This window comes from Dreissena polymorpha, chromosome 1, assembly GCF_020536995.1.
Source record: "Dreissena polymorpha isolate Duluth1 chromosome 1, UMN_Dpol_1.0, whole genome shotgun sequence".
NCBI lineage: Eukaryota > Metazoa > Mollusca > Bivalvia > Myida > Dreissenidae > Dreissena > Dreissena polymorpha.
In genome coordinates, this window is record NC_068355.1 from 184,444,362 (window position 1) to 184,588,540 (window position 144,179).

At 35.2% G+C, this 144,179-nt stretch overlaps 1 protein-coding gene and 3 long non-coding RNA genes across 15 annotated transcripts; all 4 read right to left on the reverse strand.

Moving 5' to 3' along the window:
• Positions 1-5,685: 5,685 nt before the first annotated feature.
• Positions 5,686-46,021, reverse strand: LOC127864240 (uncharacterized). 11 transcript variants are annotated; one of them, XR_008041616.1, is made up of 19 exons: positions 45,726-46,021; positions 45,044-45,109; positions 42,065-42,163; positions 38,367-38,498; positions 35,204-36,094; positions 30,389-30,575; positions 23,892-24,064; positions 20,932-22,473; positions 20,255-20,433; positions 19,522-19,737; positions 16,873-16,944; positions 13,636-13,792; positions 12,548-12,709; positions 12,398-12,447; positions 11,450-12,086; positions 10,872-10,944; positions 9,894-10,506; positions 9,056-9,194; positions 5,686-8,414 (listed from the first exon to the last, which is right to left on the reverse strand). It is a non-coding gene; the product is annotated as an uncharacterized LOC127864240 (long non-coding RNA). The 11 variants fall into 11 exon arrangements; XR_008041615.1 differs by having other exon boundaries at positions 11,450-12,132; positions 12,179-12,709; XR_008041614.1 differs by having other exon boundaries at positions 11,450-11,766; positions 11,813-12,709.
• Positions 46,022-47,334: 1,313 nt separating this feature from the next.
• On the reverse strand, positions 47,335-80,986 carry LOC127864953 (uncharacterized). The gene is made up of 2 exons (XM_052404846.1): positions 80,444-80,986; positions 47,335-47,908 (listed from the first exon to the last, which is right to left on the reverse strand). Exons 1-2 carry the CDS (start codon positions 80,779-80,781, stop codon positions 47,335-47,337), a joined length of 912 nt encoding a protein of 303 aa, XP_052260806.1. The 5' UTR covers positions 80,782-80,986.
• A 6,763-nt stretch (positions 80,987-87,749) lies between these two features.
• Positions 87,750-90,169, reverse strand: LOC127864264 (uncharacterized). The gene is made up of 3 exons (XR_008041658.1): positions 89,724-90,169; positions 89,056-89,166; positions 87,750-88,436 (listed from the first exon to the last, which is right to left on the reverse strand). It is a non-coding gene; the product is annotated as an uncharacterized LOC127864264 (long non-coding RNA).
• An 8,727-nt stretch (positions 90,170-98,896) lies between these two features.
• LOC127864258 (uncharacterized) lies at positions 98,897-101,346 on the reverse strand. 2 transcript variants are annotated; one of them, XR_008041652.1, is made up of 3 exons: positions 101,200-101,346; positions 99,485-99,807; positions 98,897-99,318 (listed from the first exon to the last, which is right to left on the reverse strand). It is a non-coding gene; the product is annotated as an uncharacterized LOC127864258 (long non-coding RNA). The 2 variants fall into 2 exon arrangements; XR_008041651.1 differs by lacking the exon at positions 101,200-101,346 and having other exon boundaries at positions 99,485-100,738.
• Positions 101,347-144,179: the final 42,833 nt, after the last annotated feature.

Consider the following 144,179-nt stretch of genomic DNA (forward strand, 5'->3'; position numbering starts at 1 on the left):
TAATGTGAAATGACACGTTACGTTTTAAACACATCGATACAAATATCTTCACAATACAGAATGTCTAATGACCATGCATAATTGTTCGATTTTCTATGACACTTCGACCATGTGTTGTTGGCGAAGTCTGAAATAGTCTTATTGTTGTGCCATGCCATATCTGAAAAAAGTGCTTAGATAGCACAAATACCATCCTCCTACGTATCGCCAACATCAGCATCCCCACGTATCACCAACATCATCATCCGCACGCGATCACCACCAGCATCAGCATAAACATAATTGATGTCATCATCATAGCCATCATCGTCGTTTTTGTCCTTATTATCATCATACATGTACATCATCTTGTATATCATCATCATGTTCCCGAGATTATAATAATCCGTTTGTGTCGGTACCGAGTAGAGCTAGTCGGTGTAGAGCTCATATTGATGTCTTCATTCGGTCATCTGACTTGCTCATGAAGAAAAGATTGGTTGTGGTCCATAAAGAGAATTTCTGCAGATGAAACCTAAAGTACAGATGTCATGGTGTTTTTTATTCGTTGATATTGGGGTCTTCAAGTAAATCAGGATAGAAACATATCAATATTAACAAGATACACATGTAAGTGTAAAGCATGTAAACTACGTTATGAAACATAGCTGGTGCAATACATGACATTTCACGGCTAGTTTAGTTCGTTGAGGATAAATTGTGAAATAACGAATGCGTTCCAACTTTCACATTAAAACATCTTAACTTTCCTATTAATTAAACTGTTTCTTTACTTGTATTTTTGATTCCATATATACAAACTGGTTTTGCGATTGGCAAAGTCGGTGGTTTTCAAAGCCGCAAGTAGTGTGTCGTTTGCTTTGTCATGCATTCACTCCAATCAACAGAAAAATAACCGTGACTGCCACATTGCTTGTATAACATTTCGTCAATGTTGGTTCGATCAGTGAAATTCATAAAATTTCCCATGCATATGCGTCAGCGCCCTTTCGTCTGTACGAAATGCCAAACAACGGAACAAACAGCTCACACTACAAACATGTGACGAACACAATGTTATTTTGCCTATATTGTATATACATGTACAATTTTAGCGAACAACTTAAAATTTCAGTGGTGTAGTTGATCGGAGATCGTTCTTATTACGTTCCTAACAATACGTCTCTACACAGAAGTGTTCCAATAACGTGGGGATTTCTTCACAGTTTAAAAAATAATCATCATCTGTCGTCTATTATAATGTGCTATCGTTTAATCTGTATATGTTGTATTTCATCCGGGTTTTTATCACTTTCGTCTTGATCATAACCTTAAACTACCGCACTGAATCAATATATAAATAAAACTATTTATAAAATTATTTTATATCTTTAAAGTATCTTAACGCTTATATTATTAACTAACAAATAATGGATATTGCTCTTGACATGTTTCCTCTTTTGAAGAGCGAGCTAAGGTGTCATTGTTTTATAATTATTAATAATTATATGCCACGACGTTTTGAAAATGTGTTAAAAACTTTTGCGACATCAAGTGGTTTAGTTGATATGGTGTCTGCCTAGGGGTCAATATGTTTTGAGTTCAACCCCTTCCAATTTACATGTTTTGCGGTGAGATAAAATTTCTCAAAAAGACGACTAGTTCTGGTTATTCTTGAACTTGAATGCGTCTCAATACACGCGCTCTTTTGACGCAGTCAATCTTTAATAAGTATATTTATACTTTATTCTGCATGGCCTAGGCTTGAGAATTCCCAATTATAAACACTCCCTTTCCCCGATGTGAGATAAGAGTAGAAAAAGCTCTAATTGTATAAAACATAATTCTATTGTCCAATTAATACAGAACGTATTTTATCCACAACATATTTTCAAGCCTAAGCTAATATATGCGTAACTAATAATTATTTATTTAATTTTCATTTATCAGGATTCTGAGATGTCGCAGAGGTGTAATGGTGTCATCCATACGATATTGAGGTCGTGAGTTCGATCCATACGAAATTAAGCGCTTGAAGGGTCTTTGTCAACACTTAGTTATTGTTTCGCACAGAAAAGAAACCTCTTTCTTTTGGCTCAATGTATCGGTAGTCAGTACGTTTACTCTTAAACTTACGGTTAATACTTGAGACGCTAGAAAGGACGTCATACTTTGGAAGTAAGGAGAGATATAAAATCTTGAAAAATTTTATGTGGCACTTCAATAACGAAAAAAGTGTGTTCCAAATTTACCGGTTTCCAGTAGCAATTGGCCTCGTTTCCGCAGCAATCGATTTTAAAGACGTACGCCGGCGAAGCGAGATACAGTCTGCACGAGATCCACTAGAACGGTCATATTGGCGACCAAAAATCTCAAAACGGACAAAAATGTCGATAGGAGACGGATCAAGGCTGTATTTTTAGTCAACTTCATTCATGCATTTGGGGTTAAATAACAGATACATCAACAAGAACAGCATGTATCTTTATTTGCTCACTGTTAAACACACACATCTTTAAACACCGATATGCGGTCATACAATTTGTGAATGTATGTGAAATAGAATCAGCTATATCAATTAGATCAAATATCGCGGATGATTGTTTTCCCTGCGCAGTTTTTAACTGCATAAAATCCATATCAAAGAGTCCTAAATAAAATGGTGAAGTTGATGGAATAATTGTAATTTAATCAATACCAAACGTTATCGTTCATTGTAAACACATTAAGACTGTATTATGTACTCGCCATGTTATTGGATACGACAAATATCTTTTTTCAATAGATATATGGTCAAGAAATATTTAAAGTTTCGCCTTAACACGAAAGCGTTCAAATGACGATTTCCTAACAGGCTGCCCCGCGCATTGATAGTGATTTCGTGCGTGATGCAATGCAATGCATTTAAAAAGAGATCATGATGGTATTGCTGAAATCACGGCTTATGTAAAACTCAATTCGTTACAGGAACTTATTCACAGAGCAGTGAGTGTTTTAAGTGTAAGTCAATTCGCTCAATTGCTGACTTTTAAACACAGGACTGTAGAGCTACGTTTAAACGACACGAACATAATTTAAGAACAAAAAGACAGAATAAGATTGACGTGGCGGGAACGAGAACATAATCAGTCACACCTATTACTCGTTACTATGGTTTCAAGGTTGTAAGGCATTATAATTTTATCAATATTTATTGATTTATATTCATTAACGATGTTGTCAATGAGGCCTACCGACATTTGCCAGTTTGCTAAAAATAACACCGTATGACCTCAATTTTCTACCTAGAAGTATCGTTGTTTGATGTACAATTTACGAGACGCAATTTGATTTTTAAAAGACCTGCGTTTTGCAAAAATGGGTCTTATGCACTATGCTGCATGTGTTGCTCCAGTTCAGCCTGTGCATAAGCACAGTCTTGTCAGGACATGCATACTGAATAGGCTACTCCAGAGATACCACGAAACCTTGTGTGTTTTTTTTATAGCGGAAAGCGTAGCCCCTGACACGACTGCACAAGTGCACATGCTTGACATGAGCTACGCTGGCTGCTTATGCCATACAACCAATATACATATGACGCTGATGTAACAGTGCTATTTGAATGTATGGAAATAAAACGGTGTCGTAATCAAACATAAACATGTTTTGATTACAAAGGAATATATTTATAATTAACCATGTGAGGACACATATGATGTGATCTCCTGTAGTAAAATCTCTTTCTACGAACACTGTTTTCTGATGTCATATACCTGCACTTCAAACATTTCATGCGGTGGATATGCGACTTTAAAGTGAATAGAAAACACAACAAGAGCACCGCCTTGCGGGTGCAGACCGCTCATCTATTTTCTTTTTAATGGTGAAGGGACTCTCATTTTCAATCACAAAGGAGGGAGGTGTGGAGTGAAGAGGGGTGTATAGTGTGGACATTTATTACATTATCTTCCAAAAAAGCAAAAAAAAAAAAAAAATCGGGGGGGGGGGGGGGGGGGTTTGGGTGCGATGGTTGGACGGTATTTCAAACATAACCGTTTTAAAAAAAATGGGTGTGGGGGGGTATAGTGTGAGGGTGTGGTGATAATTTGTGATATGATCTTAAAAAAAAAAAAAAAAAAAAAAAAATCAAAAAAAAAATTGGGGGGGGGGGGGGTGGGATGGGGGTATAGTGTGAGGGTGTGGTGGTCATTTGTGAGATGATCTTAAAAAAAAAAAAAAAAAAATTAGGGGGGGGGAGGGGGGAGGGGGGGGAGGGGGGGGGTCACGGGGGATGGTTTGGGTGAAGTCTATTGTGGTATGTCAGGTAAGAGTAGTTTCATCAAAGTATCAATCAAATCTAATCATAAATAAAGAAGTTATGGCAATTTTAGCAAAATTTAATAATTTGACCTTGAGAGTCAAGGTCATTCAAAGGTCAAAGTAAAATTCAAGTTGCCAGGTACAGTAACCTCATGATAGCATGTAAGTATTTGAAGTTTGAAAGCAATAGCCTTGATACTTCGAGTGGATCGAAACACAAAATTTAACCATATATTAAAAGTTACTAAGTCAAAAAAGGGCCATAATTCCGTAACAATGACAACCAGAGTTATGCAACTTGTCCTTTTACTGTACCCTTATGATAGTTTGTGAGTGTTCCAAGTATGAAAGCAATATCTATGATACTTTAGGGGTAAAGTGGACCAAAACATAAATCTTAACCAAATTTTCAATTTTCTAAGTATAAAGGGCCCATAATTCCGTCCAAATGCCAGTCAGAGTTACATAACTTTGCCTGCACCGTCCCCTTATGATAGTTCATAAATCTTGCAAGTATGAAAGCAATAGCTTTGATACTGTAGGAATAAAGTGGACCTAAACACAAAACTTAATCAAATTTTCAATTTTCTAAGGGCACATAATTCTGTCAAAATGCCAGTCAGAGTTACAATACTTTGCCTGCACAGTCCCCTTATGATAGTTAGTAAGTGTTGCAAGTATGAAAGCAATAGCTTTGATGCTTAAGGAATAAAATGGACCTAAACAGTTATCTAACTTTGCCTGCCCAGTCCCCTCATGATAGTAAGTAAGTGTACTAAGTTTGAATGCAATAGCATTGATACTTACTGAGAAAAGTGGAACTAAACGCAAAACTTAACCAAAATTTTCAATTTTTTAAGTATAAAAAGGGCACATAATTCTGTCAAAATGCACGCCAGAGTTATCTAACTTTGCCTGCCCAGTCCCCTCATGATAGTAAGTAAGTGTACCAAGTTTGAATGCAATAGCATTGATACTTTCTGAGAAAAGTGGACCTAAACGCAAAACTTAACCGGACGCCGACGCCAACGCCAACGCCGACGCCAAGGTGATGACAATAGCTCATAATTTTTTTTTCAAAAAATAGATGAGCTAAAAATACATAAACCTTTGTTTTTAGTTAAATAACACACACTCGTCAATTTTCTACCTGTATTTCAAAGTCTGGATATACGCTGAATTCTTTTAAATGATATGTCTTGTTTATCGATATAGTCTAAATGTACTTTTAAGTTTTGTTATAGACATTTATTAAGCTTAAATTCCTATGCATACAACTACGTCATCCAATAAATGGTGTTGGCTGTTTAAGAGAAAAGAAATTGCAAAACTAAAATATTTAGTATACTGTAACTTCTACGGACAAAACACTGGTTATAAAAATAGTGAACCAAAACAAACATGAGTAGTGGAAAGTGCTTTGTTTTTATCACAACAACCACAATGCGACAATTTGCACAATATTTAATTTAATAAGCCGGACAATATAAACACATCTCAATAAATTAAACAGACACCCGGTTACAGTTTAGAGAAACACTTACACTTTAACTATAAACATACCATTAACAATAATGTTACATATTGAATATATTTACAAAAGCAATTAAAATGCATTGGGGGCAGTTTCAATAGAGTTTATACAACCAATATCTACTAATGAAAAATGTTTACTTAAAGTAGACGAACAAATCAAGACGTGATTTAAACATTTCATCTTACAGTATCATATAGTCCAATACTTATATGCTTGTATAATAACATTTTTTGGGCTAAACATGCATACCAATTATTGCACATTTTGTATTTTGTTTTCTATGTATCAATTTGATATATCTAAAAATGAAACACAGTGTACACATTTAAAGCTATCTTCAGTTGTTCAACAACAGAACAAACATGTTTTATGCATTCAATACAAATTCAAGATAAACAACCACACTGTTATGTAAATCTGGATTTAAGACATATGTGTATGCTGCAGTTTTAAATCTGAAGATTTACAGAAACTGGCCCCAGTGAATTCACTCCACTGACAGCTTATGTTGAACGGTCAACGTTACACAAACTGGAATAGGACTAGTACAATTACACAATTCTTTATCAGCAATACATCAAAACTATTCAAGTACTTTGCATACAAGTATACCATTATTATTGAAATATACACATTTCGTATAGAGGTATTTTTTGCAGAATATTCACTTATAATCGTCACAATTACAAAACTCAAAGCACTGAGTAGTCATGTAAATTTAAGTAATTTTAATAAATGTCATTACTGATGCATTTTGTTATTACACATTGTGTTTGTGTAACAATAAGTACCACATTTTACCTTAACTATTACTTCATGAAACAAGCAAATAATTTGCAAATTGTTTATTCCACAAAATCCTTTTAGACTTTCACTTATTGCCGAGTATATATTGCGAAATAATTTGAAATTCTGTATGTATTTACTCGTTATATCAAGTTGTAAACACAATTATTATCTAACAAAAAAAGACATCTTAATTTGTATTGTTTAAGCAAATAATATTGCTCTGTTATATTACCAATAGAGGCAATTGCTATGCCTGACAATTGTTAACATATGACATCACTCTCCCTTATTTTGTAATTGACTCATTTCTAATTTCAAGGTATTCATTCCATGAAAAGCATAGCATATAACAAGGTGTTTCTATTGCCGTAAATATCCTTTTCTCTTCAGAATATTTAATGCTGCATTATTAAACAGTTTTTATACATATATGTGCATTTACACAAGCAATGTTGTTTTATAACAATAGTGTGTACAAATAAATGTAAACAGTGAGTTTATCTTAAACAATGGCAACACTAAATGTATGATTTACATCGAAAATACAATCGCTTTGCAGTTGCTCTATGTATAAATGGCAAAATATACCTATAAACAGTTATCAAGAAATCTGGGTTAAATTACTCACTGATTTAAGAAGGTACAATTTGGTTGTGTAAATCTACATATGCATATATAAAGCATTATAAACTTTAACATCCAAAATCGAATGTTAACACTTATGAGCATGTAAGTGTATGATCTTACTACACAAATTAACAAACATAAAATGTGCCATTTTTCATAAAACTCATCTTTTTTTTTAAATATTGTTTTTAATTCTGAGTTTTATTAAAAGCTTTCCAAATAAAACAACAGTCATGCTTTAATTATTTAGCAAACCATAGCAATTGAAATCAACAAAGTACTGGTGGTAACAAAGAATCAATAAATTTAAGTAGATTAAACACTTTTTCCCAGAATTAATTTATATTCCCTTGAAATAGTATGCTACTTAACAAGATTTTGGATCAAATACCGACCCGAATGAGCAAATTGACAAGTATTGTGTTCAGAAAGATTGATATACAGAAAAGCTGAAGTGTCATAACTCTCAACCTCTTTGGGGAATTATTTTAATGAGCACATCTATATTACTGGTAAAACAGAAAACTGAAACATGGACAATATGCCAATATATTTTCAATTGTGTCCAAGTTACCATAAACTTTTAAACAGCTTTGACAATCTTAAAATAACTTTGTTATGATTGTATTTCCCTTAAATTTACCATATCCGGATCAAAATCTGAAGTGAAAGGTTCATAATACAGACACAGACATTGGATATACCTGCAATATGTGTGCTTCAAATAATACAGTTTGTAACATACTATATTTAACTAAAACGTCCAACATAACATGACTAACAGCATCATAATTCCCATAAAACATAAACTATTGTTTTTCATTAAATACAACTTGGTTGGTCACAAGAAAATATAAAGTAGACTATTGTGTCTCTTTGAAAACAACTTTGCTGGTCACATAACAAATGTGGCTGTTGATATGACTTTTTGGCATTTGAATTATGAATTGCTATTCTGACATTTCGACTTGAACAAGGTCATTTATTTTCCACCAGTCAAACAATTATAAGATAGAACCTGTCAGAGTACGTGCTCAACATACCACAAGGTATGTAGAGACTAGAACACCATAAACAGTATTTATCTCTGAGCTTCTTTTGTTTGACTGGGGTCAATATGGTAATAACTGCTGCAACAGGATGTGTTTCTGATTGTATGGTTTGATTTCGTCATTGGCGTCTGAAAAACAAGAAAAATGCATACGAGTAAATTTCGGTTTTTCATATCATTTTTGATACCAATGACAAAAAGAACATGAACCGCACTGTCATAGAGTGTTACAACTTTTCTGATTTGAATCCACAGAGGAAATAATGGTCCTGAAACTATTGATGAAATAAGCATCGATAATACATATTAAAGGTGAAATATAACCTCTTTATCTACTAATACGTTGGGATTGGATTTAATAAAGATTCGTTTTTGGCATTGGAAAAGTAGTACCTAATGATTAATGAAAATAGGCAAGGGTCTACTAGCTGATGGCCCCTAAAACATTAATTGGGCAAGAGTTTTTCTAAGAAAACTCATATCTCTATAGTGAAGTAGGAAAATGTTGGTGACCACATTTTTCTTGTGTCACAAAACTCAACTGACGTCAAACAAAAATGAACCAAAATACACAGCAAGGCAAGTTCATATGATGGTACATATGTTTGGTTTCATCACACAAGAAGCAATAATTTTCGAGGTTACAGTAGACAAAAAATACGAGAGTTGCAGCGAACGACATATGGACGGACAAGGGTAAATCTATATTTACCCACCTAACACTTAAATTGGGGCCATGCAAAAAGCATGCGCATGACTCGTTAACTCACCGAAGGTTCCCTGTGTACACAGACTGAGGGTCCTGCACCATAGAGATGATATAATCTGAAGACGATGACTGCAGCGGGTTCATATTCTGTGTCTGCAAATGCGCACGGAGCAGACTCTGCATTTTGCAATCAGGGTTTTCTGGAAATAAAGTCAGTCATGTGTCAAACAAGACACATTTTTGAAGACAATGCTTGCTTGACTTTGACATTCTTCAAGACTCCCAGGAATGGTTCAACTTTTTCAACCGGTCACACTTGTGAGTCCCTTAATAAGTCATACACGTAAAATAATCAGGCTTATCTAAAGCCTTGTGTCCACAATGTTCTAGAGTTGGAAGCCTCTTAAAACTTAACATACAGTCAATGATATCAAGACTTAATTTTATAAATTAGTATTTTATTTGTTGGTAATGACCAAATTGTCTGCAAAGTATTTATATAAAAACAATTTACAAGTGGCGCAGACACAGGTTAAATATACTTTTTTTGTGACAAAAGTGGTATACATAGTTGATGATTCACGAAATGCAACACAATTTGAGAAAGTTGATTGACATACGTTTGGGAAAATCAAACAGAGGGGATAATTACTTGATAATCAAGATGGTTGCGTACGGGCTGAGTAATGAGCGTTATTTTGTATTAATACTCGCTCTATATCTCTACTCGCTACAGAATGTTTTAGCGGGGACACACAATTACAGATCTTGCTAAACAAATTTGTAGAGAGTAAAGTCGAGATATATGTGTATATCAATACGAAACAAACGCTCATCACTTTCTTACGGCATTTCAAAATTAATAAAAGTAATAATTAGTATAAAACAGCGAACCATACCAGTCTCATAATGGACGTCGCCTTCTTGACTTTCACGTTATAACCCCCTCTGATCACTTCTTCTTTGCCATTGATGCCATATTGTGCAGTCATTTTGTTAACTGCAAATGGTTGAGAAATTTCAACGATAATGTTAAAAGATACATTCCTGTTCTGTAATAAATCCGTTTGCAGTAAAAACATAGTAAGCAATCTTTATAGAGACAAAGTTTTTCTTTCTGCATACATTTTGTTCACTGAGAAAGATTGAGCAATACTTAAAGGAAAATGTTCAAAGATGTTCTTGTAAATGCCTGTTTTGTAGTCATTTAGTTTATTGTTAATTTTACACATTTAAAGGGGAAAGTATGTAGACTTTCTTATGATGCTCTGTATTGCAGTCATTTCGTTTAAAGATACATTTGGAACAATATTAAATAACTTGGTCATCAAGTTGATCAACAAGTCCCTTTATGATCTTAAATTTTCTTACTACCATGACCATATATGCTGATTTAAGCCTTTAAACCTTATGTGACCTTAAACCTGACTCCCACGTGAGTACAATAATCAGGTCAAGTTGGTAGCAGAAAAATCATCCCTAGGCACCAAGTGGTTTTGGGTGATCCTCGACCTGTTTAGGAGATGAGAAATCATAGGGAAAATAAATCAAAGCGAAGTCTAAAACATCAATATGTTTAGATATATATTTTGAAACATATATTGTTCAGATATATTTTGAAACAAACTTAATAAGTTCTTCATACATTTTTTGAAGAAAAATATAAAGAAATTTATGTTTTGATTTTTGGCATTAATAATTCTATTAGTTATCATTCATATGCATTTGTGGTGTTGATGTATTGTGCTATAAAACATTTCCATCTTACACGGAAATCAACAAATATTTTCAATAACTACATTAGTATTTTTTTAAACAATCCATATTGAGCAAAAGACTGCGACCCTTGGTACTCTTAAATGTTGAAGACAACTTACTTGACTGCTGTTATTGCTGCTTTGCTGACGTGGCTTGGTCATTAGACTACTGTTAGACACTGAACACAAACCGCTGAAAGAAAAATATATTCTGGTAAATGTGTCATAATATAATATACTAATTCACAATGGTTCCTGCATTGACAATTTTTTATCTCAAGTGATTCTAGTGACTATGCTTCCTTTGTTTTAAACAAAGCTATTTACACAGTTCTGTGGTCAAAATGTTAGTAAATAACTCTGAATACAATATAAGTTACACAGCCTCTGAATTCCCATGTATGGTGAGATACAGAGTCAGTACATTAATATTGTGCAAGAGAGTGACTTGGCCAATGATAACTTAGAGCTTTGTCACAAAATGATTACCATACCTCAACCCGCACTTCATGGGGTTCACACAGTTGAAGATATAATAAAATCCCTTGAGAAATGTAGATTTGGTTTGATACAAATATGTTTACATTTAATGCAGACAAAAAGCCCCTCTGACTGAACAACTTACAGACATTGACTCCAATAAACTATCTCCAAAACTTAGTGTGTGGGGTTTAATTATCATTAGTTCTCATCCCCACCTTTCAGGTCATGTTGATCTACTGTTGCTGTGAGATCAGGGTGCTTCATAAACCTGTCCCCCATGGCTGAGGTTGCTGCTGGAGCCCTGCTTCATAAACCTGTCCCCCACGGCTGAGGCTGCTGCTGGAGCCCTGCTTCATAAACCTGTCCCCCACGGCTGAGGCTGCTGCTAGAGGTCATGTTGATCTACTGTTGATGTGAGATTGAGAAGTTCAGATTGCTTCATAAACCTATCCCCCATGGCTGAGGCTGCTGCTGGAGGTCATGTTGATCTACTGTTGCTGTGAGATTGAGAAGATCAGGGTGCTTCATAAACCTGTCCCCCATGGAAGAGGCTGCTGCTGGAGCCCTGCTTCATAAACCTGTCCCCCACGGCTGAGGCTGCTGCTAGAGGTCATGTTGATCTACTGTTGCTGTGAGATTGAGAAGTTCAGGGTGCTTCATAAACCTGTCCCCCACGGCTGAGGCTGCTGCTAGAGCCCTGCTTCATAAACCTGTCCCCCATGGCTGAGGCTGCTGCTAGAGGTCATGTTGATCTACTGTTGCTGTGAGATTGAGAAGTTCTTATCCCCACCTTTCAGGTCATGTTGATCTACTGTTGCTGTGAGATTGAGAAGTTCAGGAAGCTTCATAAACCTGTCCCCCATGGCTGAGGCTGCTGCTAGAGCCCTGCTTCATAAACCTGTCCCCCATGGCTGAGGCTGCTGCTAGAGCCCTGCTTCATTAACCTGTCCCCCACGGCTGAGGCTGCTGCTGGAGGTCATGTTGATCTACTGTTGCTGTGAGATTGAGAAGTTCAGGGTGTCCCCCACGGCTGAGGCTGCTGCTAGAGCCCTGCTTCATAAACTTGTCCCCCATGGCTGAGGCTGCTGCTGGAGCCCAGATTGCTTCATAAACCTGTCCCCCACGGCTGAGGCTGCTCCTGGAGCCCAGATTGCTTCATAAACCTGTCCCCCATGGCTGAGGCTGCTGCTGGAGCCCAGATTGCTTCATAAACCTGTCCCCCATGGCCGAGGCTGCTCCTGGAGCCCAGATTGCTTCATAAACCTGTCCCCCACTGCTGAGGCTGCTCCTGGAGCCCAGATTGCTTCATAAACCTGTCCCCCATGGCTGAGGCTGCTGCTGGAGCCCAGATTGGCACCGATTAGATATTTGGCTAGGAATTCCATTCTCTGAAGGGTCACATATGGCGCAGTTGCACTGTTCATTAGCTCGGCGAGGTTTTCAGAAAAAGGTGCCTGGTTCATTGACATGTTGTCCTGTGAAATAAAATATCAACAAATGTAACTTCAGTTGCATCAGCAGGAGATCATTCTATTTGTCACATCTACACAGTTTTCAGACAGTTCAAACATCGAATAAACAAGAATGCCAACAATACACCTGCTAAGAAGACTGGGTTATATTGATTGTGAGTGAAATGGCAGACACGTTTAATTTGGTCAATTTTTCTTCATTAAACAAAAACATATGTTGGAGGTGCTACATGAGATCTGGTTGGTCACTAAATTTGGTCTAGATATTATGATCAAAAACATTATCAACATATTTCATGATGATCAGATGTTTTGAAATAGAGAGCAGACGCAATAGTGTGTGCAAACCTCTCGACAGCGCACTTACAGCAAAACAATAATGTGCTATTGCAACAAGGGAATGGAACAATAACAAGGCATAAACATTAAACAATCAATTTGTAGATATAGTGGGCTCATCAAGTTATGAAAAGGTCACATGGACAGCATATCAATGTTATATTTATAACAATTCACAAAATTGCGCCTCACTCTGTGAAAATGGTGAAATGTATGTGTTTAAAGTATCGTCTCAAATAGGCCTGTGAAGTCCTTGCAGGCTAATCGCTGACGACACTCCGCCTAAACTAGATTTTTTCCAAGAAGAGACTTTCTTTATACAAACATAAGAGCTGTGATTGTGAAACACAATGCCCCTTACTGTGCTTTGCAGCCGAACAGCAGCTATTTGAGAAACAAGGTTATATTCGATCCGGAGGCATACAACACCATTTTAGCAGAAAGTGTCTTCCCAGATAAGCCTGCAAGGACAACACTTAAGGCACATGCCTTATCTCACAGCTAGGCTCAACTGTAATTACCCAGTAAAAGAATAAAGAAAACATTCATCACAGGTGAGTCTCGATAATGAGTATTTTCAAGTCTCATACATTTAAAAGCGCTCGTCAATGGAACTGTTTATTGTTGAATTGTGAGCGCTGTTGCTTCTGCTGCTGCCGCTGCATTTCATATTGAGGCTGAAGCAGCAATGTGTGCATGTTCTGCTATTTAAACATCTCGATCTTTCTCCCTCCAACTGACAGATATCTTTGAACATAGAATGAAAACATAACATGCATTTAAGTCTGAATTTAAATGCGATACACATGTAAGTATTTTAAGTACATTGAACAAAAAAAACAATATTCCTTAAATGTAACGATTTTCTTTAAATACAATCTATAAGTTCTTTAATTGAAAACAATGCAAAATATCGTTCTTTGAAAAATATCTGCATCCTGCTTATTGTAACAAAAGGGTCAGGATGGCCCTGAAGACTTATCTAAGTTCGACTTAAAACTTTGGTAGAAGGCTTGTCCTTTTGACATAGTTTTTTACCTCAATTAAGCGAGTTTCGAAAATGGCATTGATTATTAGATGATATTGTCAAGATAAACATTATGCCCCAGTTTAAACATGACTGAGTCATAAATGTGGCTTCTAGAGTGGTCTGAGATTTAATTTAAAGACTTAGTTTATGGAAAGATGTGACCGAATTTCAAAATTGGTCTAGACAAAATAAAAAAGATGAAGTTTTATCAATATTGAGTCGTCAATGCAACCTCTAGAGTGGTAACATGATATTTAGAACATTTTACCTAGTTACCCAGTTTTTGAACGCACATGATGTGATTTCAATATGCAGCATTCAAGATCAACATTCTGACCAAGTTTGATCGATTTTGAGTGGGAAGAAATTTTGCACCTCATGACCTAGTTTTTGGGTACATGTGACATAGATTCAAACTCAGACTTGAAAATTGAAAGATAAGCATTTTGACCAAGTTTCATTAAATTGAGTCATAAATGTGTCCTCTGGAGTGGTAAGAAGGCTTTTCTAGCTAAGCATTTTGACCAAGTTTCATCAAATTGAGTCATAAATGTGTCCTCTGGAGTGGTAAGAAGGCTTTTCTAGCTAAGCATTTTGACCAAGTTTCATCAAATTGAGTCATAAATGTGTCCTCTGGAGTAGTAAGAAGGCTTTTCTAGCTAAGCATTTTGACCAAATTTCATCAAATTGAGTCATAAATGTGTCCTCTGGAGTGGTAAGAAGGCTTTTCTAACTGTTGACCTAAATTCCAAATTAGCTTAGACATTGTCAAGATAAGCATGCTTACTAAGTTTTTATCGAGATTGAGTTGCCCCTATAGTGGCATGGGGTTTTGAAAGATTTGATCTGGTTTCTTAGTTTTTGGCCAAGTTTCATGAAGATCGAATCAACAAATAAGGCAGTGTTAACGAGCCAAAAGTTGACCACACGCACACAGCACATTGATTGACATAGGGTTATCACAATTTCTTACCAGAGCATTTTCTGCTCAAGTAAGCTTGAAAAAGATCTTTAAATGTGTAAATATGTACCACATATCACTAACAATTCTTCTGGGGGCTATAGCCATAAGGCACATTCCTGATGTAGTCAATACAACGCTTCTTATACTACTACTATCATTTGCATATAATTACAATTACAATCACAGTATTGGTGATTAAAATTGCTATCCAGATCTCCGCAAATATAACACCCATCTAACACAAAGGCACAAACAACATTGACCCCTTTTATATAGAAATGGCAGTTTCATTACGATCATTACATTTGATATAGAACGTGATTTTGGTAAAGAGTTAAAAAGTCAGTTTGGTTGGTACCTACAGATAATTTGCATGCTATTGACATTTTTGAAATAAAGCTCTGGATGTTCAATATAACCCATAATTTTAGGGTTGAGCGTGAAGCTGTCTATCTTATTAACATTTGTATCGAAGGTGCACTAGTTTCACTTTTAACCCTTAAATTAATAAGATATTCGTGTCAATTTATTGAACAGCAGAAAACCCAGTTTTGTGTGCATTTTGGTTTTACCAATTTGTTAAAGCTTGATTGCATTAAAAGTCTTAGGCTTATAAAAGCCGCATTTAGGGAAAATTTGGCTTAATGCATGTGCACAGGCACAGGCTAATCAGGGAATTTTTTTCGACCAAGACAGGATTTTCATTCAGAAGAGACTACCTTGGCATTTTAAGACAGGACATTGTGTTAGGTGCTCACAACTGTGCCACAATTATCCCTTTTCCAATGATAAGGGAACTTACTTCAGTTTTATTTTTTTATTTTAATATTTTGGGCTGTTGTTCGGTCCCATTCCAAATGTAACAAAATATCCATTTTTCCAAAATGACAGATTGAAATTAACAAGTGAAGGTTTCCAAAGCAAAGAAAAATATATGCCATTTTCAGTTCAAGTTAAACCATAGTAAATGTAATATTGAACAAACTTTTATCCTCAATATTAAAGTATTTGTTAGCAAAAACAACCACAACACCTATTTCTCAATTTTACTTAAAACAAGCAAATTTGTTGAATTGATATCCCCCATCAAATAAATTTTGTTTATGGATGGGTGTAAAACAAAAAGAAAAGGTATAAATGAATTTTTGTGCCTTTTGTCAATTATTGTTTTTAACTCATTTGTACCTGTGATGGGTTTGCAGACAATTAAATGCAGATAGCATATTTTTCACGAATCAATTTACTATGGAAAGTTATTACAGAATTCGTTTAATGCATAGTAAAGGAATGACTAAATAATGAATAATTCATCAAATTTGTGACCTTTGACCTCAATGTATGACCTTGACCTTAACACCTAAGATTATGGGTGTTGAATGTGAAGCAACCCAGATGATTGAGAACAACATGGCAAGTTTTATGGCTCTGGCTCATGTGTTAATGGAGATAAAGCCATATACTCATATATAATCATTTAATTTATATTCTTCTTGTATATTTTTGTTCTTTATCAATAGAATCGAGAGCGTTTATATAAGCCTAAGGCTTTCGATGCAATCAAGCTAAAATAAATAGGTTTAAACTATAGATATATGGTCAACAATATATAATAATGCGAAGTAAGCCACAAAATCTGGCGCAAGGTTATTGATTTGCATGTGATGCTGTTATAGAACTGCGTAGAAAAAGGAATTTGCTGTCTCATTAATATAACTCTTTATCTTTCATCAACCACAAACACAATCAACGCCGTATATCTTTTTGAAAGATATTTCTTGTTCGAAATACAAAGAGTCCAAGCCCTATTCTAAAAGTGGTGAAACAAACTATTACTGTTGAGATGTAGTGGCTGGGTGCAGTTGAGAAGCATGGTTTCCTGGGCCTGAACTTGTGAGGATAAGGACCCTATAAAAATAAAGAAATATCTTAACAAATCCCAACAAGATGCGTTTGTGAAACACAATGTCCCCGTATATGACGTTTGACCTTGAAGGATGACCTTGACCTTGACCCTTCACCACTCAAAATGTGCAGCTCCATGAGATACAAACGCATTTCAAATATAAAATTGCTAGCTTCAATATTGCAGAAGTGACATTACATTAGCAATTTCGACCCATATATTTGACCTTGAAGGATGACCTTGACCTTTCACCACTCAAAATGTGCAGCTCCATGAGATACACATGCATGCAAAATATCAAGTTGTTATCTTCAATATTGCAAAAGTATTCATAAAATAAGCGATTTGGGCCACATATATTAGACCTCTGACCTTGAAGGATGACCTTGACCTTTCACCACTCAAAATGTGCAGCTCCATGAGATACACATGCATGCCAAATATCAAGTTGCCATATTCAATATTGCAAAAGTATTCATAAAATGAGCGATTTTGGCCACATATATTTGACCTCTGACCTGAAAGGATGACATTGACCTTGACCTTTCACCACTCAAAATGTGCAGCTCTCTGAGATACACATGCATGCCAAATATCAAGTTGCTTTATTCAAAATAGCAAAAGTTATTGCAAAATGTTAAAGTTGGCACAAACAGACCAACCAACAAACCAACCAACCAACCAACCAACAGACAGGGCAAAAAAGAATATGTCCCCCACTACTATAGCGGGGGACATAAAAATATATTCAATAAATTCAGAAATGTCATCATTTACATGGACCAAATATGAACCCTTGGGGCTTTGCTGTTAACAGAATGTTTTTATGACGGTTTTACCAGGATCAGTCAATGATCACTAGGACCAATTTTATTAATAAAACAAACTGTGTAAGGGACCTCTAGATTATGCTCCATATCAAATATAAAATCCTAGTAAAACTGGGAAATCCTGGGGGTAAGCCAGTTTTGACCAAAACACATTATTTGGAAACATTTGTCGATGACTCACTTTACACTGTTGCACACCAAACATTAAATCTCTTGGCTATGCAGTTTCAAACAAGAGATGTGTTCGTCAGAAACACAATGCTCCCTACTGCGCCGCTTTGAAATAAAATGTATATTTATCATTTGGCAGGTATAAAAATCATATCCATTTCAAGCTTTTTACTTCCCTTGGATTTTGTCCAATCCAACCTGGGGGGGGGGGTCTGTAGACTGTCACATATGACCAAGTCAGACATCACTGACAACCAAGGCTGTGTTTTATCAAAGAGACCATAGCCAGAGTTCATCATGTATCTATGGACATAAGTCCACAGGTATGTAATGAACCATACCATTCACACATAAGTACAGGAAAGACATGATAATTATATCATTTAAACAAACTTTGACAAATCAATCATTTAAGTTATAAATAATCAAAATAAAAAATCTGTACAGTAACTGTGAAAAGAACTTAAATTGTTGGTAAGGAAATATATAATCTGACATTTATAATTATATAAATTACTTCCCTTAAAAATAATTGTCTCTAACAAATCTCTATTTTAGTAGCAAATAATTAAAAGCCCCTACCATGACTGTAGATTCACCACTCAAAATGTGCAGCTCCATGAGATACACATGTATGCCAAATATCAAGTTGCTATGTTCAATATTGAATAATTATCTCCCTTTAAACCTTATTACTTCCCTTGGATTTGTTTGTTTGACCTTAGACCTTGAAGGATGACCTTGACCTTTTACCAAGATGTGTTTGCGCCGCTTTGATTTATTTAACAAAAACATATAAATTGGCAGGTCAGATAATTATGTCCATTTAAAGCTTATTACTTTCTTGAATTTGTTTTTTCGACCCCGTGACCTAGTTTTTGAGCCTGCATGACCCATATTCGAACTTGGCCTAGATATTGTCTATATACAACTTCTGACCAAGTTTGGTAAAGATCGGATGAAAACTATTTAAATTAGAGAGCGGACAGGAAAAGTGTGACAGACAGACTGATAGACGGACAGTGCTAAAACTATATACCCCCTTTTCTTTGAAAGGGGGCATAAAAAGATGAATAATTCGAACACCCAAGGATTATTCCTGTGAGGTTTCATTAAATTATGTTCAGTGGTTCAGGAGGAAATGTCCTTTAACGAAAACGTTGACAGACGAACACAAACACGTCGCCAACGGATGGACTGTGTATTCCAAAGTTTCCAAAATTCATTGAAAGTTTCAGGTCTCTAGTAGCGAAAAGTTTAAGTTAACCGCTACACGATTTAAAAAAGGGGGTTATCTCTCCAACTATGTCAGAAAAATCTAATAAAAATATGAACTTTCACAAGTTCACATGCATTGTTAAATAAATGCAAAGATTGAATCCCTTTAGCACAATACGTTTTTAGTTAGGGCGGCCACACAAGAGTATGGGATCAAAGAACGGATGAAAGGATGGACACAATCACGAATAAGGGTAAATCGTTATACCCTCCTTACCTCATATAGTGGAAACATCAATATATCCGTAGTCTACCAAAAATTATTTGAATGACTGTGAAACGTTTTGCATTACAACCTACCTTGTAGATGAGATAATCTTTGCCCCTGAGCAGGAAAGTGTGGAGCCCCAAGGTTAGAGTGGCTGTACCCTGGGGGTAGGACTCGTTGAGCTTTGCCCCGAATTCCTGGCCCAAGAGCTCGACACCTATACTCGGGGATTGTCCTTGGGCGTCCAGCTCCAGCTCACCAGAGAGCCTGTAATTCAGCTGAGTACCAAACTGTGATTGTATGGGGTCCTGTAAGAACTAGAAAAATTAGATTCCAGTAATGTTATAAGTTTTTTATAGACCCCTACACATAAAAATACATTTCAGTCACAGTAATGGGGTCAGTTAGATTAATGTTCCTGGCTTATTTAAGGGCATATACTGATGCCAGCAAATGACAACTGCCGTACCAGAAAAAGAGAGAGAATGGTCATATAATTTTTTTCATGACCATTCAATTAACAAGTTATGTGGATGACACAATTCCAAAATATGGCTTTTTCAAAATTCTTAAAAGAAAACAACATCTTCTAATCCTATTAAAATAAATTGTAATTTACATATAACTGAAAATGCTTAATCATCTATAAAAAAGTGTAATTGCTGTCTAGTCAAACACGAATTTGTAACAATTGTGACGTAGAATATCCCCCAATGCCGCAAGTCAGAATATGTAGCATGATGTTATAGAATGTCTCAGTTTTGTAATTTTTAGTGTAGAATGATACAATGTATATACACAACCTCATATGAGAAGGAACAATACCTGAAAGTTTGAAAGCTGAACGTTGAATCGTTAAGTGAACGCCCACAGACAGATGGAAAGACAGACAGATAGATGTCCGTCCAAGGGGATTCCATTATACCCCAATTAACAGGGGGTATAATTAATAAATATCTTCAGGGCATATCATCACTCCAGTTGCATATCTGTATACTGAAAACCTGGAAAGGTGGTAAATTGTAGTTTATAGATATTCTTATTTAAAATAAATGCAGATAATTATTTCATAGAATGTTTACTGCATTTCAATAATTGTTTAACTTATCTTAAACAACATTTAATAAGTATCATGTTTAATTTATGAAAGGGGATTATTTGTAATATACAAGTGAAAACAAAGAAACAACTTTTGGTTTAGAGGCTGAATTTTGGCACAAAAATGTATGAAAATATGCCCCGACCTTTTATGATTAACACTGATATCAAATCAACACTTATAAGTATTTATTTACTCAGTTTGACCAGTTAAAAAAAAGAGTCGTTCCAGATTAGACTGTGCTGTCTGCACAAACAGCCACGACACTTTCCACTTTAATGGAATTTTTTGTTTTAAAGGCATATTCAGAACACGTGGTCACTAATAAGCCTGAGCAGACCTAACACACTTATCTGGGACAACACTTTAGCACTGTTTTTCCAGAGTGCAGCTAATATACTACCTGTTTTTGTTGCTTATAGGCAGAGATTGTGTGAGTCCCGACAGTGAAGTCGCCAACCAAAAACTGGGAATGTTGGACAGCACTGTTCCTCGTGCGTCAGGTTCTCATTATTCGAGAGCAACGTATCGAGGTCAGTCAAGTTAACAGACGAGTCACTCAGCACCTGCTCTGTCTGTTAGATCCGATTATTTTATCTTGAGTGACTTGTCAAGACAGAAGTCAGACTCACCAAGCCACCATGCAAGATGTTCATAGGTGACACGCTGAATTGCTTGAGCGACTTGTAGTATTTGTGTAAGATGTTAATACCTGGAGTGCTGATTTTCTTGAGCGACTTATAGTATTTGTGGGAGATGTTCATAGGTGACGTGCTGAATTTGTTGAAGACTTGTAGTATTTCAAGGGGATGATCATACGTGGCGTGCTGAATGTCTTGAACAACTTGTATTATTTGTGGGAGATGTTCATAGGTGGCGTGCTGAATTTCTTGAGTGACTTGTAGTATTTGTGAGATGTTCATAGGTGGCGTGCTGAATTTCTTAAACGACTTGTAGTATTTGTGGGAGATGTTCATACCTGGCGTGCTGAATTTCTTGAACGACTTGTGGTATTTGTGGGAGATTTTCATAGGTGGCTTGCTAAATTTCTTGAGCGACTTGTAGTATTTGTGCGAGATGTTCATAGATGGCGTGCAGAATTTCTTGACCGACATGTAGTATTTGTGCGAGATGGTCATAGGTGGCATGCTGAATTTCTTGAGCGACTTGTAGTATTGGAAGATGTTCATAGGTGGCATGCTGAATTTCTTGAGCCTATTGTAGTATTTGTGGGAGATGTTTATAGGTGGCGTGCTGAATTTCTTGAGCGACTTGTAGTATTTGTGGGAGATGTTCATAGGTGGCATGCTGAATTTCTTGAGCGACTTGTAGTATTTGTGCGAGATGTTCATAGGTGGCGTGCTGAATCTTGAGCGACTTGTAGTATTTCTGGGAGATGTTCATACGTGGCCTGCCAAATTTTTAAACAACTTGTAGTATTTGTGCGAGATGTTCATACGTGGAGTGCTGAATTTCTTGAGCAACTTGTAGTATTTGTGGGAGATGTTCATAGGTGGCGTGCTGAAATTCTTGAACGACTTGTAGTATTTGTGGGAGATGTTCATAGGTGGCGTGCTGAATTTCTTGAGCGACTTGTAGTATTTGTTGGAGATGTTCATAGGTGGCGTGCTGAATTTCTTGAACGACTTGTATTATTTGTGGGAGATGTTCATAGGTGGCGTGCTGAATTTCTTGAGCGACTTGTAGTATTTGTAGGAGATGTTCATAGGTGGCGTGCTGAATCTTGAGCGACTTGTAGTATTTGTGGCAGATGTTCATAGGTGGCGTGCTGAATTTCTTGAACGACTTGTTGTTTTTGTGCGAGATGTTCATAGGTGGCGTGCTGAATGTCTCGAGCGACTTGTAGTATTTGTGTGAGAAGGGGGTTTGGACTGTTTTCAACATTTACTTCAACAATGTTCTTCTTCTTGGATAATAATGTAATCTGAAAAGGAAATGGAAGTAAACTAAAAATAGAAAAATAGAGTGTTTTTAGTAACAAACGAATACGTCTTGAATACATGTATATATGCTGTAACACCTTACTTAACACACCTGTTTGTTTAATGCAAAACATTGTTTCTATAATTGATATTTAGGATAGCGAAATGATTTTTGTGCAAAGTAGCACTCATAATAGCATTGTTTAAATGAATAATGTGAACCCTCTTGAAATGTTGTAGCAAGTTGCCATAATTATCTTTTTTTTAAACAGACATAACTTCAAAAATGTGAGACTATACCACTTTAAATGTTACACAATACAACTTCTTGCTAATAAATTACTTAACAAGAGCTACGCATAACGAGTGCAAAAGCTCGGCTAGGGTGCAGTTTTTAATAAATGAAAGCTTGTCAGAAATTATTATTATTTTATAGAGGTCACAGTAACCTTAACCTTTGACCTAGTGACCCAAAAATGGGTGTGACATGTAGACCTCATCAAGGTGCATCTACATATGAGGTTTCAAAGTTGTAGGTGGAAGCACTTTGATTTTAGAGCAAAATGTGAAGGTTTTAGCACGACGCCGGCGGACGACGAGCTGGCTATGACAATACCTATAGTTTTCTCCGAAAACGTCGAGCTAAAAATTAAGAATAAGTGCTATCGATATAAAGTGTATTACTATTGTAAATTTAATATTAACGTTCTACTTATAGATGTTACAACCTATTAAAATCAAATAATTGTTTTAGTTAACCGTCAATTGTGAACTTTAGACAGTAATTATGGAAAAATTTGGAATAGACTTTTTAAGATTAGGAATTGGGCTGAATTGTTGCCCCAACTTTGACAGTATAAATAACTCTTTAAGGTCATACCAGATACTCAAGAAGCTGAGATGACATGCAAGCCTAATTGATATTGCTTATGGCCGAGTTGAGAGTCGAAGGGCATACTGGTTGACACATCCAAACTGCTGTCATTTTTTAACGCCTTGTCTATTGCCAATTCAATGTGTGGTCAATTGGGCTTGGAGTGCAAAGTAACAAACCCTGATGGGTTAACCTTTAGCACCTCGTTTCAGATGTCAGAATTCACGCCTGAGGCATGCCCAGGGATGTACCATGAGTGTTCAAAACGAAGTCGTTACTGCCCTTGTACAGGTTATCCAACTTTTTATTGTTTTGATATTCTTTCTGGTGTCCAACAGCCAGAACTGATTGTTAGCTTTAACATAACTTTTGCTATAACTCCTCGTGTCTGGAACACTTGTTCCTATCCCGGCACTCAACCTGAACTTACTCAGGCTCGAGTGTGGTTCACTCAACAAGGACATTGCAGTTGTTGAGAACAGTTCACGAGAACTCAACGTGCTCAGAATTTCCTGCAGACGAATGGAAACATTCAACAAAGCTGACCTTTTGAGGCCGTAGGTCAAGGTGGAGGCGCTAGGGTCAGGTCGAGTGGAAGGGTCGTCGTGGACTGAGGCTGCTAGGGTCAGGTGGAGGGGAAGGTTCGTCCTTGACTGAGGCTCATGCGGGCTGGACTGGTGCTGTTGCTGCGCCAAATCAATATCGATGATGGTGCTCTTCTGAAAACAACACAATGGGTGATATGAACTTGAAACAAAGGTTTGTATTTCAATTTATAAAAAAACTATGCATTTTGATTGGATGTGAATTTTTTAAACAGCAAATCTTCATTCTTATGAATTTTTAATCTGACATATCCTTGGTTCCATGTCCAAAATAGCATACACATGAATCAAATCAGACCATTATGTATTTAAACATTAAAAGTGTTGACAAGTGCTATATAGACCTGTAAATTCATTTTTTTTTCTAAACTTGCAGAGATTTAATTTCATAAGCCAATATGTGGCTCATAAATTTCACATAAGCTAATCAGGGAGGACACTTTCCGACTAGACTTGATTTTCTTAAAGAGGGGACTTCTTTTTAACAAAAAATACTTTGAAAGAGTCAGTGTTAACGCTGATTAGCCTTAAAAACTGCACAGGCTAATCTGGGATAACAATTTAAGCACATGCATTTAGCCACATTTTCCCACAACACAGCTTATTAATCTTTTAGCAGCTCCTTACCTGCATAACAAAAAAGGGAAAATCAACTTGTACAAAATATATAGAGGATATTTGTTGGATTCTAAGTGATATTAATTTTATTTCACGAGTGATCATATAAAATAATATTTTCATAAGTGGCGCTGCCACGAGTGAAAATATGTATTTTTATGATCACGAGTGAATTAAAATCGATATTCCATCGAATACAACACATTTTCTTTTTATTTTATGCTTTTTTCACCGCTTATTTATATTGTAAAAGAATTAAACTGGATAATTTCGTAGGATTATACGTCATTTCGTCGAAAAAAATGACGTTATTTCACAGTAAAACAGTGAAAAATATCGATATTTTTCACTGCTATTTTTCACTGTTTAAAACAGTGAAATACCAGTTTTATTTCACTGATATTTCTCTATAAACCACCGGAGAGGTTAAAATAAAATGTATTTTATTGGTTCTCATTCTATTAATCACTTTACTTTTACAATGCTTTCACTGATGATTTACTGTAAATATATGTTTCAATAAATGGGAGGCAAACATTTGACATAAATGTCCTTCTAAAGTTGCAAAAACATTCATACAATTTTACCATGTCTTTACAGATCTTTGAATGTTAAAATCTATTAAAATTCACAAAAGACAAAAAATCAAAAGAAAATAAACATGTTACATGTAACAAGCTGTATACATGGGTGAAAATAAAAAAAAAGGAAAATAAGGAAATATTTTAGCTGGGGGCCGCAGGGCCGAAGGCCCCCGGAAGCTCCTAAAGGATAGCAAAATGATTTGCAAATAGGAAGCTATCCTCAAGTATAAGACCAACATATGTTGACAGTAATTTTTGCAGCTTACTTCACATGCATGCAATGGAAAACAAACAATGTTTATGTTTGTACATGTACAATAACTTTATTCAGTCATTTAATCTATTAATTTTGTTTATTAAGCATACACTCTTAACTTAAAGAATTACTATAAATGTTTAATTATGAACACTAAAAATTGAAAATAGATTAGATACGTCTGGAATCGATCGTATTTTGTTTATTTTGTGTGTCGGCATTGCTGGACACATGGCCTCCCCCCCCCCAACAAAATCTTATCAGATTTATTTGATTCACGAAAACGACAACTATCCTTATTTGTAATACAATGTAAATATTAACTGCTGAATATGTTATAAGTTTTAGAAATTTGATATTATGCTTTTTTTTGAACAAGTCCAAATAGGTTCTCTCCATACATGTTTTATTGTATTATTGCATTTGTTCTATCTGTCTTTATTAAAATAAATTTCTCTCTTTATTAAAATAAATTTTGAGTCCACACTCTAATAAGAATAAGCGTCCTAGTTTGAATACCGATTTACTTTCATGGCTTTGATAAAAGGTTAACAAAGCATGAGAACCATGCAATGTTAGCTCTGTAAATTATAAAATAAGATTGCTTAACAACTATTGTAGCTCTGTAAATTATAAAATAAGATTGCTTAACAACTATTGTAGCTCTGTAAATTATAAAATAAGATTGCACAACTATTGTAGCTCTGTAAATTATAAAATTAAATGGCTTAACAACTATTGTAGCTCTGTTAATTATAAAATAAGATTGCTTAACAACTATTTTTAATTGGCATATACATGCACGTCATTTTCTTAATAACCACTGTTGGTTATACCATGTTTGTTCTCATCAGACTCTTACACAAACTGGAAGCAGTCCTGACAGGCTAACCAAACACAACACAATTTGCCAAGACTTGATTTTGGTTGAGAAGAAATTTCCTTTTAACAAAAAGTCCCTCAACAGCGGAATGTGCTGTCCCTGATAAGCCAATGCAAACGCTAATCTTTGGATGGCACATAACATGAATAACAGAGCTTACTGTAACAGATTGTAGGCAGACTTACTTTGAGCCTCATTATGAGATAACAGGGCTTACTGTAACAGATTGTAGGCAGACTTACTTTGAGCTTCATTATGAGATAACAGGACTTACTAAACAGATTGTAGGCGGACTTACTTTGAGCCTCATTATGAGATAACAGGGCTTACTAAACAGATTGTAGGCGGACTTACTTTGAGCCTCATTATGAGATAACAGGGCTTACTGTAACAGATTGTAGGCAGACTTACTTTGAGCCTCATTATGAGATAACAGGGCTTACTGTAACAGATTGTAGGCAGACTTACTTTGAGGCTCATTATGAGATAACAGGGCTTACTGTAACATATTGTAGGCAGACTTACTTTGAGCCTCATTATGAGATAACAGGGCTTACTGTAACAGATTGTAGGCAGACTTACTTTGAGCCTCATTATGAGATAACAGGGCTTAATACATGTTGCCCTAAGAGTATTCCTAGATAAGCATGTACAGCAGCACAGGCTAAGGCCACAATTAAAATATTGTTGGTTTGCCCTTTACCGACCCTAAATTTTACAGGTGGGTAGGTAGGTAGGAAAATTATTTTATTTTATTTGAAAAATTATATTTTTAATACACTAATAGTCTATGAATATTTAAAACACTTTTATTAAAGCACTGTTGCAGTGTACGAAGCCCTATGTAGCTTAACATTATCTTGTTTGCTGTTTCTTGCATATATTAATATCAAATGCATGCTTGTGTGTTATTACATCAAATATTTGTTCATTATATGATTTTAATTGCTCAAATGCATTTGTAATTATTTAACAGCCAGACAGCTTTTATTTTTAACTTAAACCTTTCCCTTAAATTGGGCTTAATTAGCATGCAACAAGCATTGAAGGAGTGTAGAAAGACATCCCAAAGCCTTTAATGGAAAAATTCAGACGTGGCGAAAGACCATCACATTTTACAGGCCAGACTTGCCTACCAGGAGAAACAATTCACAGGCCTGTTGAAGTTTTTACAGGCCTCAATTTTAAGTGTTTGGCCGGTTAGTGCATAGTCTCAGCATGGAAAAGTAAATTCATAAAAGTGCAAACTGAACATTATTATAAAGCATTATTTCTTCTTGAATGCTCTGAGCTTTTATGAGTACATACGTACAGCTCAGAGGGTCAATAGCAGGGAGTTGTATTATTGCAACTAACATAAGCATGAAAACTTGATTTGGGGAAATAAATTCTGGATCTGGATAGGTACGTTGCAGGACCTTTCGGTGTAGGCGCAACGGGGCGAGAGGGTGGTTAGTCCCACTGTAGGACAGTGGGTGTTAGTTTCAGTTTGTGGATATACTAACGCTTTAAACATATATACTTGAGTGTTGTCGATGTATTTAGCTAAGAGACATTAATAAATTAAATAAGTTTACCTTTACATATCCATTTCACTAACATGCCATTACAGTAAACTGTTCAGTGTGGCAAACATAATAAAGCAGAATATGCACATGAATCTGATTAAACACAGATCCACTTGCATATAAATCAAATCATGTTTGTCTTTTATTTTGCATTTTCGACAAAAAAAATCCTGTAACTGTTAGATGTATTTTCTTTTGCGAGTAGACTGCATTCCAATTTTCAAACACTTCATCACTTGTTCTGTGACATTCAGTTCATACATTTGCAAAAAAAGAGAGTTTTATTTGTATCTAAAACCTATGCTCAATCGTAGAATGACACGCTCTTTTCATTAATCGATACTAATTATATGATGTCCGTCGTAAATTCGATAGTTATTTGTTCTCGCTGAGCATCGTTATTTCTTTTAATTGTCGGCCATCTTGGATCACGTTAACAACATGTGTACCACGAACGTAAACTCGTATATGTCCGACTACTTTCGTGAACCAATGGTTAAGTATGATGTCGTTCGGCCATTTTCACGGAACACCGCCGATCGCGATGCTGGTTATAGACGCTTGCATTACTGTCTATTCTGGGGCGTATGAAATTCCAACCATCGGAGCGACCTAGATCGGTCAGGGGCGATAATAATAGACATAAATACGCGCATGAATAAATATTGCTTTCGGCTCTTTTATCATCGTCGAAAAAAACGAAAATAAAAAAAATAAGTTTTCAGAAATCGCAATAAAATTTTTTGGGTCGGGGGGTAAAAAGTGGGTCGGTCGGTAAAGGGCAAACAAACTCAATTTTAATTTAGGCCTAATCAGGAACAACACATTTCGCCTAGACAGAATTTTTGTTTACAAGATATATTTCTTATACGATATATTCAATAAAAGCGGAAAGTGTTGTCCCTGATTTGCCTGTGCGGACTTCTTTGCTAACCAATATTATACAATGGAGAACACAGGTTTTAAATATTATATTTACTAAGGTTCAAGTTATAGAGCTGTATAGGATGATGAACTTCATATTGTGATTAATTTCTTTTTCTTTATCTTCAATTGGGAATTTAAGGATATCGTTTTGAGAAAAATACCGTTTTAGGATTGGGAATAGGGTCAATTTTGGACCCGAAATTTGACAAAAAACAACAACACTGTAAACCTACCAAGAACTAAACACCTCCTCGCAAACAGGCTCTATACAACCAAGGCATTGGATTGAATAGATACATATCTAACAAGACTACACTGCAACGCCGATATATCGCGGTTGGTGGGCTCCAAAGATCACGAGCGCGATATATCCGGCGCGCAATATAACTCTAGAAATGTCTAACTTTATTTTTTTGCGGTTAATTTGTCAGATTTCCCAATGTTTTAATTTTATATACGGCGCTGCTACATATTTGTATAGTAATACATGTAATTGCAAACCAATTCTACAATCAACATTTTCATAACTACATACGTACCTGTATCTGTAATTTTCATGAAAACCAAAATGTAAATTATATTTTTTATTTTCATGTAAAATATCGCTAGCGAATCAGCTAAAAAGAAGAATTCTTGCCATAAAAAACGTATAAAATACAATTGTGCATAGATTCAAATTTACCCTAATAAGTAGTCCTAATTAAGAAACTGAAACAGCGTAACGGTAACAATACAGCCTGTTTGAATTTTAGTTTATTAAGAGGAAATGTCAACGTCACATAATTCGCGAGATACCGCGGTACTTTAGTTGAAATTTACAACGAAACTTTCAATGGAAATTAAATTATCTCAATGTTGTACCCGCTACGAAATTATTATTTACAAATAAATACACCCACGCGAACTTTTTATCACGACAAAGAAATTCATGACTAGTACCGAAATTTAAAGATTTATATACCAGTAAACTGCCAATATTACCTTTGCAATGACACTTGAATTGGTTATTTCTTAAGTGTTAAAAACAACCCCAGCAGTGTGTAAACAACACCATCACTTATCGACTGTTGTTCACGCTTCACTGCGTGCCATAGTAAGCCGCGACATCAATTGAACCTATGTTTTGACCAACTTTCATGATGATAAGGCAAAAATTGTGACTTCTAGAGTGTTAACAAGGTTTCTCTATAGCCAAAGAAGGAAAATTGCCCCACCCACTGGCGGCCATGTTTTTCAACGGATCGGAACCACTTTTGAACTCATCCAAGATATCATTAAGACAAATATTTTGACAAAGTTACATTTAGATTGGGCATGAAATGTGACTTCTACAGTTATTACAAGGTTTTTCTTGTTTTTAGCCTAGTGACCTAGTTTTTGACCCGGCACAACCCAGTTTCGAACTCGGTCGATTATTCATTGGGACAAAGCTTCTGACCAAGTTTCATGAAGATGGGTCAAGAAATGTGGCCTCTAGAGTGTTTACGAGCAAATGTTAACAGACGGACGGACGGACATACGATGGACAAAGACCGGTCACAAAAGCTCACCTGAGCAATCAGGTGAGGTAACAAAAAGTCAAAACAGTAAACACGGACTCACCAAGGCTCTGCTGTTCGAAGTGTTGATGTAGCCAACATTGGAGAAGATGTGGTGTGCTAGGCTGCTGCAATACGTCTTCGTACTTAATTTCTTGAGCGAGTTGTAGTATTTGTTAAAGAAGGGGTTGCCGCCGATTTCCATCGACATTTACTTTAACGATGTTTGTATTGTTGGCTAATAATATTTGCTGAAAAGGAAAACATAACATGTGAGATTAAACAACTTCAAACGTGAGACTGCATAACTTTTAAAGGGGCCGTCCAACAGATTGGTACATTGACAAAAAAAGTTGTTTCAGATTCGCAAATTTTCGTTTTTTATGATATTTTTGAGGAAATAGTAATACTGACAATTTACCATGCTTTTAAATATCCATTATATGCATCTTTTGACGATTTGAAAAGACGAATTAAAAAGTCGTTTGACGCAAAACGATTGAATAATTTGGAAAGTTCTGTTGTTGTAGTTATATTTTGGGAAACTACGAGGATTGCTTATATAGGTAAAAAATACATCTGGTCTAAGCATGAGAATGGATGGTCTAGTGGTCTAGGCGGGAGACTTTTAACTCCAGGACTCCAGGGGTCAGTGGTTCGAGCCCTGTTGAGGGTTATTTTTTTCCTTTTTTTAAAGTTGTATTCTTGTGTTTTTTTACAGGAGATTTTTAGGTCAAATGTTTAATTTATCCACATAAAGCATTTAATGACATGCTTCATTCAATAATGCCAAAATCTGTTGGATGGCCCCTTTAATAAGAGACTGAGCAATACAACTTGAAATGTGGCACTACAAAACTTAAAACATGAGAATGTGCAGCTTTAAAAGTGAACATATACAACTTTACATTTGAGACTATACAACTTTAAATGTGTGACTTAACAAATTTAAATGTTACAATGTACACCTTTAAAGGTGAAACTATACAACTTTAAATGTGAGACTACATGTATACAACGTTAAATGTGAGACTTTTTTCAACTTTAAATGTGAGACTTTACAATTGTATAGCATATCTTAAGAAACAAATAGATGTGAGTTGAATACTGTAAGTTTATGAGTACTTGATCACACACGTTTGGCTATGGATTAGACACAGATACAGAAATACAGATTGACGTCTGTGGTGAATTCAGTGTACCACATCAGGGCTATAGATTACAAGCGTATGTGCATTATTACTTAATTAAAATAACCAAAAACGTAATTAAATTCAATATCAAGCGTACAAAAAAGCAAATATAAAGTTAATTACGTATTTCCCATAAGAAAACCTTGCGTCACAAAATGCAATCCTTACAAACACGGGACGTCTTTTTTTAGACTGGTTATTTCCCGTACAAAAATGTACCGAATAGTTTATACATGTATGCCGTCCTATGAAGAAAAGAAGGCAGTCTTTCCAGCGGTTATCAATCTTTACTGTAATTATTCGTACACCCATCCGATTTCTATTTTCATTTTCTTAAAAATATCAAAATGGCCACTCGTGGCCGTAGAAAGAGAATCCTCACACAAACAAACACTTTCGACAGGTATTTAGCCAGAATATTGGGGAAACCGAAAACTTTTGTGCAGCTTTGCTGAACGATCTGTTGCAAGATGTGATCATTTCTCCAGAGAATTTAGTTCGCCCGTTATTATCGGAGATTTTGAACGAAGTTGTTAAACCCAAAAAACACGTTTATGGGGAGTGTAAGTGAAAAAACTTTAATAGAGTGGCGAAACAAACACCCGTTGCTGGTGATGGATATGGAAAATGGAGTTATGAAATGTACATTATGCACAAACATGAAAAGTAACTTAAAACTAACTAACGTTGCTACAAATGTTGATTTATTTTTCACCTGCACATAATAATATGTAGATATAATAATCTTAGTAGATATTTATTATATTATATATGTCATTCCCTAAATCACCCAATTGAGTTAAAAAACCGGGGGTGAAAAACCCAATTAAGCTCAAAAGTAGGGGGTAAAACATTTTGCTGAAACTCTATTGAATTTACAAAAACCCTATTGTTGTCAAAACAGGGGGTGAAAAACCCAATTACCCAATAAAATTATCTATAGCCCTGCCACATCTTTCTACAGGGGACTTTTATAATTTTAATAGTTATTATTGCCTATTCTGGCTAAAATGCAATGTAAGTGATATTCAATAGATACAACATGTAGTTATACAGTGTATCTACATAATATGGCATCTTTTTGTAGGGCACACCTTATATTTAAAGTTTCACTTCAAGTGTTGAAATTGTGTGCATTAGCATATCAAAGCAATAAGCCCCATTGTTTCTTGCAAACATATGGGCTTTGATTTAAACAATAATCAAATCCAATTACAACCCAAAAGCTGTATCAAAAGCATTGACTTCACTAAGGTACAATAGTAATGATAATTGTTTACAACTGTATTATCCATTGTGTGTTTTCAAGTGTTGCAGGCAAACGGCGGATCTGGATCAAATACAATAACGCTTTATGATCAACAACTGACTGATATACATTCTGAATTTTAATTACAAAGAAATAAAAAACGTATAAATGTGTGTTTGATTGTTTGCGTTTACCTACATTTACTATAATCTAATGTTTGTGTATCAATTCAAATGTGTTTAATTAATTGACATTATCGTCTGATATACATGTAGTTAAACTGTCTGTCATAAATTGCTCGAATTAAAACTAGAGCTTTGTCACAGACTATACCACCACATGCCGCATTGCCACAGACTATGTTGCATGCTGTCTTCACAAAACAAGATAATCTAATTTATGTCGATTTTTAAGAATTATTATGCCATTATTATTTATGGCCATTTTTGCCTTTGAACTCTTGAATTCGTCCGCATGACAGGCCGTCCAATGACTGTGAACAGAAATAATGTAAGAGTCATTTAAAATCTCACAATGAAAGACATAGTTATGGCCCGGACAAGCTCATTTATGGCCATGTTTCACTTTAGAACTTCAAGTGTGACCTTAACCTTGGAGATATTGAAGTAATTCTTTTGCATGACACATTATCCAATGATTGTGAACAAAAGTACCAAGCAATTTTTAAATCTCACACTGAATGACATAGTATGGCCAGAACAAAATCATTTATGACCATTTTTGACCTTTGAACTCACAGTGTGACCTTGACCTTGGAGATATCGATGTAATTCTTTTGCCCGACACACCGTCCAATGATGGTGACCAAAGGTGCCAAATGATTTTAAAATCTCACAATGAATGACAGAGTTATGGCCCGGACAAGCTGATTTATGGCCATTTTTGACCTTTGAACTCAAAGTGTGACCTTGACCTTGGAGATATCGACGTAATTCTTTCGCACGACACACTGGCCAATGATGGTGGACAAATGTGTCAAATGACTTTAAAATCTCACAATGAAAAACATAGTTATGGCCTGGACAAGCTAATTTATGGCCATTTTTGACCTTTGAACTTAAAGTTTGACATTGACCTTGGAGATATCAACGTAAATTCTTTCACGTGACACACCGTCCAATGATGGTGAACAAATGTGCCAAATGATTTTAAAATCTCACAATAAACGACACAAGTTATTGCCCAGACAAGATCATTTATGGCCATTTTTGATCTTTGAACTCAAAGTGCGACCTTGAACTTGGAGATATCGAAGTAATTCTTTCGCGCGACAAACCGTCCAAAGATGGTGAACAAATTTGCCAAATGATTTTAAAATCTCACAATAAATGAAAAAGTTATGGCCTAGACAAGCATTTGACCCTTGAACTCCAAGTGTGACCTTGATCTTGGAGATATTGACATACTTTTTTCACTTAACACACCGTCCCATGATGGTGAACAAATGTACCAAGTTATTTTAAAATCTAATGTTAAATGACATAGTTATGGTCCGGACAAACTTTTGGTTAAAAACACACCAAGTGACCCCGTGACCTATTTTTTGACCCGGCATGACCCATATTCAAACTTGACATGTACATCATCTAAGTAGTTTGGTGCAGATCCGATGAAATTTCGGGACAGACCAACAGACCAACCGACAGACCGACAAAGTGATTCCTATATATAGCCCCCATTACTTATTAGTGGTAATGGAGGTATAAAAATGATGGAATTATATTTAATTATAGGATATATATTTATCGTAGAAAAATAATATGTAAACAGTTATTCAGTCCCACCAATCAGCTTAATTCATAACAATCAACTTGTTAATGGCATACAGTAATAAGGGCCAGTTACTACAGGGACCTTAAATAAATAAAAAAATCATTCACCTGATAATAAAAGACTAGTTAATTTACATGTGCTAAACATGGTCTACCTCCTGCAAGTTAATCTCACGGGTTTTCCCATTTTGCCCACGGCAATTTATCGCGGATATGTACTACAAACAAATCGGGCATTGACTTACACAATTTTGTTTATTTTTTTTAATCATAAATTACATGTAATAAATTAAAGTGCTGATGCAATAGTAATTTTTCTTCAACACACAATTTCGAGCTGACGAAAATAAATGGTTTCACAGTTTTTGTGAAATAAACAACATACACAATCTTTATAACATCTATAACTTCAAAATAGTAATAAAACTTAGTAAAATAAGTATATTAAGCCAGTAATTCTCATAACTAGTTAAAACATGTGCTAGAACTAGGGGCTAGCTCTGTGAAAAGTGTCCTTTTTATGGCAAACCGTCAATTGGGAATTTTAACCAGTAATTATGTTAAAATATAGACGTTAAGAGATTATGAATGGGACTTAATTATTAGCCCTTATTTTCAAAATAAATAAAACTGTAAGGTCTCACCTGAGGCTCAAGAAGGTGAAATGACATGCTGGCCTCGCTGTGATTGCTAAGGGCTGAGTTTGAGTTCTACCTCATGTTGGGTTGGAGTCAAAAGGCATACTGGACCACACAACAAAACTGCTGTCATTTTTCAACGCTTTATCTAGTGTCAGCTCAATGCGAGGCTGTTTTGTCTTGGAGTGTGAAGTGCTCGTAACAAACCATGATGGCTACACCTTAAGCATAGTGTTAATGTTGTTGGGAAGACTTTGCGTCTGAACCACACCCGATGTATTCATCGTGCTATGAGTGTTCATACAAAGTTTTTTTGTCAGCAACTGCGTAAAACGCACGTTCACTTTGAACATTTTGGATGCATAAGAGGACAAACCAGGATGGTCCATAATGCTACTACTATTGAAATCAGAAGTAGACCCCGTGGATAGCTTATGCTTCGATCTTTAACTCTTTAACTGTTTCTAGATTTTCTACCATTATTCCATGTTGCTCTGTTAGTCCAACAAAGCATGGGAAAAGTTATCCAACTTTTTATTCTTCGTACTATTTGTTGTGAAGTCCACAATCAGTGCCTGTTTGTGTTACCATAACTACTGCTATAACTCTGCGTGTCTGAAATACTTGACCCACCTCCGGCACTGGAGCTTAACAAACTACTTAGGCAGGAGTGTGGATCGATCAACAAGGACAGTGCAGTTGTTGAGAACAGCTTGTTAAAACTCAGCATGCTCAGATATTCCAGCAGACCGGTATTGTTCAATGAAGCTTTGAAGCAGGAGGTCAAAGGGGAGGAGCTAGGGATCAGGGGAGGGGAAGGGTTGTTCTGGACTGAGGCTCCTGGGGGTCCGACTGGTGCCTTTGCCATGTCAACTCAATAACAATGCTCCTGCTCACCTGAAAACAACAGCACCATGGGTGATGTGAAACAGTTACGAAAGTGTTTATACAACAATCTATAAGAAACTAAGCCTCTTGATTGGATGTGAAGGTTTTCAACAGAAACATTTCATTCTCATTAATTTCTAATCAGGCATTTCATTGTTTCCTTGTAAAAAAAACCATCAAATTTAATTCAATCAGACCATTTCGTATTAAAACATTAAAAGTGTTGGTCAATGTTATATTAAGCTGTAAATTCATAATAACGATTTTTTTTCTCAACTTGCAGAGATGTAATTTCATAAATCAATATGCAGCTCATTAAGGTAGTGCACCTCTAATGATTTCCCGCGATTTATTTTACAATCATTGCCGATCTTCAATGATCGCTTATTTCCGAGAGAAGCATTTTATTTTTTTCAAACTTCCACTTTTGATATATGTTTAACTTATTCATTTAGAATACATTATTTTCACTATAAATATTGACTTTGATCCAATTATCATCTGAAAAATACGATTTTGCGATTTCTTCAAAGATCGAGCGAGCCTTTTTACCTGTTTACTTATGAATATCTAATTTAAGATTGCACTGATGTGAAGTTGTCGTGGCCGAGTGGATAAGGCGATGGACTAGAAATCTTTTGGGAACTTCCCGCGCAGGTTCGATTCCTGCCGACATCGCATACTTTTTGCGACGCGTTTTATTTCTTTTCTAACGTAATTTGATTTAATATAGCACATAAGCCATGTTAATTGTTAAATATGTTGAAAATTGTATGCACATCCTTCAATTTTAAATTAAAACAACGTTATGGCTAAATTGATTAATTTACTGCTGAAAATACGAATGATGCAAGTTGCATTTTTATTTTTATTTCAAAAAGTAAACGGTAAATCTGTCTATTTTTTTGGTATTTTTGCTGTATATAGTGTTTTTATAAAAATTAAGTTTAAAATATAACTTAAATGACACTATTTTGAATTTTATGACACTTTGTTTTTAACCAACCCAATTTTTACTTGGCTGAAATCACTTACATTTCATGGAGCTATTCCATAGATTAAAATTTGTAAAAAATAAATGTCTGTAAAATGATACTTATGTCATCTTGTTTAAACTTTAAACACCTTTACTGCATCTGTACACACCAACTGCATGCCCATATTAGGAAATTTGAATGAATTATGGAACTTTTATATACCCCACGGGTGAAAATAAACTGGACAAAAGCCGAGCGTGAGGGTGGTTTTGAAAAAATCAGTATATTTTTTTTAAAAGCATGGAAAGCCTACCTACAAATTTGCATGTAGTTCAGTGAAATGATGCTGATTAGGAAAATAATTAATTAAATTATATTTGGATATGTGCCCATTAGAGGTGCGCTACCTTAATATTCATAATTGTCATCTCAGATAAGCATTCAAGTCCACATAAGCTTATCAGGTAGGACACTGACTTTACTGAATTTTTATAAAAAAAGAGACTTCCTTTAAATAACAAAATACCTTTATAGAGGAAAGTGTTGTTGCTGATTAGTTTGTGCGTACTGCACGTGCTAAGCTGGGATAACAATTTAAGCACATGAATTAATACCCATTTTCCAAAAGTGCAGCTCATTTATCTTTTAAGCCATTTCTTCCCTAAATAACAATAAATAAATAAAATCAATTTGGTACTCATTCTATCAATCACTTTACTTTTGAAATGTCTTCACAGATGTTTTACTGTCAACATATGATTCAGTAAATGGCAGACAACAATTTAACATTAATATCTTCCTGAAGTTTCAACAATACACACAACTTTTTTAACATACCTTTACAGATCTTTGACTGTTAAAATCTGCTTAAAAATTTAAAATAGACACAAATTTAAAAGTAAATCAACATAAAACAAAAGGTGTATACATAATTGGACAGCAAATACAGTGCAACAATTAACTTACTGCTGATCTTAAGTTCTCTCCCTTGATATTGTATGCGCAATAAATTTAACAGCAACTAAATGGCAACAACTCACTACAGGAGCAGATTTTAAATTCTCTTCTTTGTAAGTGTAAGCTAAATTAATTAAAAAACAACTAAAGGGCAACAGCTCACTGCTGGCGAAGATCTGCAGTTCTCTTCATTGTTAGTGTCAGCAAAATTAAATAAACAGCAACTAAATGGTCACAACTCCCTGAGCATGGTTTAGGTATACAGTTCTCTCCCTTGTTAGCTAAAGTAAATAAACAACAACAAAATGGCAACAACTCACTGCTGGTGCAGATCTAGATTTCTCTACCTTGTGAGTGTCATCTAAAATGTCCTTCATGATGCAATCCCCACACATGGAACGACCAAGTCCCCCCATATCACAGGACTTTGATACAGCCGATCCTTTTACCAGACAGTAGTCTTCTGTGCTGAGCAGTTGCTGTAAAGTTGAGAAAATCAATCTGAAACATTTTGTCCCAGTCAGTCTTTTGAACTAGTATGAACGAAATAAACCATCGATTTTTTCCCAATAAGGGAAAGTACCTGTACCGCGTCCATTAGGACTAATTGGTGTGATAATACCTGACATTAAACAAATTTGCAGTGTGAAATCTTTCAAATGGAAATTATAATGGATCTTTTTAATAGCACGGAACTCACTTTCACAAACCCATCAAAATATTATTTTACATGCGTTTTTGATTAAATGTTTAACGTAAACTGGCATATACGGAAATGCATTTTAAATGTACTTTTGTGAAAAACTGCCATTCCGTAGAATGAAACATAGCTCTGAATTATGTCCATTCCAGACAGGAAACTATTTCAAACAAGAGCACCGCCTTGCGGGTGCAGACCGCTCATCTATTTTCTTTTTAAAGGTGAACGGACTCTCATTTTCAATCACAAAGGAGGGAGGGGTGGAGTGAAGAGGGGTGTATAGTGTGGGGGGTGTGGACATTTATTACATTATCTTCTAAAAATGCGAAAAAAAATGAAAAAAAAGAAAAAATATCGAGGGGGGGGAAGGGGGGGGATTCTTGGGTGTGATGGTTGGACGGTATTTCAAACATAAAATAATAAAAATAAATATTTGTGTTTTTTAACCGTTTCAAAAAAAATAAAATTGGGGGGTGAGGTGGGGGGGGTATAGTGTGCGGGTGTGGTGGTAATTCGTGAGATGATCTTACAAAAAAAAAAAAATTTAGGGGGAGGGGGATTCGGGTGGGGAAAGGGGGGGGGGTGGGGAAAGGGGGGGTGGGGGTTGATTCTTGGGTGCGATGGTTGGACGGTATTTCAAACATAAAATAATAAAAATAAATAGTTGTGGTTTTTAACCGTTTAAAAAAAAAAAAAATTGGGGGGGTGGGGGAGGGTATAGTGTGAGGGTGTGGTGGTCATTTGTGAGATGATCTTAAAAAAAAAAAAAATAAGGGGGGGGGGATTCGTGGGGGGGGGGGGAGGGGGGGGGGCACGGAGGATGGTTTGGGTCGAGTCTATTGTGGTATGTCAGGTAAGAGTAGTTTTGTCAAAGTATCAATCAAATCTAATTATAAATAAAGAAGTTATGGCAATTTTAGCAAAATTTAATAATTTGACCTTGAGAGTCAATGTCATTCAAAGGTCAAGGTAAAATTCAACTTGCAAGGTACAGTAACCTCATGATAGCATGAAAGTATTTGAAGTTTGAAAGCAATAGCCTTGATACTGTAGGAATAAAGTGGACCTAAACACAAAACTTAACCAAATTTTCAATTTTCTAAGTATAAAAAGGGCACATAATTCTGTCAAAATGCCAGTCAGAGTTACATTACTTTGTCTGCACAGTCCCCTTATGATAGTTAGTAAGTGTTGCAAGTATGAAAGCAATTGCTTTGATACAACGGAATAAAATGGACCTAAACACAAAACTTAACCAAAATTTTCAATTTTCTAAGTATAAAAAGGGCACATAATTCTGTCAAAATGCACGCCAGAGTTATCTAACTTTGCCTGCTCAGTCCCCTCATGATAGTAAGTAAGTGTACCAAGTTTGAATGCAATAGCATTGATACTTTCTGAGAAAAGTGGACCTAAACGCAAAACTTAACCGGACGCCGACGCCAACGCCAAGGTGATGACAATAGCTCATAATTTTTTTTCAAAAAATAGATGAGCTAAAAAGGCGCCGACTGATACAACAAATTGGGTCACCCAATGGCAATCAAATATATGCTAAGAGCAAGGCTTTAATCGCCAATTCAATGGAATTCTGCACCCCAGATACTGTAAAAAACATTTATATTCGTTGGCATAATTTTTTTTTAATTACTATTTTATGGACATGTACATTTGTGGATGTCTGATTCTGGATAAACAAGGGCTGTTTGTAAAACATGCATGCCCCCCATATGGGCTGTCCATTGTACTGGCAGCCATTGTGTGAATACGACTTTTGTCACTGTGACCTTGACCTTTGACCTAGTGATCTGAACATCAATAGGGGTCATCTGCGAGTCAGGATCAATCTACCTATAAAGTTTCATGATCCTAGGCATATGCGTTCTTGAATTATCATCCGAAAATCATTTTACTATTTCGGGTCACCGTGACCTTGACCTTTGACCTAGTGACCTCAAAATCAATAGGGGTCATCTGCAAGTCATGATCAATGTACCTATAAGTTTCATTACCTTGGTCCAAGCGTTCTTGAGTTATCGTCTGACAACCACCTGGTGGACGGAGCGACCGACATGAGCAAAGCAATATACCCCTCTTCTTCTAAGGGGTGCATAAATATGGAATTTTCGAGGGTCATTTTCCTGTGTTTGAATAAAATTCCTGGATCAGTAAACCCACAAATTCAATATTAATTAATGTCCCAAAAATAATGATTTAACATATGTCACATTGTTAAGAAAAGTGTTTGTAATGCTTAATTTTTTTATTTTTTTTTATTTTGATATATGACCAATAATTTCATTGTTTTTCTAAGTGTATACTTTCGTTTTAATACTTTGTAAAAATAACCTACTGAATATATTATAATTTTTTGAAAATTGTAATTATGATAATCTGTGAACAAGTTCCAACACATGAATTAGGTTCTCTTCATACATTTTTGACTGTATTATTTCATTTTGTTCTTTCTTTATTTATTTAAATAAATAAACATTTCATTATCTAATTAAAATACATTGAATACCTTTTAACGGCAATTTATAAATATATTGAGATTTTACATGAAATTTTATATCTGTAAATTATATCATACATTTCTAAACTTAGTATAGCTTAACAATTATTTTTAATTTGCATGTAGATGCATGTCATTGTCTCATTAACCACTTTTCAATAATCCTGTTTTTAATACCATATTTGTTCTCATCGGAGTTTTAAATAGCACTTTACAATAGACTGGAAGCAGACTTTACTTAAGACATGTTCTGGGAAAACTGTTTTTAATGCATGTGCATATTGTGTCATCCCACACTAGCCTGTGCAGTCCTCATTGGCACACCTGAGACGATACTTTACCCTTAGGCTTGACTTTTGTTTACAATAAATTTCCTTTGAAACATACATTCCTCGAAAGTGGAAAGTATCGTCCCTGATTAGTCTGTGTTCACACTGCACAGGCTAATGAGAATGGCACTTTAAATGCATTAAGCCCCATTTTCCCAGATCGATGCTCACCTTGTATCACATTGTAAAACTATGTTACAGACTGCAGGCGGACTTACTTTGAACCTCATTCTTATATAACAGGTCTGTATAAATGTTGCATTTAGTGTCGTCCTAGATAAGCCTGTACAGCAACTTAGGCTAATCAGGGACAACACTTTCCGCCTAGACTGAATTTTATTTTAGAAGAGACTTCCTTTGCACAGGCTTATGTGGGAAAACACTTGATACAAATACATTCCATCCTGTTTTTCAAAGCAAGGCACATATGTTTTTTGAAAAACACTCAATAACAGACTGGAAGCAGACTGAAGGTGAGTAGAATACTGCTGGGTTTCTTACAGTGCGTAAAATGTTGCTGAGTTTCTGCCTTGTTCTGGTCCATCTCAACTGACTTCGACGACTGATTGATGGGACGGCCTCTTGTATTTGGTCAAGCACCTGATGAGTACAAGGGACAGTGATAGGGCTCAAAGGCTAACGAAATGTAAAAAACACTTGAGTTGTTAAAACAGTGATTGTTCACTCTAACTCAAAAGCAAATTTTGGTAAAAATTGGATTAAAAATTGTTGCAGAGTGAAACTTGGTAGCAATTAGTGACAAGAGATAAATCTCTTATTTAGTTTATGACCTTAATTTTCTAGGTAGGAAATCATTTGACCTTACATTGTTGCAGTTGCATGCATACAAAAAACTGACTGTAAAGCTCTTTTTTACTGTTTTAGGAAAAAGGGCGGGGCCCTTCCAATTGGGAAAAATTGATTTTTTTTCCCAAAAATTGGGACATTGGTGTTGCTGGTTTTTTGCTTAGAAATACTATACACTTGAGAATAAGGGTGTTCAATATTATATTAACTAAGGCTCAAGTTAGAGAGCTGGATAGGGAGACAAACTTGATATTGTGATAAATTTCTTTTTCTTTGAGTGGCATTATACACATCTAACAGTATATGCTATGTTTATAGGTGTCTATCGCAACCGTTGTTTATTTTTGGTGTTTCACTTCATATACACTTAGATTTGTTAATGCAGCATCAAAATACTTAAACAATATCCCAGAAAGATAAAAATAATGCATTTTATTAACAACCGTATTTTTGTTTGACAACTGACGACAGAAATGATTCGTTTTCCTGCAACAATATATCTATTTATATGACTCACGAACACTAACTCCGATCCTTATAAAAATACAGTTCCGCTCACCTTAGATGACTGGGACAGTCATGTAAAATATCGAATATAATATATATTTTTTATAAACATCTAGTAGCAAGATTAGTTGCAGATAATTGGTCAGTTACCAAAATTTTAACTAACTCTTTTGAACTGTTAATTCTTTTCAGCTCAATTCAACAGTGAAAAATGCCCATAATTTCACTTTTACATTCAATTGAAAATTTTAGGCAGTCATTTGAGGAAAAAATATAGTTTTAGGATTGCGAATGGGGTGGAGTTTGGACCCCAAATTTGACAAAAAACAATACTGTATATACACCAAGAACTTAACACCCCCTGGCAAACAGGCTCTATAAAACCAAGGCATTCAAAGTAATAGATTCCAATCATATTAACCATCGCACAACTGTGTAAAACCTCAAGGCAACATGGCAGGCCTTTCCCAGAACATTTTGGGAAAAAATGCTATTTCAGGATTGAGATTTTTTGCGCGAAACATCCAAAGGCCTGCATGGGGATGACAGAAATTCTTCAGGTTTTGTGTTACCGTCAGAGGTTTGGAAAGCTTTAGGCTGAAGATGGGTTTGAGTTATTGATACTCAAGTAAAACAAGTACTAAGAAGTAAATTAGTGCTATTAACAGTGATATACACAAGAATAGACGCCATTTTACCTTCTATGATATCATGCAATTCTTATCCACTTCATTTTTAGTATTCTTAATACACAGGTACACTGTCAAATCAGTAATATTTGTGGGACATTATGCTTTGTTGATTTTAAGGGTTGACCGATCCACAAATTTAACACAAACACATGGGAATTTAACTGACACAAATTCCTCATTTATTTTTCCAAACTGAGCATACATGCCTTACGTCCCGGATTGTCCGGGACAGTCCCGGAAATGAAGAATTTGTCCCGCTGTCCTGAAAATCTGTCAAATGTCCCGGAATTTACAAAATCCATAAATACATGTACCTTATCTTAGACTTAACTGCACCCCGAATCAGTGTATTTCTGCAGCGTCTCCATGACAATGCCTACCCGAATAGGCAGACAACGCTTTGTGTCAAAATCGATCAATTAACAGGGGTCCTATTATCATATCAATTGTCTCACGTTCGCGGTCAAACCGAAAAGGCGGCATTGTTTAATGTGGTTGTTAATTGACTTTAATCTACTACGTCATTATTTCCCGCTGCGTAAGGGCAAAGGATAGTTGTTCACACATCTGAAGTCCAACCTTGCTGAGTAAAAAATTAAAAGCAGTTTATGTTCGTACGTTTAACCGACAAAGAAGTTGTATTTGTTTTATTGTGATTGGTTGTATGTATTGTGAATTGATTTGAGTTGAGGATCTAACCGTACTGTATTGTTGTATTTTTTATTATATAAATGTTATAAATGAATAAAGGCGTATCAACAACTACGCGTTACACACCGGTCTTAATAACAATACCGCAGTGACGTCACCATCTATGTTTAGAACGCTTACACTGAAAACACGTAGCTTGTATTTAGTAACTGAAGTAGTAATGTTTAATTTGACGTTAATAGATCAAGTGTATTACTAATAGGCTTTCGAACTTTTGCAATTAACGATGCGAAACACAAAAAAAACGTACCAAAAATGCATATGTCTATAAATATCGCTACTTTCTATACATGTCCCGGAAAATCGGCAAAAGTCCCAGACAATTTAACTCAATGAAATCCACGAATATAAATGATTTTAAAATATAAAAAAAACAATTATAGAGAATATTGTATGTTATGTAAATTCATACTGTTCTTTTCCACCTCATCTTTTTTGCATTTTTAATACATAGGAAATACACAAGCAGGCCTTTTTCTGGCATATTTATGTGTCTGTTAAATAGAACCATACCCAAGCGTGTTCTTTTTTAAGATAAGTTCCTCATGATTATTATATCTCAATTATATTTAAATTAGATGTAAACAATATAGAACTATCATTATATCATTTTATTATTATAATTTGAAGTATAAGAAAGAGTTATATAAAATATTTTTTCCAAATCAATGGATTTTTCGTGCGCAAAAAAATCCAAATTCCACACTATTTGCATTTTCCCCCAAAATGGCAAGGAAAAGGTCTGACAAAGGGTCTATGTTACCTTCTGTGTATTCAGGTCATTCTTGTCCACCACATCCTCAGCAACCTTGTCCTGACTCAGAAGCGACTGGAGCAGCAGAAATAAGCTTGATGTATTGTTTGTATGTATGCTTAGGATTCACACACATTTATATAAATGTAATAACAATCAATATCACATGTTAAACAGCATAAAACAATTAAAATTAATAAATCTCACATCCTGTGTTAATATTCTGTAAACATTACACAAAACATCAAAATATATTCCTCCAAAGATTACTTAAACTATTTCATATTTTAAAAAAAACTATTCATCCATATACATTTCTTACATGGCATGGTGTTTATAGAAATAAAAGTCTAAAAATAGCCTCAGTTGCTATGTACATGTGCATCTATGTACAGATATTAAATTTTTAGTCGAAATGCTTTGTTTTTTCATGCATAGTTTACATTAACTAAATTTTAGGACAATAATGACACAAATATTATGAATACATAACATAATATGTTTTAGATGTGATGTTCAACCAAAAACCCTTACAGTGTATAAGCATATAACAATATGTGTACATAAATTATTTGTATCTTTAACTACACACTAAATGTTGTATTGTAACATCACACACTACTATGTTCGTATGATAAATAACACATTGTCATTGAAATACTAATCACTAATTACAACAACTAATACATACATGTACACACTATTCCACTCTGAACACCAGGATGTTGTCACTCCATTCCTGTCCCACAATGATGGATGATGTGGTGCTGCTGAAGCAGACTGACCGTGGCCTCGACACTCCATCCTCCTCAGTAGCAAGATTAGCCAGCTTACTCTGCCCCTCCCAGTCCACCTGTAGTACAGTGTAGGGCAGGTATCCACAGACCAGCACCTGGCCTGCAGGGGTCACATGTAGACCCCATGGGCTACCTAGTGCTGGGTCTGTGTATGTAGCCAGGAGTGTGCCATCCCTGGCCAGGGTGAGAAGCTTGTGCTACCAGTAGTCTGTGATGTACAGCCTGTCTCCTGTGGGACTCACAGCACACTTGTCTACTGCAAAACAGAGTAACATCAAGATATTGAATTACTGTCAATGTTAAATAATCTTATTAAACATACTGCAGTGATATTGTATTACGCATATGTTGCTATAAAGAGGCCTTTACACATCTAAAATATATGCATTCATTTCAATAATTTAATAGTTAAGCGTGACAATAAACTTCAGTAGCAGAGCTATTTAGTTAACGTTTGACATGTTGAAATGCGACTGTTGAGTAAGATATGAATTGAAGCAAAACAAGTACACAGATGGAAACAATTACACATACTGAAACAATTGAACAGTTCTATCAACAGGTAAACATATTGTACATGTACAATCATTTTACAACCACAAAATTAAGACAGGGTCAGAAAGTGTCTCACTTCCAGGAACTCAGATTCTATTTATAGACATGTCATGTAGTTACTGTCAAAATACTTCATTACTCATGTTTATAAATCAATATTTCTGAATCTTGTTTTGGCTACAATGTACTGTAGTATTCATGGGCACATATGAATTAAAGAACAATTTTTTTATAATACATCAGCAGGTTTTTTGCTATTACATCTGAATTTTATTTTATTATCATCTCACAAAGTATGTAACTATAATTTATATTATTTTTTCAAAATAACAAGATAAAGGCCTAATGGGTCAATATTTGTTGATTAAAAAAATAAATCCCAACTCGGTTCATTTAGTCAATAAAAATTCCCAAATTTGTCATTGTATGAATTTAAAATAACACAATTTGACTAGACTCCTTTGTCCACAATGGCTAGACAAATCCCTGTACATAAAACACATGTTATCAGGATGGATTCACCATGATTCTTACCTGTATAATCACCTGATCTATCTCCATAGAGACTGCAGATCAGTTTGCCATTCAGTGTGTATTTGTACAGTTCTTGACCAGAGGTGACAAAAAGGTCTCCTAGGTGATGGGCAATACATGTACATTCATGTTGTAACTGAAACTTCCTGCCAGGAACAAGCTTTCCCTGGTTGACAGTGATAAACTGGACCTCATGTATCTTGCTATCATGGTCATTCACAGCCACAGCAACCTCACTGGGTGTGATCAAACATATGGCCCGTGGATAAGCATTCACATCCTAGTGACTCACCACCTGGTACTGCTGGCTCAGAAGCTTGACTCTCTTATTATCGAAGTCTGCAACCAGGACCTGTCCGTCTGGAAGAACACATATGCCTGAGATATCACATGTAACTGAATCACTTGGTATTCTCACATTGTGCACAGACTTCCGCTGGACGTTAACGCCTTGCCTGACTTTCCTAGCAGAGTCAATGCCTGCTGTATTATATGCTTACATTTTATGCTGGCTATAAGACAGAGCTCCTTATTATCTCCAATTTTCTGAACAAGTTCATGGAATTGTGACAAGTCATTGTGAAGAGTGGTGCATTTATGAATAGAACTTGTAACTGACTCTTTAATACTTATAACTTCATCTTTCATCTCGTTAAGTTCCTTCGTAGTAATATTATCGAATTCATTCACGATAGAGAGAACACTCCTACACATCTCTTCTTTTAAATATTGCTCATTTCCGCCTGATGTACCCACAGAATTATTATCACATTCATCTATATAAGTATTTAAATTGCCAAGCATTTGCTCTATCATAACTGCACTATGTTCCTTGTATGTTCTCTGCAATGACTGAATGCTGGCCTTCTGACTGATTTGCAGGGTTTTAATTTCCCCCAGGACAGTTTCCAGCTCCACTGACAGCCCCTCTAGGCCTGTGGGCTGCGAGTTGGTCAGCTCCGAAATCTGGGTCACTTTACTGCACTGGCTGAAATAAACAATTAATACATGTACATACTAAGGAATAGTAAGTGATATTATGTAATGCTTCAAACAAGTATAAAGTGTCAAATAAAAACATACATGGACAATAAATTAACGCTTCTTGGGCTTAACCCTTAAAGCGCTGGAGCTGAATTTTAAAGGCCTTTGCAAACAGTTTGGATCCAGATGAGACGCCACAGAACGTGGCGTCTCATCAGGATCCAAACTGTTTGCTATTCTGATAGTATTCTTTGAAAAAAATGAAGAAAATGCTTATTTTACAAATTCAGCAGACGACATTTTAGCAGACGACAAATTTCCCAGCATTCAAAGGGTTAATATGGAGGTATATAGATTTGCACTTTTCCATCCATCTGCGTGACTTTTCTGGCTTATATAACTCAACATGTATTCCTGCAACTTTAAAGTACAGTAACCAGGCATGTGAGCTAATGCACACCTCTATATGTTGTTTCTGTTGTTTTCATCATAATTGTAGTAATGTCTCATATTTATACATAAATGACATTTTTAAAATGTGGAGAGTGTAAAATAATCAGTATTGCTTGCTACAAGAGGACTAACACTTTACATAAATATTTATCATTGTGTAATTTTACCCACATGCATAGTTTGATATGTCTTTTTTCAACATACCCAGAGTTATGGTCCCTGTTTAGCAAAGAAATCACATTTAAAATTGTGTTGTGAGTAACTCAAAGAGTACAGCTGATAGAGGGATGAACTAATCTTAAAGCATTACCCACCATGTGAAATTATGCACCTTGATATTTTTTTTTATTTTTTATTTTACATAAGAAGAGTTATGTGACACTCCCTTTAACCAAACGATATTTGTTCAATTGTGAGAAGCGTTACTCAAATAGAGGGATACTTCTACAGTAACATAATCGTCAGGTTAACTTGTGCAACTCCATATATTTGTTCATAATTGTTTGACATTAGTGCAGTTGTGGGACAAATTGGATTGTAGATGTATCCATGTACTTAGAATACATTTCTAGTAGTTTATATTGTTCTCAGTTACACCTTGACCACACTATCCATAATAACACATGCAAATAAAAAAGATCATTAATGCTCTTCCATCCCACAAAAACAACAAGCATGACATATATTTAATGTCTATTCCCAAACTCAGTATGTACAATCTAGCCTGTGATGAAGACGCAATTGTTATATGTTTGAATGGTCAGGTAAGCGTATGCAACTCCATATGTTTGTTAAAAATGTTCTTTATTATTCTAAAATTATCATCCAGAAACCATTTTACTATTTTAAGTCACTGTGACCTTGGCCTTTGACCTAGTGACCTGAAAATCAATAGGGGTCATCTGCCAGTCATGATCGATATACCTATGAAGTTTTATGATCCTAGGCGTAAACTTTCTTGAGTTATCATCCGGAAACCATTTTACTATTTCAAGTCACTGTGATCTTGACCTTTGACCTTGTGACCTGAAAATCAAAAGGGGTCATCTTCTAGTCATGATCAATGTACCTATGAAGTTAAATGATCCTAGGCCTAAGCGTTCTTGAGTTATCATTCGGAAACCATCTGGTGGACGGACGGACGGACCGACCTACCGAAATGTGCAATGTGGGGGGGGGGGGAGGGGGGGGGATAAAAATGTGCATGGCTGTAGGTCAAAGCATGCTCTAAGTATCATTTGGAAATGATTGGTCTACAAACCAATCAACAAACAGACCAAAGAAAAAATGCAAATTAAAATAACCCCAAATCTTAGAGGAGGTCCTCTATTTCTAAATAAAGTGTCAGTATTAACAATTTAGCCTGCGTTGAGCAGCTTTTGACATGCAACCTGGTCTACTATCTCCTAATAAGTTTATTTGTAATTTAACCAATTGTGATTATTTTGCTTTCGTTGCTGTCACTTGATCTATTCGTGGATAAGAAAAGACGCCATTATAAAAATGTGTTAAAGGAGGATCCAAGAGATTGGCCTACTGTATATTGATTTGTGATATTGACATTTCTTACAGTAGCAAGACTAATGATTTTTTTTTATTGGGTAATACACATATATGAATAATATTTTGCAATTAACTTTATACTACACACAATAAAAACAAGTGTTCTGCGGTCGGAGACATATGCCCACTTATTGTGACAGTGACCTTAACCTTTGACCTAGTGACCCTAATTTCGATAGGGGTCATCTACTGTCCAAGGCAAATGCACATGGGAAATATCAAGCCAATCGGTCGATTTGTTGAAGAATTACTGATCAGAAATGCTTTTCCTACTTATTGTGCCAGTGACCATGTCCTTTGACCTGGTGACCCAATTTTGAGAGGGGTCATCTACTGTCCAAGGCCAATGCACATGACAAGTATCAAGTCAATTGGTGAATCAGTTTACCAGTTTTGAATTCCAAACTATTTCACATTTAGTGCGTAACTAATTTCAATAGGGCTCATGTACTGTCCAAGGTCAATGTACATGAAAAGTATCAAGTAGGCTAGTGACCTTGACCATTGACCTAGTTACCTCAATTTTGATAAGGGTCATCTACTGTCCGAGGCAAATGCACATGTGAATTATCAAGTTAATCAGTCAATTTGTTGATGAGATATTGATCATAAACCACTTAATGTGATAGTGACCTTGACCTTTGAACCAGTGACCTCAATTTCTATAGGGGTCATTTTCTGTTCAAGGTCAATGCAAATGTGAAGAATCAAGCCAATTGGTCAATTTGTTGAAGAGTTATTGACCGTAAACGTTTTTCACACTAAGTGTTATAGTAATCTAGACCTTTGACCTAGTGATCCCAATTTCAAAAGGGGTCATGTACTGTCCAAGGCCAATGCAGAAGCGAAGTATCAAGCCAACTGATTAATTTGTTGATGAGTTATTGATTGGTAACCATTTTCACACTAAGTGTAATAGTCACCTTGACCTTTAACCTAGTGACCCCAATAGGGCTAATGTACTTTCCAAGGCCAATGCTTATGTGAAGTATCAAGCTAATCAGTCAAACAAGAGACACATGAGGGCCTGAATTGATCTACTGCTATAAACACTGTGCAAGTTTGGAAAGAATACAATGGAAACTGTGTACTAAATCGCGCAAACAATGCTAATTTTCTCAAATTCAAGGGGAGATTAATGTGTACTTATTTCTCCAATACTGCTCATATTCAATATGGTTCAAGTCCTCATTGATATAAAGAAACTGTGCAAATTAGGAACTAATTGGATGAAAACTTTGGAATTATTGGGTAAACAAGAGTGATTTCAAAATTTTCTCATATTCAAGGGGAAGTCATTCTGGACTTATTGCTTCGATATTGCTTTAAAAAAAAAGAGTTTGAGTCCTCATTGATACAAAGACACTGTGCAAGTTTGCTAAGAATTGGATGAAACTTATGGACTCATCACATAAAACAAGAGGCCCATGAGGGCCTGAATCGCTCTACGGCTATAAACACTGTGCAAGTATGGAAAGAATAGGATGGAAACTGTGTACTTAATCCCGCAAACATGGAGAATTTTCTCAAAATCAAGGGGAGGTTATTATGTACTTATTTATGCGATACTGCTAATATTCAATACGGTTCAAGTCCTCATTGATATAAAGAAACTGTGCAAAATTAGGAAATAATTGGATGACAACTGTGGAATTAATTGCTTAAACAAGCGAATTTCAAAATTTTCACATATTAAAGGGGAAGTCATTCTGGACTTATTGCTTGGATATTGCTCTTTTTACAAAAGTGTTTGAGTCCTCATTGATACAAAGACTCTGTGCAAGTTTGTTAAGAATTGGATGAAAATTATGGACTTTATCATATAACAAGAGGGCCATGATGGCCCTGTATCGCTCCACTGGTTTTTTGTGCGAAAAAAGCGTGCAATGCGCATGGGTTGAAATGTACCCAAGCAAGTGACTTTCTCTTTTCATCCCTTGTCCCACTGGGCGCTTAAAGTTGGAAGGGCGAGCATTTTTATATATGGAAAACGTTACTACAGTGTTAACTAAACAGACTAAAAAGCCCGGGATTTGTTTCACAGGTCATAAGAAATATATTCTTTATTTTATATGTTATAATAAATAGTCCTATAAATTAATAGAATGTGTTTGTTTTTATTTTTCAGTTAATAAAAATGTTTATTATATTCGAAGATGTTGTTGTTGATGTTGTATTAACGTAAACAAAAGACACGTAACCCAATGATCATGAAGCGGGAAATTGGAAAATTGGGAAATTTCCTAGATAGTGGTATTTTATCATGGCCAGTCATCTAAGCATAGCCATATGGTATGTTTTCTATGTGCGCTCCAAGGTATATGAATAGCTTCCTTTTTAGACAAGAGACATTTTCTTATACGGGTGCCTGATTTTCACATTTGGCATACAATATGAATAGCCCAACTTTCGGACTCGGACTGGCTGCGACGTTGGTAGTCTACTAGAACAACCGACCTTCCGCTGCTAGTCACATGGATGTCTTCATAGACCACTCCAGCTTGGCACATATAACTTGACTGTATTAACTGACCTTATGATATGTCACGAATGTTATGATTAGTGACTGGGAAATGATATAGTTATTTTTAAGTAAATAATAACGAACACCCTTAGTAAATATCACTACAGCTTTAATGATTACTAAACACGCAAATACTTTGCGAACATACTAGTACTCGTATTCGTGTACATAATGCATCATCAACATATAGAGTATATCCTGTCTAACAAAGCGTTTATAGCCACTAAACAGTACATGTATATTGATGCAGGAGTTTGAAATTCTATTCATAAAGTTAATGTAATGGCTAAATAATAAAAATAGACCCCTCCTTTCCTATATAGTCTCTATAGACTATATAGGCTAACTCCTGTGATATTATTATTGTCATATATTGTCTCTTTCGGACGATATAATTCCAAGCACGATCGGACATTTCCCTAGAACCGCTGATCGTTCAGCTTGGTTACACCAGCACTTAAACCAGATAGACACAATCGTAAGGTCTACATCATCGGACATTGTACTAATTAATTAAGCAACATGTATGTTTAAATGCATAAAGTAACGACACAATCGTAAGGTCTACATCATCGGACATTGTACTAATTGATTAAGCAACATGTATGTTTAAATGCATAAAGTAACGACACAATCGTAAGGTCTACATCATCGGACATTGTACTAATTAATTAAGCAACATGTTTGTTTAAATGCATAAAGTAACGACACAATCGTAAGGTCTACATCATCGGACATTGTACTAATTGATTAAGCAACATGTATGTTTAAATGCATAAAATAACGACACATCTAAACTGCCGTAGACAAACTGATAACTAACTGCTGAGGTCAATCATTATAGCCTTTACTGGGATCTGGTCAGGTTCCAAGCAGTTTGAAGATTTAACAATAATTCTTCTGAATTTAGATAACTTGGAAAAAAACTTAAAACATAAATCTTAAGACATTTTAGCAGACAACATGGAGTTGATTAACACATGTATGACGACACACTGTGATATATGTATAAATATTAGGATGGGAATAAAAAATGGGAAGATTGCACGTTACCGGTATGTAAAAAAGAATGGAAAAGCGTATAATTGTATCGTTGCTAAGCGCCCAATACCTTACACCTTACGCAACACCTAATAATCCTTTTTTATCCTATATATTTCCTTAGTATCGGGAGCTACCGCCCCCAAACCACCGCTTTGCCGATAGTGGTAAACAACTGCGTACCAATAGAGTGCAATCTAGCCTAAAAAACAACAACAACACGCAATGGATCCGACGATGAGCGGAAAGTGTTGAATAATTGTGAATTAAGAGGAAGGTAGTTCACGGTAAGCAGTGTTCGTAGTTTCTTTCACCTGCCTTTTGATTATTATACCATGGGTCGTTGTAGGGTACCCTGTTTTTCCAGTAATTTTACTTGTTTACTGGAAAATGGGCGGGTCCGGCGTCTGCTGCGTTTCATTCCTGTAGTCTTTATACTATATAGGGGTATTTTTTTATTTAGCCATTAGATTAGCTTTATGGATAGAATTTCAAACTCCTGTGGATTGTCATATATTGAAATAAGGTATCTGATCTATTCTCTGATAGGATGCTAGTAATATTTTTTACTTTTTTGCTACTGAATATTAAAATCACTTATTTCAATGTTGTTAAGTTTATCTTGAACAAATATTGTTTGCAATCTGTTTATAAATCATAAAATAATGACACTCAAAAAAAACAAAAACATATTGTTTGAATTTTCAACCATTTTATCTTTTCAAATTTAATTACCCCCGTTGAGATATATAGTGGGTGTGGGGTGGGGACACATGGCACACAAAGTCCATTGATGAATTTAATCCATTTATTCACGACGTAGACCAATATAGTCTAATGATTTCTTTGCCATAAACGAGTCCTGGGACTGAATCACTGGTAAATGTACGAGTCCAAAAATTGAAAGAACAAGTCCAAACAGTTTAAAAAAACAACATTAAAGTAACCTGTTACAGAAATGTGTAAAACTGGCCTCTGTGTCCTTGACCTTTGACCAAGTGACCTAAAAATTACCGTAAATCTACGAATATAATACGCACTTTTTTACCTGCCGATTTTTTCTTCAAGTAGGGGGTGCGTGTAATATACGAGTTTAGAGCAGAACAAAATTTTTCCTGTGCAAATTTTCAACTTAATCACTGTTATTCGCTTCGCGGCAGCCATTTTGAATTACACCCTTACATCAAAGGGGGGCAACTGTGCTTATGGAAATTGTCCTGGCTACACCGTATATTACTATACATGCTAACCAACTATCGGTATATTAGCATGCCGGAGGGATGACCTGCATGCTGCAGCCACTAGACATCGGCGTCAACAAACCCATGAAACAAATGCTGCAGTTGAAGTGGAATGAGTGGTACTGCAGCGGTCCACAGTCATACACTGCCGGGGGCGACGAAGAAAGCCGGAACTGGAGGATATCTGCCAGTGGATAGTTGACTGCTGGCAGCAACTAGATCCTGCAATTTTAAGAAGTGCTGCATCAGCAACAGTCTTGATGGCACAGAGGACGACGTACTTTTCGAGGATCATGTTGCCACCAGATCCCCAGTTTCGGACCTCGCCGCAGATGAAGAGAACGATCCAACCGGAGAGGAGAATTACTACACGGATGTTGATCCGCCGCAAGGCATGTCATCGGAAGAAATTGCCCGCTTTTTCGAAAGCGACGATGACGAGAGCGATTTCGAGGGATTCGATGAAAGTGACCTCTGATCGACTCGTCACTCGAAATAACAAAACAGCCCTTTTCAGGGCACCCATTTATCTAAGAAAGAATTGTCTTAAAATTGTCAAATTTTTATCAAATCAACCATAAATTATATTTGCGTAAATAAAACAATCAACGGTAATATAAACCGCAACGATATCTATTGATACGACACATATACACTTATATGGTACCATTTTAGTGTTTGTGTGTCGTATGTAAAAAATTTTGTATCTGCAAAAATGTATGACTGTAATCATATCAAATCATCCATAAATTATATTTGCGTAAATAAATCAATCAGCGGTAATATAAACAATAGACATAGATATTTATTATGCAATTACCACGACAACGGCCCGATAACACATCACGATCAATATGCCGAGGTATAACTGTGGGACAGATTGTCGATTGCTATTTCCACAACACAAAAATATATCGAAACATGTTTTCGGAAATGACAGCGTAATGGTCGATTTCGGACACGATTTTTTTGTGCGTATTATATTCGGATTTTCAATTTTTACCCATGAATTTGGACCAAAATCGGGGGTGCGTATTGTACACGATGGCGTATTATATTCGTGGATTTACGGTAATAGTGGCCATCTGCCAGTTATGATCAACGTACCTATTTAGTTGCATGATCATAGGCGTAAGCATTCTCAAGTGATCATCTGGAAACCAATTACCTTTTTCGAATCATTGCGACCTTGACCTTTGACCTAATGACCTGAAAATTAAAGGGGTCATCTGCCAGACATGATCAATGTACCTATGAAGTTTCATGATCCTAGGCCTAAGCATTCTTCAGTTATCATCTGAAACCATTGCACTATTTCGAGACACTGTGACCTTGACCTTTGACCTAGTGACAGTCATTGAAATTCAAATTTAAATCTACAAGCAAGTCAGGCTTTTACTATGGGAATTTGAACAAGCCCGAGTCAGATTTTACTAGCCCAAACATTTTTGTTAAAAATGCAGATAAACATAATATAAAACATCCAAAGAAGCATTCATTTATTCAATCTTTAGAATACCATACAAATCTCTTATTAATTTCATCCTCATCCAAGTTAGCTTCCTAATCATCTAAGCCAGCCTCTTTCCGATTCTGAAATAAGAAAAAATTAATTTCACACGCAGATTTCAATCAAATCACAATTGACCAGTCGCCAACTCCGCCCACATTTTGTCGATCAGCCAATCAGATCGCGAGTTTTCGCACATCCCTCAGCAACGCTTATCTGGCCGCCATTTTGTCCGACTAACAAAGCGTATCGTACATATGGAATGGACGTAATTTTTAAGGGTTTACACAGATTTTATATCAAATGCATGATCATTATTGTTCGATCATTATTCAAAATTGTAGGTGCTATACATACTTTATAAAAGGTTATTATTTAATCTTTATTTCTTGAACATATGAACGAGTAATGAGAAAACAAACACAATAAATAGTGTAACCACACCAGTTGTGTGTTCTATAAAACGTGTTATACCGTTTGATGCACAATATTATTAAGCAATTTGGGCAACATAATAATTGCCACACGTGCTTATTAATCTCAGCGTAATTGTCGATGATTAATAAATGACAGTATGTTGCGTGGATCTCAGAATGAATGAACATTAAGGCATTGTTAGGTACTGTACACAAGAAAAGAAATATTTAATTACTTAAATGATTTCCAATTATATATTTATTTTCTATGGATCATAAACAATGGAAATCATTATAAATTGTTAACTTAAATATTGTTTAAACTAAAGTTTAAAACAACAAAAAGGTGAATTCAACGAGGCTTAGCTAGCTTAAAGCGACTTCAAGTGTAAAATGTAAGGCTTATAATACAACAACAACAACAACATTTTTAATACAACATATATTGATACGGGGAGAAATGTGAAAATTGCAATTAACATATAAGGGCCATATCTTGTTATAAATAAACAAATGCATAATATGCTAAATGTATTCAATTCGAATGTTCGTGAACAGCACCGTAATACCAAAATTTCATTTTTTCGATAGTGAAATGTAGCAGGTTCCCATTAAACATAAATGAAATAAAATGCACATTAGATCTGTTAATGAAACCACGAAATTAGGCCTGTATTATATTATGGTTACAATCAAAATTTCATTTATATCTAAATTTAAAAAAATCGGTGTCTTTTTAAAAATAACACAATAAACAAAGATCTAAACATTTTTAATAAACAAAAAACCCATCATGATATGGATGTGTCATTTGCATTTAATAAAAATATTTTCAAAATTATATATGAATAGCAACCGGATTCACTGCCAGACGGTTTAAATACAAGTTCAAAATCAATATGAAATATTTTTACCACTGATTTTTCATCAACTTCCTATAATATGTATAAGAAACGTTTCTGATAGTTAACTCATTCATTTTGATTACGCCATTTCTCTCTAAAGCATTTATGATTGTATGAAAGTAGTACAAAGCAGTTTAGTTTAGTGCTCTTTAAAAAGAGCATGATACATTGTTAAAAGTATAGTATTTCACTCACGTAATGCGCTATAATTGCGATCTGCTTGTCGGAGTTTTCTAATCACTAGACCACGTGACTATGTGGGGGGAGCGATCGATAATTTGGCGACTGGTCAATTATAAATATATACATAAAGTTTAGGTAAAAAATAAGCAGAAATGTATCCCATATATCCATGTGAAAGAGAGAGCAAACCTGAACCACCAGAAAATATATAAGCAATTAAGTGCCAGGTTATTCTACAAAAAGCCAGTTGACAAATGCGTCAATCACAGTTACCTCAGATTCGCATTCCTAAACAACGTACTTGAATGACAACTGTTCGGCCATTACTCTCTGTGTCCCGAACGCATTGCAAAACATTTATTTTACATAATAGTAATCCGGGAACCACAAAACCATGCGCTTTATGCGCAGTAATCCAATTATCGGCTGATTGCCCAGCACGTGTGCGCAATGTGTTAAAACATAAGCGGCTGTTGATTTAAGCGGCTCAAAACATTGTTTACAAATATTGAAAATGAAAGTGGAACTCGTTTTCTGTTTAATGAATTGTACAAGCACTTCGGGCTTGTAATATTGGATTTCCTACAAGCCCGAAAGAAAAAATACTAGTTTTTTGCTGTCAGACTAGTGCGAATTTCGAAGACTGTAGTGACCTGAAAATCAGTAGGGGTCATCTGCGAGTCATGATCAATGTACTTATGAAGTTTTATGATCCTAGGCCTAGGCATTCTAGAGTTATCATCCAGAAACCATTTTACAATTTCAAGTCACTGTAACCTTGACCTTTGACCTAATGACCTGAAAATCATAGGAATCATCTGCCAGTCATGATCAATGTATTTATTAGGTTTCATGATCCTAAGCCTAAACGTTCATCCAGAAACCATATGGTGGACGGACCGACCAACATGTGCAAAACAATATACTTCCTCTTCTTCAAAGGGGGCATAATAAATAAAGATTATTATGGAGAAAACTAGATTGTTCTAGTTGAAGCAATAGCAACCTAGATTTTATTGAAAGTGACACAACAACATGAAAGTGGAGAAATAAGCAGATTTTGCTCAATATAAAAAGCAACCTTTAGCAATATTGACATTGACCAAACAAAAAACCTCATTGTTTTTGTTCTATGGTTATACTTTAAGTGAAAGCTTCATCTTAATCTGTTGTAAAATGTAGGGAGTTGAGCTTGAAAAATTATGATTAAATTTAATCATTGTTTAGCCTTTGTGCCCTTGAGCAAATCATGAAATCCAAAAGTATGCACATAGGAGTTTTCCTCAAGATAAATTATTCCATATCTGTTGTCATTCCAAATTTTATAACCAGAGCGTTCCTTATGATAAATATAATAAAACAAGGATTCTAAGAATGTTAACATAAAATAATAATACTAACCGTTTGGTGAATACAAACAAAACAATACAAATCCTTCATAAACTGTTATATATAAACAATGTTGCCTGAATACAACAAACAGAAATTAGCAAAATGAAGAGCGTGCTTTTACAACTTTTAAAATATTTTAATCCAGCTTTAAGGTACCAGTACATGCAGTTAAGTTATGCATGACAAAGGCATGAGAAAAAAAGAAAAGAAATCGCTCATTACACAAAAAATCTTTCAAAATGTTAAAAAATGTCATTTCTACAAACTCATTCATGTAAGACTGGTTTATGAATTTCCCTGTTGTTTTTAGCAACCTAGAGTTTACTGGCACTAACAGTGTGACAACATTGAAAGGTGTTGCAGATGACAATTAAAACAAGGGACAAAATTGTCACAAAATCAGGTTTTCAATGTAAAAAAAAAAGAAGCCTGACAAAGGAAGACAATTCAAGCTGAACTGATTGTATATAATGAACTCCCTTTGTTTCAAAATAAATTAATTTTAGTTGTGGCGACCTTGACCTTGGAGATATCGACGTAATTCTTTCGAGCAACACACCATCCAATGATGGTGCACAAATGTGCCAAATGATTTTAAAATCTCACAATGAATGACACAGTTGTGGACCAGAAAGCTCATTTATGGCCATTTTTGACCTTTTAACTCAAAGTGTGACCTTGACCTTGGAGATATCGACAGAATATGTTGCACTACACACTGTCTTACGATGGTGAACAAATGTGCCAAATGATGTTAAAATCTCACAATGAATGACATAATTGTGGCATGGACAAGCTCATTCATTGCCATTTTTTGACCTTTGAACTCAAAGTGTGACTTTGACCTTGGAGATATTGACGTAATTCTTTTGTGCAACACATTGTCTAATGATGGTTAACATATGTGCCAAATGATTAAAAAATCTCACAATGAACAACCAAGTTATGGCCCAGACACGCTTGTTCCGCCCGCCCGCATACATTTGCCAATCTAATAACCAGTTTTTCCTTCAGAAAACCTGGTTAATTATAATAAACATTAAGAATTTTCTTTAGTAAGTATGCAATTCTTGAGCAAAACAACTGGGACACCCTCTCTATGAATTATCACAAACTACGACTTGTCACAAATAAATGTACAAAGTGGGACAAAATTGTCACATGAGCAACCAGGTTTTAAATTTCATATCACATATACGATTAAAAGTAACAAGTCAACAAGAAAGTCCAATAGTATGGTGCCATGAAATTACCACCACATAGGATAGTATTGCATAGACTTGATGAAGTGTAGAAATGAGAAGAATCTATTGACCAAATCTAAGGGCTGCTTGTAAAACATGCATGCCCCACATTTGGGCTGTCAGTTGTAGTGGCAGCCATTGTGTGAATACGTTTTTTGTCACTGTGACCTTGACCTAGGGGTCATCTGCAAGTCATGATCAATGTACCTATGAAGTTTCATAAACATAGGCGTAAGGGTTCTTAATTTATCAACCTAAAACCATTTTACTATTTCAGGTCACTGTGACCTTGACCTTTGACCTAGTGACCTCAAAATCAATAGGGATCATGTGCAAGTCATGATCAACGTACCTATGAAATTTCATGATCCTAGGCGTAGGCGTCCTCGAGTTATCATCCGGAAACCATTTTACTTTTTCAAGTCAGTGTGACCTTGACCTTTGACTTAGTGACCTCAAAATCAATAGGGGTCATCTGCGAGTCATGATCAATATACCTATGAAATTTCATGATTCTAGGCATATGCGTTCTTGAGTTATCATCCGAAATCCATTTTACTATTTTGGGTCACCGTGACCTTGACCTTTGACCTAGTGACCTGAAAATCAATAGGGTTCATCTGCCAGTCATGATCAATGTACCTATGAAGTTTCATGATCCTAGGCCTAAGCGTTCTTGAGTTATCATCTGACAACCATTTGGTGGAGGGACATACATACATACTTACCGAAATGTGCAAAACAATATACCCCCTCTTCTTCGAAGAGGGGCATAATAATGGTTCTATAAAGAAAAGTAGATAGTTCTACTTAAAGCTAAATAAATCTTGACCTTGATCAAAGGGAACAAGACGCTATCAAATTCAGAGAGTCGGTGGGTTTTTGGTCAATATGAAAAGCATCCTCAAATAAATTTGACCTAAACACAAAACCTTGTTCTTTATGAACAATGGTTATTATCTTAGTGAAATCATCCAAAGCTGTTGTAACAAAAAAGTTGGACTAATAACATTATTTTCAAAATTAATATATTTTTAGCTTTTGTGACCTTGACCAAATAATAAAATCCTTAAATATGTGCCGGTGCCCTGTTGACAATAGGTTTGTAGAAGATTCATTCAAATCTGTAGAGAAATGTAAAAGTTTCTCCAGGGAAGAAATGTTTCCACACATTGCTGGCATTCACCTATTTTATAACCAAAACTTTTCTTTGGAAAACCTGGTCAAAATTATAAAACAAGCATTTTATGAAAAATAACGTAAACAAGGGCCACATTGGCCCTGAATCGCTCACCTATCACCTCCCATTTTAAAGGAAAAATAATTTCTTATCAACAAAACTACAGCATTAATTGATTTCTGGTAGTTAACCCTTTTCCAAATTGAAAGAGGTTGCAGACGACAAATTAAATTATAATGGAATATGAAGAAACTGATTTAATAGGGTAGGAAGCATTGTGATGAAAGGAGAAAATGCTAATTTCAGCAATTTCTCCATTTATTTCAATGATTTCCACAGTCACAAACATTTGCAGAAAGAATTAACTGTTCTGGGTTAAGGGTTTATGTGGTCTGCAGCAAAGCCATCAGAACAGAATCGTGTCCAGAGGCGTATCCAGAAAATTTTCAGAGCGGGGGCTCAACAGGGGCGGGTGCGGGAGGGGTGTCCCCTTGCGTCGTCGATTTTTTTTTTTAATGGCACCTTGAAATGATGCGATTTCCTGCTCTCTAATCAGCATTTTGCATGATAAAAGTGCATGTGAAACAAATAAGAACTTGAGTTCACACATCAAGTGTGACAGACACACGGACAGACAGACACACAAGGGTAAATCAAATGTCTCTCAAACCACTAAAGTGGTGGGATACATTATCTTTATCAATAACTTTTTTAACGGAGTTAGATGGGTGGACCTCCTATTTAACCTTGTTGGATATCCTACTAGGTCAACTTAGGTACAACATTAAAATGTTTATGTCCATGTCCCTATGAATGGAAAGCAGGCACACAGCGGACAACCTGTCCTGACCCATTGATGATCTTAGTTTTGTCTTAACAAGTCATTGGGCACTGATACACCTTTCACACTCGCATGATGTGACAGGGAACACACATGATATGGACAAAACAGTGTAAATGGTGGGATACAGCTGGGAATCACAATGTGCAACAGAGCCCCGAAGGGAAGTAGGTGGGTTGGGTACACCTTTCCACCTAGCCTGCCATATAAAGTGCAACTCCGCAGGAAGGGACTGAGGGGAAGGGAGATCATCATTGAACCATTCAAGGTCACAAGCACTGACATAATACGTTTTTAACACATTTTATATAAATTTATAAATATTTGACAAAATCGTATATACCTGCTTTAAGTGTGCAGTTGAATTTCACTGGCAAACACTTGTTACTCAAAAGGATTTTTTTCTCTAAAGAGCTAATACCAACTAAATTCATCAAAGAAATTACCGAAAAAATTATAATGATTGTCCATTGTGTTCGTCTAAACTCTTTTATTGCTACAAATTGAAATATTGTTTTTCACAAGTCTCATGCGGCAGCCATTTGAAAACATTTATCTATAGCTAAATGTATGGATGAATTTCATTAGTTGAATGTATCTTCTTCAGCCAATCAAATAGCGCAGTTTATTACTTACAGTCAATGAAGCGTACACTTTAGCTGACGAAGGTTAGATCGTCTGTACACATGCCTGGGGGCTAATCACACAAATCGACAGCTGTTTATGGCTTAATAAGGGACATATGACAGGAAATACACAAGTGGATTGAAACTGTAAGCGGCTCATTTTTATTAAAAATCGTGTCTAGCCAGCCAGCTGGGGGGGCTTTAGCCCCCTTGCCCCCCACCTAAATACGCCTCTGGTGTCAGAGAAACCTGGCCTGTAGCCAGCAAATCCTTTACTCTAATAGCACTATCAATTGGAAAAAAAGAGTACACTATAATTTTTTCTAAATCTGCCATCTCAAGGAGATAATTCTGGACTTAATGGTCCGATGTTGCTCATTTTCGACAGGGCTCGGGTTTTCATTGATATGAAGACACTGTGCAAGTTTGGAAAGAATTGGATGAAAAATTTGGACTTTATGGCATAAAGACCATTTTCAAGGGGAGGTAATTCTGTACTTCACGGACCAATAATGCTCATTTTTTGTAGGGTTTGTGTCCTTATTGATATAAAGACACTGTGCAAATTTGGAAAGGATCGGACAAAAAATGTGGAAGATTTTTGTAAGTTTTCACAAAATAGGCAAAAACGAATAAACATGCAAAGTTCAACGAGCTCCTGCGGCCATGTTTTTTGACGAATCAAATTTCTTTGAACAACTTTTTCAGGGAAGCCTTCAAAGGTCATCCCTGTGAAATTTTTTGAAAATCTGATGAGCGGTTTCTGACAAGATTTTTTAAGGTTTTTACCATATATGGTCATGGTGGCCATCTTGGTTATGTGATCAAATTTTTTTTAACAATTCTTTTGTCCCATGACCTAGGGATGCTCCACGTGAAATTTAGTTGAAATTGGCTCAATGGTTTAGTAGAAGAAGATCGGACAAAAAATGTGGAAGATTTTTGAAAGTTTTCATAAAATAGGCAAAAACGAATAAACATGCAAAGTTCAACGAGCTCCTGCGGCCATGTTTTTTGACGAATCAAATTTCTTTGAACATCTTTTTCAGGGGAGCCTTCAAAGGTCATCCCTGTGAAATTTTTTGAAAATCTGATGAGCGGTTTCTGACAAGATTTTTTAAGGTTTTTACCATATATGGTCATGGTGGCCATCTTGGTTATGTGATCAAATTTTTTTTAACAATTCTTTTGTCCCATGACCTAGGGATGCTCCACGTGAAATTTAGTTGAAATTGGCTCAATGGTTTAGTAGAAGAAGATCGGACAAAAAATGTGGAAGATTTTTGAAAGTTTTCACAAAATAGGCAAAAACGAATAAACATGCAAAGTTCAACGAGCGCCTGCGGCCATGTTTTTTGACGAATCAAATTTCTTTGAACAACTTTTTCAGGGGAGCCTTCAAAGGTCATCCCTGTGAAATTTTTTGAAAATCTGATGAGCGGTTTCTGACAAGAAGATTTTTTAAGGTTTTTACCATATATGGTCATGGCGGCCATCTTGGTTATGTGATCACATTTTTTCTAACAATTCTTTTGTCCCATGACCTAGGGATGCTTCACATGAAATTTAGTTGAAATTGGCTCAATGGTTTAGTAGAAGAAGATGTTTACAAATTGTTTACAGACAGACAGACAGACGGCCGGACGGACGCCGGACGGTGAGTGATCACAATAGCTCACCCTGAGCTATTGCTCAGGTGAGCTAAAAACAAGAACAAACATGTGGTCAAACAAAACAATAAACATTTTTCATAAAACAAAGCAAACAAAAGATTGCCTGATCTACAACGGACTGAAACTAGCAAAATAAACAATAGGCTTTCATTACCCTTACAATATTTTCATCAGAGTTTTAAGGTACCAATACCTGCAGTTTAGTTATGCATGGTACCTCTAACTGCAATTGAAAGCCACAGAAAAATAACTGGGAAAATTGTTATTTAATAGAAATTTTCGAAACCCAAGGGAAGTATCTAAGAAAGCCCATTTGCAAATGTTTCGAGAAATTTCATAAAGTTTTTTTTAGAGCCACCAAGATGGACCAGTTCTGAAAAAGTAATGCAAGGATAAAATGCACAAGGATGGAAATAAACATTAGTTTAGATTGTAGACCTCGACCAAAATATGCTCAGAAGAGCTAGGAATACAAGGTTTTACATAAAATTTTAACAAAGGTTGCCTGACTTACAACAAACGAAATCACTAAAAATAAAAATAAAAACTATCAAATTAACTACATGCAATAAATATCTACTGACTGATCCGTGTCGCAGCAAATTGACCCATATTTAAAGTTGATAAAGATTTCCAATCAATGTACCTATGAATTTTCATGATCCTAGGCATAAGCGTTCTTGAGTTATCATCAGGAAACCATTTTACTATTTCAGGTAATCGTGACCTTGACCTTTGACCTAGTGACCTCAAAATCAACAGAGTTCATCTGCAAGTCATGATCAATGTACCCATAAAGTTTCATGATCCTAGGCATAAGCGTTCTTGAGTTATCATCTGGACACCATTTTACTATTTCGGGTCACAGTGACCTTGACCTTTGAACTACTGACCACAAAATCAATAGGGGTCATCTGAAGGTCATGATCAATGTACCTATGAAGGTTCATGATCCTAAGCTTAAGAGTTCTGGAGTTATCATCCGGAAACAATTTTACTATTTCAGGTCGCCATGACCTTGCCCTTTGACCTGAAAATCAATATGGGTCTTCTGCGAGTCATGATCAATGTACCTATGAAGTTATGATCCTAGGCGTAAGCGTTCTTGAGTTATCATCCGGAAACCATTTAACTATTTCGGGTCATCGTGACCTTTGACCTAGTGACCTTAAAATCAATAGGGGTCATCTGCGAGTCATGATCAATCTACCCATGAAGTTTCATGATCGTAGGCATATGCATTTTTGAGTTATCATCTGAAAACCATTTTACTTTCGGGTCACCATGACCTTGACCTTTGACCTAGTGACCTCAAAATCAATAGGGGTCATCTGCGAGTCATGATCAATCTACCTATGAAGTTTCATGATCCTAGGCGTATGCGTTCTTGAGTTGTCAACCAGAAACCATGTTACTATTTCGGGTCATCATGACCTTGACCTTTGACCTAGTGACCTCAAAATCAACAGGGGTCATCTGCCAGTCATGATCAATGTACCTATGAAGTTTCATGATCCTAGGCCTAGCGCGGGAAAGGTTTCGCGGGAAACAACAGCCGACATTTTGTGAAGCGGACGGAACCATTTTTGAACTCGTCCAAGATATTATTGGGACAAAACTTTTGACAAATTTTCATGAAGATACAACAATAAATGCAACCTCTACAGTGTTAAAAAGGAAAATATCCATGACAAACGGAATACAGACAATTGAAAAAAGGTGATAACAAAAGTTCACCACGAGCAAAAAATATGCTCATAAAGATTGTCACTTATGTAATACGGAAATATGTGTCGAGTGTAATTAAAGATTGCTTATTTCTAACACTCTTACTGGTTGTAACTCAATTTACTTAAGGCGTCCAGTCAGATACGCCTGAATACAATGAAAGAATTAATCTATAAGTGAAAACCAAAGCAGCTTTAATGAAAATAACTAACATTAGTCTAAAGAATCTATGCATCGTTAAACATTAACAAATACAGCAAATACCTTAATGTATGTAAAAAGAAGTTCACAATCTGTAAAAAAACTGATATCAATATTAGTTACTGTTAGAAGTTGCTTAAAATTTAGTTTAAAAAATAAGTCTCAATTAATCAAAAGAACACAATTGATGAAGAGTGGAAAACTCCAGTGTCTCGAATGTAAAAATTAAGAAGATTTTCCAAAAGTTATTTTAATCAAGAGTCTTTCTAATTTAAAAAATGCCAAATAACATGGTTGCCATGGAAAAAGTTTTATAGCACTGTAGTCTGCTAAATACACCAAAACACGGTAGGTTAACTTGGCTTATCAGAAAAGATCATACATAAGGCTCTACATTGCATAAGTACAGGTACAGTTATTTTATGACATAGGTTTATTAAATTGAATGCAAACTACCGTCTTTATGTTCACCACATTTGATGAAAGAAGTCCCAGGTTTAAACAAGGGAGTTAACGATTAGTTAATTATTAGAAAATATGTACAGGTTATCTTTCTTTAACATTATGGCTTCATGAAGATAGGACAATAAGTGTGGCCTCTAGAGTGTTCACAAGGCAAAATGTTGACACAGCCAACGGACGACGGACAAAAGGCAATCACAAAAGCTCACAATGAGCACGTTGTACTAAGGTGAGCTAAAAAACAACACGAAATTTTCCACGTTGTTTCAAAAACAAATTTTTGTTCCAAATTAAATTTTAAATGTTGACCCTTATCATCTTGTACATTCATACTTTCTGCATTTAAGACAGCTTATCAAACACACAAAATTGCAATTTTCTTAACAGAAACTAAAATATCTGATGTGCATGGGTGCATATTTAGATTGTGTCGATAGTTATTGGTTCTTTAATATGTCGTTTATCATGAGGCTGACATTCTCACTGGCAGACTTTCAAGTTCCTTTGGTCACAGAGACCTGAAACCAATCCATGACAGTACATACAATCTGTTCACATACCGAAGTTCTATTATCTTGTAAATGGCCCTTTTAATCAAAAATTGATGGAAATGTTATGCTTGTATAAATGCATTATAAAACTTCTGGATGCTCCATCTTCGAAACATTTCCATGTCCATCAAAGACAAATAGGAATGGACCATTCAAGAGTAGAAAGTCTCCAAGTGCATCTATGTCTTTCAACAGCTCCTGCTTTTCAATCATGTTGACAAATTCTTCAAGGACATCTGATTTTATGGTCAGCTTCTGCTCATTTCCCTCCATATTTGCCGAAATTTGGATATCTACTGAGATGCTGGTTGTTTTTTGCTTATACAAACACGATGGGCAAAGGAAAGTTGGATCAGCGAAGTTAACTTCCTGTACACTTTTGGAACACTTTTTGCAAATAAGTGTTTTTTTCACTTGGATATTTTCCAAATCAGCAAGGACTGAACTTTTGTTGACAACTTCCCGTTCAATGTTAACCACTGTTGGCAATGGAGTAGCACATGTGACTGTCGTTGAACTAGTGGTATTTAATGTCAAATTACCGTCGTACATCTTGCTTCTTACAGTACAGCCAAAGCGGCACAAACATAATCCGCGGCTACGCCACGGCCAGATTATTAGTCCGTGGCGGCCGAATCGTGTGTTCACGCGGCGTATGGCCATGGCACTCGGTATCGATCCGCGCAACGACGCCGAGTCTGTATTTACCTCGCGTACTTTCGCGGAGTAAATCCGCCGCATACGTACGCGGCGGATCGAGTGAAAAGATATCCACCTACATGTACATACATGTATGTGTAGCGTAGAATTAATTACGCGCAGCTGTTTATATTTCGTTCGATTATCATTATTAAATTTGTAATCCGAAACACACTCCCGAATTTTAATGCTAACGCGTCCTTTGGCAAATTCTAGCGTCAAATAAACTGTGCTAAAATATCCTTTGTTTCATAAAATGCACGCGAAAATTATGCAGACATGTAGAACGTCGTTTGGAAAGTTTGGGTGTATTTTGTGTTGTATAAATACATGAACATCACGTCAGGCGTAAATCGCGTGTTCAGTGGAAAAAAAAACGCCCCGATTAGACGTTATTTTATCATCTCTATAAATAGTAACAAATGCCAAAATGTATTTGATACTGAAGGAAATATCGAGAATGTTTGTGTATCGTAAATATTTACTAGCATTTGCTTTAAAACTGGAATATACGGGATTATCGGGTAATTAGTAGCGATATTAACTGTATAATATGAACAAAATAAAACGTATTTATATACGCATATTCAAACAATAGTTAAAATAAGCTGATAATTAACAAAACAACAAATACGTCCTCACCGTCTTGATTATTGATGTGGCTTCAAACTGCTAATTTTCTCAGCTAAAATATAATAGCAGAATCAACATGCAATTAATTTATAAATCCACCATATGCTGGAGCTTTGACCACTTGTATGTGCGAAAACATAATTACGTGACATTGTTTATGTGTGAAATACATACACTACGGGCGGGAAACAAACTTAATTGGCCAGACACATTAACTATGCTTACATGTATATGCTAATACAATCCGTGCACAATAAATATATTATGATTTTAATTATTATTATAATTGTTCTTTAAAAATTTGTTAACTAGATGTAACTAATATTTTTAAACAGATTTTTTATTTCATGATGCGCATCGACTCGGCATCATGTCGCGGATCGCGGAATGCCTCGGCGGACAGATGCGAAGTTTCGCGGCGAAATGCGACTTGCCGCCGCATACTGAAGCGGCTTCAACGACTGACGCGGCATCGACTCGTTTCGCCTTGCCGCCGCGGATCGCGAAATACGTTTGTTCCGCTTTGGCTGTACTGTAAGTTGGTCAAAACGTAGAATTCATCAACTTTAAGCTGTCTATAAATTTCTTTGCTCCATATTGTGAGGCTTTTGTGATCAGAAGAATCTCCTGCTCTCGCAGAATAAATGTCTTTCTTCCCATACTGTGTATTAACCTCTGAATGCGTTTCTGGAAGGGAAACAACTTTGATGTGCACCGTCACATGGAATAAACAAGCAAATTTGTTCAATTTGATATGCCCGCTGAAGAAAGTGCGTTTCTTCATGGGTGCAGAATAACAGGAAAGTGTGTATGTTAAGCATTGTGCAAGTTCTAAATTGTGTTTGTTAAAAGGGCCATAACTCGGTTATTAACAGATGGTGTACAATGCCATTTGACTTGCATCATCCTGTTTTCCATATATATATATATCTATACTCATACCAAGTTTCAATGAAATCTATCAAAACCACTTCCAACATGTGGCTCCGGACGGACGGACAGAAAGACAAAAACATAGCCAAGTTTACATCCAAGATCTTTGTTCTTTTGCCAAACTCATTTTTATTTGCCATTTCTTAAACAAATTCAATTGGTGAATTCAGAAACCGACAGCGGAGGCCCTGCACAAAAATTGCACTCTATCTACAATTAATGAAAATTTCAAAAGGCCATAGCGCTGTGAAAATTCTGAAACTTTGTCAACCAAGAACCTGATGATAATATTTGTATTTCTATTTGGTAGTGAAGCTTCCCATGAAGTTTCATCGACTTCCAGGCACAAGTTGCAGAAAAATAGCCAGGGCAAGAGTTGTACACAGATAGACAGAGACACAAATGTAAGCACAAAGCGGTAACTATATGCTCCACCAATTTTTTTTAAGGAGAGAATAAAAATATAAAGGCAATATTACCATTTGGTATTCTTCAATATTTCCCAATCGGCTGACTTCTTGGCGTGCCTCAAAGTCTAAATGTTTCTTGTAGGTCTTCTGAAACCCTAGTTTGACGACAACAGAGTTGCCTCTTTGAAACATTTGATAGTAGTAGTTCCTTGTCCATCAGGTTGGACTTTCGCATTAATTATCTGAAATGGCTTGTCCATAATTTCTCCCCTTTGAACGTCTCATGTTTTTCGAGGCAGAAGCACACAACCTTTTGGATTTCCGTTTTCTCTGTTTGCAACTGTGCAGTGAATAATCTAAAAAATACAAAAACTATAAGAATAGCTCAGAGACTATTTTAACATCAGCAACACAAGGTGTGTGATTGGCATTTGTGTGTATCAAAATTGCTGTTTCTAATACAGAAGAGCAATGATTACCATTTCGTTACTCCAATTTTTTATTTTGTTGATCGTTGCTTTAATGATGTGCAGATAAGGATGCTTATGGATATTGCAGTCTTTCCGAAAGTTACAAAATATATTACAGGACAGTCACAAATATATTACAGAACCGTCGTCTGGTAAACTTGTACATATTACCAGACTGAACAACTCTTTTCTTTACAAAACAAAATAATGCCACCAAATCTGTAACATGTTCGACATCTTTTTTCAAGACAACATCAATGTGTGGTAAATAATCATGAATATAAAGATTATTAGTATTTGATCTTTATTTGATTGGTGATTGCTGATTAGGTATATATCAAAAAGTTTACAGCTTAAGTGTGAAATGTGCCATCAATTAATGGTTAATCAACCCTTTACCTACTTATATCTGACTGCTATGTTTCTGCTTATGTGTCTAATAGACCAGTTTCACAATGCTACAGCTGTTGCTATTTTTAGAAATCACATGACTTGTCTTATTTCAGAACGAGGCTGAAAATGTTCATTTAAAGTGTCAACGTGTCTGTTTTCCGAGACAAATACCATTATGCTTAATTTTTATATGTTGTATGTTTGAAATTGATCTATTTATTGATTGTTTTCTATCTCATTTGTTACAGTAACATAGAACAACTTGTTGGAATGTTGAAAAATAAAAATCTTAATATATTAGTTTACATAAAAACTGAACACGCTCTATTTCTCCCCACTGATTGTCTTTCTTTTGCCTTCCAAATTAACCACATGTAAACACGCAGGTGCGCGTGACGTCACACGTGAACTGGTCTATTGTTTTTGGCCGAATAAGCCCACATCGTTTTGCACAAAGGAGCCTTAACATTATCCGGCGACATAAAATGTTTGCATATTGTTACACACGTAATTATGACTCAAATTGTTCACACACACAAATGGTCACGGATACATTACAATTAGTGACAAAGAATTATCCTCAAGGAAATTTTCCATTGTTCGCGCGTGTGTAGATCAGACTTAATGACTAATGTAGATAATTGCACAAACATGGATTTCACTAACCTTGTTTTTTTTGTTCGAAGAAAGCTTCACGGGGCTAACGTTTGAAATGTACCCAGTTAAATTCACATCTTCCGCTTTCCTCTTCATTGCCATTTTCTTGTTGAATTTTGGAACCGTCCGCTTCACAAAATGTCGGCTGTTGTATCCCGCAAAACCTTTCCCGCGCTTACGACCACCGATTATGCACATGCGTAATCAAAGTGCTGAAGGCACTTAAGGTGTTCGCTGTTGTACTTCAGACGCAACTCAGTTTTAAAAATTATTCTATAGCTTTTTATTTTTAAGTTTAAAATGAAAACAACCCATTCAGATTTATAAATAGTGTGTCTTAAAGAACAGGTCCAGAAGTGCTTGTTTTTAATCATTAATAAAAAAATAAAATTTAAGATTCATTTTGGGAATTGTGTCACTACATAACAAATTTAGTAGCCCTAGGCTCTATAATTATTAACAAGAAGATTTTTAGATTGCACAAAATAGGCCTTATTTAAGCATATGTTCATTCTTTTGACCCCGGGGCAGCGTCAAATTTGACCCCAGGGGCATAATTTGAAAAAAACTTGGTAGACAACTTTAAGATTTTAATACATACCAAGTTTGGTACAAATAGCCCCAATGGTAATGGAAAAGAAGATTTTTAAAGTTTGTACAAAATAGGCCCAATATACGCATATGTTCAATTTTGTGACCCCTTGGGAACCGTCAAATTTGATCCCAGGGGCTTAATTTGAACAAACTTGGTAGAGAACTATAAGATGTCACAACATACCCAATTTGATAGCCCTGAGCCATACAGTTAGGAACAACAAGATTTTTAAAATTTATACAAAATAGGCCTTCTTTAAGCACATGTTCATTTTGTGACCCCCTGGGCATGGTCAAATTGGACCACAAAGGCATTATATGAACAACCTTAGTAGAGAACTATTAGATGTCACTACATACCGAATTTGGTAGCCCTAGGCCCTACAGTTATGGACAAGGAGATTTTTAAAGTTTGCACAAAATACGCTATATATAAGCATAAGTTCATTTTTGTGACACCCGGGGCAGGGTCAAATTTGACCCCAGGGGCATAATTTGAACAAACAAAGTAGAGAAATATTCAATGTCACTACATAGCAAATGTGGTAACACTAGGCCCAATGGTAATGCCAAAATTTTTAATTTAAAGTTTGCACAAAGTCCCAGGGCCGGGTCAAATTTGAGCCCAGGGGAATAATTTGAACATATTTGGTAGAGGACTATTAGATATCACTACATACCAAAATTTAGTAGCCCTAGGCTCTATAATTAAGAACAAGATTTTTGAAGTTTGCACAAAATAGGCCTTTTTTAAGCATATGTTCATTTTTGTGACCCCTGAGGCAAGGTCAAATTTGTTCCCAGGGACATAATTTGAAAAAACTAAGTAGAGAACTATAAGATGTCACTACATACCAAATTTGATAATAATAGGCCCAATTGTTATGGACAAGAAGATTTTTATAGTTTGCACAAAATGGGCCCAATATAAGCATACGTTCAATTTTGTGACCCCTGGGGAACGGTCAAATTTGATCCCAGGGGCTTAATTTGAACAAACTTGGTAGAGGACTATAAGATGTCATTACATACCAAATTTGGTAGCCCTATGCCATACAGTTATGGACTAGAAGATTTTTAAAGTTTGCACAAAAAAGGACTTATATTAGCAAATTTTCGATTTTTTGACCCCCCAGGGCGGGGTCAAATTTGACCCCAGGTGCATAATTTGAACAAACTTGGTAGAGGACTATTAGATGTCACTACATACCAAATTTGGTAGCCCTAGGCCCAATGGTTATGGACAAGAAGATTTTAAAAGTTTTCACAAAATAGGCCTTATATAAGCAAATTTTCAATTTTTTTACCACCCCGGGGCAGGGTCAAATTTGACCCCAGGGGCTTAATTTCAACATACTTGGTAGAAAACTATAAGATGTCACTACATACCAAATTTGATAGCCCTACGCCATACGGTTATGGACAAGAAGATTTTTAAAGTTTTCACAAAATAGGCCTTATATAAGCAAATGTTCAATTTTTTGACCACCCGGGGCAGGGTCAAATTTGACCCCAGGGGCATAATTTGAACAAACTTGGTAGAAGACTATAAGATGTCACTACATAGAAAATTTGGTAGCCCTAGGCCCAATGGTTATGGTTAAAAAGATTTTTAAAGTTTGCACAAAGTAGGCCTTACATAAGCAAATTTTCTATTTTTAAACCCCCCCCCCCCCCCCCCCCCCCCCCCGGGGCAGGGTCAAATTTGACCCCAGAGGCATAATTTGAACAAACTTGGTAGAGGACTATAAGATGTCACTACATAGAAAATTTGGTAGCCCTAGGCCAAATGGTTATGGACAAGAAGATTTTTAAAGTTTGCACAAAATAGGCCTTATATAACGAATTTTCAATTTTTTAACCCCCCGGGGCAGGTTCAAATTTGACCCCAGGGGCATAGTTTGAACAAACTTGGTAGAAAACTATAAGATGTCACTACATAGCAAATTTGGTAGCCCAAGGCCCAGTGGTTATGGACAAGAAGATTTTTAATGTTTGCACAAAATAGGCCTTATATAGCAAATTTTCAATTTTTAACCCCCCCGGGCAGGGTCAAATTTGACCCCAGGGGCATAATTTGAACAAACTTGGTAGAAGACTATAAGATGTCACTACATACCAAATTTGGTAGCCCTACGCCATACCGTTATGGACAAGAAGATTTTTAAAGTTTGCACAAAAAGGCCTTATATAAGCACATTTTCAATTGTTTGACCCCCCGGGACAGGGTAAAATTTCACCCCAGGGTCATAATTTGAACAAACTTGGTAGAGGACTATAATATGTCACTACATACCAAGTTTGGTAGCCCTAGGCCCAATGGTTCTTGACAAGAAGATTTATAAAGTTTGCACAAAATAGGCCTTATATAAGCAAATTTTCAATTTTTTTACCCCCAGGGGCAAAGTCAAATTTGACCCCAGGGGCATAATTTGAACAAATTTGAAAGAGGTTCACCACAGGAACATTCCTGAAAAATTTCATCAGAATTAGACCAGTAGTTTAGGAGAAGAAGATGTTTAAAGAAAAAATTAACGCACGCACGCACACACAGACGCACGCACACACGACGGACACAGGACCATGACATAAGCCCCGCTGGCCTTTGGACAGTGGAGCTAAAAACTAAGTAGACAACTATTAGATGTCACTACATACCAAATTTGATAGAAATAGGCCCAATGGTTATGGACAAGAAGATTTTTATAGTTTGCACAAAATGGGCCCAATATAAGCATATGTTCAATTTTGTGACCCCTGGGGAACGGTCAAATTTGATCCCAGGGGCTTAATTTGAACAAACTTGGTAGAGGACTATAAGATGTCATTACATACCAAATTTGATAGCCCTATGCCATACGGTTATGGACAAGAAGATTTTTGAAGTTTGCACAAAATAGAACTTATATAAGCAAATTTTCGATTTTTTGACCCCCCAGGGCGGGGTCAAATTTGACCCGAGGGGCATAATTTGAACAAACTTGGTAGAGGACTATTAGATGTCACTACATACCAAATTTGGTAGCCCTAGGCCATACAGTTATGGACAAGAAGATTTTTAAAGTTTTCACAAAATAGGCCTTATATAAGCAAATGTTCAATTTTTTGACCACCCGGGGCAGGGTCAAATTTGACCCCAGGGGCTTAATTTGAACAAACTTGGTAAAGGACAATAAGATGTCACTTCATACCAAATTTGGTAGCCCTAGGCCCAATGGTTATGGACAAGAAGATTTTTAAAGATTGCACAAAATAGGCCTTATGTAAGCAAATTTTCAATTTTTAACCCCCTGGGGCAGGTTCAAATTTGACCCCAGGGGCATAGTTTGAACCAACTTGGTAGAAAACTATAAGATGTCACTACATAGCAAATTTGGTAGCCCTAGGCCCAATGGTTATGGACAAGAATATTTTTAATGTTTGCACAAAATAGGCCTTATATAGCAAATTTTCAATTTTTAAACCCCCCAGGGCAGGGTCAAATTTGACCCCAGGGGCATAATTTGAACAAACTTGGTAGAGGACTATAAGATGTCACTACATACCAAATTTGGTAGCCCTACGCCACACGGTTATGGACAAGAAGATTTTTAAAGTTTGCATAAAATAGGCCTTATATAAGCAAATTTTTAATTTTTTGACCCCCCAGGGCAGGGTAAAATTTGACCCCAGGGGCATAATTTGAACAAACTTGTTAGAAGACTATAAGATGTCTCTACATACCAAGTTTGGGAGCCCTAGCCCCAATGGTTCTTGACAAGAAAATTTATAAAGTTTGCACAAAATAGGCCTTATATAAGCAAATTTTCAATTTTTTTACCCCCAGGGGCAAAGTCAAATTTGACCCCAGGGTCATAATTTGAACAAATTTGAAAGAGGTTCACCACAGGAACATTCCTGAGAAATTTCATCAGAATTGGACCAGTAGTTTAGGAGAAGAAGATGTTTAAAGAAAAAGTTAACGCACGCACGCACGCACGCACGCACGCACACACGACGGACACAGGACCATGACATAAGCCCCGCTGGCTTTTGGCCAGTGGAGCTAAAAAACTGAATTTTCTCCAATTCAAGCGGAGATAATTCTGGACTCTGATTACTCCAATATTGCTCATTTTCAATACGGTTTGACTCATCATTCAGATAAAGACACTGTGCAAGTTGGGAAATAATTGGATGAAAACTGTGGACTTTATTGCGCAAACAAGCCTTATTTCACAATTTCCTCAAACTCAATGGGAGATAATTATGGACTTTTAACTTTGATGTAACCCATTTTCAACAGGGTTCGAGTCCTCATTAATATAAAGACACTGAACAAGTTAATGAAAAGGATGAAAATGACAAAAACCCTTCCATGACATAAGTTCTTCAGGCCTTCGGCCAGTAGAGCTAATAATTGATAAGCTATTGATCGGTAACCATTTTCACTCTTTGTATCATAGTGAACTTGACCTTTGACCGAGTGAACCCAATATTGCTAGGGGTCATCTAATGTCCAAGGCCAATGCACATGTGAAGTATCAAGCCAATCAGTAAATTTGTTGACGAGTAATTGATCTGAAACGATTTTCACACTTAGTGTTATAGTGACCTTGACCTTTGACATAGTGATCCCAATTTCAATAAAGGTCAAATACTGTCGAACCCACAGCACATGTGAAGTATCAAACCAATCGGTCAATTGATTGACAAGTTATTGATCGGAAACAAACTGGTCTACCGACATTCAGACTGGTTTACAGACAGACGTCAAGTAAAAACATATACACAATCAATAGGAGCCTTAAAGTAACCACCTGCTCTACTCTTTATAACAATCGATAGGGCCCTTAAATCAATCACATGTACTAGTCAATCTAACAATTCATAGGGTCCTTAAGGCAATCATCTGCACTACTCTTTATAACAATACATATGGCCCTTAAATCAATCGCATGTACTAGTCTTTCTAACAATTCATAGGGTCCTTAAGGCAATCATCTGCAATACTTTTTATAACAATACATACGGCCCTTAAATCAATCGCATGTACTAGTCTTTCTAACAATTCATAGGGTCCTTAAGGCAATCATCTGCTCTACTCTTTATAACAGTACATAGGGCTCTTAAACAAATCACATGCACTACTCTGTATAACAAGCCATAAGACTCTTAAACATATCACATGAACTACTCTTTTTAATAATTCATAGGGCCATTAAGACAATCACCTACACTACATCCATAGGGCTCTTAAACCAATCACCTGCACTACCATTTTTGACAATACATATGGCTCTTAAACCAATCACCTACATTTCTCTTTATAACAAGGCATAGGACCCTTAAACCAATCACCTGACCAAGTTTCATGAAGAACGGACAGTAAATCTGGCTTCAAGAGTGTTAACTAGGTTTTACTATAGCCATACATAGCCATATAATGAAAAATGATCCGCCCCGTGATGGTCATGTTTTTCAACGAACTGGAACCATTTTCAAACTGGTCCAAGATATCATTGAGACAAATCTTCTGGCTAATATTCATGATGATCAGACAATAAAGGTGGCCTCTAGAGTGTTGACAAGATTTTACTTTAGCAATAAAAGGCCATATGCCCTGCTTCCTAGGGACTAAGTTTTTCAACCAACCGTAATCATTTTTTGAACTCATCCAAGATATCATTGGGATAAATCTTGTGACTAAGTTTCATGAAGATTGGACATTAAATGTGGCTTCAAGATTGTTAACAAGGTTTTACTAAAGCTATATTTAGCTATATGATAAAAAATGCCCCGCCCCCTGGCGGCCATGTTTTGCAACCAACTTTAACAATTTTTAGACTCGTTCAAAATAACATTTGGACACATTTTTTGTTTTCATGATTGATAGACATTACATGTGATCTTTAGAGTGTAAACAAGGTTTTACAATAGCCATATAAGAAAAAATGCTCCGCCCTCTGGGGGCCATGTTTTATAACCAATCGGAATCATTTTTAAACTCTTCCAAGATATCATTGGTACTATTTTTCTGACTAAGTTTCATGAATTCGGACAATAAAAGTGGCCTCTTGAGTTAAGAGTAGAGTGTTAACAAGGTTTTACTATAGCCATATATGGCCATATTATTAAAAATGCCCCGCGTCCTAGTGGCCATGTTTTAAAGGGGCCTTTTCATGCTTTGGTTACAAAATAGAAAAAAAATGTTTAAAATCGCAAATTTTCCTTGAAGTTATGATATTTTAGGGGAAACAGTAATACATAACATTAACCATGCTCTAAAATGGACCCCCCATCCAAGCACTTGTGTGATGGATGGGGATGGAGGGCATTATTGGAAATAAGGCCGGAGGCCGAAAATATACAAGCATATCACTCCAGTGACCAGTCTTTTTCGCTACTCAAAAGTACAAAATGAAATTTTGTGACGAATTCACACGTGCCCACAGCTTTATAAATACTGCACCTTGCACAAGGAAACTCATAGGTTTTAAAGTCAGATTTTATGTTGTCGTAAACTACTCAAACATTCAATATGGTTCTTAATCAACAAAGGGTGGGCACATAAGAACATAATTCTTCCATTCAAGTGTGGGTGCTTGTATATTTTCGGCCTCCGGCCTTATTTCCAATAATACCCCATCCATCACACAAGTGCTTGGATGGGGGGTCCATTATTTTCATAAGGCCTCCAGCCTTCAATATACAAGCATATTTAAAGACGACAACATAAATAGAACAGACAATTACTCAGTTTTATCAAATGTATGCGTCATAATGCATAATTTAATGAATGTCTACATAATAATGTAAACATATATACCATATGCAAGTATTACCACATATATATCAATATTACATCCATATTATCTATAATAATATAGCATATAAGGTTTGATATAAAAACGCAGTTTCAATCCTTTCTAACAAACAACCATAATACAAGTAATCTGGCCATGAATAATGTAATACTGATCTCCACTTAGAAAGTTCTGGAGCAATATACCAGTTATAAATTAAGTATCTGAAAATAATAAGATATTACTGAGGTATCCAACCAGAACAGAAAATTAATGCCTGCAAGACAATACAGCTTCACTAAATAATGTACTATTTTGTTGATTAATGTCATCACCCATATCTCGTAAATAGAACTTCTTAGCAGTAGACCAATCTGCAGTTATCAAAATCTCAGAAGTTTTACATCCAACCATGGCAGCTGCCGAAACTGATGCCTAAATGTGTTAAAATTAATACCTGCCATAAATAAAACCTGTTTAAGCCATCTTTCTAACGTATTAGAAGAAACTGACTGATAAGTAAAATACAAAATGAAAAATTGAACATCTTTTCCAAGATACTTTGTTAATGACAAGCAAGTTTTCAATGTCCGAGCTGGACATAATTTTGGCTCTTCATAATCTTTTAACTTGAAATTAAACATTAACACAATATTTAATATACCAAATATACAAAAAAAATCTCATATTCTGATAATATTTTTACTGATCCACTTTATTTTACTCAAATGATGATGTTTCATTGGACTGATAATTATAGATTTAGGATTACAGACCAGTTGCTTCAGTTATATTGTTCAGAGTTCGCCCTGTTGGCTGCGTATGCGTTCTTAAGTTATCATCCAAAAACTATTTTACTATTTCAGGTCACCGTGACCTTTGACCTAGTGACCCGACATGTGCAAAGCAATATACCCCCTCTTCTTCGAAAGGGGGCATAAAAACATCATTTCACAGAAAAATGTTTAAGTCATCAATACTTCTGACATTTTTTTCGCTGTTTGAAATGATGAGTTTCAACATTTAAATATATCTCCCTATATAGGCATATATAATAATTCTTAATTTAAAGACCCGTTAGTGGGTTTGAAAATGAACATGAACTTTGAATTAACGACTCTTTCTTTGGATTTACATCGTGATGAGTATAGGTTTAAAAGCCTAACTTTTTGTAAATAATATTTTTTTAATCATTTTGTAATAATAACTAAACAACTGAAGAGTTACATACCTGTGTTGATCAGATACACACTGAGGGCAGCACAGCTGTTTGTGCAGGTTGCAGAATTGGTCAATTTTATGGTCCTTATGAACATCACAAGTTTGTAGAAAATCCACCACCTTTTTTGAAACTGGCCATTTATCTATTTCTTCCCTTCCAAATGTAGTATGTTTAGCCAAGGCTTTACCATGTGGATCAATACAGCCTCCACAATAAAACCAGTCACACTGTTTACAATAGAAATCAGCACTGGTCTCAACAGTATTCTTGTCTTCACAGGCATTACAAATATAGTCCTTCACTTCATGCGAATCCAGCTCAACTAAAGACTGAGAACTTGTTGCCATTTTATTATTTAACTGGTTTTAACAAAGTCACTTTCTGACACTATAATTACAAACAAACCTGCATCAGTATAGAACATAATATACATACATATATATTATATACTATTTACATTTGAACAACATTTAACTCTTTTAACATGACTCAGAAAATTGCATGTGAACTTGTAAAACATTGTTTAACGTTTAATCTGAAAAGCTCTTTGCGGCACAGTTTTGTGGGGCTAGTGATAAGCCTCACTTCGTCATGATGTAAACTGTCACGTGACAACATGTACAGTGAGTGTTACTTTACTTTAAACCTACTGGAATGATATTGTAAGAAGTGCGTTGCATAAACTGCTAATTTAAACTGACTTTAAGGGGCCTTTTCACAGATTTTGGCATATTTTGAAGTATGTCATTAAATGCTTTATATTGATAAATGTAAAAATTAAATTTTAAAAGCTCCAGTAAAAAATCAAAAATAAAATTTAAAAAAGGAACAAAAAAGTAGCACGCAGCAGTGCTCGAACCAGTGACCACCAGAATCCTGAAGTAAAAACGAATGAGCCACCTGAGCTATCCTACCAAGCATACATAGGATGCGTATTTTATACTTTATATAAGCAATCTTCGTAGTTTAACAAATTTTAACGACAACAACAGAATATAAAGAAGTAAAACTCCAGCTGCTGGAGCAGTATTGAATTCTCATTATAAACAATTAGTTGGTCCTTTATTTAAGGCAAGTGACCGATTGCCCAAACAGTACAAAACAGCACAATACAGCACAATACAAACCAACATAAACACAAAATATGAATAAAGAACTCTCCAAATTATTCAATCGTTTCGCGTTGCAACGCTGAATAATTTTTAGGTTTTTAAATCGTCAAAAGATGCATATACATGTATCTCATTTCCTGAGCTATTTAAAATTTTGTGCGGAATATTGATAAGTGTTAAAACATCATAGAAACTTGTTCAACCAAAGAACATTAATTTGTTTTCCATAAAGCTGTTTAAATTGTTTAAGAACTAAAGGATTACAGTTGCTTTAAGGGGTATAACAACATCATTTTTCACTAACCATAAAAATTTTTTAAGCAATACATATTCTCTCTTTTCAAGCAGACATTTAAAAAGGAACATCTTTATATTTATTTATTTGTTGAAACAAGAGGGAAAAGAATGGCATTGATCGCTCACCTGTGTAATGGGGCATGGCCAAATTTTACCCCAGGGGCATGTGTTGAACAGTTTTTTATCAAGGACCAAAAAAAATATCTGACATCACATACCACATTAAATGTGTGTGCTTTGTGTATGTTAACTCTTTCACTGCTGGAACCGAATTTTGAAGGACTTTGCAAACAGGTTGGATCCAGATGAGACGCCACAAAATGTGGCGTCTCATCAGTATTCAAACTGTTTGCTATTCTGATAGTATTCTTTGAACAAAATCGAAGAAAATGCTAATTTTAGAAATTCTGCAGACGACATTTTAGCAGATGACAAATTTCCCAGCATGCAAAGGGTTAAGTTGTTATGCTACGATATACATGTACATTATGAAATATTTCAGTGTAAACAACTACAGACATGGTCAATTTGAACCCTAAGTAATGATTTAATCAAACTAAGTACAGGAACACTATATGATGTTACATGCCAAATATTACACCTCTCACTTGGCTTGTAGAGATGATTTTAAAAATAATTCAACTACATGTATGTAGGTCTATATCAATTATGTGACAATGAAGCATTTCCACTTCAGAAACCTGGGGAAAATATCTAGAACAGTCTTTTTAGTGGAACACATTTGGATTTCACATACAAAATATCAACGCTGTAGACATTTTGGTTTAACAGAAGTATGTTATTATGCTAAATAAATCCATACACAAAATGTGATTCTTGGGGAATGGTCAATTTTTTTTTACCAAGGGCTCCATTGAACATGAAGCCTTTAAATTTTGAATCTAATTAGAATGGTTTGATTTAAATTAAAATTCTTTCTGAGGGACTACACATGCGTCAAAATACATATCTATTTGGTAAAGGGTTAATTGTATTCTACATGTTCATTTATTTAGGGTGATTTCATTTGCAGTTGCACACATGCTATGCTTTTCTTGTATGTGTTAATCACAGTACAAAGACTTTTTATACTAAGCTGATAAATTCAATACAATATTGAAGTTATCTTAGTTTGAGATAAATATTTAACATCAACAATCTGAACTAATATGTTTCTACGATTATGAGGACAATAACCCAAAATGTCCTGTGGATGTTCTAACAGTTAACCTGTTTATCCATGTCAGGTCGTTTTACCACGAGATCATTTATAAAGGTGAAGTGAATGTAAGATAATGTAAATAGGATCAGACTTTATCAAATGGTTTTCCATTTATAGAACATGGGGTGATTAAACTATTTGTACTTTGCCCTTACACATGATATACAGATAAAGGTTGCACAATTTTAGTACAAAAAGCAGTTAATATTATTATACATGTGTATCAAAGCTTTGGGTTGATTTGTATGACACACTGGGCACACTGACCCCTTTACTAAAATAGAACATACTTAGTAAATTTTACAAATTCAATTATATCGTCAAAATATTGCCTGAAACATGACTGCAATATTTTTTGCTCACATTCATGTTTACCGGTAAACATTATGCTTGTTTTATGTTTTGATGAATAAAACACACTGCATTGACCATTTAACATATTTTGTGGTGAAAATTGTAATGCAATTTCATTGACAGGAATTTATGTGTGTGAATAACGTTACAGTCTTCGCACAACTAGTCAACTTTGTACAGGACAGTAGGTTCAGAAAACTTTGTACATAACCTACCTGCTACAGAATATTAAGTTGTAAAATAATCTGGTTTCATTGCAGTAATCAAGGTCATGACGGTGCGATTGACAACGATAATAAATAGAAATTACAATTGCAATAACAGCCACACAAATAGATATGTGTATCATTTAATAATAGGATTTTTGAATATCTTGTTAAGAAACTAAGCTGTAATGTATTTGTATTTTCAAGTTGAATGCTATATACTTTTGATTTCATTAATAGGGGGTCCACTTGATATATTTATTTTTAGATATTATTCACTTGATATAGTTTTTTTAGATATTCTAGGGCATCAGCGATTATTAAGTTACCATACTAGTTTCACCAAATTTAACCTGGTAACCAATTTCACAGACGTATGTGATCTAGATTTGGACATGGTCTAAATATTGTCAAGATACACATTAAGATCAAGTTTTGTCAAGACTGAGTAATAAATCTGGTCTCTAGACTGGTACCACTGTTTAAATGACATTGTACCTGGTAACCTAGTTTTAAGACACATATGATCAATATTAACTCGACCTTAATATTGTACAGAATATATATTTTTACTATGTTTCAAAAGATGCATAACTATCTATTAGAGAGGATGCAAGGTTTTTTCCAATATTTGACCTGGTGACCTTGTTTTTGGATGCAAGTGATCTAAATTCAAACTTGTGCAAACTATGTATTGTATAAATATACATTGCCTGCCTATTTCATTTCATATAATCCAGTAAATGACTGCAACAAACAGGTTCCATAATAAGGCTACTTTATTATTCTGTTTCATACAAAGTACCAAGAAAAAACATTGCATGTACACAAACGTCAATCAAAAAACACTTCTGCTATGTTTTGTGATTTTTAATACCAACACATGCAATCAAGTTCATAAGATTCGACCCAGTGACCTTGTTATTTTATGTATGTTACCCAGGTTCATACTCATCCAAGAACATGTTAAGATTAACATTTTGACTATCCTTTATCAAGATTGAAAGATAAATGTGACCACTATTGAAGTAACTTTTTTTTCTATGAATTGATATACTAACCAAATTTGTTAACTCACTGCATGGTTCGCAGATTAAAACATGACCCAGATATTTTCAAGATAAACATTATGATCAAATTCCATCTGGATTGATTATTTAATATGGCTTTTAGAGTAGTACCAAATGTGTTTAAAGATTTGATCTGGTAACCTTGTTTTTGCATGGATGAGACCCAAATTTGTTATTTGTCTAGAATTTCATCAATATTGGATGATACATTTGGCATCTTTGCTAACAAGTTAACAAGACGGCCAAAGGCACTGGGTCGCTCACTTGAGACCCGAAGGAAGTGAACTGTTTTGAACAGTTTCATTTGCTTCTGTCATAAATGTGGCTTTATACTTTTCTGTTTAACCAGTGCCAGTTTTGCACTTGGTTGACATGTTATTATAACAAAAGTTCTGATCAAGTTTAATGCTGATTTGGCAAAAAAAGGTGATTTTAAGAATGTTAACATTAATTAACTAAACACATATAAAGGAAAACTGCCATATCGCGTTTGACATGTTTTTTGTTGGAACAAAATTAATATGGAACCTCAGCCAAAATATTGTTTGAACAAATATTATGAGCAAGTTTTAATAAGACTGGACAAAAATGTGACAGTCAGTATTCACAAGATTGCACTAAAGCCATATAATGAGAACTCCCCAGTCCCTCCAGAGACCATGCTTTTCAACAAGCCTTACATAAATATAGTATAACCATAGATTCAAATACTGGCTTGTCACAATGGCATACTTTTTGTTATGTGTTCATAGCATATCAATGATCAAACAAAATACAAAACCCATAAAAACATATACATGATGCATCCAGCCTGTAAATACTACCTTAATCAAAATTGTACTAATTTGAACTGTATTTTGTAAATGAATAACAAAAATACAGAGCCTGTAAATGTATAAACCATCCATGAAAATATTGACCATATGTTAATGATGATGAACTTATTTAATAACCAGTAATGTTTGAGTTCATACATGTTAAAACCAGTTCAGAAGTTATATGATTAGAAGGCACTGTATGGTACTAAATCTAAACAGTACAAAAATTTTTGAAACCAATTAAGTCACATATAGTTTAAAATAACTAAATTCCTAAAGAATATGTGAATGTTTATTCTGCAAAAATGAAAGTCCATCTCTCTGATTAGAGAAATTGTGGTTTAATTTAACCATTTTTATTTGTGGGCGTTTTAAGCTCACAAATAATGTAGAGGCAATTGTGCAAGTCAGTCTGCGTTAAGTACGCTAGGAACCGTAACCCGTGACTGCCTGTGTAGATAACTGCAGTAAAATTAAGCAGACAACGAATGCTAGGCTATGAGTGTCTGCTCTAACCACCGCATCTGCCTGTTTATAGTCCCCATTGGTACACTACATAGTGTGTATGTATTCAAAAGTATATAACAGCTTGTAAGGCAAGGCCATCCTTAAAAATTCTTTTGTTTGGCATAACCCGACCGACCCACTAAAATCGGCCCGACTGAAATTTTTTTTGCTAGCTAAAAGTTCTTTCCGCTAAATTTTTCCTTTCGGCTTTTGATTATTTTCGGTTATTTGCGTCATTTAATTGAATGCTCTTTCAAGGATATCTAGAATAGCAATGAACAAAACGCGTACCGGTATTAATTTGAGTCGCCTATTTATTTAACATATGCATATCCGATTAATTAGACTTTAAATACAATTAAACCGCTCTTGTTTTTTCTCGTATCCCTTTAATTAAAATACGCTGCTGTGGTTCAGGATAGTTTGGGAGTAAAAAAACAAATCAATTACTGATCACCGTTCAATTCAATTCGGCAATCGGCAGAGATGTGTAATATTATCGCCATATAACTAATTATTTAATAAGCACTCTTTAATTCAGATCGGTAAATATTCGGTGGAAATATAAAAAGTGGTCAGCTTAGAAATATTAATTGACGGGTATTGTCATGTTTTTGTTTCATTCGCTTATTTCTTTTATACGTTTTTCCGACCAGTCGCTATTTTGGAGGCAGACGGCGATATTAAATGTGTATTCAAATTATACAACATCTGCGCATGAATGACCCAATATTATCCGATAGCTCCACCCGTTCTCACGTTTCATTCGACAACGTCATGTCAGGTGTAAGCGAGCTCAATGCTGATAGGCCAGCTACCATTTGCACTTCATTAACAATAAGGTCAAGCAATGTATAAAAGGGTACAGACCGGGTTTCGTTAACTGTTCGAATTGCAAACACTTTCATTGAAACAAAGAGACAAATATAGAAAAACAGTCCGGATTAAAATGGCGGATGTTTTCAACAAAATTTTACTAGATTTTCGCAATTTTGACTGTTCTTGTGCCAAATTCTCAATATTTTCGCAAATGACTCAAATGGCAAACGGCAGCGCGAGCATTGCGAACGTGTTATTATTGGGATAAATGCTCACTATTACAGGGCTTGCGCTGTCGTTCGCCATTTGCGAAAGAATAGCGAATTTGGCTCAAGAAAAATATAATTTGCGAATATCCCGGGTGTACTTTGTCCAGGGTTTTCCATGGAAATCCATGGAAAATATGAGGCTGGAGTATTCAGACTAAGTTTCCAGCCTTTTCCAGCAACAATATTTAAAAAAAAAAGGGTGGAAAATTGTCCATGGTATGTGCAAATAGCCTGGAATAGTTTCCATGGTTTTCCAGGCTGCCTGGAATAATTACCATGGAACAATTTCCAGGGTTTTCCAGCCAGCATGGAATAAATACCGTCCGAATACTCCATGTAATCTGGAAAACCATGGATTTTTTTCCAGGGTTTTCCAGATTACATGGAGTATTCGGACGGTATTTTTTCCATGCTGGCTGGAAAACCCTGGAAAATGTTCCAGGGTTTTTCTTTGTTTAATATTCCATGGATGCCTGGTATAACATGGAAAATTGTCCAGCGTTTACCATGGTCACTGAATAGAAAAAGAAATTTCTGGTCTAAAAACAATATTCATGTATAAAATGAATACAATACTCACAGCTTAAATAATTCATAATTAAAGGTTAGATTAAAACAAAACAAAAAATCAACATAATGCCTTAGTTTCTTCGATGTATTATTTTGTTCACAATTCATCAAAATATAACATCAGATTACAAATTGTGTTACATTTATTTAACAAATTATTCAGATCAAACAAGTGTTGTTTAATACATGCTTACAAAGCCTCTAGGTCCATTATCATAAATCAGGCCCTTACATAACAGAACAGGCGCTACTTTAAAAGTTAAAAAGTATAATGCAACCTTAACAACATGTATTCAAAGTAACAAAATACAAGCAAGTCAAGTAATATACAGTAACAATTCACGAACCCTGTACAAACGATATACAAGAAACAAAATGAAAAATTTAAGTTATTTTAGCTACTTCATGTTTGTCACAATATATGTAGCTGCCCATGAGCACAAGGATACTATTTTTCTCAGCTACTTTCACTTTAATGCAATTAAGGTGCTAAATTTCATTAAAATACTTTTATATAATTTTATTGTTCAAAGAAATTCAGAACATAATGCATGTACATGTATTACTTTCCAAGTGACAGTTTAAAATATAATTGCAAGTCTAAAACTTGTGAAGGCAGCTTAGTAAATTATAAGTACCCAGGTGGGATAAAATTACAGTTTTTAAAAACTTTTTTGTTAATTAGCTAGGCTTTAGTAGGTCGTGGATCTTTTATAGAACTTGGACTGCTGTTATACTGTACGGCTCCTGCATGATCTCTGAAAGAAAAACAAAGCAAACAATATTACAAGAAAGTCATAAGTTTTTTACATTTATCTGTAAAAGTAAATGTGCAGCAATCATATGATTGAATATCTATACTTCAATGCTCATTCATATTTTAATCTATTTTAGATATTTCATATCACTGCTCAATTCGGTACATCTGGCTTTTTTGTATTTGAGCGAACATTTACGATCCTAAGTAGTTAGCAATTATTTCTTTTCCATTTACTGAAATTTATTCTCTTAAAGTTTGCAAGCGGGCTTTAATCTATTTGCAAACAGGCAACCACACAGGAAAACTGAGACTTTCAAGTGAATAAATTGGTGATTTAACTTATATTTTTATATGACTCTCTTTTATTTTGAAATTTATATTGTTGTTTTCTTAAATGCCCCAAAACGGGGTACACTAGCATGTATCTGGAAACTCAATCATATATAGGAATTTTATATTCAGATATTGCTATATGAAAGTTATGCTAATTTGCTAATTCATATAAAAATAACCTGTAATTGAAACTAGACCAAAATATTGGATACCAAAAAGACAAAATACTTTCAGGTGGTTAACACTAAATTACTTATATGAGCCCGGGGCATAACAATATTTACCATGAATTTGTGGCCATGTTAGTCCTCTTGGTAAATGCGCCAAAAGAGCCGCTTTGCTGTCTTGGGTTATTTCCCTGCCAAACTCTGCAGTATCTTCCATCAACTGGTCAGCTACAGTTAAAGCACATAATGAAAATGTATATAGAAAATAATTCAAGTATTGATTTAAATATTTAGTAAAATGGTCTTTAAATAATAACTTACAATGAAGTTAATACATCACAAAGCATAGCATAACAAAATTTGTAGGTATGATTAGTACAAATTTATTATTGCTATAATTAGAATGATGTGTAATTCTATTGGTATGAAAATGCACAGTGAAACCTAAAAAACAATGCTATTGGTTTAATTTATTTATTTATAAACATTAACAGTATTAATGAGCATTGAGTTCTCATCATGCACAGCACATAACTCCCTTAGCCTCAGTTCCCTAGCCATGCATTATAAACTTCCGATACTACATTCAAGCTTATTAATATCTCCACATAGGACTTCCTTTATCAAGCTGCAAACTGCACTTAGTGAAAATGTGTGTGACAGCTGCTTTTAAAGTTCTATATTTGCCATACTTTTACCTAAAATGTCACATAAAAAAGGTCTACAATGATGACATAAGAAGAATAAATTTAAAGGAATATTTAGAAATAATGAAAAGCACAAACCTTCAGTTGTTGTTCTATTCCTAGACAGACTTCTGAAACACTTGTATGCATCACTTTTTAACAACATTTCATGTCACTTTCCAAATGATATCCATACATTATAATTTTAAGAAATTCTTGTTAATGGAAAAACTCATTAACTCTACTGTTTGTGAACATTACATTAACTTCATTTTAACAACAAGTTTAACCTGCATATTTTCTGCAATACGCCAAAATTTCAATCTAACAGGTAAACTTTCTGTATTTGAACTCAGCCAATCAGAAAAGGCTGTGATATTTTATAACCAATAGATTAGCAGCAGACATATCTGACTCACACACAGGTTTATCAGATAGTTTGTTAATTGCAAACCTGGACTGTAGTTAAATATTGAGTGTGTATACACCTTGAACAGGGTTAAAGAATTTAAACTTGTAGACATTGCTTTGAAAGTTTCTACTATTACTTCTACTACTAGTACTACTACTACTACTACTACTTCTGCAAAACTACTACTACTATTACAACAGCCACAACAACAACAACAACAACTACTACTACTACTACTACTACAACTACTACTACTACTACTACTACTACTACTACTACTACTGCTACTTCTACTTATACTACTACTACTACTACTTCTACTACTACTACTATTACTACTACTACTACTGCTGCTACTACTGCTACTACTACTACTACTGCTTCAACTACTACTACTGCTTCAACTACTACTACTACTACTACTGCTGCTGCTACTGCTGCTGCTGCTACTACTCCTGCTGCTGCTGCTGCTGCTACTACTACTGCTGCTACTGCTGCTGCTGCTGCTACTACTACTACTACAACTCCTGCTGCAGCGACTACTACTACTACTACTGCTGCTGCTGCTGCTGTTACTACTACTACTACTACTACTACTACCACTACTACTACTACTACTACTACTACTACTAGTGCTTCAACTACAATTGCTACTACTACTGCTACTACTACTGCTACTGATGCTGCTACTGCTACTACTGCTGCTGCTGCTACTTCTACTGCTACTACTTCTACTACTACTACTTCTTCTACTACTACTGCTGCTGCTGCTAATGCTACTTCCTTAACTACTACTACTACTACTGCTGCTACTAGTATTGTTATTATTATTTATACTACTATTGCTACCGTTACTGCTACTATTCCTGTAAATCCTAAAACAACAACACAATAATAACTGCTACTACTGCTACTGTCACTTAAATTTGCACCAATAGTATAATTATCAGTAGTTTAACTGCTTATACAACTTATACAACAACCACTTTTACTTCTACTCCTACAACATATTCTACTGCCAGCCTCAGCATTACTACTTCTACCACTACTACTACTACTATAACTACTACTATTTCTGCCCAAACTATGCACATTGTTTTATGTTTTATTCATATGTTGTGTAAATTGTTGAACTCTGATTTACTTTGAATAAAATGTGTTGCATTTTTATAAGCTATTTTCTCCTCTTATAAAGTCTAAGTTTTTTCCAGGGTCAGCTGAAAATGTTAGAGTCTTTTCCATGCTTAAAAAATTCTATGTTCCACTTTCCATGCTATCTGGAAATATTTTCCATGGTTATCCAGCCTAAATCCAGCGTTTTCCATTCCTTTTCCATGCTTTTCCATCCAAGGCTGGAAAATGCTTGGAAAAAAAGTCCACGTTTCATGGACATTTCTAGAACAAAACCCTGGAAAACCCTGGAAACTGTTTCAAATTCCAGGGATTTCCATGGAATTCCATGTTATACCATGGATTTCCAGCCTAAGTTCCATGATTACCCTGGACAATGTACACCCGGGATGCTTAAATCTCGTTTAATTTCTTTGAAAACATTTGCCATTTTAATCCAGGTGTTTTTTAAAACTATTTTTCTGTTTGTTTCCATGAACAATTTGAAGCACATATGGTAGCTGGCCAATCAACATCGAGTTCGCTATCAGGTAGCATTGTGTCATTTATGCGCAGATAATGGAATACACAGTTGATATTGTTGTCTGCCTACAATATAACGACCGATGGCAAAAGTCGTATAAAAAATAAGCAAATGAAAAGAAGCGTAACACTCAATAAATTATTTTTAAGCTGATCACTTTACAAATTTTACCGACTATTGATCTGAATTAAAGGATGATAATTAAATAATTAGTTACATGTCAAAGATGTTGCACCTTTCTGTTCTTGATTGAAATTAAAATGTTATAATTAGTTTGTTGTTTTTTTACTCACAAACTATGCTATTGTAAAGTAATATGTCAACCAAATAGTATATTAATTACGTATTTGCTAGGTTTCTTGTTTTCATTTTCTGTAGTCAAACGATATGCACATTTTATTTCATGTGCAAAATGCGTACAATTTTTGGGACTGTCGTTTCAGATAAAGTATTTTTCGTCGATATTATATTTTAGAAGTTCTTTATAGAAAAAATAGACTTACGAATACACGTGCGGCGATACGGACCGTGCAGACAAATCTTTACCAGAGGCAGAAGACTTATTTGATAATTACCTTTCAGTTTGGCATATTTCGGAGTTTAATGTCAGAATTTTTTTTTTTTTTAAATCCCTACCTACCTACCCATCCAAATTTACCGGGGTCGGGTTATGCCAAACAAATTTTTTTAAGGATGGCCCAACATTTGCCAGTCTAGAATTTATCATTTAAATCTGTACATATTGGCTGCTTTCAGGGAAAACGGGGCTTAATGCATGTTAAATAATATAAGCCTGGTCACTGATTAGCTGTATCAATGATTTGAAAAACAACACATCTCAACCTGTGCTTTAAGACATACTCCTTATAAATTTGAATGGGTTGTGGTCATTGCAAACTTGCGACATAAAAAGCTACAACATAATTTTGAAAACTGAGTTGCGTCTAAGATTATACAACAGCAAGCCAAGTCAGTGCCTCCAACGCTTTGATTATACGATAGGCACCAATCGTAACACTATGTCCCTCTCCAGAGTCTCCGTAAAAAGTGGACTCGTACCTAATTACCAGCCATCTTGGCTTTTAGACACCCAACGCGTGATCCGCTCTTGTAATAAGGCGATATACTACGCATAAAAGTAATGATGCAATACATAGAGAGTAAACGCATTATTATTATTCCAATTAATTGTCTTATTACTTTGTTATGCAAAAACAAGCAATTGAATTATATATAATTACACAATAAATTATTATTTGGCTTTTACGGCAAACGTTTTATTGCATGGTATTGTTTACATTTCAGAGTAAAATGGATTTCAAGTCTGATCTAGAATATGCGATGAGCAAGCTGAAGATAGAGTTTAGTTTTAGTGACTACGAATTGATAGCCCTAAAGAGTCTATATGATTGGAAGCTACTATCGCAGTTCTTCTAACTGGCTCAGGAAAAAGCATTATTTTTCAGGTAATAAGATGTTTTCGCGATCTTTACCACGATTGTTATGAATGTATTGTGTTGAAAATAAGCAATTTGCTAATTCGACACCTAGTGATTATTCATAAATATATATGATGGTTCATTGTTCACAGACTTCTGAGTAGCTATGGACACATTCCTAGTTTAAAGAATGAACAAAGTTGTATTGTATGATTGCATTTTCCAGTTCATTCAAAAATCGTGTTATAAAATAATTTAAATATTGATTGCTGGAATTACGCCAGAAAAACATCATATTTGTAATGTGTCTTGTTTTTACAGTTTCCCAAAATACCTCACTTGGCACTTACAGCGACAGCAACACCATATGCTATAGAAAATCTTATTAAAAGTCTGCAATTCAAGAACACGACACACATATATTTTTTGGGGAAAAAAGAAAGAATGCCAAATATTCACAAATATGAAAAGTCTGATATGATAATGGATGAAGTGCTGCCTGAATTAAAATACCAACATAGTGAGTTTCTAGTCACCATAATGTACTGTGATAATTTGGAATATCCATGCTATTTCTTTCAACTACTTTTCCATGAACTAGGAAAACGTGAATATTGTCCTGAATCCAGTACACAACCAGAAGATTGAATTGTAGCACAATTTCACTAAGACTACACGGACATAATGAAAGCTCACATTATTTCTGAGCTTAGAAAGAACAATCCCAAAGTTTGTTTAGTGCTTGCAACAGTTGCCTTAGGTATGGGTCTAAACGCGCCTTCAATTGCAAGAGTTATTCATATGCAACTACCTACGACTCTTGAAAAGTACATGCAAGAAATCGGTAGAGCAGGTCGCAACGGTAAACCTGCAAGTGCCTTGTGTTATTATAACAACGGTGACATTGCAAAAAACAGGAACGGCATGGACAATGAAATGTGCTCATACATTCAAAACAATTCCACATGCTTGCGCTTATATTTGGTTAATCATTTTGGCTACAGCAGTATCTTGTTTTCAGGGAACCAAAAAAGTTATTGTCGTTACATATATATAATTGTATGGCTGGTTAAATGACTGAGAGATGCCAATTAGAACCATTTTAACCATAAAATAATTTATTCACAACTATGTTTAAAGTACTTGTTGGTTTTTATTCACTATTACATACATTTTACATGCAATTTAAAGTATATAATAAAGACAAGGACTATACAAACAGGTATGTATATGTCCCTGATAGAATTGGGCAACATCTTTCCATCAAGTACATGCTAATTGTACCAATCCTTAAACATAATACAGTTGCTTGACCTTTCACATTTGATCAATCCAAAATTAATTTACTTTAAATTTAATAAGAAATACCAGATGTTTACTGGTCACGTTTTGTGAAAAAAGTCTCAAAAAGATGAATTTTAATGCGAAAGACAAGGTCATGTTTACTGGAGTATTTAATAACTATAAAAAGTTTGACAGATTTCAGCTAATTATAATCACATTTTTATGGTTTTCTAGCAACCAGGTCAATAGCATGGTGTTTTTTGTGTATTCTTAATGTTTATGTTGGGTACTAATCAGTTCTGATTTTGATGACTTTCTTAATGCATTCATATATGTTACACTAGTTCAACTAATTTAGGTAAAAAATGGAAAATGTTATACAATATTGCAACTGTATCAATATCGGTCCTTCTTTATCCATTGCAAGAAGTCACTAAATGCTTGGTAAAAACATGACATTGATGTTTAATATCTTTGCAATTTATTGTTTAAGTAATGCTATTATCACACTAAATGTATTTTGAAAATCGTTACAATAAACAGCTGTATGCAACTGGATTTGCTGTTTTTACTCATAAATGTAGCTCTATAATTTGATTTTTTTCTGATAATATTGTTAATATATATGTGCTTCTAGAATGATTAAATATAATATAAATATTAACATCTCTTAAAGTAGAACAGCTTTATAGTGCTTTCTTTCTGTATTATTCAAGTTTTAATGATTAAATATAATATAAATATTAACATCTCTTAAAGTAGAACAGCTTTATAGTGCTTTCTTTCTGTATTATTCAAGTTTTAATTACATGCATCATCAGGAAACTCATAAATGTTGAAATGATAATCACTTTGTGTGAAAAAAACTTTAATGATTAAAATTTCCAGTATCGGAGATCATACTTAGATTTCAGTGTTTCAACAGTACATAAAAAATAAGTTTTTTTACAAAGGAACACATTTTAATGGTTATCCCATAAACATAATTAATACTTTTAAATTGTGTGGGTACCTGGGCTGGTTTTCTAGAATTTTCTAAGAGAAATCTAAAACTAAATTTGACTTAGATGGAAGTTTTATAACAATTTTACTGTGCCAATTTCACCAATTAATGCTCTTAAAATGGAAAATTTACTTCACTGCATAGAATATTATTTAGAGTTGCACAAAACTATGCCAGAAACATGTACATTGATATGTAAAAAATTGGTGATTTCCTCAGACAAAACTGTTTATTACATATTCAGAATGTATTATTGTAATATCCATTCGTTATTTAGTACCAATCCGCTTTTCTCTTACTTTATTATTAATAGCAATTGCATATTTTATCATTTTGACTGCATTTATAAATGTTTCATTTTTTAGTATGTACAAAATCAAATTTAACAATTAGTTTTGATGTAAAATCCGTTTTTATATGCAAGTGTCTATTTCACTTTTAAATTATAACAACATATTATACAATATTGAAAGATTATTCCCAGATTGATGTCATATTCCAACTTTGCATTGTGTAGTTACATGTAATTGAACACTGTATTGAACTGTATGGGAAGCTACATGTATATTGATTAAGTAATGTATGTTGTTTGTATTATACAAAATGCATTATTTCTACCAAAAGTAGACCATATAAGGCCTAGTGTTACTAATTAGGAACTGTATACATTTGATACTGTTTTTGATGCACTTAAAAAACTTGAATTATGAATACACTTGAGTATTTTTTTTTATCATCATGTTTTGCAAACGAGTGCGTTAATGCATTTGAAAATATACTTAAAGCACAATAAAAATGCACTTAAACCCTTTACCACTTAGATACATGTACGTATTTTCACGCATTTATAGTGCCTTAGAAACTGAAAGTTATATTTAATTTAAAACCTCTGTTATTAGATTCACGTTTTTAAGGCTTTATCTCCATACGTTAGCATAAAACCTGAACAGACTGTGAGTAACTCGCAAGCTGTTTTGGTTTTATGTTGTTTGCACATAGCAGTGTCCACTTTGGCTCTGAGTGGTAACTATACCTATTTCCTAGGAAAGTGTATTTGTGATGATAAAAAATATACTTAAAGAGTATTTATGCTGGAAAATGCAGAAAAAAGCATGTCTTCCTTATAAAAGTGTGTCTTGTCTGCATTTTTAAATGTATTAAATGCACACTAAATGCAGAAAAATATATTTCTTTTTAAATGTGACACTTAAATGACATTTGCACCACTACTATGAGATATAATTTGTGATCATATGCTTTTTCATTACACTATATTATTTCATTTGTATGAATCATGTGTACTGCCGAAAAAAAATATCCGCCACTTCTGTTTTGTTGTATGAAAAATTACCCATAAAATTCATTTGAAAGCTCAAGAGACAAATAGCAGCGTGCTACACTCTGCTCCTTTTTACATGACTTGATGGTAATAAGATCCCAATTGTATATGGCCGAGGGCAAATTTGCAGATATTAAAAATATTAGTCTGAACTGGGATCCCTGCAGTGAGTCTTTCCTTTTACTTGTTTTTAATTTAATTCACGATCTGATTTGCTCTTTGGCAAATATTAGTAGATCACATTATTCAACTGAAGATTTTTCACATTATATTTTTATAATTTTGATTTCAGAAAACATCTCTCTTCAAAAGGTTAAGATGATTGCTTGGGTAATTCAGAAACAAGATCAATGCATCATAACATAAAATAAAAAATATGTAATAGTAAAATGGCAGTTAAAAAAGCACTAGATAATTTGCCTGTTTTTTTTAAGTTAACATGCAACATATTTACTGTAATTAAGTGACAGTTAGTTATACTGATTTGATTGTATGCACATGCAGAAATATCATGTTTTGTGCCGAAGACAGTAGGCTAGCAAACAAGAGCACTGCATAGCGGTAGCCAACGCTCGGCTGTGCGGGTGCAGTTTTGAATAAATGAAAGCTTTTGAGAAGAATATTAGAGGTCACAGTGACCTTGACCTTTGAACTTGTGACCCCAAAATGGGTGTGGCATGTAGAACTCATCTAGGTGCAGCTACATATGAAGTTTCAATTTTGTAGAGGGCAGCACTGATATTTTAGAGCCAATGTTAAGGTTTAAGCAAGCCGGACAACGAGCAGGCTATGCCAATACCTAAGGTTTCTCTGAATTCGGCCGAGTTAAAAATCAGTTTCATATTGTTTAAGTAAAAAAGTAATGTAGTTAGAAGGACAGAATAATCAATTATTATATTTATTCATTATAAAAAAGTGCTGCTGGCATATTGGTTGTGTACATCTGGCTATAAGAATGTCCCTGTTTTATCCCCACTGGCACTCAAAGTGAGAGTTCTCAAAATCTTTCAATAAAATGAATAAGTAAAGATAGGGCTAAGTAAGCCTTGTTGATTTGGGGGCTAAAAAATATGAAATCAAAACGACCTAGGTTAAAGGCTGAGGCAAAATAAACCCGAGGCCGCATGAGCTTGCTATACTCTGAAGAAGTATTGTGTCTACCCAGGAAATGGGCTTGATTGTCTAACTAATCTTTAGACGTTCAGTACAATCTATCTTAAATAAATTGGTAAAAATAAATAATGTTATAAAAAACAAAAACATTCCACACAATGTCAATTATTTACTTTACCTGTGTACATGAATCATTTCAGTATTGATGGTTAGTGAACTAGTCTTGATGGTAAGTGAATTATGTCAAAGCACCATAACTATGAAACACTAGTATTTTGGATATTGAAATGTTCCACAGAAATGATGCTGATGATAATTCTACACGATGATGCATAAAGTTATTATATATTTCTAAATTCCATTTCCACCAACAATTCCGCTATCAGTTCAATTGCTTCGAATAAGTTGAAAATAACAATATTCCACTCTAGAAACGTGACACATGTACTCAATTTCTCAACCGTTTTTTCGAGCATCCTCCTGATTTAATCAGCATTTAATAGTATTTCCTGCAGGAAAAAATATGTTCACAACATTCCTCACAATGAATAAATCTACATGTTTGCTTGATATATGAAAGAAAACATGTCCCTGTCCGGTTTGTAGCACAAATCACATTCGGGCATGGGTGCCGGCACTTTCGGCCATTTTGAATTTCAAAAGTAATCCGAAAACAAAATGGCGCGCATGTTATACCAGAGGCTACTTTATGCAATAAAAAGCCGGTTGGGTCCAGAATGGACAGGCACTAGACTCTGCCCGAGTGAACATATTGCAGAAAGCTATCAATAATCAAAGCGCTGAAGGCACTGGACATTTGTTTGCTATTGCATAATCGTAGACACAACTCATTTTTTCAAAATTAGGTTATAGCTTTTTAAATAACATGCTTGAAATTGAATACAAGCTATTCAAATTTATAACAGGTATTTGTTAACGCACACGTGTGTGCACTGTTTATCATCCTATTTATGTTAATGTAACACTGGCAGCTCCAAAATGTGGGGGCAGAATCCCAACAAAGGCACTGACAGTTACAAGTTTATTGAGTGGATTTATAATAAATATACGAGCGTTGAAACTGATCTGTAACTGACCGTCCTGAAAATATACAAATTATCAATACGCATATTTAATAATAAGGTTACAAATTATAGATGGTTACCGTGGTAACCATACTCAATAATTATACATACACATCAAACTCATATTCATCTTTAAAACATAATGGTATGCTGTGTGGTGGTTCCAATCAACATATTAACATACAAATGGCATATTAAGATAACATTAATTATCTTAAAACATAGGTATCCTGAAAACAACACAGTGACAATAACAATAGTGTTTATACATCGTTACTTTGACAAACTGCACATCTTACTTACGGAGTATAAGCTACTCTCGACCTGGTCTCTCTCAGCCTTGGGGGAGGTTAGCACTGTGACTGCTGTAATATTAATATTTCAAGGTGAAAGTGATGTGCAACAACCAATGTAAAAGTTATTGACAGCCCAAGAGTTTTATCAAAAAGGAAAGAAGAAAATAGAAGCGAGTTGGGCCATAAATGCAGGAAATACACAGGGACAGATACCTTTAAACAAAGATCACCATACCTGGCACAAAGATGTCATAAAACATGCAAGATTCCAATTGATATTTGAACCGTCAATCTCAAAACGTAAAACCAAGTATTATAAACCGGAACTTCTGCGTGTCTAACTAGTCACAACCGATACACAACCTTACATACAAGAAATTGGTTACAAAACACTAATTTTATAGACCTGTTACATTAAGGAGATAACTTTGACAAATTTTCAACAGCAAGTCCCTTTTTTGACGTTCTGAAAGCATAGAAAATATCATACATGCCATATGTCCCGGATTGTCCGGGACAGTCCCGGAAATGAAGAACTTGTCCCGCTGTCCCGGAAATCTGTCAAATGTCCGGGAATTTACAAAATCCATATATACATGTACCTTATCTTAGGCTTAACTGCACCTCGAATCTGTGTATATCTGCAGCGTCTCCATGACAATGCCTACCCGAATAGGCAGACTACGCTACGTGTCAAAATCGATCAATTAACAGGGGTCCTGTTATCATATCGATTGTCTCATGTTCGCGGTCAAACCAAAAAGGCGGAATTGTTTAATGTAGTTGTTAATTGACTTTAATCTACTACGTCATTATTTCCCGCTGCGTTAGGGCAAATGATAGTTGTTCACACATCTGAAGTCCAACATCGCTGAGTAAAAAATTAAAAGCAGTTTATGTTCGCTCGTTTAACAGACAAAGAAGTTGAGTAAAAAAGTAAGCATATAAAATCATCATCCTCACTAGGTTTATTATTGTCTTGTTCTAAACCCCCAGTGAATGAATGAATAAAGGCGTATCAACAACTACGCGTTACAAACCGGTCTTAATAACGATACTGCAGTGACGTCACCATCTATGTTTAGAACGCTTACACTGAAAACACGTGGCTTGTATCTAGTAACGGAAGTAGTAATGCTTAATTTGACGATAATAGATCAAGTGTATTTTGGATATAGGCTTTCGAACTTTTGCAATTAACGATGTGAAACAAAAAAAATCGTACCACAAATGCTATGTCAATAAATATCGCTACATTTTATACATGTCCCGGAAAATCCACAAAAGTCCCGGACAATTTAACTCAATGTCCCGGAATTGGTCTGAAAAATTATGGCATGTATGAAATATAATGAAAATGGTAAAATGAGAATTAGTTAATAAAATTAAATTTTGCAATCACTGACATATAAAATGAATATGTTTGAATATTGAATACCTTTCACACTAAGAATATGATTTTGATGGAAATTCCCTTTACAAAACTTAAGTTATTTGAAACCATTCACAAATTCAAAATATCAATAAAACAATTATTGAAAATAAATTAAAAAAATAATAATTACTCAAGTAGTTCTTTTAACTTACAAATTTGTTATCTATAAAGACAGTGCTGTTGACCTGTACTTTGTTGTTGATGCATTACTTGTAACCCTATCAGCACTTTGTCAACCAGTCTTATGACCTTAATATCGGTAAAGAACACTAATGTGTTTTTCTTTGTACCTGTTGCATCAAGCAATTCAGGTTAATTGACCTTTTTGCCAGCAGACACCTATAAATACATTCAAATATTTCATAGGCTGATTTGAGAGACATCCCCTGAACTTTGGATACATCACTGTGTCTGTTCACAGCGTAAAGGATGTAACACTGTTCAGTGTTAGGAATCCCGGTCTACTCTCTGAATGTTAGACACATAGACACACATTGTGGCCCAGTTACACTTACGCGTTAAAATTAATCTCGCAGAATTCCAGGGTCTATCCATGGTCGATAAATCGTCAGAGGAAGGCATAATTGGCTATCGAAACAAACAGTTTTATCTTTCAAGATGAGAAAACAAACACTACAGAAATAGTATAGTTTCACGATAAGAGAAAAATGGTTTGATTATTTAACCACAAATGTTTGCAGTACTCAGTCAGCACGCCTGGAGATCATTCATAAACAAATGAATAAGGCTACCTTTATTTGTCAGTTTGCTACATTTGATATTTTGATTTAAATGTTATGTCCGAAAGGATTGTGCTTAAATGTGCAATAAACAATTCTCAACGAGATTTTTAAAGGCCCGCGTCATGCAAAATAAGTCATATGCTATATAAAACATCATACCTATAGCCCACCCATCCTGCGCATCTCTCAGTCTGGTAAGGCGACACATACCGTAAAAAGTTGTGTATAAGGCGCACTTTTTTACCCCAAAATTTCATTTTAAAAACTTGATGCGCGTTATGCACAACTTCAGCCATGCCAAGACATTTTTTCGCTGTCAGTTACCCAGTAGCGGTAATTCGCATCATTCTGTTTTCCGGTGTTTTAACTGTAACAATGTTAATAATAGTGTTATATTGACGATCTGAATAAGATGAACAAACATTATAAAGTTAACATACATATTTTCTATCTTTTTCAGGTACGTACAGAGCATTGAAATCAAATAAATTTGAAGAAGAGAATGAAAAACGAGGAAGCCATTTTTATTTAGATGTTATTGTTTACTTTTCCCACAATATTATACCCTACTGTACTAGGGTTACACAATTTATTTGGGGGCACTTGTCGATTTACAATAGTATGTCGGCAAGGTATTTCCCGATATATTTAAGATTATTTTTCTTGCTTTTCAAATGTGTTTATAAAATTGATGCTGTGTTTGTTTACACGTTTTCATACGTCTTGTCAAGATTGAGGATGTGATTACTGAGCAATTTGCGTTACCTGTCAAGTTTTGTGTAGCTGGGCTATTATCAAAACATGCGAACCGGCAAACAGCTTCACAACTCCATTGTTTGTTTATCGCCGGTAATGTCGTGATGGTGTTGAGAAGTTTGAGTCGTTAAAGTCTCCTGTCAATTTTAGACACTCGAAAAGAACGCATGATATCGGCATTGTAAATAAAACGCGCGGTTGTGAATTAGTCATGCATGAATAACCAGGTGACAATACCAATCAATAATGTCAGTTTCTTAGTTATAACTAATCCATCCGTTATGTGTACTCCACGATAAAATCGTGGACAGTTTCTTCGGAGACATATGATGAAAACCTTGATGGTATCCTCTTGGAAAGTGTGCATTTCATGCATAATTCATTTAAATCCAAACATTTATTTTTACGCATAATATGATTAAAAAAAACACCAACTAGTTGTATCGTTATCGTCTTAAAAATAATTTATAATTGAAGCAATAAAAGAATAAGTAAGATTGGCAATGTAAATATAACGATTTTCAGTTAGCCTGCGGTACGGAATTTTTCCCCCGATTTTTTTGCTTCAAAAACTTTTTTCCCGATTTTTTAGCTTTAAAAAGTAGATGCGCGTTATACATAAATGCGCTTTATACACAACGTTTTACGGTAATGAGAGCATAAAACCTTAAGTGATTTTTTAGCGATCAGCATCACCTCTGACCAGACAGTGCATATGCACAGGCTGGGCTTGAGCTACGCTGGCCGAAACGCCATAAGATCTATTGTCGCATGATGCTGCTATGAAAGTGTGATTTGAATGTGCTGGAAGAAAACTTCACGTTAATAAATATTACCATACATTATATTTTGATGATTAAATTTATAATACACTCATAATAAGCCATATGAGGATAGATATGATGTGAACTCCTGTAGTATAATTTGTAGCTACGGTACTAACACTAATGTGTGGTTTGACTATAATAACACACATTTCATGCAGTTGATATGCAACTAATAAGTGAAAAAACAAAAGAGTAAAACGTTCATCTTCGATTTAAATATTTAGAATCGTTAATTTTCAAATTTTCTTTCAAAGTCAGCATTTACGCGGAATATCTTTGTTAAAGATATAACTTGTTATATATACCCCCTATTTAGTTTTTTTAGTTTGGTTTAGCTTTTATATCGCATTTGTGTCGTTGTCTATAGTATATATGTAGTTATTGGTGAACTCATGTTCATCGTGTTATAAATTGAAAACTGTTAATATAAACAAGCGTAAAATTATACTATTGTGCTGTTAGCACCCGTGCAATTGAGAAAACATGAGATAGCGCGCCTACCTGATGAGAACAAAAGAGCGTATCCCAGACATATTTAATTTAACCACGCTGTACTAGCAGCACAGTGAGTTTGCAACAAGGTTAGGCAACAGACGTGTCATTATAGTGTATTGGACTTGGTGTTGGATTTGGTGGAATATCGAATATCATAGAAAATATATTGTTACATGATCACAAGTAAATTAAAATCAACATGCCACCAAATTCAACAAGGGCTGTTTGTAAAACATGCATGCACCCCATATGGGCTGTCAGCTGTAGTGGCAGCCATTGTGTGAATACGTTTTTTGTCACTGTGACCTTGACCTTTGACCTAATGTAAGTTATCATCTGGAAACCAGTGTACTATTTCAAGTCACTGTGACCTTGACCTTTGGCCTAGTGACCTGAAAATCAATAGGGGTCATCTGCCAGTCATGATCAAGGGGGAAGTGAGAGGGGGGTATAATGTGGGGTGTGGTGATTTATAAGATGTTTAAAAAAAAAAAATTGGGGGGGAGCGGTGGGAGGTGGGGGGGGGGTAACAGGGTTAGGGGGAGTGAGAGGGGGGTAAAATGTGGTGAGCGGAAATTTATAAGATTATTAAAAAAAAAAAAAATGAGCGATTTTGACCACATATATTTGACCTTTGATCTTGAAGGATGACCTTGACCTTGACCTTTCACCACTCAAAATGCGCAGCTTTTTCATGAGATACACATGCATGCCAAATATGAAGTTGCTATCTTCAATATAGCAAAAGTTATTGCAAAATGTTAAAGTTGGCGCAAACAGACCAACAGACCAACGGACCAACAGACAGGCAAAAACAATATGTCCCTCACTACTATAGTGGGATACATAAAAAATTGGGGGGTTGAGGGATGGGGGTGAGAGGGGGGTATAATGTGGGGTGTGGTAATTTATAATGTGTAAAAAAAAAATTGGAAGGATGGGGGTAAGGGGGGGTGGGAGGTGAGAGGGGGTAATAATGTGGGATGTGGTAATTTATTAGATGTTTAAAAAAATGTGGTGGGTGGGGGGTGGGGGGGTAGGGGGGTGAGAGGGGGGTATAATGTGGGGTGTGGTAATTTATAAGATGTTTAAAAAAGAAATTGGGGGTGGGGGGTAGGGGGGATAGGGGGGGGGGGGGGGTGATAGGGGGGTATAATGTGGGGTGTGGTAATTAATAAGATGTTTAAAATAAACTAAAAACAAATTGGGGGGGAGGGGGGGTAGGGGGTGGGGTGTGAGAGAGGGTAATAATGTGGGGTGGGGTAATTTATTAGAAGTTAAAAAAAATTGGGGGGGGGGTGGGGGGGTGGGGGCATAGAGGGGTGGGGGGTAGGGGGGTGAGAGGGGGGTATAATGTGGGGTGTGGTAATTTATAAGATGTTTAAAAAAATGGGGGGGGGGGAAAGGGGGTGGTGGGGGTAGTGGGGATGGGGTAGGGGGTAGGGGTGAGAGGGGGTAATAATGTGGGGGTGGTGTAATTTATTAGATGTTTAAAAAATATTAAAATTTTATTTATGTTTAGGGGGAGGGGGGGGTGAGAGGGGGTATAAAATGGGGTGTGGTAATTTATAAGATGTTTAAAAAAATTGGGGGGGTGGGGGGGTGGGTGGTGGGGGGAGGGATAGGGGGTGGGGGTGAGAGAGGGTAATAATGTGGGGTGGGGTTATTTATTAGATGTTTAAAAAAAAATTGGGGGTGGGGGGGTAGGGTGGGAGTGAGAGGGGGGTATAATGTGGCTGTGGTAATTTATTAGATGTTTAAAAAAATTGGGGGTCGGGGGGTAGGGGGGTGTAGGGGGGAGTGAGAGGGGGGTATAATGTGGGGTGGGGTTATATTTTAGATGTTTAAAAAAATGGGGTTGTGGGGGGTAGGGGGTGTGGGAGGGTAGGGGGAGGGGGGTAGGGGGTAGGGGTGGGGGTTAGAGAAGGGGGTTTAATGTGGGTGTGTGGTTATTATTACATAATGTTTAAAAAAATTGGGGGGGGGGATATCCTGTATTCATTAAACATGAAATTTAAACTTTTGCTTCTCCTGAAAATTTAACAAAATGTCAGTTACGCTACTTTTTACATTCAGAAAATGACATGTGTTTGTTATGTCAATTTTGAAAATTTGATAAAAACATAATTTTTACCAAAAAGGTTGACTTAATATTTTAACAGTTGATGTTTGTCACCTTAATAAACACGAACATGGAAAAAAGTAAAAATGTATAAAAATGTCAGTTACATGACTTATTACATTCAGTAGGCGCCATCGTGACTGTGCAATCTACATTGATCAGAAGATCCTTTTGAAAGAATGTGCATCATTGCATCGCCTGCCAAAATGTGAGCAAAGGCGAGACTACCTGATGTATTGACTTGAATACCAGGTTTTACCCTGCACAAGCTGGCCGACATGAGGAGAACAGGAGTGGGAAAACCGCGCCTTCTCCTTGAGCAAGAAAAGCTGGATTTGTTTAGAGGTAAAACTATACAGGGTACTGGTTATTGCATTTTAAAGGCGTCACACTTCCGACCAGTCCACACAGCCAAATGAGACCACGTATCTTGGTACATTTTCAAACATTATTTTCTACTAAACGTATTTATTTATGAAAAGCGTTAAGTCACATGTGATCAGGGGATTAAAATTGCAAAAATAAACAACCAAAAACAACAAGCAAACAAACTAGTTTTGATTTAAATTTATAATTTTTATAGCAACGAGATTACCATAATAGCAATATTCAACACTTACATTATAAAATATCTTTCAGGATAAATTCATGATAAAATGAGATCATGCACGAGACGCACCGCGCAAAGGCCATGACAGTATAATAGTTGCAAAGGAGTTTGACCGGCTGGTGGCAGACGTGGAGAGAAAGATGAGAGCCACACTCCGCCGCCTTAAAGAAATGACAGGCCTTGATTGATTCTCATCTTTTTTTATTTATATAGATGTTCCTGTGTATGTACTGTACATGTTATTTATTAGTATGCTATTATTTTGTTGTTATTTATAATCTAATTATGTTAATATTTATTTCATCAAATTGTCATTGATATTTAATTACTCATGTATGTTAACAAATAATGGTGTACATTAAAGTATAAAATTGATATCTTGTAATTATTTAAAATACACAAAATATATTTGTGTATACTTATTGTTTTTTATTGCGTATCTGAATTAAATTTAAAAAAACTTTTAACAGCACAAATATGATGAAAATGGTATAATGAGAACCAGTTAATATAAAATAACATTTGCAATCACCATCATATTAAATGAATATTATTGGAATATCAAATACCTATCACACTAAAAAAATAATTTCATGATGGAAATTCCCTTTACATAACTTTTTTTGACACCATAATACAATTCAAAAGGTAAAATAATATAATTGATGAAAAAAAAAAAAATTAATCTGCAAGCAGTACTTTTGTTCCCATGAAATAAAGTATTTATAAAGACAGTGCTGTTTACCCCTGCTTTTTTGTTGATGCATTACTTGTTACCCTAGTGGTTCACACGGTGTAAACCAGTCTCTTACCTTAACATCGATATAGAACACTCGTGCGCTTTTTTGGTGTAGCTTTTTAACACAGCTGTTTACCTTAAATCACCTCTACATAAGGCCAGCAGGCACGAATGCATCCAGCATCAACAAGTCACAGACATTGGCAGTGACCATGACTTAGTGCTAACCACCATCAAGCTGAAGTTAAAGAGCAAGCGCATAACCAAGAACCCTTGCATTAGATTTGACTTTGGTAAATTAAAAAATCATGTGATAGCAAAGGTATTTCAAGCACAGATAGCTGGCAAGTTTGCAACCCTGAACATCTTCGACAATGACATCGTCATCGACACCATTAACAACAGCATCAAGGATGTCCTTCTGTCATCAGCCAAAGAAGTGCCTGAGAGAGAGAGAAGTAAGAACAGGCCATGGGTGATGACAGAAATCATGGACCTATGTGACCGCTGTTTCATCAAAAATACACAAGCGTGGACTCTTAGGCAAATTACCAGAAAGCAAACAGGGAGGTAAAGGAAGATGATGAAAGATGCCAAGGAGGAATTGATTGAGGAACAATGTATCATCATCAACAAAGAGATGACCGCAAGCAGCAGAAAGAAGGCCTACAGCATCCTCAAGACCCTCTCGAAGACCAGTCAGCCCAAGGCCAGTGTCAATCCGAATTGTCATTATTCCATCTTGAAAGAGTTGTCGTTAGTGCGGGACGGTATACCAACTTCCGGTGTCAATAAAGCAATGGTAAATACGACTTCATCTTTGAATGTTACAGATTTAGCAGCAGAGTAAGTAAATTTTCTGCAAAAAGCAGTAAATTACCACAGGACTAATATAAATAAAACAGGGTAAGAGCAAACAGCAGGAAAAATCAATTAGATTCAATTTACAGACAGTATCGTGCCATACTCTGTCCACTTTAAATATCTTCCAAATGAGAAATTACTTCATCGAAGAGTTTTATAATAGTATGCAAAAAATCTGCTGTTATTTGAACAGCCCCATCCAGAACTTTACAACAGTTTCTGTCTAAGATCATGATGAATTAGAACATGAATAAGAACAGACAAGTGTTATTTCAACAAATAAACATCTTGTTTGGAAAGAGGATATACCAATCTGCAAGTAAACAATTATTTTGATATTGTCATAAACTTCCCGGACCCACTTAACCCTTTCCCTGATAGACTTCTTATCTGATTTGCCACTCCAGGTCAATACCAGTCCTGCTGTTCTGATAACAGTGACTCCATATACAGCTGATCAAAGTACTGAAAGTACTGGTTTGACGATGCTTTTGAAGAGGATGGATATATAGAGGATATTTGTTCGATTCGGTGGAATATCGATTTTCCCAGAAAAACAGCGAAAAATATCAATATTTTCACTGTTATTTTTCACTGTTTTAAACAGTGAAATACCAGTTTATTTCACTCATATTTCTGTATTAATCACCGGAAAGCATAAAATAAATAAGCATCCATTTAAGTTAATCTACATTACCGCAATTGTGTAATTTGTATTGCTTGTCATTTATCCGCAAGTCAATAGTTAATGGTTGTGGTGTAATCATTTTTTTTCTTGGACACTGCACTCCCTTCAATGAGATTTATTAATCTAAATACCTCATATTTGAACTTACAATTCTTTTGGGATTAATGGTCCAGACAACTGGATAAAACAGCAACAATATGCTAACCCAATATTTTTTGAGGAACATAATTGAGAATTCCTGCGCTAGCCCCCAATCACAGTATGTTGGGGTATAATAATAGTCAAATTTTGTTTTTTCTTCTCATAAGATTGTCGTAGATAATAAGTTGAGGAAATATCATCCAAGACTACAACTTTTAGAAAGCCATTTTGTTTATTTATTTTTATTGATAAACAAGGTTTTGTAACAATCTATACTATACATAGATAGCTTTAACAGCACAATGTGGCTCATCTGAAACTGATTGTTTCCTAGTGGTGTTAACTTATAATTTTTCATGAAGATCTAGAAAAAAAGGCATTGTGAGTATGAACAAACTAGTTGCGTCTATCCGATCTAGTTGAGCCTTGTTACCAAGTTCCTACTTTTATTTATTTGAACATTCTGATCAACTGCCATGAAGATCACGTAAAAAATGTAAGTGTTAACATAGATTTTAATGATTTTAGTTATTGATCAAATGCTTGGAAGCACATCACCCACTTTGGAAAGTGACCTGTTAATCACTGAGACTAGACCTTGTGACCTAAATGTTGAATATGCTACTTTCAAGTTTGACTTTGAAATCATTTAAAATAATGTTCTAACCAATTTACAAGTGGATCAGAGAGGGAATGTGACCACTAAAGTATTTAAAGTCCTTTTCTTGTATTTGACCTTAAGTGCTCTAATTTTTGATAGAGTATGAAACCAAAAATGACATTGAGGTGACTATATATGTAGTTTCATAAGAATCTGGCAAAGAGGTGACACCCAAATTTAAACATTGTAAAATGATATCGTATGTGTTCACAATAAACTTTGGAAAAATACAACAGACAAAGAGTGATAACAAAAGCTCACCTTGTCACATCATATCAAGTGAGCAAAATAACCAAAACTATGACATCATATAATTGCTCAGTTACTTCCAATAACAATAAAATGTTACTTTTGAAACAAATACAATACATTCCCTTTCTTACTACAGGCTGTTCTAAAACAAGATAGCCCTGTATCGCTCACCCCAAACTCCTTCTATAGTGTCAAAAACTTGTGTATAATTTGACTAAGTTGTAACCTAGCTTTAGCCTGCCAGGACCAACTTGCAAATTCAGCTTTTGATTTGATAAAGATGGACATTGTAAGCAATTTTCATGAAAATCAGGCAGATTATGTGACCTGTAGAAAGGTAAAGGAAGTTTTCAATATTTTGACCTAATGACCTAGTTTTTTTACAAACTACCAACTCTCAAACTGAAACTTTATTTCATCCAGATAACATTCTGTCAAATTTTCATGAAGATCTGGAAGAAAATGTGACCTCTGGAGTGTTCACTAACCTTTTCTGTGATTTGGTTTGTTGTCCTAGTTTGGACCACATATGACCTACTTTCAAACTTAACCTTGAATTGACCGAGATGAACATTTACCAACATAAGACAAACATAAGGGCTGTTTGTAAAACATGCATGCCCCTCATAAGGGCTGTCAGTTGTAGCGGTAGCCATTATGTGAATACATTTTTTGTCACTGTGACCTTGACCTTTGACCTAGTGACCTGAAAATCAATAGGGATCATCTGCCAGTCATGATCAATTTACCTATTAAGTTTCATGATCCTAGGCCTTACTATTCTTGAGTTATCATCAGGAAACCTTTTTACTGTTATGAGTCACTGTGACCTTGACCTTTGACCAAGTGACCTGAAAATCAATAAGGTTTAATGGTCCTAGGCGTAAGCATTTTTGAGTTATCATCAGGATTCTATTTTACTGTTTTGAGTCACTTTGACCTTGACCTTTAAACTAGTGACCTAAACGTCAATAGGGGTAATCTGCAAGTCATGATCAATTTACCTATGAAGTTTTATGATCCTAGACGTAAGCATTCTTGAGTTATCATCCGGAAATCATTAAACTGTTTTGACTCACTGTGACCTTGACCTAATGACCTGAACATCAATAGGGGTCATATGCCAGTCATGATCAATGTACCTTAGGTATATTTATATATGTAGTTTCATGATCCTAGGCCTAAGCATTCTAGTCACTGTGACCTTACCCTTTTATCTAGTGACCTGAAAATCAATAGGGTTTGTCTGCCGGTCATGATCAATGTACCTATCAAGTTTCATGATCCTAGGCCTAAGCGTTCTTGAGTTATCATCCGGAAACCATCTGGTGGCCGGACCGACTGACTGACTGACCGAAATGTGCTAAACAATATACCCCGAACAAGCCACCTAAGAAATGCAGCATAACACTCTTAAAGTAAAAGACATCTGTGCAATGATATCTTATCTTCAAATGGTAAGATGAACAAACAAGAGGGCCTGTAAGGCCCAAAGTCGTTCACCTGAGATAACAAGATATTATTGGGAGAAATATTGTGACCAAAATTTATGAAGATCGGAAAATAAATGTGACCTCTCGAGTGTTAACAATAATTTATTATAGCAATATAATAAAACATGCCCCACCCCCTGGCAGCCATGTTTTTCAACCAATTGTAACATTTTTGAAATGATCCAAGATATCATTGAGACTTATATTCTGGCCAAATTTTATGAAGATTGGAATATAAACATGGCATCCACAGAGTTAACAAGGCAATTGTTGACGGCTCACGACGGCCATAAAGCGATTACAAAAGCTCACCATGAGCATGTTGTGCGATTACACTCAATGCATTCAAATTTTTCTCACAAGCTTTGCCATTGACCTTTATAGTTTGGATGGCTTTGTTATTATTTATTGCTATCATGTACCTGCAATATTGTGTGAATGTTTACAATACACAAAGCATATGACATAAAAAGACTAATTGAGCTTATAATAATCTGATTACTATAGGCAGGTCAATATAGGACTTAAAAAACATTTTTGTTGTCCTGATTTCATGAAGACTTGAGATATTTATGCACAAAGAGTTTCAGGATATTATTGCAGCATATATGTTAAGCTTTATAACATCTAACTGGCCACAACTCATAAACAGAGGGTTTAATATAAAATGTTCGTCAGGGTCTGTAGATTTCAGAACAAGATGTCGTTTTTCTGGAAAGTGCTGGAGGGCTTAGAAATCCAAGATGGCGTCCAAGATGGCCGCCGTTTTATGATTCAATTACTAATAAAGATGAATTGAATTTGTCTATTGAACACCTATATGTACTGACTTTAATATATGTTAGAAGTAATCCATTGATATAGGGCTTCTACCAAACAGATCACCAAGGTCACCAAAGGTCATGGTCAAGGTCATTTCATGGTCAAAATGGAGAAATAAACGAAAATTTGAGTATTGACATATCATTTTCTTTTTTTCAATCGAATGCTTTACATTTGCTGTGATAAATAACCTCTTTATTATATAGCCACATTTACAAGCTTCATTCTTAACAAAAGTAAATGCCTAAAATTGTGTTGGTAATCATGGTTACCAATACTACATACGCTATGTGGCCATTTTCCTGGTTCGTGGAAAGTCATTTGGCACAATATATCACTATAGCTTCGAACAACAGCCTCACCACCTTGTTTCACTATAGTCACATAAAACTGCCCTACCCAAGGGCGGCCATGTTTTTAAAAGGACAAGGGTCATTTTCAAACAATGCTGATATATCATTTGAAAAAAAGGTTCTATGCAAGTCTCATAATGAATGTGCAAAACATCAGACTTCTAGAGTGTCACAAGATTTGACTATACCCATGTTATAACAGCTGCTACCCCCCTCCCGCAGACAGCCATGTTATTAACGAACAAAAATTGTTTCCAAACACTCTGCTGATATATCATAAAAACACATGTTCTGGGTACGCTTCATTAAGATTGTGTAACACATGTTTCTTCTAGAGTTTTCACAAGACCCTTTTTTTTAAATCTGACCTAGTGACGTTGTCCGAAATATCATTGCGACAAATGTGCTGAAAAAGTTTCGTGAAAGTTGAGCAATCCATGTGTGCTCTGAAGTGTTAATATGGTACATGATAACGAACAGACAACGCACACAATATTGTCACAAAAGGTCTTCGTGAGCAATTTGTACTCAGATAAGATAAAATCATTGTGCACACATCAGCAGTGAAAACAAACAGCTTGGCGAAGAAATCAGAACATGCTATCAGTAGAAATCACTTGATGGGGATAATTGTCTTTACATTTGTGCAGAGTTAAGATTTCCCACACTTAATGATAATACCCTTGTTTTTGGAGAGCTTCTCAAACAAACTTCTCACAGGCGGCCAAATTGTTTTACCGCCGAGGATAAGTTTTATGACTTTTATCACATTTTTTTTGTCTGACTCAGGAATTAATTTCAAGCGAGGATGTATTTGGACACAACTTAAAATATAATTCGGGTGAAATTACAGCAACATTTGCCGAACAGCGCCAACAAGCAGAAGCACACTTTTGGATCTACCTTATTGCACAGATAGAATAATACAAGCGATTGCGCTAGAAGCCTTAAGAGTTAATCGATTAAGTACACACGCAAAAATAAGTAAACATATATATCGAACCAAGCGCTTTTGAACAGACACAATTTTTTTTTCTTCAAACCAAATTCGTTTCAATGAAATAAAATACACTTTGTTTTATAAGTACTAATTATAATTTAGCAAAACTCTTTTTTCAAACGTACTACGTATATTTAAGCATGCATTCTGTACTGTGACACGCGTATCATCGAAGTTGCAAACTGTTACCTATTTCGGCTTGAATCAGCAAGCTACGACTTATTTTAGCTTGGGTTATCAAGCAGTAGAGGGCTATAAGTAAGCTATCTTCACCCTCGAATATAAACGAGTTCACTCGCATAAAGCTTTACTATTCGAATACAGTATTTCTATGGGGAAAGAAACACACACGACAGAATTGCAGATTATTATGTTCATGTATATATGGCTTTTTCAGATTGAAGTCGAAGATCTGGACAAAATTTTGCAACAATTTAATTTGTCAACCAAGTTTTACAAGCAATGCAGTTAACCACCCTATAATAATTTTTTAACTGAGCACTTTTAGATTACAAGATAAACGCGTTGGTTTCTGTCCACTCGAACAAATGTAGCTGATAATTTGCTCCGATTAGTGCAGATTAACTGAGGACTCTCCATATCACGCATGATAAATAGCTTCTCATCTTTGTTTACTTGTCAGGATTACGGTATCCACCAACGGTTTTGATCTTAAAGTGAGTAAGAATTATCTGTAAGTATCGACTGTTTGGGAACAATATCTTGTTGAGAACATGGATGTGTAGAATCTTGCAGAAGTGAACCACTTTGTAGCATCTATTGACATCAATGTCAAGCATGTTTATACTTGGAGATTAATCTCGCAATATTAGAATTGTGCCTTATTCATGATTAAATTACATGTGCTGATATATATGTATGCAGTGTCTCATTTAAAACAAATATGCACAGTTTTTGCAAGCATAATATTAGAAGTACACAGGTTATCAGATAATTTGCAAGTACAATTTTACAAGGTTTATTTAAAAACATGTTCAGGTTAAAAGTGGCAATATGCATTATTTCATTTATGTTAAATTAAAGTCAATATATCTGCCCATTAAACTCTTAAAAATTGTTCCATGATTTGGAATTAATTAAGTTTAAACTTCATGATCGTTATACGTGATGCATTTTACGTACATAAACTACAGCTTTGTCACAAACATGACTTAACATACCCTCTCACCACTTTGAAACAGCAAACAAAATTGTGTCTTGAACATCATACACTTCATGTGAATGCCATATTTCAAGTTTCAATTCTATCTTTCTTGAGAAATATGGAAAAAGATCACATTACAAACGGAGAAAATTGTATACGTTTGCCATAATAGGCTTACTATCAAGGCTAAATAACTCAAGAACGTGTGGATCACTGCTCATGAAAACGTGTCTTGCACATCTGCACTTTATAGGGGAATAAATATTCCAAGTTTCGATTCAATAGCTTGACAAATGAAGTCGCTCAACAAACTTTAAACATTTGCTTCGGACAAACAACCAAACCAATCAACCGACCAACCAATTGACCGCCCGCCCAACAGCGTGACTCCTACATAACTCCCTGTCAAACTTCGGTGTATAATTATGTCAATCTGTTTTTTTATATATAATTAGCAATTAAAAGCCCACATACAGATCTATGAAATTGACACAAGATAGGGTCAACGTACCGCTTATAACACTTTTTAATAGTGTTATTTGTGTTTTTGTTGTTATACATCAACCACTATTTTTTTCATAATTTTGTTGTTCTAAATGCTTTTCAGTAGATAAAAGTGGCCTGGTATACGTATACAACTAAAACATGAAACCCGGTTGACGACGACCCCTATTGGTACATACGAGCTTGACACAAGATTGTCACTGCACAGTTTATATTTTGTCTCTGATATATATAATGTAGTGATACTAATGTGAGCATGTAATATACAAAATGTTTGTTATTGCTTCAATCAGGAAAATTGTGAATCGAATTACGTGTCAATGTTTTCGAACAGTTTGAATAACAGTCATGAAGGGGGTTAATTCCGCCTGTCTGAAAAATGGAAGAGGGTTTGATTTGCTATGAAAGGGTGTTTCTTCCGTTTATGCAAATTGTGAAAGGGGGTTTCTTCCGCTTTACTATTTTTAGGGAAGAGTGTTTATTCCGAAGGGGGTTTATTCCGGGATTGGTTTTGACAACACCTAACACTTAATCCAGTTTTGTCTAGATTTTCTGTTGCACCAGTATATAGTACAATAACTGTTTATATAGTGACTTATGTATACGTCCGTAACGATAAATATACAGTGTGTGTTTGATTTGCGATTAATTTTGAGGAAATGTCGAATTCCAAATCATTCGCTATATCATTCTGTTAAAATTTTACCACGGAACATTAAACGGAAATTTAATGCACGCACGCTTTCCATGCGTTTGACGTGACGTTGCTGATGTAGGGAATAATTTGCGCGCGCTTTTCTCGAGAGAAAAGATTAAAACACACTGTACATTTACAGTTTGTTTAAAGAATGTGATAACGTCGAGTAAAAATTACATAGGGAAGAGTGTTTCCGATCACAAATTTAACAAGGGCTGTTTGTAAAACATGCATTCCCCCCATATGGGCTCTTCGTTGTAGTGACAGCCATTGTGTGAGTATGTTTTTGTCACTGTAACCTTGACCTTTGACCTAGTGACCTGAAAATCAATAGGGGTCATCTGCCAGTCATAATCAATGTACCTATGAAGTTTCATGATCCTAGTCATAAGCGTTCTTGAGTTATCATCCGGAAACCATTTTACTATTTCGGGTCACTGTGACCTTGACCTTTGACCTAGTGACCTGAAAATCAATAGAGGTCATCTGCGAGTCATGATCAATCTACCTATCAAGTTTCATGATCCTAGGCCTAAGCGTTCCTTAGTTATCATCCGGATACCATTTTACTATTACGGGTCACCGTGACCTTGACCTTTGACCTAGTGACCTCAAAATGGATAGGGGTCATCTGCAAGTCATGATCAATGTACCTGTGAAGTTTCATGATCCTAGGCATGAGCGTTCTTGAGTTATCATCCGGAAACCATTTTTACTATTTCGGGTCACCATGCCCTTGACCTTTGACCTAGTGACCTCAAAATCAATAGGGGTCATCTGCCAGTCATGAATAATGTACCTATGAAGTTTCATGATTGTAGCCATTAGCGTTCTTGAGTAATCATCCGGAAACCATTTTACTATTTCGGGTCACTGTTACCTTGACCTTTGACCTAGTGTCCTGAAAATAATTAGGGGTCAACTGCGAGTCATGATCAATCTACCTATCAAGTTTCATGATCCTAGGCATAAGCGTATTGAGTTATCATCCGGAAACCATTTTACTATTTTGGGTTACTGTGACCTTGACCTTTGACCTAGTGACCTGAAAATCTATAGCGGTCATTTTCGAGTCATGATCAATCTACCTATAAGTTTCATGATCCTAGGCCTAAGCGTTTTTGAGTTATCATCCTGAAACCATTTTACTATTTCGGGTCACCGTGACCTTGACCTTTGACCTAGTGACCTCAAAATCAATAGGGATCATCTGCGAGTCATGATCAATGTACCTATAAAGTTTCATGATCCTAGGCCCAAGCTTTCTTGAGTTATCATCTGGAAACCACCTGTTGGGCGGACCGACCGACAGACCGACATGTGCAAAGCAATATACCCCCTCTTCTTCGAAGGGGGGCATAAAAAACAATTGACACCACTACCATCATTCTTTGTGTTTGAGAGCTGGTCTTGCACGTTTGATACTTGCCTTGATCAGGACAACAACATCATGATCAAAATCACTACCATCAAAATCATCAATGCCAGCAGTGAGTGGGTCTTGAAATATAACTGCTATACTTAACAAGAGTTGGCAGAAGACAGTGCTTGACAGTATAACCTAAGCCATTATGGGGGAATAGTTCACATTCAATAATGTCAAGTAGTGTTTTTCCCAGGAGGGCAAAGGGGCATGTCGCATTACTTCCAAAAAAGGCATTTTAGCGCGCAGTTTAGGCAAAAAAGGGCAAAAACGTTCCCTGAATACCTGAATTACGGGGAAACATGTAATCGCATATGAAGCAGTTGTGGAAAATATAACATATAAACAAGCACATTAAATGGTAATTGATGCATTTAACTTACTATGATTTATATTAATATATTTACCTTGCAATGTACAATTAAGTTCCATGCTGTTTCAATAAACTGTACAGCACGACAAACATAATAAAGCAATATATGCATATGAATCTGATTACACTGTAACTCCAATATAACGCGGATGACGGGGTCCAAGCCACGCAACAGCGTTATAAACGGACAGCGTTATAAGTTTTGAGCTTATTTATTTAAGTATAAATAAATATATAAGTATAGTATAGCCTATAATATAGGTCCTGTGTATTGTCATGCTGTGTTGTCATCCGCAAATACATGCATATATAAACTGAATCGAACGATAACAGTATACATACCGCTTTTCTAATGAGCACATTTATCCGATAATCCAATATAATTACATCACTTACGAAAAAATAATGTTTAACATTTATGACACGAAATATGTTTACGAACTTCGTAAACAAATTCATAGGCCTACGCCATTTTTCAGAAAAATTAGTACAGTGCCTTATGGGACACAGCTTTCATTGGACGAGTGAATTTTAATTTAGATTGAATGCAATACGATACATGTACCAGGGGTGGCGAAATCAAATGTCCGAGTTGCCCGAGTCGTACATTTGCTTGTCTGGGCAACTGATTTTTTTCAATTAAGTTGTCCGTGGACAACAAGTTTGTTAAAAGTCAGGTCCAGGTATACAAAAAAATACATTGTATTAAAGCCGTAATTAAGTTTTACAATACCGGATGTTGACATGCGATTACATTGTCAGTGCTATTTGCGGAGCAATCAAGCTAAAATACGGGCACTCCCCTGCGCAGTGATCTCCCTTATTCTATAAGAGACCAGGAGCATGCCGCATTTTAAACATTCGGCCCGACTGTTAGACAGTGTACAGACTGGTTTCTTTATTTTTACAATCAGACGGAAACAAAAAGTATCAAAGTAAGATATTCAAAACACGGTCTACCTTGTTATTTAAGACGACTTTAATGGTAAAAATGGAACATTTATTTTTTAAATCTTCAACAACGGAGCAGAAACCCGAAGCTTTGAGCAGTCCACCTCCAAAAAAAAAAACTAAAAAAGATTATGATAAAAAATATGATTAAAGTAAACGCACCAGAACTTTTCAAGAAACTTGGCTCACAGATTTTCAATGGTTACCAGTTGATGATAATCAAATTGCTACCAGTAGCGGCGCAGAGCCTCAGCCTGATGAGGTCGACATATTGGACTAGTTTAATTTGTTAAGATTACGATGTACTTATGTTTAACACATGTTTTAACACTAGCTTTGCAAGATTAAAAGTTTTAGAAAGTCTTTATATTGTTTATAATATACTGCTATAATGAATGTACTATTGAAATACAACTATAAACAAAACAAGCAAATCATACTCATTTTGGTATATTCCACATTGTTTTACATTAATCAATAAATGCGTTTATAATTTATATAAACATTAACGGACAAGTGTAGTTCAGCAACGGACAAGTTAAATTTCCTAAATGGTTGTCCGTGGACTAGTATAGTTTTTTGAGATTTCGCCACCCCTGTGTTCAAAGAAATATTTTATTGCATCATACGCAGCATGTAAAAAACGTGCTTTCCGTGGACTTTCTGATAACGGGCAAAAATTTAAGTGCATCTCTGTTAACTATTACACTGCGTTAGCATGTAAATAAATCGTCAGGATTTTACAATTTATTTTTCGTATACGTACTGAAACATTAAACACACACAAAGATATTTTTATAAATCAAGCATGTGTAGCATATAATAAACGATAACACACTTACACAGCCATAGTTTATACAATGAAATACAATACACGAAAAATACAAAACATAAACAGGTAATCGTTTTAAATAACTTTAATTTGATAATTATTCCGCTTGCACTTGCCTTATTGAAATTAGCGCACCAAACCGCTCTGATAGGGAATACATGTAACAAACACCGAATCGCGAGTTTTCACACCTTTATTGGCATTACACAACAGATTAACACCAATTAGCTGTCGAGTGTCGTTTAACCTCTAATCGATTAAAATCAATTAAACGGATGGAAAAAGCAATCAAGCTGTGATCGCTGGCTTCTTTGAATTTATGAAAATACATGAAGTTGCATAACATGGATTTGAATGAGAAATGGAAGGTTGGAGAAAAAACGGGATCCAAGGACCCCCTGCGTTATATTGGACACAGCGTTATAACGGACCGCACTATATTGGAGTTACAGTGTATACACAGATCCACTAACATATAAATGAAACCATGTTTGTCTTATCCCATTTTCTAACAATAATCTTGCCAGATGTTTAAAATAACATTGCGAGTAAATTGATCGCTAACAATATGCAAACACTCGTTTCCGTGACATACATCCACCAAGTAGATTACAAATAAATAAATAATGTTGTTGCTATCTAAAACATTTTTATGCATCGTTGATTATCACAGACATTTCATTAATTTCTTCTTAATGTATAATCTCCATCGTTAATTCGATCGTTTTCGACGTTATTTGCCATTTTTGCCGAGTCGCAATTTAACTCTGTATAGTCCGCCATGTTGTTCAAATGTCAAATGATATAAGCGACAGGTGCGCATGGCAACGTTAAATCGTATACGCGATTCGCATTTTGTTAAATTAGTATACGTCTCAGTAATTATTTCAATAATTAGATCTAATTATCTTAAAGACAAAAGTGATAAAGAATAAATTTGTTTGTGTTTTTAAATGTAATTATGCGTAAAAATATATGTTTTGATATAACTGAATAATGCATGCAATGCACAATAGCCACGAGTATAACATCGAGTTTTTCATCAAAAGTCTCCGAAGTAAGTGCGCTTGGTATAAAATAGCCTCTTGCATTATCGATTGATACTGACACGGAGTTATTCACGCATGACTAATTCAAAGCTTTGGAGCAGTCTACCTATAAATCGAGCACTGTAATAGATTAAATCTGCGTAAATAATATAGTCGATTAGACGTTGACGTCTCTCGAGTAAATCAAGCACAGTCACAGACAATCAAAGACGCTGATTTTGCGGACCAAGTTAGATCCTGATCGTAAGGTAGTAAAGATGTTATCGATAAGGGCGCGTGGCGAAATTTGCCTTTGAAAAGAAGGGCGCGTGGCGAAATTTGCCTTTGAAAAGGGCAGCGTGGCGATCCGGGAGGGCGACGTGGCTTTTCGCCACGCTGAAATGGCCTGGGAAAAACACTATCAAGGTAATATAGTCATCTTTTAAGTAGAAGAGGACCATAATTAACATATTGATCGCTTATGTTTTAAAGAAGTTGAATGTTATAGAGGATTCTGAGTTCAGGTATATTTTCCACAATATATTGAACATTTGTAAAGACTTAAAATAAACTTATAAGATTTAATTTCAAGTTTGATAGCAATAGCTTGGATGGGATAGTTGGACAGTCCTTCAAAAATAAAATAAATATTTGTGTGTTGTTTTACCATGTTTGAAAAAAATCTTTTTGGGTGGGGGATGGGGTAGGGGTGGTGGTCGAGATGGGGGTATAATGTGGGGGTGTGGTCATTTATCATATGATCATTCAAAAGAAAAATAGGAAAATACAATATTTTTTAAGGGGGGGGGGGGATTCTGGGGTGGGGTGTGGGGGATGGTTTGAGTGGAGTCCATTGTGGTATGTCAGGTTAGTGTTGTTTTATCAAAGTATGAATCAAATCTGATTATAAATAGAGAAGTTTTGGCAATTTAAGCAAATTTATTAATTTGACCTTGAGATTCAAGGTCATTCGATGGTTAAGGTCAAATTCAACTTGCCAGGTACAGTACCCTCATGATAGTAAGAAAGTTTTTGAAGTTTCAAAGCAATAACCTTGATTCTTTAGAAGTAAAGTGGATCCAAAAACAAAATTTAACAAAAAATTTATAGTGACTAAGACAAACAAGAGCACCGCCTTGCGGGTGCAGACCGCTCATCTATTTTCTTTTTAAAGGTGAAGGGACTCTCATTTTCAATCACAAAGGAGGGAGGGGTGGAGTGAAGAGGGGTGTATAGTGTGGAAGTTTGGACATTTATTACATTATTTTCCAAAAATGCGAAAAAAAATGCGAAAAAAAAAAATCGTAGGGGGGGGGGGGTGAGTGGGGGGGATTCTTGGGTGCGATGGTTGGACGGTAGTTCAAACATAAAATAATGAAAATAAATATTTGTGTTTTTTAACCGTTTAAAAAAAAAATAGTTCGGGGGGGGGGGGGGGGGGGGGGGGCTGGGGGGGGGGTGGGGGGGGTATAGTGTGAGGGTGTGGTGGTCATTTGTGAGATGATCTTTAAAAAAAAAAATTTGGGGGGGGGAATCGGGTGGGGAGGGGAGGAGGGCACGGGGGATGGTTTGGGTGGAGTCTATTGTGGTAAGTCAGGTAAGAGTAATTTTTGTCAAAGTATCAATCAAATCTAATCATAAATAAAGAAGTTATGGCAATTTTAGCAAAATTTAATAATTTGACCTTGTCATTCAAAGGTCAAGGTAAAATTCAACTTGCCAGGTACAGTAACCTCATGATAGCATGAAAGTATTTGAAGTTTGAAAGCAATAGCCTTGATAGTTAAGAAGTAAAGTGGATCGAAACACAAAATTTAACCATATATTCAAAGTTACTAAGTCAACAAAGAGCCATGATTCCGTAAAAATGACAACCAGAGTCATGCAACTTGTCCTTTTACTGTACCCTTATGATAGTTTGCGAGTGTTCCAAGTATGAAAGCAATATCTATGATACTTTAGGGGTAAAGTGGACCAAAACACAAAACTTAACCAAATTTTCAATTTTCTAAGTATAAAGGGCCCATAATTCCGTCCAAATGCCAGTCAGAGTTACATAACTTTGCCTGCACAGTCCCCTTATGATAGTTAATAAGTGTTGCAAGTATGAAAGCAATAGCTTTGATACTGTAGGAATAAAGTGGACCTAAACACAAAACTTAACCAAATTTTCAATTTTCTAAGTATAAAAAGGGCCCATAATTCTGTCAAAATGCCAATCAGAGTTACATTACTTTGCCTGCACAGTCCCCTTATGATAGTTAGTAAGTGTTGCAAGTATGAAAGCAATAACTTTGATACTTACGGAATAAAATGGACCTAAACACAAAACTTAACCAAAATTTTCAATTTTCTAAGTATAAAAAGGGCACATAATTCTCTTGAAATGCACGCCAGAGTTATCTTACTTTGCCTGCCTAGTCCCCTCATGATAGTTAGTAAGTGTACCAAGTTTGAAGGCAATAGCATTGATACTTTCTGAGAAAAGTGGACCTAAACGCAAAACTTAACCAAAATTTTCAATTTTCTAAGTATAAAAAGGGCACATAATTCTGTCAAATTGCACGCCAGAGTTATCTAACTTTGCCTGCCCAGTCCCCTCATGATAGTAAGTTAGTGTACCAAGTTTAAATGCAATAGCATTAATACTTTCTGAGAAAAGTGGACCTAAACGCAAAACTTAACCGGTCGCCAACGCCGACGCCGACGCCAAGATGATGACAATAGCTCATAATTTTTTTTCAAAAAATAGATGAGCTAATAACTTTCAGTAAAACCTAAATACACATGTAGCTGAAACTGAAGCTTTAAATTAAAATTAGTTTCAACTTTCGTGAGTAATCAGATTATGTAGGAGTGCTGGGACACTCACAAAATGCAACCCTGAAGGACCTCATAAAGTTCAAAATACACACACATTATGCATGATTATGATCATTCATTTTTTATTAACCCCACTTCAACTTACGTAGATCACGTTTGAACAAAGCATTAGCATCAGTTAGTTCTCAGTATTTAACATTCCTGCCAATCCTTCTTAAGAGTAATATTAACTATTTGTGTCTATCTTTAATCTCACACACACACCTGGAATGTAAGCATGAAAGAACCACAATGGAAAACCATGAGAATACAGCTACAGTCTATATTACATGAAAATATTCTAGTCTGATCAGGATATAGATTAATCAAACATTATGGCATATTCACATTATTCAGGAATTGGCTACACTATTTTACCATTGTAAATGAAAGTGAGATATTGGAGTAATGACAGTCCAAGGAAGACAACTCAAAATTTAAAATTGTACCAAACATTTACCATTGGAAATGGAAGTGAGATATAATACCAGTAACGCAAGTCCAAGAGAGACAACTCAAAATTAAAAATTGTTCCAAACTTCTCTGTTTGTGGAGGAATTATAAGTAAATTCACTTCATTGAATTTTTAAAGTTTTTCATGTCTTTATAAAACTGAAGTACATACTGCATATACTTTTAGACATGAACTAAAGACATGAATGATGCCATAGAGCTGATGCTTAAATGTTAGAAGTTAATAAATGAAATTTATGAAAAAGACCTGATTTAAAATAATTGTACTTAATGGATACAAGTTATACATAAAAGCTTGATAATGACTTGACAACTTAAGATTGACTGCAATGAATAATTGTCTAAAATTACAATTTTAAACACAAATTGATAACATCTTACACATACACACAGTATCAAATCTGGACTTTTTCTTTATTGGGTTAGGACTGACACTTTTCCAGTTTTTTAAACTTCTTTCCTGGCGCTTCAATTAAGATGTCAAACAATTTAAGTTGAAATGACAAGGAACATTTGACACCAGACAATAACTGACCAAAATAGCATTTGAACCTCACTTGAACACGCAATCTGTGATTGGGCTGCATGCCACTGAGGCTGTGGCTGTTATTGATATGAATGTAATCTTACCTGACACAACTTGGCTGGTGATTCTTGACTTGACAACTATCCGAGGCACAGTCACTTCCACTTAAACAGGAGGGAGGTCAGTTCAGGTCCAGTGTATGGCTTGAATTTTATTTTTGCTGCTCATTAGACAACCACTTTCACTTCCAACATAACAGGAGGGAGGTCAGTACAGGTCCAGTGTTTGGCTTGAATTCCGTTTCTGCTACTCACTAAATAACTATCACAACCACTTTCACTTCCACAGGAGGGGGCCAGTATAGTGTCAAGTGTTTAGCTTGAGTAACCTTTCTGCTGGTCACTATATAACTGTTCCAACATTTGTCACTTCTACCTAGACAGGAGGGAGGTCCATGAATGTCCAGCGTCTGGCTTAAGTTATATTACTCTTGCATAAAAAGCTTAAGCCCCTTGCTTGCCAAAGTGTCCTCTGTACATCAACTGTGTTTTCAAAAGAGAAACATAATAAGCTAATTAATTATTACTCAAAAAGTTGAACACAACTCAGTGATTACATATTATTAATGCCTTAATACCTGTTCAGCCATCAAGGGTCTCACAGTCAATTATGACCATGTCAAACATCACTGACAACCAAGGCCTGTGGTTTAAAAGAGATCATAGTCAGAGTTGATAATGTATCTATGGACATAAGTCCACAGGTATGTAATGAACATCATAAATTATAATTTTATCATTTAAAAAACAACCATAAAAAATCAATCATTTGGGTTATAAATAATCAAAATAATAAATCTGTACAGTAACTGTAAAAAGAACTTCAATTCTTGGTATGGAAATATATAATATGAGATTTATAATTATATAAACTACTTCCCTTGAAAATAATTGTCTGTAACAAATCTCTATTTTTAGTAGCAAATAATTAAAAGCCACTACCTTGACTGTAGATTCACCACTCAAAATGTGCAGCTCCATGAGATACACATGTATGCCAAATATATAAAGTGGCTATGTTCAATATTGAATAATTTTCTCCCTTTTTAAAGCTTATTACTTCCCTTAAATCTGTTTTTTTTACCGTAGACCATAAAGGATGACCTTGCACTTTTACCACAATGTGTTTGTCAGCAACACAATGCCGCCTACTACGCCACCTTGATTTATTTAACAAAAATATATACGTTGGCAGGTCAGATAACCATGTCCATTTAAAGCTTATTACTTCCCTTGACTTTGTTTTTTCGACCCTAGACCTTGAAGGATGATGTAAACCTTGAAATTTTACCACCCAAAATGTGCAATTCCATGAGTTACACATGCATGCCAAATATCAAGGTGCTATCTTCAATATTTACAAAGTTATGGCCAATGTTAAAGTTTTTTTTCGGATGGACAGACAGACTGACATACTGACATGCTGTCTGACGGACAGTTCAACTGTTACACTACGCTACCCGTGATTTTTGCCTAAATAGCGAAGTCAAGGCAGGCATTTTGCTTTTTGGGTGTAAAATCACCGCGATTTTATGTGACTCGTCACTCTGATGTCGCACGAGAGCAAGATAATCTTCGCGCTAAATCCCCTCAATGTTGTGGTGATTCGCTGCGATTCGCCGCAATTTGCCGTGATCGCAGTGGATATCGTTAACATCGATGATTTGACATATGCATATAATGCATATAAACCGAATCGTATCGATAACTGTATAAATAACGCTTTTCTAATGTTCACAATTATCAAATAATCCAACATAATTGCAACATCACTTACAAAAAATAATCTTAAAACATTTATGTCGGTAAATATGTTTGAGAATTTCATTAACACAACTATATGAATACGCCATTTTTCAGAAGTGTAAAGAGTATAGTGCATAATGGGGAACACAGCTTTCATTGGACGAGCGTATTTAAATTTAGATCGAATGCAATACGATCTTACAAAAAAACGTTTTATTCCGTCATACGCCTTCATGTAAAAAACGTTTTCCTCCTGGAAATTGTGCACAATATTATCAAAACATTTTTTCGACACGTAAAGCGTTGTAACAAATTAATATACAATTCAAAACAATTATACCATAAGTATTAATGTTCCGTTAAATTCCCAAATAAGAATAATAATTTATAATCCGAAACACACTTCCGATGTTTTAATGTTAACACGACGTTTACAAATGCTTTCAATATAGCCATCATGTATATTTCCCGACAAAAGAGCGCGAAAATTATGCGGCATTGTACAAGGTCAAGGTATAGAGTGTACAAGTATTGATTTTTTTTAACAAACTGCGTAGCGCAGAGAACATTGAATTGTGTTGATTTCGGTTAAATGTTTCTTTGGTATTTTTAAAACAATTATATCGCCAACAATTTGATATAAGTCATATCAAATCAAACACAGCGTATCCGTATCTTTACTGATAGAAGTAAAACATAATACCTTGACTTGTATAGTTTTTTTGTTGTGAGAGACAATCTGAGTAAACGCGAGACAATCTGAGAACAATTTATACAAACTGTTATTTTTTGTCAATGCCCTTTGATCATTATCGCACTTAATTGGCAGCGCCATCTTGTTGTTTCTTTGATTGTCACATCTTTTCACAGTTTGAACACGTACAAAGAGTGCCAATTAGACACTAGAATAAACACTTATCACCCGCTGGACAGTACACAATAAATAATTAAATATTGAGGTTTTTTTGTTTTGGACGTGAAAACCCATGGAAATGCATGTACATTATACATCATCATATTTATTGAACTTTGCGAATGCTTAGTGCTACGTTGAAATACTCGTTTTTTTTCCAGCAAAACAAACACAATGTTTAATGGCTTTAATATATAGGCAATGATGTAATAGCAACATATTATATAACACGATATCAAAATAACAAGTACTTAAAAATAGAACAGTAATGTATTTCCGATTTCTGGCTTATCAAGCATTGTGAATGTATGTACAAAGCTCGGAAAGTAACGCGAGTAACACGAGTTATCCGCATTGGAGCCTGAAACAAAAAATAAATAAGTGTAGCATAATTTAGTCCAAATAATTAGACGTAATCTACCGATTACATTTAAACTTTTTATGAAAGTGTTACTTAAACAATTTTCGTGCCTTAAGGCTTGAATATTTTGCTAATCACTGTTAACAAAAGGGCTACACGTTATAATTCTTAATGAAATGCAAAAATAAGTATTAACATAATTAATAACATCAAAAAACACACGCGGTAAGATCAAAGTTTAAAGGGAAAACTTAATATATCATATTTGTCGTAAATTACCAAATTATTAGTTTCGTCTAAATCAAATACCATGATAGGGAAACAAGGTATTTATAACCGACCAATGACGAAACACTATGCAACTTTCAATTTACACAGAGCTACGCTACATGCATATGGCAACAATATGGAATTTGAACAGTGGTAGTGTATTTGGGCCTGGAATATAATTGATTGTAAGTTTTAATAAACATTCTGCTAATGCAATTAGTTAAATAATGTTTAGATGTTATGTTCAATAATTATTGCATGATCATTCTGCGCTGTTATATTAATTTGGAGCCGTTAAAGCTTCCGACATTACTTCATCAAGTTCATGTCGGAACAGGAGTATTTTAGCTAATACGCTCATTGTATACAACAACAACAAAAGCTTTATTATTGCAATGTATAATGTAAGTGTATACATATATGTTACATGTAATGTAGTGTAACCCTCAATGTAAATAGCTTAAAAAGGGGAATCACGGCGGTTCGCGGTGATTTGCGCTGATTCGCGCTGATTGCGCAACAGCGAGATACATCGCGCGACGGTGGCCGAGACATCACCCAAATTTTCTTGTCGCTCGGAAACACCACGATTTGTCACGTTGCATCGATTGCGGTGATGCGAGAATCGCGGCAAAAATCACGGGTCGCGTAGTGTTATATGCCACCCTACCTGGGGCATAAAAACATCTTATTGAAATCAAGTCACCAATATTGCTACCTGATTTTGTTCGGGAGGGTGTGGGGAGTGTTCTTATCATAGCCACTGATATATTTCAATGTTTTATTAAAGGTTTATTATATATAAGTATAAAACTGAAATCAAATAACATTTATCTCAATCACATATGTTGCTATGTCTGTAATACATGGACATCAAGGATAAAGGATATAGAAATAGAGACAGGTGTAAAATTGCGAAGCTTTAGAATGAAAAAAAATGAAGCTTATAAAAATACTTGTGTTTTGTGTGTCCTTGAATATTAAAGAGCCATATAAATATTGCATTTATCAGTGGCGCTATTGCTTTTGAGGTAATTCACTCTGTTTATTTTCATGCTTGAATTTTGACAGAGCATAATTATGAAAAGTTAGTGTGCACAGAATGCTTCGCAACATAATCACCCTTCTCATAAGCTATCCAATGTCACGCAGCACATCTGATTAAGTTTTATTAAAACATTATTATTATTTTTTAAAGAAGAAACATAAATACAATGCTGAATAAAAAGAAAGACAGTTGGCAAGAAAACAAATTTCGCTGAATAAAAATCAATGAATTGAGTTGTCGAACATTTACAAGATGCAATAACGTGCTATATTATTTCTACTTTAAAATCTCTTATCAATGGAATTGTAACATTAAGTCCAAATAATGCAACATTGAATGATAAACCTTCATTGAACTATTTAATTGTCGTAAAATCCATGTCAAACTTGTTTAATTACACACTGTTTGCCATGCAATAGCATTTAAACTGTAAGAGCGAAAACAATTTGCATAGGCAACCTTATTCAGGTGTTATCACAACAAAGGAAGATGAATCTATTGCGATTGACAATAACACTGCTGTTTTTACACTTGTGCAGTTTTCTGCTTCACTATGCACTTTTTGGGGGAATTTCTTAAGAAAACCAAACGAATGATAACATGTATGAAATATGAATACATTTGAATCATTTTAGTTGAAGTACGATTTGATAATGTTTTTTATTTTCTCATGTTTGTTTTTTTTTGTTTCATTGTTCAATTCACAGTTAAACAAAACACACCAATTTAATTGAGTTGAAGTAATTGGGGGGATTATAGTTCTTAATATAAACAATTATCACCGTTATTAGCACGCTGATGGATTTAGAGCATGTTTTGAAGAGACCTTACAAATGCCATAAAATGTATGGAATATGAATAAATTTGGATTATTTTAGCTTTGTTGCGTTTGTTTTTGTTTTCATTGATCTTATATTGATCGTAAAACAAAATACATCAGTTAAATTAATTTGATGTCATCAGGCGATTCTGCTTTATAATCGCTTAAACAAAATATAAAAAAAAAACAGCTAGATATAACAAGAAATATCTTTACAATTGATATTCGGCGAAAATGCTTACTTTGAAATAAAATTTAAATATGTAAATGTCTAATAAATTAAATTGGAAACAAACATTCATCCACTGTGTACTTTGACAATTTGGCATATTTACCCCATGAAGTGTGTGTTATTATAGTCATACATTCAAATCACACTTTTATAGCCGCATCATGCAAAATGGGCCTAAGGCGTTTTGGCCAGGCTAGCTCAAGCCCATCCCGCACACTTGCACAGTCTGGTCAGAGGCGACGCTTTCCCCTATAAAATCACTCAAAGTTGTTATGGTCTCATTATGTATCTCCTGACCAGACTGCAAGATGCGTAGGCTGGGTGGGCTATAGCTATGATGGGCACATATGGAATACGACCCAATTTTGCATGATGCGAGTCTTTAACGATCTAATTGGGCATTGTAAATGGCACATTTTAGCATAATGCTTTTCAATATAACATTGAATTCAAAAAAGCAAACTTAAAAAATAGGGTAGCCTATTCAGAAGTTCCGGAACGATTTCCAGAGGTGCTGACCAAGTACAGCAAACATCTGTGTTTAGATAATTAAACGATTTCCCTATTATCTAGACACTATTTCAGTAGTGTTTTTAGATCATCTTGTCTATCAACAATGCGTTTATTGATAGTCAATTAAGTATTTTTCTGACAATTTAGTGACCGAGTAGAGACCCTGAAATTCTGCAAGATGGATTTTAACGCATAATTGTAATTGGGCAACAATTTGTATGTATATGTCGTTTCAACATGCAGAGAGTAGTCCGAAATGCCTCAAACTGAACAGTGTAACATGCTTTACGCTGTGCACAGACGAAATGATGTGACCAAAGTTCAAGGGATTTCTCTATTAAATAAATCAATTAAATATTTGAATGTATTCAATCACATCTGCTGGTGTTATGTTTATCTAATGGTCATTAAAGATGAAAAGCAGGGTAAAAATCAGCAACGCCTAAAAAGCGCATTAGTGTTCTATACCGATGTTATTAAAAGGTAAGTGACTGGTTAACACCCTGTGAACTGCTAGGGTAACATGTGTACATAATGCATCAACAACAAAGTACGTGTAAACAGCCACTGCCTTTATGACTACCTAATTCATGAGTAAAAAGTATTGCTCGCGGATTTATTTTTCATTTATTTTCATCAATTATCTCTTTGCATAATTTGAAATAGTTTATGGTGTCAAAATGAAAAAAGTTTTCTAAAGGGCATATCCATCATGAAATTATATTCTTAGTGTGATAGGTATCATCAATATTCCAACAATTTTCATACAATATAATGGTGATTGCAAATTTTATTTGATATAAACTCAGTCTTGGACGTAACCAGTGATTCATTTTGAAATCTACATAAATGAGTCTCTGGGACTCACATATTTTTAAACAATGGGTCCAAACTGAAAACAATGGGTCCCAGATTGTGTCTTTGTAAATTCGTTACAAATAATCTACTTTACATGATACACCTTAGCCAGGGGCTCTTTTAAATTATGCAATTTTACAGCTAAAAACAGAAATATGTTTATAGCAAGTGAAATCTTTATTTGTTTTACTTTTAATATTAAACAGTGTAACATACAACATCTTAAACAGAGAACTTTTATTATCTTTAACAATTTGGACTGACTAGACTGTTAATAAATTGGATGACCAGTGTTTATAATTATTTGGTCAAAATTAGCCCTTTCAAACAGTGTGACAAAATACAATTTCCCTTTTGGTCAAAAGTTTTACAACTTCAATACAGATTAAGTGTAACATTTACACTCAAACTGTATTTAAGGTGTATAGCCTTCTCGCTTGGTTTTTTCTCCAAACAGAGAAAGCTTTTACCACAAATTCATTCAGGGCAAAATTGCACAACTTCACACTCATGAGTTTGCCTTCTTTCCCTAAAGTTAACCTGTTCCTGAATTTGGTCAAGACCTTATTCTTTATAGAAAAACCCCTCTCTCATCCTGCAGTATAAACAGCAGATGTCTGTGTTGTCATATGTACTTACATTCTACATAACATAGGACGGAATACTGTACGACCTGTATCACTTTTATGTATGTACCGTATACAAATAAAAGATGCTATTTATTTCAGAAATTGCAAATTTTAATTGTCACTAAAGAAACACCAACACTGCTCAATTAATCCAGAAAAGTATAATAAAATTGCTTTCCTAAATAAATTATAAGTGTTCAGCACACAACAGAAGAACGCAAACTGTGTTTTCCGCCGTTTATTCTTCATATTTAAACCACATAATTAACATCGAGGCTGTGTTATCGATAAATATCTACACAGCGAGTTTAAATTGTTCAGGATCAATTTCGAAAAGCTTTTTTGGTCGCATTTTCTTTGTTTACCATCCGGGACAGCAAATTAATCGTCCAATGAACTTTTAATAAAACGCCATAACTGATTGGATAATTGATATATTTCAACCAATCAAAATATGCGTACTACATTCCTAATGTAGTAATAAGACTTCCGTTCTACTTTTCAAAACAGTGTTGACATGTGTTTTGCTTATATCCACAAATCGTACTCAGTATCATGTACAACTTTGACAATGTTGAAAATCAGAGTTTTTAAACAATGCGTCCCGAAAACGCACATGTTTGAGAATGATGCGTCCCCAGAAAAAAACATGCGTCTGGCACGCAGGACGCACAGCAAAATGAATCACTGCTCATACATGCCAGAATTTTTTAGGTCCAATGCAGGACATTCCATAAAAAATTGTCGGGACATTTGACCAAAAAGCAGGACACCTAAAACGATCTATCATTCCACCATTACTGTAGTCAGTATAGTACTAACAAAAACTCTTGACACTTTTATTCAAGACATAAAATATCTGATATGAAGCATGAAATCTAAAACATAACAATAACAGTTTTATTAAATAAGACAATAGCAAACAACGAAGATAATATTCATCTTTTTAGAGTACAAAATCTGGAACATAACAACAACAATACTCATTATATTACTTTCAATGGCAAACATTAACGCAGGGAAGGCTATACAGTACACTGAAAGTACGGGTTACAGTAAGCTTACTTGTCAATTGTCGCGGCTTAATTGGAGTAGGGTCAAACTGTCATGCATAGCACCTCGTTGTTTTTAGCTTAATTGGAGTAGGGTCAAACTGTCATGCATAGCACCTCGTTGTTTTTATTACAATTACACCCAATTACACTAGACAGGATGGGTATCACTTATTGGACTGTTTGTTGCGATATTGGTATATTGCACATTCGGATTATCCCGCTATTTTGGTTGGAACTAAACATTGAATGTAAAAGACTCATTAATAACGTAGAGTTAATTTTACAAAACAATTGTTTTGTAAACATTTCGAACAAAGACAAAAACAAACACATTTTCAACATTTATTTCATTATAAAACAACTATCAATAGCAATAAGCGACCACTATCTTGAAGACCACCATGGTGTGAATGCCTGATAAAAACAATAATTAGCCGATAAATCGCTGATAAGGTGTCATAAACAACACTGGTACACACAAGAAGTAGAATCGGATTGTTAATTGGGGGCAATAAAGGGATTAGCGGTGGTAAGTGTTAGCGAAACAGAGCTTGAATAGTGAATTTTATTGGGAACCTATAGACCTTACATCGTTTTTTTACGAATGTCGGGACAAATCGTCTCATATCGGGACGCCGGGACAAAGGGCCCAAAAGCGGGACTGTCCCGCCGAGATCGGGACGTATGTCATGTATGACCATTCTTCTAATTTGGCTAATGTTTACAATAAACTTACTACTTTCTTGTACAATAAGGGAATTTACCATAGGCAAATAAAACATTGTTCAAGTTTAAATATATCTTTGTATGCAGAAATCTGCAAATGCAACTGAGTTCACCAACGGCTATTATTTGTGTCGTGTTCTGAGAAAACTGGGCATAATGCATGTGCGTAAAGTTTCGGCCAAAATTTGATTTTTGCACTTCATTTTAACAAAAATGTCATAAAAGCGGAAAGTGCACAGGCTAATATGGGACGACACTTTAAGCACATGCATTATGCCCATTTTTCTCAGAACACGACACATTTGATAAACTGCTCCGGTTCATTTAAACAGCAGTAATGTACATAGAGTACATGACATACATGTAGCGTGTGACGAAGAAGAAAGTTTATTGAGTTCTCATTTGAATATAATGATATGATGGCATAAGGGACTTTATTTAACTATGCTAAAATAATTATCAAAGACCCTGGATGCAACTCGTCAATTATTGAATTAAATGGATTATTTGTGGATTTTAAGGGATTATTAAAGGTAAGATACTAGTTCGAACGTGTTTTGTTTTTTGTTTGTACTTTTGTTGTTCTCTGTTCTCGGAGAAATGATTTTAACATGGGCGCCATTGATGCATCGGATCACACACGGCATACCCATAACAGAATATAAGAAACACGTTCTGTGCGTCCTTAAATTCGTCATCCGAAGTCGGAAAGCGTATTGCTCTGTAAATTAAGTCAAATAAAGTGTCAGTTGCTGCAATTTGTTGTTTACTTGTCGAAATTGTGAAGATCGTCGATGGTTAGCTTTTATAATGTCGCGCGCCGCGGCCAGTTTGTGTAAGTTACCTCTCGGTTACTTGTACTTACCCACCTAGGGAAGCAGGGTATGTTTTAACTGGGTTTTAACCGATCGGTATAACTAACCAAATTGTATACAACGCTTACCGACCAGTAACCAACATGTTAACCGCTTTTAACCGCTGGTATGTGGTTAACCGCCGGTTTAACTGTTTATACAATCGGGTGCCAGAAGAACTTGCAACCTTTCCATTATCATCATATAAGCGCGCTTGAATAACTTGCCACCTTTCCCTTATTATCATTTAAGCGCGCTTGAATTATATACTTGCCACCGTTCCCTTATTATCATAAAAGCCTGCTGGAAGAACTTGCCACCTTCCTCCCAAAGGTTAAAAAACACTGATTTCAATCTCTGAGGTATTTTATGCAAACATGTGATTGTCTAGTCAGTAATACAAGAAAAAAAGTTTATTTTAATAGTTCGATTTGATTTGCTTTATATTTTAGAGCCTGTGCGTTTTGGATTAGCAAAAAAAACAAACTATAAACCATGAGTTTGGGAAAACTTTAACGTTATTTATATGAATATCAATAGCAGTAAACATGTATCCCAATTGTTTTTACGTGCATGTTTGATAGCATTTTTTAATTCATATAAAACAAGTTCTGCTTAAATCTCTTCTTACAATCAATACTATGACAATCTTTGCTTAATAATATCCTTTTCATATGCATGTTAAAGGGGCATTTTCACAGATTTTGGTATGTATTGAAGTTTGTCATTAAATACTTTACATTTATAAATGTAAACATTGGATCTAAAAATATAAAGTTAAAAACAAGAATACAATTAAAAAAGAAAAAAAAGTAACCCACAACTGGGCTCGAATCACTGACCCCTGATCCCAGAGTAAAAGTCAACCGCTTTTGACCACCCGGCCATCCATGCTCACACAATTAGGGATGTATTTTATACTTTATGTAAGAAATCCACGTAGAATCACAAAATATAACAACAATAGAACTCTCCAAATTATTCAATCGTTTGGCGTTGCAACACTTTATAATTTTCAGGTGTTTACATCGGCAAACGATGCATATTAGGGATATTTTAGAGCATGGTACATGTACAGTACAGCCAACGCGGAACAAACGTATTTCGCGATCCGCGGCGGCATGGCGAAACGAGTCGATGCTGCGTCAGTTGTTGAAGCCGCGTCAGTATGCGGCGGCAAGTCGCATTTCGCCGCAAAGCTTTGCATCTGTCCGCCGAGGCATGCCGCGATCCGCGACATGATGCCGAGTCGATGCGCATAATGAAATAAAAAATCTTTTTAAAATTATTAGTTACATGTAGTTAACAAGTTTTGAAAGAACAATTATAATAATAATTAAAATCATAATAAATTTATTGTGTGCGGATTGTATTAGCATATACATGTAAGCATAGTTAATGTGTCTGGCCAATTAAGTTTGTTTCCCGCCCTTAGTGTATGTATTTCACACATAAACAAGGTCATGTAATTATGTTTTCGCACATACTAGTGGTCAAGGCTCCAGCCATATGGTGGATTTATAAATTCATTGCATGTTGATTTTGCTATTATATTTAAGTTGAGAAAATTAGCAGTTTGAAGCCACATCAATAATCAAGACGGCGACGACGTATTTGTTGTTTTGTTAATCATCAGCTTATTATAACTATTGTTTGAATATGCGTATATAAACACGTTTTATTTTGTTCATATTTTACAGTTAATATCACTACTAATTACCCGATAATCCCGTATATTCCAGTTTTGAAGCAAATGCTGGTAAATATTTACGATACACAATCATTCTCCATATTTCCTTTAGTATCAAATACATTTTGGCATTTGTTACCAGGGGTTCTGAAATATTTTAAGAGTCTAATTGTCCACAGACAAGTTGGACCCACAAATTCACTTGTCCGTACCAAAGAAGTACTTGTCCGTACTTTTAAGATAGATAAAGGAAAAGGTCATTACTAATTAAGCAAATAATACAAGCATACACTTTTGTTTACTTCTATTTAAAATTATAAACATAGTTAATTAGAAAATTGAACAAAAAATACAAGCAAGATGTGCATATAATAAGATCACGTTTAAGTCACACATGATACTAGTCTTATTTATAAGACGCGCAAAGAATTTAGAGATACTTTTTATGTGGGCTAAATTCTTTGGAACTCCAAATATTACCAATATAAAAAGTAGCTTAATATTTGAGAGCGTCAACAAGTTCGACTAACATGATACCATCTCGGATATTTAATAATCTCAACAAGACTAGACAATTCACTTGAAATAAAATAATCTCCGTTAATTATAAGTATGAAATTATCCGCTAATAAAGGATAATATCCTTATGAAGTTTACATTTACACACATCGGCAACGTTTCAAGCCAAGGAAAATCAATTAGCCAAGACTATAAAAATTCTTGTTTCCGCTTGGCGTCGTGTGTTTATCATATTCATACTTGGCTTTTCTCTTCTTTTCCGACGCCGAACTGATTTATCATTGGTCTGATTAGCGTCATGGCTAGACGTTGAAGTGGTTTTATTATATAAAAATCAAATGCAGGTCGTTAGAACATGTATGCGGCCATTTGCAATGTACGAAAAGTGTTATCGTAAAATTCTTATGCGTGATTGGCTGTTGCTATACACATGTGTGCTGGTTTCTCTATTAAAACAGGGACATAGGTCCCTGATTAAAATTGTTTTCTTATGCGTGATTGGCTGTTGCTATATATACTCGTGGACTGGTTTACCACATTAAATAATTATTATCTGAAAATAACATACCTCCAGTTAAAAAAGTGTGCTAGTCCGCAGATTAATCATAAGCTATTGATATAAACTTCGTTTTTTATTTTCGAAAAATATTGAAGTTTCGTTCTCGAAACAAATTTTACCACGGAAATTTTACTTGTCCCTGGACAAGCCAGCTTTCAAAAACTGCTTGCCCGGAAGGGTAAATTGACGACTCGGACAACTCGGACAGCATATTTCAGAACCCCTGGTTACTATTTAAAGAGATGATAAAATAATGTCTAATTGGGGCGTTTTTTTTCCACTGAACACGCGATTTACTCCTGACGTGATGTTCATGTATTTATACAACACAAAATAAACCCACACTTTCCAAACGACGTTCTACATGTCTGCATAATTTTTGCGCGCTTTTTATGAAACAAAGGATATTTTAGCACTGTTTATTTGACGCTAGAATTTGCCAAAGGTCTTGTTAGCATTTAAATTCGGAAGTGTGTTTTGGATTTCAAATGTAATAATGATAATTTGATAATCGAACGAAACATTAACAGTTGTGCGTAATTAATTCAACCATAATTTGTTAAAGCGCATTACTCGTCATATCGCTTATTAAAACGTGAAAATAATAATTATGAAACCAGCATAAATCTTGGTTTCTACGCTACACATACATGTTAGTACATGTAAGTGGATATCTTTTCACTCGATCCGCCGCATATGTATGCGGCGGATTTACTCCGCGAAAGTACGCGACGTTAATACAGACTCAGCGTCGTGAACACACGATTCGGCCGCCGCGTACTAATAATCTGGCCGTGGCATAGCCGCGGATTATGTTTGTGCCACATTGGCTGTACTGTAAATGTTCAGTAGTACTGTTTCCTCAATAAAACAAAAATTTGCGAATCTGAAACAACGGCCTTTTAAATTGTGTTAATTTACGAAAACGTGAAAGACCCCGTTATACTTGCAATAATCTATATAATTTTAAGTACACAGTTTTAACATGTTACTTTTTTTTATGTTATGAATTTAATACAGTAAATGATTTTTTTTAATAAACCACCTGGAAAACATGTACAAATGTAAATATATACACTTAAGTGTTCTTGTTATGTTTTTGATGTTTTAAACTCAGAGTTTATTTTATATCAGGGGTTTTTTTTAGAGAAAGGGGAAGACGCTGGACGCTGGGTGAAAGGGGAAAAAGAGTGCGAAAGAGACATATTAGGGGAAAAAATAAAAACTGTTCATTTCAATGTCTATAACTCATTAAAAGAGGCTTGTCTCTGTCCTTTTTGTTCTTAAGCACATTTAACACGTATTAAAGTCAAAGTCCTTAATAAAGTTGCAGGTGTAGATCTAATAATGGGAACTGTTTTCAACTATATTTCTGTACTGGGGTCGGGGGACGATGTCAATTTTGTCATTTCAATTTCATGATGAACGGGTTGACGATCTTGATCTGCTACAGGGAAAGGATCGGCAGCTGCCGATTGTCTACTTTCACTTTCACAATGTTCAATGTTGATTACCTCAGAATGCTGCTGGGTTATAACGGTTTTCGATGATTCTTTCTTAAAAAAATGCCTCGATGCGTTCAGTATCTTCCGAGTCAGAATGTTTTATTTTGTTTGTGGAAGAATGCCAATTGTGAGACATTTTTTTCTGTTTTCACGTTTATATCTTGGCTTGCATATAGCCCGGATGAAAATTCGACTGGTTTCCGGTAATTAATTGACGAAACACACTTCTCGCGCATCCAGTAAAAGTCACATGATTATTACAATTAGTTGCCCAGATTACATGACGTAATTTAAGAGCTATATTAAGAATAACTGGGATTCCCAGGTTTTTTGTGTTCGTCTGGAGAGAGAGAGCGAGATCGTTGTACTTGGTGCAAATTGGATAATTGTTGAATGCCAAAAGGAAAAATAAACATTTCTTTGAGGGAAAATATTATATTTTGGTGAAAAATGATATTTTGGGTGGGGAAATTGCATTTTGAGGGGAAAATTTCTGGTAAGGGAAGACGCCGAATATCGGCGTCACTTTCTTAGTAAAAAAAACCCCTGTATATTGACCTTAAATTAATGTGTACTTTTCAATATCTTGCAACAGGTTTTGTCTACATCTTTGAGAAGACCTATTTTTCCCGTTTTACAGAGATTTTCCCCAAAACAATGATATCTAAAAAAAAGAAAAAAAATATTTAGCTTTTTTGGGGAACCTTTAATTATATAAATTAACTTGATCCAGTGTAGAAAATAGAAAAATATTGCATAAATAAATTATCAGTTGCCTTGAATTTCTTTTAAAAACAGTAAAATATGTTAAATTGAGTATTTAAGACTTTTCTTATTTTTCCCCAAAATCCAGTATTTCGCGCGATTTTTCCCTCAACAAAGGCCAGGCCCTTTCCCCCAAATCAGAAAAAAAAACTGTTGCAACATGATATCACATTCAAGTTCCATGTTTTTTTTTACTTAAGTTAACAGTATATTGTGACAAGCCCAATACAATCAAGTAGAATACGCGTATGCATCTGATTATACAAAGATCTGCTAATATAAAAGTCAATTCATGTTTGTCTTTTCAAATGATAATCTGATCTGAACTGTTCTTACTTTATACAAGACTGAACTCCAATTTGCTAACATTCATTTCCTTGACATACTTTAATGTGTAAATTTCCAATAAATACGCGATGTTTGTAAATAAAAATTATTTCAACATTATCAATTGACATACGCAATACATTTATCCTGAATAACTATATGATGTCTATGATTAAATTTGATTGTTTTTGTCATTTTCATGATAATGACATACGCGACAGATGAGCAAAGCAACGTAAAATAATTGTTTTTTAGCGACAACTTGACATGTTCAATCTGCACTACGGAATTCATAATCACCGTATAACCATCTTATTGAGATTATTGGAAAAGCATGGCATTTTGGGGGCAAATTGTGGTCAGACTTCCGGGAACAAAAAATACTTTTTTCCATGGACAGGGTGCAAGAGGCTGCAATTTTCAACAAAACAATGATCAATCACTGCTTTATATTGACTAATCAAACCTGCATTACAAAAACCACGTGCTGTATTGGCAATTCAGAGCACGGCATCAACGAACTGTAAAACCTGCAAACGGAAGTTTTATTGCTTCGGCCACGCGAATTGGATCGAACCTTCGTGGGGCCAATCATCAGTGTCATGATGTGGTTTAATGTATTTTTTATGATTTAATATATGGTATACAAACACTATGAATTTATTATAAAAAGGCCTACCACACTTGCATCGTTGGTGTTGCAGAATGGAGTTTTGTAGTCCTTTATTGGATATATTACACGAATTATTACCGCGTTGTTTACTGCGTCAATATTTTATGTGGTTGTGATAATCGCTGCTGTTAGATCAATTCGTTCCTCCGAATTTCGTACCAAAAATGTAAGTAATGTAGTGTTTTCACGGTTATCTCTTTGTGGGGTTCTTTCACAACAACTACAGCAATTACTTGCAACGACAAGATACTAAACTACTCACATGGGCATCAACTGGAATCCTCGTCAGGATGGCACCAATCGTCCTCGTCGTCTTCGAAGGAACTCGTCGGCTATACTCGTCGGTTATACTCGTCGGTTGCACGTCACAAAATGGCACTATACATGTACTTCTGGGAATACACCTCCAGGCAAATACGTACTCAAACACACAGTCACCGGCTTACATACACATATACTTCTGGGAATACACTTCAGGGAAATACGTGTCATTTACACAATCACAGGCAACTCACAGACTCACATACACAGTCACAGTCTCACTTATATCTTCTGGGAATGGCCTTCCAGGTAAATACGTGTTGAACACACATAAAATACAATATAATACAATATAATACAATATAATCTATACTCAGGCTCACAATTACTCACTCAGGCTCACAATTACTCCAAGCAATACTCAGCTTGGGAAAATACGTCTACTCGCATCAGTCACCCGTGCATAAGAGACCGTACTATCTCGTGCTGCCCAGCATGCACTATACCGATTTGTCGCTGGTTCCCAATCACGAGGTATGTGCGCATTTTGTAGACCGGGCACCGGAACAACAGTAAATTTCTTATCCCAACTCGATGATAGCGTCGCTGCTATGCCGAATAATAGAAAAAGTATAAAATTTCCATAAAAATAATGCCAACTTATATCAGTTGCTGCATAATCACATAAATTCACTTAACAAGAGGCACGTTTGCTACCTTTAAAGGGATCTTTTCACGCTTTGGTAAATTGACAAAATTGAAAAAAGTTGTTTCAGATTCGCAAATTTTCGTTTTAGTTATGATATTTGTGAGGAAACAGTAATACTGAACATTTACCATGGTCTAATATAGCCATTATATGCATCTTTTGACGATTTTAAAACCTAAAAATTATAAAGCGTTGCAACGCGAAACGATTGAATAATTTGGAGAGTTCTGTTTTTGTCGTTAAATTTTGTGAAACTACGAAGATTGCTTATATAATGTATAAAATACATCAAGTATATGGACTCGGCGGAATAGCTCAGTAGGCTAAAGCGTTTTTACTTCAGGACTCTGGCAGGACGCCAGGGGTCACTGGTTCGAAACCTGCTCCGGGCAATGTTCTTTTACTTTTTTTAATTTTATTCTTGATTTTTTACTGGAGCTTTTACGATCCAATGTTTATATTTATCAATATAAAGCATTTAATGAATAAGTTAAAAAATGCCAAAATCTGTGAAAAGGCCCCTTTAAAATATCGAAATAAATTAAAATATTCAACATTCAAACGTCGCAGTCTTATTTAATTTTTTGTCTTTGATTAAGTTTCAGTTCATTTACAAACATTGATACTTGTATTTTTTAAGAAAAAAAAAGGTGTCAGGGTTCCTACGCTTAATAGGGGTCAGGTTTTGAAACAACGAAATTTGTATGCGTTTTATAACGTTGTAGTCGTTCACTGTAAAAATCGCACCGGTTTTGGGGAGAGAAAAAAACAACATGTACCTTCTAATATGTTACAGGTGTGCAAAGGATATTTGTACCTTTCTCAACTTAGGCACTATTCATCCCTCAACATTGGCGAAACGTGGCAATTTTCTATTCATTTTAATTTTAAAATCGCGAATGTCTTTGTGTATGATTCAGCCAATTATAAAGTCGCGAATGTCAAAAAAATGCACAAATCGACAGATTAACACAAATTATTAATTAATATAGCTTTTTTTATTTTAAAAGCAAATGTCTTCAAATTTTGCAAATTGATAGATTGCATACATCTCAACTACCTCTCAACATTTCATAAAGATATCTTGTTTTGATAATACATGGTTTGTTATTTCAAAACGTTTGAAGCGATTTTTTCAAAATCACTTTTTGAACTATCTTGCATTTAGAATAAGTGCGACGAAATATTGAAATTAGCGAATGTCATTTGTTAATGTTAAGATATTGGTTTGTTATACGTATGTTTTCAACCTAGTATTATGCATTTAAGAAATTCAATATTGATCTGCGCAAAAACCTATACATATATATATAAAGCGTTTTATTTTATATAAACTACCTCTCAACATTTCATAAAGATATCTTGTTTTATAATACATGGTTTGTTATTTCAAAACTTTTAAAGCAATTTTTTCAAAATCACTTTTTGAACTATCTTGCATTTAGAATAAGTGCGACGAAATATTGAAATTAGCGAATGTCATTTGTTAATGTTGAGATATTGGTTTGTTATACGTATGTTTTCAACCTAGTATTATGCATTAAAGAAATTCAATATTGATCTGCGCAAAAACCTATACACATATATATAAAGCGTTTTATTTTATATAAACGGCTAAAAGCGACTTTATTATATGCAACAACGTGATGGCATATCCCGAAACGGAATATATTGAATTTGCGCGACTGAAGAAAAGCGTTTTATTATATATATATATATATATATATATATATATATATCTATATATATATATATATATATATATATAGATATATATATATATATATATATATATATATATATATATATATATATATATATATATATATATATACGTTCTAATATACATATATCATACCACTAAACCTATTTATAAAATAAAATCTTAACCGCACTTCCCTCAACAGTTATCAATGCAATCATAGCAAAAATCTTTCCAGATATAGAATCAGTATAGGTTTGTTATGTTTTTATAATCTAATGAAAATGAGAGGAATATTTTACAAAAACGTCATTTCTTTATTGTTCTGTGTTTAAGAGACAAGAAAGTTAAATGTCAATATTATGTCAATCGTATTTCATATTTGCTTGTGAAATAGGACACCATTAAGTGTGACTTTTCGCAACGGTCTGCGCAGTATGAATATTCATGAGTGTAATATAACAAATAAAAACTAGGTAGCGGCACATAAGGCTACCCGCTTGTTTCAAGAAAGTGGTGAACGTTACAAAGTGCGATAATAATATTTTACGAGAAAACTAGTTAATAAATCATTAATCAGCCACGCTCTGGGAAAACGGGGTTTAATGCATATGCGTAAAGTGGCGTCACAGGTTTCTCTGTGCAGTTCGCAAAGGTTGATCAAGGGCGTAAGCAGAAATTTTGGCTCAAAACAATCTGCCTTTAAACGAAAACACAATAACATAAAAGCGGACAGTGTAATCTGGAACAACAAATACTCTTATTCATTTAGCCCCGCTATCCCGGGGCGCATCTCAAATTTAAAGGTGTTTATGAAACACGTGGTTTAACAGTTTATGCTAAGCTTTCTGAATCGCTTAATACTAATTTGAATTTAATTAAGCCATGTCTCTCCGTTTATTGTCATTTTAAAAAGCGGCGGTCATGTACAGTTGCGATATTATTAACCAAACTGTAATATGGTGACGCAAAGAAGGAACTGGGATTTTGAAAGTAACTGTTATAATGTACTTTGTCTACTCCCATTTAGACTATTTCTATAGCTGCCACACGCTAGCGTCCGTTTTTCTGCGTATTCGCTTTAAATTGTTTTCATCAATTTACCGCCTTCATTATTTGTTGCGTGTATTATTATATCCGTTTGCTAGACATATGAACCCCCAGGAAATCATTACAATTTGATAGATTTTAATTGATGTGCAACTTTAACTTGAGATTTTATTGTTCGATAAAAGTGTTTCTTGATTTGATTTTACATCAAACCAATAATGAGCGTATTAGTCAATAACAAAATGTGCTA

Excerpts from the sequence above, each read along its gene's own strand:
- LOC127864953 (XM_052404846.1), bottom strand. The coding sequence starts at position 80,781 with ATGGCAACAAGTTCTCAGTCTTTAGTTGAGCTGGATTCGCATGAAGTG. Across the intron at positions 47,909-80,443 it reads TGTGTATCTGATCAACACAG|CCAGTGCAGTAAAGTGACCC; the intron begins GTATGTAACTCT and ends TGTTTATTTCAG.